The 144,179-nt window shown below is 28.0% G+C and overlaps 2 protein-coding genes across 2 annotated transcripts; one reads left to right on the forward strand and one right to left on the reverse strand.

The window, feature by feature from the left end:
• Window positions 1–1,022: 1,022 nt before the first annotated feature.
• Window positions 1,023–3,747, reverse strand: LOC132940730 (uncharacterized). Its single transcript, XM_061008452.1, has 9 exons — window positions 3,696–3,747; window positions 3,433–3,605; window positions 2,916–3,112; window positions 2,765–2,865; window positions 2,552–2,708; window positions 2,033–2,211; window positions 1,459–1,655; window positions 1,309–1,398; window positions 1,023–1,196 (listed from the first exon to the last, which is right to left on the reverse strand). The coding sequence occupies exons 1-9, from the start codon at window positions 3,745–3,747 to the stop codon at window positions 1,023–1,025; spliced, it is 1,320 nt and encodes a 439-aa protein (XP_060864435.1).
• Window positions 3,748–12,681: 8,934 nt separating this feature from the next.
• On the forward strand, window positions 12,682–105,125 carry LOC132940877 (chaoptin). The gene is made up of 8 exons (XM_061008676.1): window positions 12,682–12,938; window positions 28,463–28,560; window positions 85,717–85,864; window positions 86,501–86,648; window positions 91,812–91,922; window positions 92,031–94,503; window positions 94,639–95,155; window positions 103,157–105,125. The coding sequence occupies exons 3-8, from the start codon at window positions 85,717–85,719 to the stop codon at window positions 103,504–103,506; spliced, it is 3,747 nt and encodes a 1,248-aa protein (XP_060864659.1). The 5' UTR covers window positions 12,682–12,938; window positions 28,463–28,560; the 3' UTR covers window positions 103,507–105,125.
• Window positions 105,126–144,179: the final 39,054 nt, after the last annotated feature.

The following is a 144,179-nucleotide window of genomic DNA, read 5'->3' on the forward strand; positions in this document are numbered from 1 at the left end:
AATTACCTTTTGTCATGTATGTTTATGCTAAAGTAATTAACGTATACGCATACATGAAACAAAATTATAAAATGTTCATTAAATGTTAACTGCAAGGCACATGTCCATGTTATAAACTTACTTCAATTACTATGTATTATTAAATTCACTTAAACAGAGTAGTTTCGCAACTATTTTAAAACTTTGACAGAAATCGACAAAAATGAATTCAATAAAAATTTAAGAATAATATTTATTATATGAAATAGGTATCCATTTAATATATTAGTTACGTGTTATACTGTTAGACAGTGAGCCAATTTGATTGTGGCATTATTTTTTAGTTTTTGCCAATCACGAAGATAAAGTTTGCAATTTTTTTGCATAAAGTATACCTTAAATATTCTTCTGAATTTAACTAATTTTATCTGTCTTCGATATTATTTTACAATTGTTATGCTTTCACTCGACGAAAATAGCAAAACATCGGACCACGACCAGCTTGTCTTTATTCTTATATTCTGTCATTATCGACTATATTCTCATTGGTACGAAATGTCCACATGGTGATTACACAACATTTATGATTAATTAACTATAATAACTTATATTATAACCCACACTCAAAATTTTAGAATTATGCAGACACAACGTTAAACTTTTCAAAATCGCTCAGAATATGGCATGATAGGCACGTGATAACAATGTACGAACAATGTATATGATACATACAATGTAGGTATGTGTATATATTATTATATGAGTATTACGAGTACCTACATAAATTAGTTGATGATTAAAATTTGATTAATCAATTAAATAATAGAATATGTTGTTACTTAACACCGTTATAAATGTATTAACTTCAGTAAAACCCATATTAATAAGAAAATGTTTAATATTCATTTCTGAAACATTAAATCATTCACAATTGTAAAAGTTATTTATGACTCATAAGTCGTTAGCATAAAAAAAAATACCAAGTACAATAATAATCGAATAAACACCAATAATTATACAATTGTGGTTATTGGAATATTGCGTCACAACATATTTATTATGTCATTAGCTATTAATGTTTTGAAAAGATTTAGTCTCTTTTCTAAACGATTTTTGACAATAACTATTTTGACTGCGTTGATGAATTTGTTGTATATTTGAAATCGTATACACCAGTTATCATCGGGAATTGGATCAAAATCGAATTCACTTATATCCTGAAAAAAAAAATTCTTGATACATATTTATATAATATTATGTACAGCACATAATATATTAATGAAATAAAAGCACCCATTAATGAAATCTGTTATCGTTTTCACGACTTACAATAAGATTTGTTCGAATGCTTCTTTCACGAAGTCCTAATGGTTCAAATCTATCATCAAGGGACATGGCTTCATATGAATACAATTTTGCCTATATATATTTTATATTAATTTATTTTATAAGTCAACTCGTGTAATTTGTACATTTTACCTTATAAGTGTTCCATTCAGTTATTCGCTTGTCGTAAACAGATTTTTGCTGTTCTTCGTTGCTGTTTAGTTCATTTCGAGATACCTCAAAGTAATCTTTCTTATGTTCATCTCTGAAACGTTTTACATTTACCATAAAATCGTTGTAATTCTGTATGTACGTATCTCGATACATTTTATCCAACTCACCAAGAGGATCTAGAAATCGTAATAAATATTTCAGAAACTTATGGTAGACATAGTTATTATATAATCTATAATATTAGATTTTTAATCATGGCTATTTACCATTAATTAAACAATTTATTACTATATGTTCATTTTAACTACCTATATATATATTTACAATTAAAAAAATCGTGTTTAAATTAACATGGTTCTAATTACTCATTAGAACCAAGGTGATAAAATAAAATACGCACAAACCATACTATTATTTACAATTGGTTCAATACTCATAATAATCACTAATCAGACGAACATTTTATAGTTATTGTCTATAGGTTGCCTATATTATGTTAATGATACAACTTTAATATTAGAACAATACGTTGTTCATTGTTATTCATACTAACTGAGCCATTTATAAGAGTCGTCGGCCAAAACGAGGGGTTTAGCCTTCAACATTTTATTCAGTGTCAGTCGGTTAAAGACCATGATATCCTTTTCTGTCTTATCTGAATGACGTGTCTTATGAAATAAATGCAAATGGTTTTTTTTTTTAATTGTTATATCCGTTTTTATACTTGGGATGCTATAAAAATGAATTGCATCAATGTAACGGTAATAAACAAAAGTCATTTCAGGATATTATATTCTTATTAAGGAAATGATAAACTTAAGAAGCTGTGTCCCGTCTTACGCACTTTTCTCAACTTGCGTATTTATAATAAATAATTGGTTACCTGTGTGTATAACAACCCTGACTAATGCTCATTTTTTAATTTTAAATATTTTACGTACATTTTGATTAGACTAAATATATCTTGATTTCAACACAAAACTTGTTGCAAGTGTTTAAATTAATATTACATTTGTGTTCTCAAAAAATGCAATCAATCTTTTTACCTAAACTTTTTACTCGAATGAATTACCAGGAAGGCTTGGGTTTTGTAACGGCCGTCAAAGTAATAACTTGTGGTTTTTGATTAAATCCCGTGAGGTACAGTACTAAATCAATACACAAAGTAATATACGATTGAGGCGTGTAAACGACTGTGACGTTTGTTGGATAATCACAAAATACTTCACCTGAAAAAAATCAATTTTTATTCAAACAATCCCTTTTACGACTATTTGAAACGAACCACAAGTTGGATTTACACATAAGCTCTCTAAACCGTTCGGGATAAATATGCGAAACTGATAAGGTTTTGATTTAGGAGCCAAACTCAACTTCCTCGTAACGCTACAAAATAAAATTTTGTAGATTCTTTATGAAAATGTAACTATACTAACCTCATTCCTATATTTACGTTTCCAAAATCAATGGTCTTCGGTAAACAAAAATCCATTTTTGGAATAGCCCTTAGTTCTATAGCCAAGTCTCCTTGTCCAGTAGGATTTTCTAAATGTAAATAACTTTTAAACTCTTGATTCAAATAAGTCATGAAAGTAAACTGTAAATTCCAAGATTTATTGGGAAGAATAGACACCTTAAAAAAAATTGTTTAGAATTAGATTAAATCAAATGTTATAATATAATCCCAAGCATAACCCTTACTATTTTTTTTTTTGGGGGGGGAAGGTTTCATAATTTTCCCTTCTTAGTATAAGTTATAACTGTTATTATTATTATTACTATACCGAGAAAAACATTATTCTTGATGACATTAAAGAAAATGTTATGATTAATATCATTTAGGTATAGGTATCTCGTAAGTTTTGAATCCCACCTTAAAATATCTATTGAGTGTAATACACAATTATCTACGATGAGATGAACACAAATTTCATAATTTTGAACACAACTCACGGTAGTTAGATAGGGGAATTTGAATATTTTACATTCCAAAGGTTTTATTTTAATGACTTGTGGCAAATCAGTCATGTTAAATAATGTTATTGTTTGCATATATGTATGTCCAGGCAGGAAATGTATAATATATTTCTTTGGATTGACACATATTGATCCATTCGTCAGCTGTTCTATACAAACCAAATAAAAAAAAATAGTGAAAACATTATTTAAAAAACATTTATTATGAAATTAAAAATATGTATAATTCCTCGTCTCACCGTGCTCACTATTGGCGAGTACTTTCTGTTCACTAGCTTGACAATTATTCATCGTTCTGGATAATTAAAAATGAAATACTATAATTTACATTATATTATCAACTTTGAATATTAAGTGTCTATGGAAACGTAAAGAAAATTTGTTATTTATAAAAATAAATATATTTATTTTTAACACGATTTATCAAAAGTTGGTTTACAAGTTTAAATACAGATAAAAAAAAAATAATTGCATTACTCTAAATAAAATATCTATAACACATATTTGTATGCATATTAATGGGATAATAAGAAATTACATATTTGAACACAATCAAGTATCAACATATTTTTATTATTAATATTTAAATCAATAAAAAAGAACGGGAAGTAACTAGAACAAAAAAAAAAAATAGTAATGAAACGATTTAAACGTAAAAAATTACGCGCACATCTTATAAATATTATGTCAGAGGGCTAGAAATGCTTAGGTCTGATTTACGATTGCGCTGACTATAAGGTATACAGATTTATAATCTAATTTATTTGAATAGGTAATTGCACTGAAATTTATTAGAAATTGTTCTGTCATTTATACAGAGTTCAAGGGTAAATATTTGTAGATTTTATCGTTTTTTTTTTTAATAAAACGAACAGAATACTTCTATATTGTGAGTAAACTAACCAATTATCCAAGTTTTAATCACATTCTATCGAGATGGTTGCTTATATTTTCATACTTCACTGTAAGCTGAGTTTGTTTTCATTATGAAAAATTCCAATGATTGTGGGTAACTTCATAGTGCATACATAATAATATATAAACGCAATCCAATAATATAGCAATAAGGGTTTACCTGTATTTTTAAAAATAATTTCTGTTACCTACATAATAACTCATACGAGTAGGTGGTATACTATAGTACCTTACAGTTATTAAAATCAACAAACAAACATTCCATTAGTTATAATTTATCAATATTTAAAATATAATTGTACATAATAATATTTACATATGTATAATATTGTACGTTAGAATTATTCCGATATCCCTAGCAACAAAATATTTCATTTGTATACACCCAAAAACACGTTCATCGAATTGTGAATAACTTGTTATGGACTCACCTGGAAATATCATACCAACAATTTAAAAAAAAAAATTAACTTACGCCCTCACCATCTACGACAAATCTTTAAGTCCAAACTTAGTATCAAAAACAAAATGGCCTTCTATAAAACTATTTTAGCTCCTTTTTGATCATACGTCACACAAATGTCAGGTCAAGAAAAATCGTCGAACATTTGCAAACTGGAAACATTTCAGGCGATTAGTTTACGACTAATTACTGGATGCCCATATATGCCCATGTATGCATATAGTTGCCCTCCAACTTAAATGTGAACTGTTACCTACATATTCTCACGCTCAAAAAACCTACCAATATACTTAATAGATTTCACATTAAACTAACTATATTTGATTATAATTACAAAAATCATTTTATCTCCTAAATGCTATCTCCAACTATTTCAGGAGATCCCGCTATCAGATTTAAAACGAAATTGGCCGACAAACGCCCTCACATACGTACTTACTGTGATAAAAAATCAATGCTCAAAAAAAAAAAAAAATTATAGGTTATTATAATAGTTAAAAAAAAATGTTATAGTGCTTAGAGGTGTACAGAATGGATTCCCTCTCGCTCTATAATAATAAAAATAAAAAAGGTGGATAAGTGGATGTCGCTCTGCTGTACGGTAGGTTACAAGTGGGTCACTGTAACGGATGGTGTTAAATTTGAATTCAATGATATAATATCATTGTATAAGAAAAAACGATTCTGAGCGAAAACGGTCAGTCAGCCTATGATTTTACCAAGTATATTTGATGATATTATTGTGAATAAAGTAATTTATATATAACCTATTTACGTGGAGCCTTGTTTTAAATTTTCAATCCTTAGCCATAAAAGTTAAAAATGTATACATTTTTAACTACAAAATAATTAATAAATTATAAATTTGATAAATGTTGTCAAAATTTGAACTTTAAATGCTTATAAAAAAAAATTGTGCCTATGTATTTTTAATATTTTTCAACTGCTATTAGAACGATATATCAGGAGCCTTATATTAAATTTTCACGCTTTTTTACCCAACAAATAAAAATTTATTGATATTTATAGAAAAAAAACTAAAAAAATTGAAAACTGACAATGTCCGTAAACAGGTCAAAAAGAGTCAAAATATTTTCAACATTTTATGGTGTATAGAAAATGCTAATATAAACATTCAGTGAAATTTTCAAGTATCTACAGTCATTCGTTTTTTAATTACAATAAAATAAGAAAATTGTTACATGAGAAATCGAGTAAATATCAAATGTTGTAAAAATATAAATTTCAGACGCTCATAAAAATTTAATTTAAGTTTCTTCTAGACATTTTTTTTTTGATAAAGGTAGACAAACTTATGAGTAATCTTATATTACATTTTCAAATCTTAGATTTAAAAAGAAAAATTTTTATGAATTCTCATCAAAATAATTTGCTATTTTTCGTGATTTTTCCGTATTTTGTCAAAATTTGAACTTTAAATGCTTATAATTAAAAACTGTGACTAAGGATTTTTAATTTTTTTCATCTGCCTTTGAAACAATAACCTGGGAGCCTTCTATTAAATTTTCAAGCTTTTTTACTCAACAGATAAAATTTTATTGATATTTATAGAAAAAAAAACTAAAAAAATTGAAAACTGACAATGGCCGTAAACAGCTCAAAAAGAGTCAAAATATTTTGTAAATTTTATGGTGTATAGAAAATGCTAATATAAACATTCAGTCAAAATTTCATGTCCCTACGGTCATTTGTTTTAGAGTTACACCAAAAACCAAAATCGATTTTCTCGAAAACAGATTTTGCGTAAAAATTCCCGTTTTTCCTTAATTTTTCTTTTGTTTTTCACGTCGCTTGTGAAAACTACTGGGAAATTTTTACTTTTGACCCCCCCAAAGTACCAACTAGATTCACTTTCCTATCAGAAAAGTTACTATTGAAGAAAATCCAAGCACTTTTACTGTCCTAAAAGGTGATGACAGACACAAAAATAAAAAAAAATAAAAAAAAAACACACATCATTGTAGAATCGCTTCGCTCAGAATCTAAAATTCAGATTCAAAAACTAAAAATAATCGCTTAGAACATCGGAAATATTTAGACATCGACATTGAGAATTCTTCAAATATGTAGACTAAAAACTAAATATTGTAGAATTTATGTTATAGAATATATTTTATTTATTACTACCTAGTATACCTACCTTCTGTTCATAATATCGCCATATTATTTTTTTGTCATTTTCATCTTACATATTTTGTAATATTATATAACTTTATAATAAATTTACAACATGCTTGTAAGAACATGTAATATTTAGCATAAATAAATATATTAATGATTAAACAAACAGTTGTTTGTATTAGACGTCGACTAAGTAACTAACGAGTTGACCACACGGCGCCACTACAATTTTCATTGCCTTTTCTGTACGTTCAAATTACCACTAACACGACTTACATTATTTTATATAAATATATAATAACTCGATTTCGTAGACCTTATATTATAAAATCACTCTATTCTTAAATTCCAATTTTTTCTTTTTCAATTAAAATTGTTATAATATTTCATTTAGTGACATTTTTAATATCAAAAGTCACTATAACGTTTTCTATACTAAAAATAAATAACCTATTTTTGGTTTTTTTTTTCATATTAGGTATTTAAAATGTTTTCAGATATTCAAAATTGTATTTTACATATTATATGGGTTTATGCATATATTTACATAACATATCACTTTATTTTATTGTTTCATAAATAACCAATGCCTAAATAATTAAAAACTACCTTTGAAATGTTGTAATATTTATTAACTTATTTTTCTACAACATAATATTGTAAAAATTATATTACACAAAAATATTATATTACTACGTAGGAAATACAAATTAAGAATAACTTTAAATCGTATAAAATAAGTGCAAACATTAATATTTAAGAATATGTAACTATACTAGTAACTTTAAGTAATTATTTTATTGTTGATTATCTTTATTTTTATATTTTTTTTTTGAAAAGTCTTATACACATGTAAAATCAACATAAATAAAATATAATAAAAATAAACCAAATTTATAATTTATGTATATCTCCTGTAACAACCTTCTAAATATGTATTTACATTAATAAGAATTAATAATTTTTAGAAAAGTACAACAATTAAAAATGATTTTACATACGCAAAACTTATTATAACAATGTTGTTTATAAAATAAAACTAAATTTATTATAATTATAATTCTAAGAGTCCCGAATGTGGGTTGTGGGTGGATGGCTTTTCCACTTGTCACAAGTTACGAAAAAAACGACATCATTTTTGATTATTAGTAATACTTTATTACATTACATTTTATAGACTGCACAAGTCAAATAAACAATAATAATAAATAATGTAATATAATATATAGTTGACTACTATCAAATAAAATACAACTTGCATAATTAAATAGAATTTTTTTTATTCAATCAAAAATCGAACAATTTATTATTTGTAACTTGTGCAATGTGCATGATATAATAACACATAATATTAAAAAAAAATCTATGTTTAATTTATACAATAATGCTCAAGACACTCGTATTTATTAAAAAAAGGATTACTGATGATTAGCTATACTCATCGACATAAATACCTTACAGACATTTTGAAATATGAATAATTTATACAGAACATCTTTTTTCAACTTCAAAAATTTGAATTAGTTTAGGAATAGTAGGTTGAACATTTTTTATTGGTCCAAAGAAATGTTAAAAAAAAAAAAAAAAAACAGAAAACATCGTTTTGGTAAACAATATTGATTCCCTCGACTGACTATAATTTAAAATATACCCATAATAAATTAACATTGTTTGTTAAAAGTTTAAACAAATCCAATTGGAGCACACTTCAAGAAAATACTTATAATACCTAACCATTAACTGGCATTAAAATATATGTAAAAACGATGTTAAAAAATCTCTCTGTATTATTATACTGTTCTATTGATATTTGTTTAAATAGTACTTAGCTAATAATAGATTAAAAAGAATATTATTATCGTTATCGTATAATAATATATTTTTTTTAAAAATAATATTCATACAAACATTAAAATAAATGCTGTTTATTCATATAATATATGAAAAGCATATTATACTCATTTTAAGGATATCTAAGTGTTTTTAATTGAATCTCAACAATTTAATACGTACTTATAATATGCAACAATCTATTATATATTTTTTAATAACCTATTTCTTATTAAAGACATAACAACTCTTAGGTTAAAAAGATGTTTTTGAATTGACAATTGTATTCAAAAGTTTTTAACCCATGATGCCTCTAACAATGTACAATAATATTATGTCTTTTCATCAAACCAGTACCTCTTTCAATTCATATTTCATAGCAGTTTTTCACAAGACACCATTATAGTCCTTCAATTATTATGATGAACTGGCTTTGAATATGTAACCGAAAATATTCTGGGCAATTATCCTCATAATCTAAACATACATTATATTATATATTATATAAACTCCTTCACTTTAATATTTGTATGGCCTCCAAATGAACTGTTGTCCCTTTTTAATTTAATTTTTATTATGGGTAGATATTTTTTATGGCGCTTTATTACAGTGAATAATATTTATAGAATTGTTTCACCGCAGAACGAGACCAACAAAAGCCAAATATCCAAATGTTTGAAATTCAATCCCCCATAGGTCATTATATTTATTCACTACATATTACAATTGTTCTTTCATTATATTTATTTCTGCCATTAGGTCTTGAATTTTAGCTGCAATTCACAGAAAACATGTTTGGTTTTATGTTATTTTGCTTTGATATAAGAACTTGTCAATTTAGATAGATTTTTCCTTTTGTTCTTATGTTCTCAAGTTTCTCAAATGATGTAATATTGAATGAAGGCATAATCTACCTATAGTACCTATGACATATATCATTAACAACTGTTTGTTGAAAAATATTTCCTGATATAAAGCGAAAATGATGAGTTTATTATTTTTTTTCTAAAATAACGTTTATTGGTAATAATATATATCTATACTAAATGTACAATAAGTAAAATTGAGGGTAGATAGTAGATTAACAATGGCAGAGCGGCGAGGAGGAAGTTCACAGTAAAGCTAGGTATCTGTATAGAATTTATTTATTATATTAATTCAATCTCAGCCTTTTTAAATGAACAAGAGATTTTTTTGAGCACATCATTATTAATTTATCATTTTATACTATGCATAGGTAAACACTCCATACTAAACTGGTTTTCAAATGTAATGATTATTATTGCTTTCAAGATCATACAAATCGTAATAAAACTACATAATACTTACCAGTGTCCCATACAACGTAACGAATTACACTTATTTTGTATAACCATAACTTTTTTGAATTGGCATTTCTCAACAGCAAAGCTCTCTAATTTATAATTTCTTAATAAAATAATGTTAGGTTCTTTACCTCTGCTCCATTGCACAACGGCGTACTACACTTTCTCTGAAAGACGGAAACGAGTACATGTTTTTAAATTCTACAACTATTGCGTTGTCCAAGAAAGCTTCAGCATTTTACGACTTTCGTAACTTTTAATGACTTGGCCCCAGTCGCGACATTTTTCTCGTCGTTAACAGTCGTCTTACCTGCCAGTTAATCATAATAATATCGTAGTTATCGTGTTTATTAATTAATTAAAAGTTAACAAATTTCATTGGGCCGAACGGCAGCTTGCTCATTAAATTTATACTTGCTTCAAACCATCACGTTAAATTTCAATAAGTTGAAGACCGGAAAAAAGTTCCGTCGTCAACCTTAAATATCATTAAAAATCTCAATAATCAAATTTCACCGAATCTACTGCATAATATAATCGATAATCAACCTAGTCTTGACATCCACAAAAAGAATAATTTTACGTACCAAATACCAATTTGGTCGACATACTAAGGGCAATAATAGTTAATATATATTGGTAAGGACAACAATTCATCGAAATCATCTAGAGTGTTATTATAACACCTCTCATTCACCTCCCCACACGACATTATACACCGTCACAAATCATAACATTATACATTTATACATTGATTAGCACCTCATATACTTCCACTTATATTTTGATGGCCAGTCAGTAATTATCATTGAGTTTGCTGATACTACAATACATTTTAGTAGTGGCCATTAAAGTGGCCCAAATTCCTTAGCAGTTTTTATTTCTAAATAATGTTAAACCAAATGTCAATTTAACATTTTACTCAATTTTCACTCCAATATATTCCTTGAATCACCTCTTTTCGTCGAGAGCAAACTATTTGTTTATTTTCCCTCAACATTTAGTTTTACGAATAGTATATTATAAAATTAGATATTCAAAAAACCGACGTTACTAGCTGTTATCGCTTTTAAACGAATTGTCGTCAAGGTACTATCAAAATACCCAGTAATCTATAACAATATATAATTTTAACTTAATTTTATGTTTATTTCCAAACATTATATGTACCAATTATTAATTATTATTAACCCAATATATAAAACGTACTAAAATGCACGAATATAATACGATTTTACGACTAAAACGACGAATCAAAGACTTCTAGACAATATTAAATTGAGCAAAACCTATGTATTAAATTCTGTTTGTATTTATTATAAATTATAATATTAAACGTCCAATGTATTATATTAAATTTCATTGAAACCATAATAATTGTATTAAATACCGTTAATGGCATTTAATCAAAGATCGACAAGATACACAAGCGGCTAAAAATGCAGACATTGAAGACCTTAAATATCTTGAAATATTTGAAACGAAGTTTTAGGTTTTGTAAAAGAGCGAAAATACTGTATTAACAACAATAGTGGACAAAGTAACATAATTCTTTAAAATGCGTTAAGTCTTAAGTAGAATTCTTGGAACCCCGATTCGGGTAGAACAACTAAATTAACTTACAAGGAATCCTATTCCGTTTTAGAATTCTTTCCGTGTATAACTACTATGCTTTCGCTAAGCTACAGTTTATATGGATATTTTATTATTTGCGCGTTTCAAAACGTACATTTTTATTAAAAACCGTTTTTTTTTATATAAGCTAGTAAGTTTCTACCGGCCAAGGAGCTGCAAAAGAGGGATCCACAATAATAATATAATAATACAAAGATAAAGAATATAGTGAGCGATACACCAAGTATGATCTCCTCCATTTTATTGCTAAATTATACAATTCAATTAAGATTTTTTAAATTATTTCAATTACCGAATATGTAATTACCTACATGACTGGTGGTTTATGTGTATTAAAATATATCAAACATAAAATATTTTTATAATATGTTGTCAAGTAATTTGTATAAATGTACTAATTTTCGTGAAAATCATATTCTGTTTAAATTCATTTTACAGTAAAAAATGGAAGTTGTCATTTGCAAAATTAAAGTTTGTACCATCGCCGTCGTCCATCACCCTCTTTAAATGACGTTGGGAAAAAACAAACGAGTATTTGAAAATATGGTCTTAAGTATACTTTGGAAACTTTCAAAAAAAAAAAATCAGAGTTTGACTGAACGCATATTATACAGTCGATAGTAGTTGCATTACGTGAATAACACAGTATAATTGTGGTGATGGGGGTGGGGAGGGTGAATCGTCCTGCAGAGTACAATACGAGTCTGTACCCTCCCCCCCCCCCTGGACGAACGTATTATTATTATTATTATTAACGGCTGTCACATCATACAACACCACCACCTGACGACGGTCATCGTCTTCGTTATAATCGCGTGTGTGCATTTCCCCGCAAGTCCGCTCGAACTTTTCCGCGACGCTACAGCGGCATGCGCGGTGGCGCGGCGTCGGCGGTAAAACGTCTACCGGCGGCAGTGCGCCGTGTTTATCGCCGTCGCCGTGGTCGTTGGTCGCGCGCGAGTGTCACAGTCCGGCGTGTTCTATATGATATAATATCGTTGGCGTTGTCGTCGTCATTATTCATAACACAAATAATTGTTATACGTGTCCGGACGTGTACCTACGTCCGTGTGTGCGCGTGGGTCCAGTCCCGTGTGTCCGTCCGCTGAGAGCAAAACGTTTTTCGAAAACTTCTGCAGAGTTAACGCCGCCGTCTGCGATGGTCCCAGAAGGTAAGTCGTAGTCCGACGACGGTCTGGACTTATAACGTCATTGTTACCATCGTTTTTTTAGGTTTTTTCGATTATTATTTTATTATAATATTGTAATATTTATAACGATATAATTGTTATAATATTATGTTCACAACGTGTGGATTGGAAAATCTGTTGCACGTATCAGACCGCAGGACGTCTCTTGCAATATTTTAGACGGCCCAGACACCAAAAGTCGTGTGTTCCAAACACTTTCAAATCGTACAATTTATTACGATACGTTTTCGATTTTTAATTTTTTTTTTCTTTAAGTATAACAAATTATTCTAAAAACAATTTGCGTGTAAAATGTAATACTTACCTATATTATATTTTTAATAATTTCATATTAACATTTGTCTATTATTATTTGATTTATTTTTAAATGCTCGATATTTGTTTTTTTTTGTTGATAAAATGGACCTGAAATATTATAAGTTATTGGCTGGTAATATTTAGACAGATATACTAAAGATTGTTAACTATTATGAAATATAAATAATAATTTTAAAATAAATACAGTTTGATCGTACATAGGATAAGACTTACTTTACATTTTACAAAATATAAATGCATGGGAAATTATCAATATAAATATTATATAAACATAATAATAATAAATGTAAATATTATTTATTACTATTAGATCGTAAAAATTGTATTTCTTTAAAACATAAAAAGTCCAAATTGATCGTTTATATTTTTACAAAAAAAAAAAGTCGGGACGGGTTATATTTATTTGCGTTTTATGATTACGCCCGGGTAAATATTTTTATGAAATATATATTGAATATTAATATATTATCCTATTTGCTCTCTAGAAATACGTGTTAGATCCAAATAGACAAAAATAATATTTAAAAAAAAATAATAATAATCTAACACACAATATTTGGCATAGGTTAAAATTCTTGTATCCTGATTTTGAAAAAAAAAATAGTTATAGTAACAACTTAAAGTCCGTGGGTTAGTTTGCAATATATTATGATGTTTTGAACACGTAGGCAATAAGTAATTGTTGTACCCCACCGAAAGCGGATACATTTTTTCTCCAACAACCCGACATTGAATCTCGTGTGTGTCCACTCATTTGTATTGTCTGTTCGATCTTACCAGTGGTTTTCATTCTCATAACCGAGTAAAAAACACATTTATATTACCTATAATCGATCGTAAGTGATACACTCTACGTTTTATGTGGGTTGTTCATCAACGTATTTAAATAATGATAATTTAAATAATAATAATACCAATCATATATTTACCAAGTTGGTACCTATACTATGTTACGACAATAGATGACTTACATTAGTACAATAGCTTATCTATAAGATTTCAGAATTTTTGACTTTCGTCATTATTGTTACCCGTTACATATACTTATTTCAGTGACGTATGAAAATATATAATACAATTTATTCTAAGTATATAGATAAAACTATTGGTGATAATAATAATATGTCATTATACAAAATAATATATGCGAGTGACACCAGCAATAAATCTACGTCCCGACAAGACGAATGACGATTAATGATACAAATCTCCGTAATAATAATAACAATAATAATATTATGTATAGGTAAAATATAACGGTTTCTTGATATTTGAACATGTTTATTTTTTGATGTACCTACGTGTAGACACGTGCTATTCACGATACGTTCTTTTTTTTTGGTGGAAACGAGTTAATTCTCGTACCTACGTAAATAAACTAGCGCGAAAACTCGCATGTAAATGGCTTTTTTTGCTACCTGAAACTTTAACGATATTCACTCTTTTAATTTATAAATGTTCCGTTACTTTTATTAGAACTTTTTTATAGTGTAGATAAATATCTGATAAAATGTCTTTAATTTTCGACGTTTGACATTATTACGGTATTTTTCCTAAATTTATATTACTTTTAACAATACTTATTTTAATGGTTATTATTTTTTGTGTTGCAATGTATTACCATCAATACTAATTCTTATAATAATTCAAATTATGTTTATAGTGTATTAAATTCGAAATAATTAATAAGAAATCGACATAATTAAAATTGTATAAAACAATATTTTCATCATACAAAATTAATAATTAGTTATATTTCCATGAAGTTTATAGTTCGTATAAACAGCTAGTGATCTGCAATAAAAGCGTGTACAATAATTCAATAAATGCAACAAATGCAAGTTAACCTAATTTTAAAACGTACTTCTTTTTTATTATGTTTATTTACGTTAAAAATTATAACATAATTTTAACGATTCTGTTTTTGCAAAAAAAAAAAAATACCCAAAAAAATCTCATCGTTCAGTCAACCGTATATTTTTTCGGGTCTGGTGAGTATTTATAATGCAGTAGAAAAATAAACTTACTTACTTTTCTTTCATTTATCACAGACAAAGTTAATATCGTTTATATATTTTATATTAAGACATTCAAAATTAGCATAATAATAGCGTGAATAGATATTTTAATATTTTCATTTTTATATAATTCAGTAAAAATAATTATAGAAGGTGTTTAGACGAACACTAAAGAATTCTTAGGGCGAATAAATTCCATATAAAATAACTGATAGATAATATTCTATTATATTAAATTTAAATATTGAACTATTTTGTATATTAATTTAAGTTAATAATAATATTATATACGTTTAAATAGTCCTGAAAAGCTATAGTATTTGCGCATACGGCATACCTATGTACATTTAAGTTTTAGCTAATTTTATTGTTATACCTTTATAAATTTAATCGTCATTGGTACCTATACTATGCATATTATTCTAAATATGTTTACGACTCCTATACAATTTACTTATTATTAAAGATTTGTATTAAAATGATTGTCTGGTTAATAATAAAAAGCGGTAATTTTTTAAAAGCTATTCATTTTATATTAAAAACTATTGATTTAATAAATGTGTAGGTACTAATATTATAACGAATAATATATAAGTTAATTATTCATCTTAAATAAATTTATAATTCATGGTAATGTAATATCATTCATCAGAGGTATTTTATGTTCACATAAGGTACTTACAATAATAAATATATAGTACCTATTATAGTATACAATATTTGATATTTATTCTGCAACACAAATTGCAAAACTTAAAGTATAAACATATTCAATTGCTTAAAATCAAATTTTATAAAATTACACATTTTATTATTTACAATTGGTGTATTTGCAGTTTTAAAACACGTATAAACATGTAAACGAACGTATATATTTTATTTTATTTGTTTGTACTTACCATAACTATTCATAGAAAATAAAATGTCCATCCAAAAGTAATAACACTCTAATTGAAGTTATTTTTAGTCTACTGAATCATAACATCCTTAATTCGACGTTCAGTAAAAAATTAATTATATGTATGTTATTAAAATAACATGTTTACCTAATTGATATTTTTAAAGAACAAATCAATACCAATATATGTGTTTTAATGTACCTATGTCTTTTTTTGTCAAATCAATCATTGATTTGAACTTTTATGAAACTTGCACACAACAAACATAACTAGAAATCCATGTTGTCCAGGAATCAGCCAATTCAATTAAATTTTTACAAGCTGAAGTTTATTTGAGTTTTTCAATCTTACCTAACCTTGTATTACATTTTCCAAAAAAATAGGTGCTAAATAATTTTTTACTAAAAAAAATGTCATTTTAACTTTAAATGTTTATAGTAAAATAAATAATAATTCATATTTACTTTCCATATTTATTAATTGTTATAAGTAATGTTGTATTAAATTTAAAACTTTTTGATTGATAATCATTTTATGATACGTACCTAAATAAAAAAAAATCGAAACTTTCAAATGTATGGATTACAAATGGTTGGTTGAATAACCGAAATTTAAAAGTAGATTATGAAGTAAGATTAACTCACTTCTCAGAATTATTTCGATATTTTATCAGTAAAAGAGCTTTTAGTTCATTTATTTTATGCATTAAGCTATTGTAATTCCGAATTAGGATGGATATTGAATGAATGATAATTACACATCTATTTTTCATGTTTGGTTATAATAAGTTTTTTGATGTGGTATATAGTTGAATGAGAGACTAGGCACTAACTAAGGTTTCAATATGTTCATGGAGCGATGAAAATTCAAGAGATAATAGGGTACTGAGTTGGAGTGGTTACTTGAATTTTCAATGGTAGTTTGAACACAGGTTTTAGTGAGAACTGGAGTTGAATTTGAAGTAGCGTTTACAATATTTGGGTTAATATTTGTGAATTGGTGGACAGGGGTTTTTTATTGTAGAGCAGACAGTGTTAGCAGCACCGTCAACAGACATAATGGATGGATGGTTTTAACCATAACGATCGCATTTAAAGGGGGGTTAGGGTAGGATTTAGTGTGACTATATCCCGAGCTATATTCTTAACAACGAAGACATTATTTTGTATATCTATTGGTTCGGGGCGTTTTGATTTTGATGTAGTGTAAACATTTTATTTCAAAGATGTTAAGGCCTGGCTTCAAATAAAAAAAAAGCGTGCGAGGAAGCATGTTGTTGCATTATAGATAATTGTTTATACTTCTGGAGGTAATCATATGATAGTAATTAATTTTTAATTTTCTTTATCAATAGGTAGAGTCATGAATATTAATTCTATAAGTACCACACCGTCCACACGACATACTCGGTCTTCGTTGAATTGGTAAATGTGAAAGTCTACTTGGTTAGATTGAAGGTGTTTAATAACTGAGAAGTAAGACTCTGAAGAAGAAGACTCTATAAGACTGCATAATATGGCACTAAGTAAGCTCTAAGACTAAACTGGTTGATCATTTAACATAATTTGTCGAACTCTTATTGGAAAAAATTTCGCCTATTGGTGTATCACAGAAATAATTGAAATCAGTTACTACCTACCTATTGGGGAAAGTAGTTTAGTTAAATTCAATTTTGTCAGTTTGGTTATCAGTCGTTATCGGGAGAAGCGATTTTTTGAGAGTTTTAGGTATTTTGTTTTTATTTGACGATAAGCTGTATTTAGTAATTGAGACGTCAAAATAAGACATTTAGAAGCCACGAGTATAGTATAGTGATGAACCCATTATTTTGCTTAGATTGAGATGGTGAATGGTATTATACGTTGACACACTATGTTTACGAGATTATTGTATTATTTACGTGGTTTTATTTGGAGCAGTTTTAGATAATGTGTGTCTGCCAGGGTGTATGGCGGTTTAAGTTAATCGCGAGATACCGGCTATAAGCGGGAAACCGTGTTAAGGGCCGCCGTCGTAATACTAATACATAATATAGTTAAGTACCTATATAACCGATTTTAGTAATAAATTATAGTCAGCAATTAACTTGGTAACCAAATATTTTGTGATGGCGACGCTCCTTCTCACTGACGGGAAGTATAGTATAGTATAGTATAGCTGGTACTTACTTTATTGATAACGCTGGTTTTTTGTTGTGAATCGTGAAAGATATGGGTTTTTAACTTAATGAAATAAAAGTACCTACGTACTTACTTAATTTATGTTTTATAAATAATTAATAGTTTTCTAATTATTAACAAATTAACTAGGCATGCCTTATGCTATACAATGTAGACTAGTAAATGTTGTCGGTAAGTTATCTACTTTAAACCGCTACAGCTGTCTGATTACTGATTACCCCCGACTATAATACTAGAGTGTAAGACCTTTCATCATGGAATAAATTTTCCCTAGTGTTATCGACTTAATACTAATATACCTACAATACCTGCCAATTAGGGTTGGCACTCCTGGAAATTCCCGGGAACGATCTTGGGAAAGAATATTCTAATTTCCAGGAATTAATTTTGACAAACGGCCTCATGAGCGTCCTCATCTTAACGTGTTTAAACATATTTAGTAAATTTAGATCTTCTGCCTGAATAGTAGAACAAAATTATTCAATCGGGATTTTTTTTATGAATATTAACAAAATTGATGTTTTAGATACTCAATGGAAGTATGGTGGAGTGAATTGGAAATATAATAATTTTTTTTTATTAACATTGACACAATGTGTACACTGTACAATAAAAAATAATTTTATATTTTTTTTTTAAATTTGTTTGGATTAATTTTATAAAAAAAAAAATTGAAAAATAGGTAAGTAAATATGTCTATACCTAATATACCTATTATACTTAATATAAAATAATATTATCAGAATTAAATAAAAAATCAATTGCATTTTCAAAATATTTAGACTAAGAAATTATTTATTATTGTAAAGCTATAAAAAAGCAAAGGTATTTAAATAAATATTTGAAATTTTTGAATCTTTTTGAATTTTTTTTACGTGTTTATAAAAATGTTTAGGAACAATGTTTTTAATTTTTTAGAGAAGTCTACTAATACATCATAACAAGTTTTAGTTTACAAGGTTCTGAATATAATATTAAAATACTATGAATATTTATAAATCGTCAATTATTTTAGTTTTAAGACCAATGCCCACAGCGTATAGCTACCTAAACTTATGTTGAGAGAGAGAATCGATTCAGTGCAAATGATTCATACCAAACCAACCACACATTAATCAAGGGAATTCACTTTAGTATACATAGTTAATATAATAAAATATAACAATGTTTTGGGGGGGAGCGATTGAAAATTTGTTTTACAAAAGTGGTGAATATCTTATCGTATTATGTACCCATAGGTTTCACTTTAAATTATTACTATTTTTATAATATTGATTTGAAATTAAAGGACATACAATTAAAATATTAGGGATATTTGTATAATTTATTTAAATTAAACGTATAATATTATTTGTGTCAATTTTCAATTTAAATGTAAGGTAGGGTACTCATGAAGAAGCTGCTTTGGAAAACGGTTAAATTGGTTTTGATTTTGATATTTACTCATTACACTATAATAATATAATATAGTATACACACATACATTCTCCTCCTTCTATTTTTTTTTTAGATTAATAACTATATCTTTTAACTGTAGAGAAACAATATATTTTTATGCAATTGCAGGTTATTTAAAACTGACATTTAGAAATTGAAACACATCAGTATCAGTTGATGAGTAAAAAAAAATGTCTACTTTTTTCAACAGAACTTAACCTACTAAACCTATGAAATAGGAATATATTTTATCCACTGACTTTTTAATGTAGATTTCCCGTCCACTAGCTACAGTCTTGCAGTTATATTATAAATAAAATATGAAAAATTAAAATAATAAAATACCTACCGTTTAAATGTTAGTGCGTAAGGTCCCATTATGGCAATTGATAAGTAATCACTGAACATCACGAAATAGGTTTAGGAAAATGAAAGAATATTATTAATTCGCCATTAAAATTGATTGTTATTAATTATTGATCAAATGGCATGATAAATACGGTTACCTATAGAAATGTAATTTTACGTTAAAACATTACGTCTAGGTGAATCTTCTATGGGAATCGTTATGTAATGCCATTACTTACGCGATTATGTGTACAGTGGTACAAAATTGAAAATACACTCACACATATATAATATAATATAAAACGTAGACTGTACGCTGCAATTTCCTGCTATTCGTGCTGTTACATCGACGGTGCTGTAATTATAATTAAAGTAGAATATAGAAGTTTTAAATCATATTTGCAGATTCCACCCCAATATTGAACCAATGTGTAGGTAGACTGTGCGTACGTATACCATAATATGACGATGGTGTATAGTGCTTATGACAGTATTATAGTTTTCCATTGCAGCTTGCTGTCAGAACATATTATTATATGAATGTAAAACTCAACAGAAATTACTATATAGTTTATTAATTATCCATTTCTCTGCGCTTATATTTATCATACAAACAACAATAATCGCAATCATATTAATGCGGATATTATTAATCATTATAATATAGGTACTATAACCGTGTTTTCTGTCATGACATACAGACTCTCAGCCGAAAATAAATAATGTTAGGTATATTTATTTTTAAATTTAAATAAAATACGATTTCGGATTTTTGTTACATCTACACATTACACACTCAAGCTACACATTAATTATTTTAATAGTTTTAGAAAATACAGTAAATTTTACAAAATATTAGACTTGGCTGAATTCATTGAGTAATATACCTATGATCTGAATTTAATGTGCTTAATTCTAATCATTATCAAAACATTAATATTTCTCTACTTGTCTATAACATCATCAATAAAGTGCCCAGGTGTTATTTATTTTAATGTATCTATGAAATGAAACAGGAATTTAAATTATACGATCAGTTGTATATTTGTATTTAAATAAATTAAGGACGGAAATATTTCGACAAGTATATAATATGAAAGTATGCACGGTTTTATATCAATAGTTTTTGCACAATTACATTTATTATTGAAATAGTAATAAATTTAGGTATTAAGATAAAAATCGCAGTCTAAACGAGTGTATACATTAGATAAGATACAATTATTTAATTAAATGTTTTTGATTTTAATTCATTGAGAGAAGATTTTTTTTAGAAATTCAATGTTTTATAGTTATCTACGTCAAAATGTTCCATTGTCATTTCAGCTTCACCACTTATTTAAAACAATATAATTACTGAATAAATTTCATGATTCTTACGTAATAGAATAATAATTGATGATTATAAGTTATATAGTTATATAATTATAACTTTTAGGAACATCAAAGAAATATATATGATGGTGTACAAAATAATGTTAAATAATATTTAACTACTGAAAAACTTTCAGCTGTTGACTAAGAAATTAAGAAAATATCTACTAATTTTCAAAATATTTAAATTTTTGTTTGTAAAATCCATATAACATAGATTTTTTTTTATATTTATGTATACAATCCTGTACTTTGTTGGTGTATTTCAAATAAAAGAAAATTCAATCGTAAAAAACACTTGTGATTATAGACTCTATTTTTAAATAAAACACGTTCTCGTAAATAATAATCAATATTCAATAATTTATTTTTAATTGCGCCGATATCAAACTATTTTTTCTTTAATATTTTGTTACTCCTGCTAGTGTACCACAAAAGTATATTTAAAAAGAAAATGACAAATTAAGTGTAATTAATGGTCCTCCAAATTTCTTAAGTTGTTTTGTACACAATTTTTTATTATTATGGTTACCCTCTGCAGCTGTGACATTTGAAGTAATTTACAAAATTATTATTGTTAAACGTTGAACATTAAAATATCAAGATATTTTCAATGACATAAGTTTTATATTTACATATTTTATTGTATTGTAATATTCTAAGTTTTTATTATATTTTCTCTTTTATTTTCAAAATTAGACAAGCATATTTTTTCTTAAATTTTTAACTAACAATTTTATTGTTGGTTTTAATTGTAATGAAAATTATAATCGTCAAGCGTATAACATTTTATTGTACGATTGGTTTTGAAATGTACAAAGTTTGAGATTTTTGGCTCGATAGGGAAACTTAATTAGTTTCCAGAAACGTTGGGTGAACAAATAAAAGCTTTACACTGTCGTTCAAAGCATGTGTTTCCTTTTATTTATTTTTTTTTCATTTTATTTCAAATCTCAAATTAGCAAGAGAGTAAGTTGTTTTTATTTGAGCCTTTTAAGGTTTTTTTCACTTGCTAGAATAATTATTATTTAATGTGAATGTACTCGTACATGAATTAAGAAGGTAAAACATGATTTAGAGGTGAAAAATATGGCAATAATCCAAATTATTCAGTTTATTGTTGTATATTATATCGATAATACAGCTTACTAAACTCTTTACTTCTATGAAGTATAGCAATCAAAATAATATGTTCGAAGCTGAAAACAGACATTTTAAGTAACAAATTATTATTTTAATATCAAATATTTCGTTACAATTTGTACTGATTTGAATATTTATAGATATCGATGAAAATATTGTGTAAGTACTAGCGTTAATTTTAAATACTAGGTAGTTTATTTTATAATCTATATAGCTAGGTAGGTACAATAGGTACAATGTTCATAATATAATTTAACAACTAGTTGTGAATAATGGTACAACATATTTTAATAAAATCATTTCAATATCATTGCATACAATATAATTAAAGCAGATTTTCTTATATTTTGTAGAATTTTGTTAGTAATATACTCCTTGTGTATTGTATATTTGTATAATTCTGCACTGTATACTTACCTCTCTAAATAATTGTTGTGTCATATTGATTAATATTTTAAAAATAAAAGTACCAAACAACAATTACAATAATAACATCTTAAGGAATAACTATGTGCTCTTTTTATTACTGGCAAATCAGTTATTGAATCAATGAACCAGAATAGCTTTTCTTCTCGAAACTAATTAAATTTAACTATACGATACAGTTTTACAATGAACATTTGCATAATTTTTTTCTTCATACCACGTTGATTAATTGTAATGCTAAGTTAAAAATGAAAGGAGATGCCAAAAATCCAATATCCAGTGCATTGAATAATAATTGTATTCTTTAAAAATATTCATGTTCTAAATTTATTTTTATTACCACACGTTTATGTAAAAAATATTTTGAAACAATATTATTGTTCAATAAATAAATGTTAAAAATATACCTATATGATTATATTTATTTAGGTACCTACATAAGTATTTTTTTATTTTTCAAAACTTAAAACATATATATTATAAGTGATTAGGGTTCTAAGTTTGAAATATTTCACTTGAAATTTTTCAATTGAAATATTTAAAAATTGAAAATTTCACGGTTCTTGAAATATTTCAATGAAGTTATGAAAAATATTTTTTCTTTTTTTAAACGTGTTTGGTTATAGATGATTAGAAACAATAAATTGATTACACACTTAGAATTAAAGAAAAACATATTATGTTTGTTGATTTATTATTTCATATTTGTATATTCTATATTTTATAGTGCTGAAAAATATTCCTGGCATTATTTTGAGAATAAAAACATTTTTTTACATGAGTTTTAAAATATTGTTGTATATTAGCGATTCAAAAGATAATGGTTTGAAATAAAGTTGAAGTCAATTCCAACAATGAATGAAATAATAGTGTATTTTCAGTAATTATTTATTATAAAGTGTACAAAAGTCGTATAATATGTGTGTATATGTGGCTGAGTGATGTGAAGGTGAGCGGGCTCATTATTTAATACATAAATCATATAGTATGTTATAACTATTGTAGATTTGTTAAGCAACTTATAAATTATATGTAAATATGTTATATATTTTTTTTGTTTCATACAATAAACCAACTTTTAAAAATATTCACTTAGAAGTTGACGACTATAAACTTTTAGGTATAATAATCATTTTATTTTTATTTTTCATCAAAATGAAATATTTCAAGAAAATAAATTTCATGAAATTTTAAAACCCTATAAGTGATACATACAGAATCATCAGAATGTAGTGCATATTATTCACAATTCACTGAACATGTTGAAATGTTAAAAACTATACCTTATTGTTTATAAATATGATTTAATTAACTACAATGAATGGCTTATAAAATAAAATAATTTGTTTTTATCATTATATTATATGTAATTTATATTATCAAAATAAATATAACAAAATGTTTGAGCAACAAGTCTATCTTGATTAAACTATGTCATTGTAATAGAACTATGCATGATACAATTTAATAACATTACTAAACACTATTTTTTATTTTTTCATGGGGAGGGGGATTAATCGGATCCTGTTAAACAGACCAACATGGTTGAGAAGGTATTTTTATTAATTAATTCGATTTGTCATTGTGTTTTACTGCTGACTTATAAATTGCGTAATATTTTTAATAGCATCTGTATCACACACTGAATAATTAATCGTTTAGGTCAAGCAATTTAATTTTAGATTACATCATGAAAGTCAATACACGTATAATTATGAGTACAACTCCCAAAACTGGGTACCATTGACCCGGTTGGGTACCAATTATAATCAAATGGTCACGGCATTTTTGGATAAATTAAGGGTAGGTACCTATATAATATTACAAATACATATTTACATATTATTATATGTATGCCTAATAAAAGTGTATTGAAGTTTAACAAAAATAAATGAAAATTTTTATCGAATTGACCACTAACCTTTTTTTTTGCCACTGTTATGACACAGGTAGGTTTATTTTTTGTAGCTGCACACGCAATACAGTGATGTTATAGAAAACAAGTGAGGCAAAATTCTGAAACAAAATATAATAATATGTACTAAGTCACGAATTAAAAAAAAAGTTTCGATATTTCATGATTTTTGAAAAATAAAATTATATGACCGCAACCTTACGACTTTATAACACAGCAGTAACCACATTAAAATGTGCAATGAGATCGAAAATAATAGGTGTAGAATTTTATACTTAAACTGTATAAAATTAAAATATATTAAGAATATCAACTTGTATCCTGTTTTAAATTTATGTTGTTATTTTTATTAAGAAATATTAAATAATTACTGTTTTTTTTTTTAAAAAACAAAACTCTTTTATGCATTTTGTACGGTGTATTTTGTTTTTAATGAAAAGTAAGTCATGATGTTCAAAGTTTTTGATGTATAAATGAATTATTGTTTATTTCTTCAAAAAGATAATAGGCCCCACTGAAAATATATATTTGTATATAAATATTATATAAATGAGATTTAAAAAATATTAAGAACCAATAACATCTAATAAGATTTTGAAAATGTATTTACTTGTTTGAAAATTATTTTTATTCTTCATTCTTATTACGTCATACGCTAATAAAATAATACGTAACAACAATTTGAAATTTGAATAAAACTGTGTGACGGCGTTAAGAATATAGTAAATATTGTGTTAAGTTATTTCATTTTTATGTTCTTCAATTAATTATTTATCGGAGTATAGACTCGTGTTGATACTCATTTTTCAGAAAATAATAAATAAATTGAAATCATAATAATAATATTATTAGCTTCATTTTATCGATATATTAATATTGTTTGCAGGAATAAATTTTAATAAAACTAACATAATTCTACGTACTTATTATAAAAAGTATAATAAAGATTTTTTTTTCCAAAAGTTATAAAATCCAATTTGAAACAATAACGATCGGTAAACATCATATTATACATAATCTATTATCGTGAATCAATAATATGTCAAAGACGAGAAAATAACATATTAATATTTACGTTTTAAGTTATGTTATTCGCAACTAGGAGTGTGTGAAAGACGACACTTTTTACAGTACAAAAAATGATTCAGTATTAATTTTGTTATTTAGTTTTAATTAAAAAATATTAGATGAAAAAACTTAAAACATTTCAATATAACTTAAATTATCTTCATCTGTTGCGCGTACCTACACAGTACACAATTACATTTTCAAAATATTTAGGCTAATTTTAGACTATTTTATACCACGGACATTTTCACGCCGTTACATGGTACGAGATATCGACGCATAAGTTAATAACTGCAGCAATACGCGATATAGTGATATTAAAATAATTATTAATACTATAATATATGCAATATTTTTGGCAAAAATGATTTCGACTTACCAAAAAACTAATAGAAAAATAAATTACTAATAAAAATATAAATGTACGCTAACCAATTAATATCCTTAGAAATATAGGGTGACATTCAACAGACCTCAAAATCATTTTTCGTATACACCACTGATTAATCATTGAATTCAAATTTAACACATCCGTTACATTGGCCTATATTAAATAACAAGAAACACTGGACACGTCCTACTATTTAGGTACAGTAGAGCAAATTCTCCGGTTTCTTTTAGTGTTACACTCTATCGGAATACAGTAAAATACGGTGCCAGTATATTATTGTAATAATGCATTTATTTTTATTAATATGTTAATTTATTATAATAATATGATATTCTCAGCAAATAGTTGAAAAAAACTCCAACGTAGGTACGCATTAATATAATAAACTGTCAACTAACAACTTTAGAGATTACTGCGTGAAAACCATACATCCTTTACCCAAATCAAAGCATTTTGGATGTGTGCCAATTTATCTAGGAACATTATTCTGATCTTTAATAAACACTGGTACCGGTGGTGCTGTGATTAAATTGTACTAATAATTTTTTATCAATGTAACTGATTAATATTAAAATTCTTTTTAATTAAGTATTTAATAATTATTATGATAAAATAAAAATACTTATTTCAATCTAGCAGGGATGCTTAATAATTATTTATTTAAAATATTTAATTAAAAAAATAGTTATAGACAAAACTAAGGCTGGGCATTAACGAGTTAAAAAGTTAAAGTTAAGTTACAAGTTAGTTTTATTTTAACTTTTTAACTTAACTATTTACTTTTGGCTTTTCATTAACTTAACTGTTAACTTACTAAATTTCTTTCATAATAAACGTGAAATTAACGAGTTAATTTTTCATTTTAGGAAGTAAGTTAAGTTAATTTATCTTGTTTTTAATTTTATAATATTTCAATTTTTTAGTCTATTTCGTTTTCATGTCAAAAAATATGTTTCTTAAATTCTTTAAAGTTAAAAATTTATGTCATTCGAATCTAACTTATATGGAAATACTGTATGAAATATTAATACTATATCCTAAAATGTAGTTTTGAGTTGGAAAAAAATTAAGTACGCTAGCATTGTATAAACAAATTAACTTTTTTTTAACTTAATAAAAAGTAAACAAAAAGTGTGTATTAACTTTTAACTTAACTGAGTTAACCTAAAGTTAAATTAACTTTTAACTTTTAACTTTTTGTTATTGGTGCATATTAACTTAACTTAACTGAGTTAAAAAAAAATCATTAACTTGCCCAGCCTTGGTTCAAAAAACAATCTTGTTCAGAATTCTAATAAATTGTATTATTCAAAAGCTGCGTAATAATTTATTAAAATATGCGTTCATATAATATTGCGTATAATATAAAAATAATATTTTATCACAGTATCTTAATTGTGTACATTTGCATATGTGTTGACATAAAATGTAGTTACCGTAGAACAATTTTAATGGTTTGGATTTTCATGTGTTAATTAGACAATTTTGCTTTACCTTCTCCGTTAATTCTAACGCCGAGAAGACCTTAGCTTTGATAACAATAAACCGATTTTAAATTTTCACGATTTGGCCACACCGTAAATTGGTCGCTTGTTTAACGTTTGGACGGGCGTAAGACAACTTTGAATTAATGAGTCGACCTTTTGGTGGCATCGCAAAGGCAAGGATGAGACAACGACAAGGGGGGTGCTCCTTTCAGTAAAGAGACGGGTATTTTGTTAAAATACCCGAAAACTGTTCGGGTGGGAAAACGTTTGGGAATCAACGTTAATCGAGATTAATGATTGTACAAAATTGAAGGACCTTTTACAGGATAGATTATATTGTTCTTTGCATTCGATGTATAACGCGTAATATAAATATACCTACATGTATCGACAACTTTGTAATATATATATATATCCTATAAAATAAATGTAGGTAGTTTCTAGTTTGTTGAGAATTATACAAAAGATTGTTTTTCGACAGGGGGCGATTTTTGAAAAGGACTCAACACTACATGATGTGACAGAGGAAAGAAGATTATTGAAAAGAAACCGTGACAAAGCAAAAATATTTTTTCGAAGGTAAGTAACTTTTTATACTTTTCGGGGATAGTTAAATCCTTTAACCCGAATTATTATTATTATTATCAGTCTTTGATACCATTTATGTTTAAAAAATAAAAAAAATAATTTTGAAAAACGATCCTCTGCAGTAAACCATATTCTGTACTACTATAATATCAGAGAAGGTAACTTTAATAATATTCATAAATTCCTGGAACAAAATAACGTGATTATATTTTGTATTTTACATAAATATAAATATTATAATAATTTTATATAAAACGTAAGTGTCTGCATGTGTGTACATTGTACATACTTACGAGTAAATATAGATACGGTAATAATATACGGTTGAAAGTCGTTTCTTCGTTCTCATGTTGTTAACAATTTAACATTGCCACGTTACAACTTGCAACTGACCTCTCGGTTTATTTGGGAAAGCTTTCGTAAAACAACCCAACAGAAACAATCGCACAGTGGAAATAAAGATCACCTACTTCGCGTAAAAACCAAAAAGCAGTTAAATTTGTAATTTATATGACATTAAAATGACCATACAGTCGTTTTTGATAGAACCGTTTAACCCTTTATACCACTTAATTTAGATTTTAAAAAAAAATATAGAATTCAACACATAATATTATATATACTTAAAATACAGTTGACCTTGGACTTCTTTAACTCGAAATCGTCAATACCTCGAACTTTTTCCCCGGTCCCTAGAATGTTTTATAGTTGTAATATCCTTGGATAACTCAAATTCTTGAATAACTCGAATTATCTGGTCGGTCCCTTCAATTTCTACTTAACCACGCTCGACTGTAATATGAATTATACTGAAGGTTATTTTTATTAGGAATTAGATATTTATTCAAATTCTGATTTATCATCATACATTAGGTTATATTATATTATTATAAATTTGCTGTTGCTGTAACGTTCAACAAAATAAATGAAGAACTTTTATTTTGTCTTAAAAAATCATCAAATATAAATGTACTCAATATTGTAGATTTTTGAAGTAAGATAAAATAAGTATAATTTGAAGTTACAATATAATAACTTTCAAAAAGATATAACATATACAAATCCATACAGCGTATTCGATATAATACAAATTCTCTTCATATTTCAAACCATTATTTAACAACAATAATAAATAAAAAAAACAATTAAGCTAATAATATATTATGTACACTATAAATATATATTCCTAGATACTATACAATCAAAACCCCTACTAAAATTGACACATTATTAAATTTTATATATCTAAATGTGGGAAAGAAATTTAAGAAACTACTTAAAATTCAATATAAACTACCGTGCAAGTAATGAAAACTTAAAAATAATCACGAATTACTGCTAAGTGAAGAATTTCCTAAAGCAGCGAAGCGTCAAAACTCTTGAAAGTTTAATATCGTTTGATTCAGAACCTTCAAAGAAGACATACGCAGTTTTAAAATTTAATTTAAATAGTGTCACCATGCATTTCAGAGGACGCGTCCGGATGAGGCGAAAAAAATGGTTATAGGCAAAGAGTTTTTTTTTGTCAAATATTATTATTAAAAAAAAAACTATTCAATACCACGTGGAGAATGATACAAAAAACCTTAACATAAATATTCTAACAAAAAAAAATCGCATTGTTAAAGAAAACAAAAAACAAAATATTACATTATAATAATATCATCACTGCAAAATGTGCAGTTTTGTTATTTTCTTCAATATTGCGCTTCATTATAATGAAATAATATTATGATTAAAAACAATTTAAATCATACACCATTCTAAAAATAACATTTATTATTGTACCTAAATGATGTAGTTAAATTGCATACACACAACACCGTCTTCTGATTTTATTTTTATAGTGTTATACATAATATTGTTATACTTACTGAGTTTTTGAAGGAAAACATTTTTTTTTTTTTTTTTACCTTGGTATTAAGTTCTAGAATATACCAAAAATTGTATTTAAGGTGTAGCAAACGAAAAACATCTGGAGAATGATAAAGTTAATATATTATTATAACGAACCAACAACAAGATTATGCCTAATGTCTTGTGCACGGCGTTCCAATTTTTAGACAACAGTGCGTTTTTTTCTCCTTTTATACCCATTACTATTCGCTACGTGACGTTATTATACGCACAAAAGCATCTTATGTATAGATAAACAGGAAGCTTAATTTTTTCCTTTATATCCTTTTATTTCCTTATTTTATTTTTTTTAATTGAGTTCTCGACGGCGGTGCAATTTTAGAAATTTGCCTTCGAGGCGTTTGCACGACTTTAATATTATATAACACTATAATTATTTTTCGATGAAACATGCACCGAAGAACATACTATTTGTTGGGTATGCAGATAACATTATACCGATATTATTTTTCTAGTTTATTCATAATGTAAATTAAATTTTCGTGAAAACACGTTTTGCGTATTCAACAATGGAAAATGGTCACTAATTAACTGCTATGCTTGCTAATCTCCTGCAATGGCGAAAATATAACTTGTGAATTAACAAAAAAGATTAAAATTAAGTTTTATATATTAAGCATGAAACGAAGTAGTCAAAAAAGCATTCGGAGTTGTCTTGGCTTTATTTTATAATAGCACAACTTTCATGGATTCTACACGATTTAACTGATGGTTCTGGACTCTGGTTTTTATTATAGGCTATCATATTAAATTTATTTCCTATAACAACTCTTGCTACTTTTTGCATGAAAACCGTAATTACTCGTACATATTTGTAAATGACAAACTTTATTTTTTCTCTGTAACATTGTGGATTTTGAAAAAAAAAAAATAATAAATAATAAATAAACAATAAAAGTTTTAAATATTATTTTCCTGTCAAATATAATATGTTTTTAATTAACACTATATTAAATATAGGATGGTTCACCAAGGAAACGTTGCACCTTTTCGACCACAAATAATACATATTTTATATGAATTCTAATTTAAGACATTTTCATACACTAAATTTTTGAATAATTTTTTTTTGCTATTTATATAGTATCCTGTAGTGGAACACACTTTTTTTCCAAATGAGAAACCACCTTTTTCAACTCTAAATAATTGTTAAGCAGATGATTTTTTTTTAATGTTGATACATTTAAATCGACTTATTAACAAATAATTTCTAAGATAGAAGTCATAAATCATAATGTACCCTAAACAATCGTTAATAAAAATATAAATGTAATTTAGTATAATAGTTATTGTTATTTATACCAATTGAAATTTTTTTCAATAATTATAACATTTTAATTAATTAATTCAAATCACCGTAGCCCCCATTTCTTCTAAAACTATTTTCATAGAGTATAAATAATTATTCTTAGTACTTTAAGTTAAATAACTCTGAAACAACTATTTCAATTAATTACATCAACATTTAAAATAATTCATCTAAACAGTTTACAATTAAAACTTATATTTATCAATAATCGAAGAAAATAATATATCACCTGCACACTCCTTAATAATTATATAATTATCTGAGTTTTTGAAAAAAAATGTCCTTAAGGATACATTGTATTATAAGATCTTAATTTAAACTCTACACATACCAATTTATTCAACAAAATCACTTAATATTCTTTAAACTATGTATAAAACCTACATTAACAAAACAAAATTAAAAAAAAAAAAAAAATGTTTTTACAATTTGGGTTTTCTACTTTTTTATAGTAACACACATTTTCAATTTCATATTCAGAAGCAGATTATTATTCGGGGCATTTTTAATATAGAAAAATACAATGTATGACTAAGTTAATTATAATTCTTTATATATTAAAAGTTCATGTGTGTGGAGTAGTGGGCCGAAATTTTTCCGAACACAGTAGCCACTCCTTCCGTGTATCTACACTTTAAATTCTTTAAATTCATATAATACGGGACATTCAAAATTTAATTTTTATACATCTGAAGTACTTCGAAAAAAATATTTTGCTTTGAACAATAAATTTAGTATGTGCTTACAATAAAAAAAAAAAATGAAAATTATAATAATGATAAAAATATTAGTATATTTTTTTGTAGCAATTTAAATTATGTAAAGCGTAAATAGTAAATCGTTAATAGTTAATTAAATGTCTTTTCTTTCTTCTTTCTTAAAAAAATCAACTTCAGGTACAAATTTCAAAAATCAAAATTCATATAAATACATTATTGGTGGAAAAAAGTTGAGTTAGCATACTTGGTGGTGAATCACCCTGTAAAATATAATTTATATAATATATGTTATAATTATATCGTTGGATACTAATGTATGGAAAAAACGGTATGCGACGAGAAATAATAGTAGGTAATAATAAAAAAAAACAAATGATTTATCACGAAGGGGAGCTAAAACTTTTTGGTTTAACTTTTTCCGTGAGATAGATACTATAAGGTTTTTGTCCGTGTATTAAACAGCGATGGGACATATACCTGGGCCAAAAAAGTTATGTGTGTGTGCGTGTGTGTGGTTTGGCTGGAATATTAATTTATGAGAAACGTCTCTAACACGCATGTTTTGGGGAGATTTTTTCATGTGTTTCTACCAATAATTCCTTCAAGCACGGAATACATTGACCTAAATATAATATCATCAAAACACAATAATATGTAGATAATATAAAGTCGTCGAATTTCTTCGTGTGCAGACGTGTTGCATTTTACATGCATTTTGAAAAGTGATACTCTTATAGACTTTTAAATAATTTTTCCAGTGTAAATTATACTTTTGGAAATAGAACCCTCCGAGAACACATTTTATTTTGTCATCCAAGGTATCAATAACGACATTGAGCATTATATTATATAATTTAGTTAAAACACAAATGATATCCACAATGTTGGTATATATAATTACCATTTAACATTCAACTCGGTATGTAAAATAATAATAATCATGTTGATTTATATTTTATAGGTAAATTTATTAATATTATTATTATTATTATTAACAATGAGTAGTTGGGATTATTTTTAGTATTATTATGTTTGAAATGTATTCAATAATTATTTACACTTAACAATAATTATATCATTCAAGATAAATTAAAAGTATATAATATATTTACCTAACCTATATACTATAGTTATATATAGTACTTACTTTCTACATAAAAAATTAATATAGTACGATACTCATTATATAGAAATACATTATTAGAAATAAATTACTACTAAGATGTATATTTTTTTTATGCTGACTGATATTAATATTTAAAATTACATTATAATTATATGATTTATGAACGCATCAAATTGATAATATTAAATTAAGTTTATAAACTAAAGTAGAATTTTAATTTAAATATAATATATAATAATAATAATTAAATATTAAATTTATATTTATAATAATTGTATGGAGTTTAATTTCAAAATAAAATAAATAAATATTTTGATTGAAAAATCAATAATATATTTATAGTAATAACCCATAGTATTATTCCGGGGATAAAAATAAAGTAGATTTTTTCGTGATAAAATAAAGGTTTATTATGTAGTATTCAACTTAGACAGATCTCGTCAAAGATACATAAATAAAACATTATCTTAAAGTGACACCAGTAGACAATAAAATATTTTGATTTTTCTTATTTATTTAGGAAAAAATATAAAATTAATGAAAATAAATGGTGGGTGATAACGATAAAGAAAGTAAGTGACTAAAAATATATTTTTTTTTTTTAATCTGATTAAAAAAGTTATAAAATAGAACAATATTGAAAATATTATTGACAATTTTTATTAAAGAAAACTACAGTACAGTTAAAAATATATCAATTATTAATTACAAATCATATAAAGATACTACTAGATATAAATATAATTTTAGTATAAAAAATTTTTTTACTTAAAATTAAAATTTTAATAAAATAATAGTATATTATATATTTGGCAACGGTATCCTCAGTAAAGTACATTATTAAAGACCAATAATACAATATAGAATTTATTAAATTCAATAAATGACGATTCTTCTTTATAATATTGTCTCGTATTAATAATAATGTACTAAAAACATCATTTATTTTTTAATTATTGCATCTATTACATTTATATCCAACAATAAGTTTTTATAGCAAAGGTCACTGCTTTGACATTTTCATTAGGTATTTTAATGTTACATAAATTAACGAATTCAATTTGTAAATTAACAAGAATTTATGCTCTGTATGGTTCAAATTGTACATAATCCTTGTAAAAGATTTTACCGTCTGAAATTGTTTTACATATATATGTGAACAAATACATTATATACATTATACACAAATTACACAAGCAACAACTGTAGGTTTATAAATATTTTGTTTTCAAATTATCTGAATCTGAACCGAGTAATATAGCGTACATGGTATTCGGATATCAAATGGTTGTTTCAGCTGTTTTTTTAACCTTTTTATGAAAATATAATACTTATTTAGGATAAAATCGCAAAAACTCTTCACTCCAAGTATTAAAAATAAGTATATTTATCTCGTTTTCAAAGAAATTATTTGCAAATTAAAAAAAAAACTTTTTACAGTAAATACTATATATATCAATACCTCGTTTTATATAAACATTTGAGCTAAGCATTTTAATATTAACAAATTGTTTTGAATTTTGTTTGCATTTATTTAACTCGATTAATTATCCCCTGCAATATTACATAAACACATAATATAAAAAATATTGATTATTACAATGAGAATATTATTAGGTAAACAGTAAAATTGTGAAAAACTATAAAAATGCATTAACAAGCAAGTTGTTCTTTAAAATTATAATAGTTTAACATCATACAACTTAAGAATAATTCAAGAAAATAGTATTTAATGAAATTATAATATTTTTGTACAGTTGATAATTTGATAATTTGTTGGTGAACATACGTTTGAAGGGTCTCAAAATATAAAATTTTTTCCTAAAGTCTACTATGGATAAATTATAACTAAATTAGTTTTAGATTCTAACCAGAACAATAATAAAATATATGATCAGTTATACATAATAGTGTTTATTACATGGAGCATACATAACAATTTACTAGGTTTCATTATTTTTATTATTCTAATAATTTTTATACCAGAAATATTGGCAAAAAATATACATCAACCATATTAAAAGTAAACGTATTCGTGACACTTAATTTATCGAAAAATATGTTAGAACGCAATTATTATATTATCAAACATTGATGATAACCATTTTCATGACTTTTGTTTCCGTTTGATGTAATATTTATATAATATAAACTTCAATAGAATCTATACCTGTATAGTGTATATATATATTTCCGATTTATTTTTCACGTTTTAGTTGATTTTGTATCTAGCATAAGTTTAGTTTTTGCTTATAGTTAGGTACTTACTTTGTTTTTATTTTAAATAGTTGCAGAACAGAAAATAAAATCAATTTTCATAGGACATCTTAAAACTCGTTTTCAAAATTAAAATCGTACGGTAGGAAGTATGTTTTTACCATTTATTAGACTGTTTTTTTGAACAGAAAGCTTCTCTTCCCCTTAAAAAATATATTTTATTATTTGATAATCAATTTAAAGATTATATTTCAAGGCACTATGCACCTGTGAGATTTGACCCGTGGGTTTCTGAAATTGTAAAATCGATTTCAAACGAACCGGAAGCCGAAACAAATATATTAGGTAGGTATGTGACATTAATACGGTAACTGCAGGTACCTCGAGGCATAAGTGTTACAAGTAACTAGCGTAGTTCGTGGCTTGTGGTAAGCGATGAACGGTTATCGAGCACTATATGATGGCCACTTTTGGCAGCGGTGCAGCATCGGTTTAAATTGATACTCGATCAACGAGTATTATAATATGCCGTATACACAACATGACAAGACCGGATGAAAGATTATAAAACTGATTTTAGCACATTTTTCAATTTTATGGTTTTCACTGATTTGAAAATATATATATTTTGTTAAATTTAAAAATGATTTAAGACAGCTCTAAGATATCATTTAAAATATCTTAAGTTATAAAGGCGAACAGTTTTATAATATACACTTTTTAATCGCCTAAAAGCCTTTCAAACGAGAATACATGACAAAATGTTATGAAGTTTTCGAAACTATTACGTATATAACTTATACGACTTACGGTAAAAGCACTAGGTCCTTTTTCATGTCCGGTGGAATTAAAGAAGAAAATATATTAGTATTGCATATTAAGGGGGAATTGGTGGTAGCTATTGGAAACTTCAAAAGGATAAAAACTGACCGTAGGCAAAATTTGAGAAAAATGTATTTGCAGTAGATCTTTGAAACGGTTAGATAAAAGAAGAAGCGTCGCAATTAGGATAAATCCCAATATATGAGATGAAAATAGGAATGATGTATAAAAAAACATACAGAAATTTATTACTCTAATTCCAAGGAATAATGTTTTGTGTATCAAATAAATTATATTTTTTACGAAAAAAAAATAATAAACGGATCTTTTATAAGAAATAACAATTTTTCACTCAAAAGTAAAAACCATTTTTGATCACATTTTTCTGCTTGTAAGTACACCCACTCTAAATTAAATGTAATTTACTATATTTGTTATTATAAATTAAATATTAAATTGAAAACCATAAAGAATCGATAATCAAATAACCATTATCTTTTAACTGAGATATATAACTAATGTTCATATCGGCTTCATATAATTGTTCATCGACTTCGTTTTATTTTTATTTAAAAAGTGATAAAGTGTACCTAACTGTATGTATTATGTTTGAAAAGAACTTATTATTATTTATTTTTAATTTTGTAATAACATTGCCATATGGTTATAAATAATATATTATATAAAATAATGGTTACTAGTTAGGTTACGCTGAGTAAATACCAGTAGATACTTTAGATACTAATACATAGTTTGATTTTATGAATAATATAATCTTTGTTAGAAACGTGATAAATGTGTAATATAGTTTCATTCAAATATATATTATTTTTACTAAATACATTGAAAGAACTTTTTCATTTTCATAATATTAAAAAAATATTTACAAATGTAAATAATAGATTATAATGTTTGATTATATTTATTTTATCAGTTGTGTAAGACTCTTAGATATAATAGTAGATCTACGTTACAAAGAAAAATATTTTATCTAATCCATTTTTAATATTTTTCTTGGTGTGACAAACATATTATTTTCATAAATATTTCAAGTATTAGTAATACATTTGAAAATAATTCTTAACCTACTTTATAGTAATATAGTCTATAGTAAAAAAAAAAAACGTAAAAATACCATTTGGAATAACTGTATTATATTTTTTATTATAGGCTTATGTACCTACCTATACATATTGTACTCAGTATTTTCTATCCCTGACGTGATTTTCATGCATGTTGGAAAACTGTGATTTGTATTATATTACGATTTTAAGTAACGTGAAGGTATAATTCAATACCATTTTCAAGTATTATTTGTTATACGAAAATTGATGACAGAAGGTTTTGATTTGAATTCCTCTGAAATAAAGCACTTTATAAATAATAATCAAATTAAATTTAACTCAACATTTTAAAATGTTAAAAAAAATTAAATAACAAAAATTAGAAACGTTGTTTGTTTAAACAAAATAAAAATGTAAATAATAAATGTACAATACTGCGATATTATTGCGATATTTTTATCGTGGTTATTTACCATTTTAATTTTAGTTTTACAAATAACTCAAAATGTTATTGAAATCCCACTGTAAAAACTAACACAGGACGTAATCTATCAATCTATATATATTTATATAAATAAATTTACGTTTGTATGGAGTGCATAGATTTAGAAACTACTGAACAAAAATAGTAATTTACCTTAATAGTTCTCACTCACCTACTCAATGATGACGACTGACGAGGTGGTACACTTGTCACTACACAGCGCAGTAATTTCATTTATTTTTATTTTTAATATTTTTACCCACAATATGATGCTTAAAGAGGTAACCATCCGGATTCTGTAGGATTTCTAAGAAATAATTTCAAGATTTCAAGATTGTGTTCGTTATTCATTTTTTTATATAAAAATGTATGGAACAGCTAAAAATATTGTAATAGCACACTGACGTTTTTAAGTATTTCCATATTTTGTAAATGTGTCTTTGATAAAATACCTATATAACTAAATATGTATATAGTCATAGTTTAAATGTGACTGTAACTTACTATACACACTGAAAAGAATATCAATAATACGCGAAAATATATAGAATGGAGGTATAATATACGTTTACCGATATTCAAATATCTATTCAATACCTTACTCACATACATGATACAAGATATTATACTTAATATTTTACGTTGATAGTCACGGATGTGTGTGTGTGTGTGTGTGTGTGTGTGTGTGTGTGTGTATGTGTGGCTATCTAGTTGGCAAGTTTTCTGGCAGCAGCTCGTCAAATGATTTAGCAAACCATGTCACTCAGTTGGATCATGTCGAAGGGGAAAAGTAGCTTTTGCTGTTACTTGATGGTATATATGATATACATTGTGGTACAAGCAGCCAACATCCGAGTATATTGCTATATAATATAGGGATCTCCACTTCCTGGTTTACAATTGTTAATGCACGAGTGCAATTCAATATTCCGACTTAAACACGCAACTATAGGTACGCAAGTCATAGTAATAATAATTCTAGATATTTTCCACGTTTATATTTTTTAGTAGGTTTTTGTCTATGAGAGTCAAACATTTATAGTAAAATGGTAAACGGTACGGTTCTTATAATATTATGTGTAATGTGTGCTACTCCTAAAAATTATATGTTAATTTTAATGTTATTGTGAAACAGTAGAAAAATATATTAAAAAAAATCTTGTTAAAGTGTTAGATTCGAACAAAATTAAAATATTCATAGATAGGTAGTTACAAAATATAGTTAAATGTAACTTATACAGTTATAATACAGTTAAAATTTAAGCAGATCTATACCTAATTGTACCTACCTATATCCATCCATATTTTATAGTATTTATTTAAATAATAAAATATATATTTATCAATAAGACTAAATATAAATAATTTAAAATTAGAAAAATATTTTCAAATAGTAAATTCGTTTTCATCGCATTTGATTTGCACATTCTGTTTAACAATTTTTTATACCTATTTTGGATTTTAACTATAGTTTATAATTTATTATTTTGTATATCCGAGAAAATTTAAAGATCAATTTAGGTAAAAGACTGGAATTTGAACTTTTACCATTTTTCCGTGACATATATTATTATATCAACGAGAATTAAATTAAAATGAAGTTAATGGAAAATAATGAGTATTCGTCGTAGGTATTTAATAATTGGATAGTGTTTTATCTAGGAATTCGTTAATTAGTTTAAGCCCTCGTCATAAACATCGAACGAAAATGTTGTTTCATCCCTAAGCGAAATACCTACTTGTAGAGACGGTTTTGAAGTCGGTGGGACGCCCGTAGAAGTGCCGGCACGTCGCGAAAAACAAAATAGTCTTCGTCTTGAGACTAACCACTTGTCATCGACGGGTCCACATGGTTTATTTAATAGTGGTAAAATACACAAACTGTCCCACCAAACCTTCTGAAGTGAACACAAAAACATCAACCACAATTTCTAGTAGGTATTGTCGGAATGAGCTCTTATTCGATGTCAAACATGCCTATGTACACAGGAAATTCGTACCAGTGTAACGATTGGTAACGATTCATTGTAAGTACGAAGTCAAATGCGAGCTATTCTATTTTAGATAACACTAAAGTTTTCTGACTGTATGTCTAAACTTTAAATAACCCAAGTCTATGGCGTTTAGAAAAATAATAAAATTGCTTGGTAAACACTAAACGTATAATGTTTAAAATGTATGCATATTTTATCATCTATCAGCAGTTTTGGACCTTAGTTTAAATTTCTTAATATTATACATATCAGTTTAATTTATTTTGGTTATCACTTACGACGTACATCGAATAAAAATAGATTTTTGTTTGGGGAAAACTTAATCCAGGAAAGGTGAATAATATGGAGGTGTGAAATCAATATTATAGGTATATATAAATAATTTAAATATATTTTTAAATTATTTTAAACTAATATGTTACCTATGTGCTATGATGAAAAGTTAAATTACTAATTTTTTTGTTTATTATAATTGTTTACTTTATAGTGAGTACATGTTTTTTATTATTTTGTTATGAACTATATCTAGTCCCTGCGAAGAGTGATTATGTTTAAAATGTTTATATTGTTATATTGAATACTTTTTGAGCATAGTAGGCTTACTTCTTATGTCTTAAGTAGATCTATATTTTTCGATTTAAAATTAACTGTTGAGTGTAGTTGTTGGTATTTCAAAGAGATATTTTTTTGATTTCCTACATGTACCAATCACATTAGATAAAATGTATAAATAATATACACTTTTCAAATATCTAATAATATAAAATGGTTTATTAAAGCTGTCTGTATAGATAATGTATGTTGTATATAAAATTGGATATATTATTTGAAGCTATGTAATTTATTCATTGAGGATTTAAAAAAAATTGCAACAAATTTTCAAATAATAGTATTATTTATTCCTTTTTCATTATACGTCTAAAAAAAAAAAACTTTCTCTTGAGCCTATATATTCAATGGTATAATTTTGTATTCATACATGTATATACATATACACACAGCCAAGTGCTGGAAATAACATGTTCCCTTAAGTAATATTTACAAACTAATCAATAACATCATGATATAAAAAATAAGATAATAATTCCTTCGAAATAGCAAGTTTTATAATATAATAATATCCTAATGCGTCTATTATTTTATGCAAAAAAATCTGTGAATTAATCTACAATTGTTTGCGTTATTTTACTTAAAACGTGACCCATTATTTCACGCAATACTGCCTAGGTATGTTTAATATTTTAGTATTTTTTTTATTCAGTCTAATTTTATTGAAACTCCCGAAGCGTTTTTGTTTATAAAATAAACATACAATCAAATTACTCTATTTTATAGTCACATTTATCATGATATGAAATTGTATTTTCAGAAATAAACCGTTTTAATTCGACATATAAATGAATTTAACCGATCCTAAATTATTCATTGGTACCTACTCTATAATATTACTAGCATCTATATATAATATACAAATTAATATTTTATATTTGATTTATAAATTAGATTAATTTTTATTATAGTTATACGTACCTACTAGGTACAATTAGAAAAATAAACTATGATTTTTTACACTAAATTATTTGGTATATTACTAATACTACGATCATACTACGAATGCATTGGGTAATGTTATATTATCTGGTTAATGATAGCATTGTCTTTTAATTACACGTATGGGTGGTTCATATATATTATCATATCAACACTTGGATAATGTTAATATTACTCATTTATCGCTCGTCACTATTTATAAAATACAACAATTTGTGATTTAAATTGAATATTGTATATAAAGAATATTATATTTTTCCCTTCCTGTTTTTATTTTATTTTTCAAAATTTGTTAAAACACTTACCGTACATGGCCGGAACGTTTACCGGGGGAATGTTTTACGATGACGGTCATTGATCGGCTTAATTTTAAGCACTGCGCAAAAATCAACAAGGTCTGTGGGCGTGGGAATTTAAGACATGTACTTACCTCTATTTTTAGAAGAATAAAATAAACTTATTTCACGCGTGTTTCAAATTGCACTGTATGTCTGTAAGAGATTTTTATATAAAAATGAAATTCTTTTATACCTACTAGGTACTATAATAAAATACATACTACATACTACATCACATAACATTACGTTACCACAGCCTTATAATTTATTGGAGTATCAATAATATTATAGACATATTAAATTATACATTTGCGTCATAAAAGCATAAAAATTGAAATTATTATGGACTATGGTGTATAAAAATGTTAAGCTAGCTTCGTATACATTTCTGTGAGAAGTTTATATTTACAACGTCGATAATTTATTTTATTTGAATAAAACGAATGCACATTTTTATCACTTAAATAAGATTTAAACAAATATTATTTAAACGACGCAAACAATACTTAAACACATTGAAAAGTTTTTAAAAAATATTGTTGAAAAAATACAAATATTTCATTGGTATAATCTCACAGTAGTCTAATTTATTTTGACAGTGGAATTATAATAAATAGCTATAATAGTATCACAATAATACGTTTTATTAACATCATAAATTCAGATTGTAGTGATGAGTGGTGCATTTTTCCCAGGAGGTTAACCAAACAACATGTAACACAAGAAACGATTATGATTTCTAGTACCTTAATTAGACGTATTTTGCAGCTTGTTTAATTGGGATATGTTATGGACTTATATACAAGAATAAATATAGTTTATACTTATGTGTTGATCACATGGTTTAACGAAAGTGTATTGGCAGAAAATAGTAATCAAACGTGACGATATTTTAAAGGCCAACCTACTTGCTGTGGGAAGGCGTAAAAAGTTTTCTCAGGGTAGCCACAGGTGTCGTATAGATTGTTCACGCACGAAAACTTAAATTAATCTAGCAAGAAAAAAAATAACCATAAATTAAAAAAATGGTATAGAAACTTCGGGTGAGCTCCCGGTTAAAATTGAAAACTTTATAAAGCCATTTCCACCGAAATCAATAAGGTGAAAACATATTGTGCGTGTACAATAGGACTGAATTAAAAAAATATATTATAAAAACCAAGGGAAAAATGACGGAACAGAAAAAAAAATGATTAAGAAAAATTGTCTCTTGTTGGCAGCTGGTGTATTATTATTATGTAAGATGCTGAGTTTTCGCATTTTAAAAATAATTCGCCTGTGTGAAATGATTAACACCAACATTTCCGTGTTTTTATGATTCGCTGTCTAAAAAAAAAAACTAAAAATTTCGCCAACGAAATATGTATTATATACAAAAATGTAAATATTTATATATTTTTCATGTTATTACTATTTGAACTACATTATTGTTGTGTAAATTCTCATCATTTATTTTTATTTTTACCATACCATTGAAATAACAATTTTTTTTCATCATCGACAATTCAGGAATTTCGTGCTGACCGAATAAAAATACTTTTTTATCCACTGCTTCTAGACTTTTGTAGAAATGGTATGAATTCTTGAGATTTGAATATAAATGATGTGTGATTCGTGATTTTCTTTAATAAATTCATATAATAAAGTTTTTCAACGACTATTATTGTTATTTTAGAAACAGTTGCGTTATTATTATTTTTTAAACCGGAAATGAACAAAATTTAATTTTAACAAAACTATACCTACCTACTTTTGAGTTACTATATTCAAGTAATTTATAAAGGTAAGTTGACAACTTCACACTATAATATTATATTATGTCTGCAACAGTTTTTTTTTTTTATTGAAAACAATTACAAAAAATTGAATATACAATAAATAACTACAGTTAAAGCTTAAAATAATTCAACAAACATGAAAAATATATTTTTAATATATTTAACCACTACAGATATAGATATTGAATGTATTTTTACCGAAATATATGAAATATAAGCATCTGCCACAATATGTGTAGTTTGAACGAATAAAGTTTACTTGAAAAATATTTTTCAATAATGAATCCTAGTAATCCGCAAAGTCATAAACTTCAAATGTTATACTGCAGAGTGCAGGGTATAATATTTTTAAAAGTTTTAATAACAATTCTTTCAATTTGTTGATAAAAACTAGACATGAAAATACTAAACATGTCTAAGATATAACTACGATTAGATAAACTATTTATTCTAACCTAACCTAAATATCGGATAGGTAACACATTTTATGTAGTATTATACTTTTAGATAAAATATAATATTATAATGCAGATATACCTTTATATAGTTAACGAAACTTATTAATAATATCGTGATATGGCGTGCGCCAACTAAAAAATGGAACAATATACAATTTATTTATGTCATTGCATTTATCAATATGATCAATATAATATCAATATAATATTGTTTAATATAGATAAATAACAATTATATAAGCTCGAGGTTTCTTTTTAAGAGTACTAGAATTATAGTGTTAAATTAAAAAAAATTGTGTATCTATTAATAATAACCAAACCGTTAATTTGATTTCTCCAATGTAGTTTCAAAATGTATATCGTATATAAGTGCATTTTTTTTATACAACGACGATATTATTTTTGTTTGTCTGAACACCTACTGTGTAATCTTGTATCATATAATATGCATTTAACGGGCCTATATGGGGCCACGTGCATGCAAAATTTAGTAATATTATACTGTTATAGTCGTTTATTACTCTGGTCAGTAGCGGCTTTTCCTTGTTGTCTAGGAAGAGGGCCATAATAATCAATAATTTATGGTGGGTACGTATAATGGACAAGACGACATCGAGTATGTGCCACTGATGTCCAAAATAAGAAAAATACATTTAATTATAATCAGTGGTGGTATAGCATTATAGTAGGTAGGTACTGTAGTATAGTGCGCGGGATTCTCATATTCTTACCGAGTGCAGAAAATCTTTAACCCGGTTGCAATTCATTTATAAGCCTTATATTATCAATTCTTAAGACATATCGCGTAGTATTTCGATTTTAAAATGGCTTTAAGATTATGCTACATCCGCATGTGTTGTCTCCTTCTTACAAACGTCGGTAGGTACGACGTAACAAATTTGGTTCAGTAGAATTTACTATTTTTAGTTTTAATCTTATAGTGAATTTACCTATTATATAATTAAATGGTAATAATATTATCTTGGACATATCGTAGACTTAAATTTATATTTAATTTTATATGTGTGTTCTAAACATTTTAAAATTATAATATTTTACATTGATACAAATCACTTAAAAATTAAAAATAAAGTATCATTAAAAACATACGAAATGCCTTTGAGAAAAAATAATCAACTTACTTTTGACCAAGTCAAATTAATGTTTTTTTTCATATCAAATTTAAACGTTTATAGTTAAATATATATTTTTGTTAACTATAGGTACCAATTACCTGATAACTCAACGTCGAGTTAACTATTTTCATTAAATCGCCAAATTTGGATAACATACTTATTGCGAAATAAGTGTATTGTGATTTAGGTTCATCAATAATTGTATATGTTTACAGCTACCTGATATTAAATAATGTATATAAACGTCATGTATATTTACTGAGTGAGTTATTCCTAAACCTGCAATGTACATCATGAGGCATTGTAATAATTCAAAATTGAGCTATCTAAAGCATAGAATAACTATGAAAATGTAAAAAAATGTTGGTACACAAATATACAATTCACCACCGTATTACCCACAACGATTACCTACACGCCTATCATAGAAATAAGCCACTGTATAGGTGGGATAATTGCAATAACCTTAAAATTTAAAAATCAATTTACATTTTTAAATTATATAACTTATAAATTACAGTTATAAACAACCAATTTAAGATACGATAACGTATCAATTACGTATAATATCACCATTGCACATACCTATATTTATTAGCATGAGAAATTAAACAAAAATCCAGATGAATTTGCTTGACAATATTAAAACTACTATATGGTATTGTTAAATGTATTATTACACTGCTGAAAAACAATATTCTATTTGCAGTGTTAATAGTTTGTACTAAATTAAACGTAATATCGAATAACCTAATGTGTAGCTTATACAAAGATGTGTGTAATGTATAATATATCACAACCATGTTTTGCTATGCTAATAACTCTGTTTCGTAAATATGAAAAGCAAATCATACATAAATAAATCGCAATGTTAATATGTTATCAACTATCAACTAAACTTTGAACGAGGCGCTATTAGAATTTACATAAGTAAATAGGACTATAATATAAACCCCAAAGTGAGGGCTTTAATTTAATTAATTAAACGTAATTTTATCATTTATCTCTATCAATATAGTAGTATTTAGTAACACTTCTCCCTTAAATTGTTTTTATGTGATGGTATCCATTATAAATGGATAATATATATCAAATAGTACTAAACACTTATTTGGCCATTTTTCAATCAATTGGTATGAAATAACTACAACTTGTTTTGACCAAGAATCCGTATTCTTATACAGCTGAAATTGTACGCAACTATAAAGACATGCGTATTATAATATTAGATAACTTGGCATTCATCGCACAAAACACAATCGATTCGTCATTTTAACCTTTAAATATATGGAAAATATTACGATCCATTGATGGCTCATAAAATGCGATTTTAAAATTACTTTTATTTGTTTTTAGACAATATAATGCAGATTGGTATCTAATTATTTACAATGACATCTTATGGTTCATTTTTATTTTCGTTTTAAAATAGAACGTTTACGCCTCAGTTATTATCTATTGCATTATATTTATCTATTCTGTGATTTCTGATTGCACAGCACGTGGTATAATTAATCGTCCTTCACCGACGACGTTTTGATTTCAATACAATCCATCAAAGTCCCGGGTGAAAAATGTCGTTGCCTTTTTCCGGTGAGTCTGAGTTTGAGTGAGATTGTGAGCGTAAAAGCGGTTGTTGAAAAAATAAGCGCGCAAAAATAAATTACGTAGGTACAGGTTACAATAGCGGTAAAAATAAAGATGTACTTAACTTTTAAATTTCATGGAAAATTAAACTTTCCGTGGGGTGACTTTTTTGTTACGTTTTAATAACTTCGTAAATATGCAGCTACTATAAGGATAGCTAGACGAAAGTGAGATTTTATCCGTCTGCAAGATAGCTGATAAGGTAAAGCTAAGTTTTAATTGTATATTATATTGGACTCGTACAGATGTGATCAAACGTAAAAATGAGTAATGACCAATGCCCATCGATCAATGTCACGTACGGAATTTGGAAAAAAAAGATTAATAAGATTTTTTTTTATTTAATAATATAAATTTATTGAAGATTCATATAGACATATTTGTATTATATTTGTATTCAGTGCGCAAAATAAGAACATATTTTGCATATACAAATATTAACAAAACAAGGTAAGTAATAAGTATATAACTTACAAGAAAAACACAAAGTTTTTATTTAAATAATTTGTTCAGTTTTATACGATTATTGAATGACGAATGAGAAGTACATACATATTACATACAATATAAAACCCAATTGTACATATGATTTTAATAGTTAGTAATTATTATAATGTTGATTAAAAATAATATGTTAATTAATTAGTTTAATCCACAGCTGATTATTTATATATTATATTATAATTACGGAATCATTCTAAAATATGTATTATTATAGGTATAAATATTACATTGAATAAGTGTATAGTTGAATTATGTCGTTAATATTGTCTATTTTTATATAATATCATATCGTTAATTAAAATAAGTTTTATGTTTACTCTTTGGCTAGGTATACAATTTTATATTGCCATTAAATAACTAACTGAGAAGCGATTAATGCATTTGAAAACATTTTAAATCTGAATAGATTATCAGACCTAACTGTCGGTATCATTTAATATTAATAATTAATAAATTCATAAAAACGAACCTCTTCAACTAAGACAATAAAATTATAATAAAAAAATATTCATATTTTCTAATATCATAAAGTGAAACTATTAACAATATTCGATGTAATTAAATAAAACCTAAGTTGTATAACAAACAGCATAATAAACATTCTGAAACTTTTTTAATTATGCAGAAAGTCCATAAAAAAAATATTTGTCTGAAAATAATACCAATGTATACGTAAATTTAGTATTTAGCTTTTATAATATATTATTTAGTTCATCCACAATTGTTTACTTGAGTTAAAAGAATATGTAAATGTGTAATGGTTATTAAAAATTGTACAAGATATACATACAACCAAAAAAGTAATAAATCTGCAAGAATACAATTTTAAATCATCAGTTTATTATTCTTAACAACTAAATCAAATAAACAGTATATAGCTAAAGGTAATAAGATCTAAAATTTCCATTCTACATGTATATTATATTATTACCTATCAAAATATAAAAAATAATAATATTGAGTTTACCGATTTCAATTATGTGTCCAACTTTTCTAAAGAATGCCAAACACCATTTACTAAAACTTCACTGACATTGACTTAAGGAAATGTGGAGGTTGTCGTAAAAAAAACCTACCTTTATTATTCCACGAATATATTATTAAATATCTGAGAAAAAAAAACAGAGAAACTAAATTATAAATATAAATAACTTATTAAACATTATTGATATTGAAAACTGCATAATGCAATATACACCATATAGTGTAATTTATATACAACGCTGCTTACTATTATTATATTTGAATATTTTGTTCCATTCAGATTCAGTTCATAGTTATCTGCACAAAGCTAATATAATACGCCAATAATTGTATAATTAATGCAAAATTAAAAGTTGCATGTACCTTTTAGAAAAACTAAACAAAGTATACATTTTATAATATGAGGCATGTGTGTATATATTACCTTATTTATAACTATAGAATAGAAAATCTGTAGATTTAGGTTGGTTTGTTGGTGTTTTGGATACTTCATTATAGCATCCATCATCTAGTAACCGATTTTGAACTTTGAAATTCAAAGTTTTCCGTGAACAAGTTGGATTAAATAATGACCGAAATCGACACCTTGGGACTAATAATTTTAAAGTAGAATAGTGGTTTTGAATAGCCATCCTCAGATGATCCAGAGGAAAATTATATAGACCTATATTACTTGTATAACGCAATACTATTATACATAATAATATAATATTATTATGAATATTGTATGAAATGGTCCACGCCAAAAAATGTATCTTCAATTTCCTATTCAGTAATCGTTACCTACAACGAAAATTTCCTAAACATTGTTTTTTACATTGTTATATTATAATGACGTACCTATATTTAAATGTTGGGACCATCTGACTGAACAGCACTTTATTACTAAAATTGTCGTTGTTAAAATTCTGAAAACATTTCCGGTTGTTTTGTCATAGTGTGGACTAGAAAATCTTGTATTAAAGTGTGTCGTTCATTTACTGTAAAAAATCAGTGAACAAAGTTAAAAAAAAAAAAAGCTAACATTTCCGATCTGAAGCATTACAGCCCGTCATACATAATATAAGTAGGCACTATGCGTAGTTATAGTTATCAATATTATAATGTAGTCATTATTTATTTCGGAGTCGGAAAATTGTTCGTTCTCTGCCCCTCATCCCTGCCAGCCAAATTACGCCGTACATGATCTGCACAGACCTTGACACTTTATTCTATACGTTATTTACACAATACAATTAGGCAATGAACTCTGCTGCAGTCTACCTACAGTATTTGGCGTACAGTCAGCGAGATTTCATTACTGCGGTACATCAACGGATTACAATAATTACATTTTATAATGGACGATTTTCACCAAAACTATAGTCGCGAGCACGTACGAGCGGCGGACGTGGTGTAGGTTCCTTCTGAACTGCAGGCAATATAAACGTGTAATCGTGTGCTTTCTGCTACACCGACATATTTTTCAATATAATTTCGGACACGCACATATAAAATATAATATAATAACATGTACATCTATTATACTTATTAATGTTATCATTTGCTTACAACTATGGCGTCTCTTTGTATACCTATAATCCATTTACACAAAAATAAAAACTCATTTAATTTTGTACAAAAAAAAAAAAACGTGTCGATAATACCTCATCGCCAGGCATCAGATATTATATGATTTACAGTACACGGTTACACGAAGATCTATCGACGAGATGTTAAAGCGCGATCCGTTATTGCGAGTATTTTATTTATCTGAATAATATTATTATACGTTTTTATTATGATTGATTATGATACGCGAGTATGCAATTGGTACGTTGTCTGAAGAAGATCTATCGGAAACAAATCGTAGGAACGTTAATATAATATGTTGGCAAATATAAAACGATTTGTGAACCAAAGTTGTACGATATTTTATATAGAATAATATAATATTTATTATTATGACATCTGCCGTTTCTTGGGTTTTTGACGCGTGCTAGACGTGCCGTTGTTCAGACCACGTACACTGAATTATTATATTGACCTATAGCGAGAATTACTTAATACTTAGGTATATGATAATGTTACGTAATTAGAAAAAAAAAGCTAATAATACATTTCTAAGCCATGTAGATCGCAACGAATCAAATCTCCGAACTCATAAAAATATTTTATTCGAAATAAATAAAATCCAATTCCATTAAAATTTCCACACAAATCACTATTTATTAAAGTAAACTCGTTAAAATTTCAATTCAATAAAAGTCATCGATTGTTAAAGTTTTTTTTTCAGTTACCTAGTAAATTGTACCTAATCTACAATATAACTTTTTGGAAAATTGTTTAAAAACATTTTATTTTACGTCCAGATTCATTATTCCTATGATATATTACATTGTATTTATGTATAACTATGTAAGTATCAATGTAATCAGTGGCGTCATGAACATATTTTTTGGGGCCATTCACCCCAAACAATAGTAGGTGGGTGGATGGATAATTTTGTTGGGGTGTAAATAGATTTTTATATTTAACTATTATTATTGATTTTGCGTAAAACCGCGTTGATTTTAACTCGGTGTGTTTAAATGATTACTAAATAGCCTTAACAATAGGACGTGTATTTACTGATTTACTCAAGGAGTCGACACGTATAGGTAACAAAACCCATGATGTAGAATGATTGTTATCATATTATGTAAAAGGGGATCTGAAAAGAAAATATTATATTATATGCATAGGAGGGTACTTATTATTGAAAGTTATAGGTTACATTAATGTTTATTGATATTGTAGAATAATATCAATATTTATTTTATAGAAAAAAAAAATAATACACGTAGGCAGGTTTTAATTATATGTGCGGGTGGTGGGTAGGTATAGCACTTTAGCTTCAATATTTGCCCTTATGCGGATAAAATGTTCGTGACGCCACTGTATAATAATATATAATGTACCTACTATATTATTATGTATTATATGTTCCGTATTTATTTCCGGCAGTAAAAACTGGCACCGTGATCTTACGTATTATATTACGCATTTTTACGTTTTATATCGGTATATAGGTGCTTACTTACTTACCTACTCCTTTTTTGACTTTTTCGATTTCGTATACTCGACAAAGAGTGCTGTAGGTCCCCCTCACGTCATAATAATGGTACACGCATATAGTATACGGCGCGGAACTACCGGAAGTCCACGAATCGACATAAACCTTAATACTGTTTGACATAAATGTCTTCTTGTAATGTGTGGTAAAATACAAACGATACGGTCTAAACGGTAGTTTCGAGGGTGGAACGATTTTCATATCTAAACTGTATTTTCCAAAACGTAGTGACGGTCGATTTTGGAACTCGGATCTAAATATAAATAATAGACGTGTAAATATTGATGAAAATCGGCCGATGTCTGATAACTTGTATATGCGTAACACTTTAGATATATATACTTGCTAGCCTCCCCTCCGGTTAAATTACATTTCAGTACTTCTACTAGAAAATATATTTTTATTTAGATTTTGTTCGTGCACTTCTAGAATATTCTTGACCCTATGTAAAACCACTGCGTATATTATGTATATTTATATACTATATTTTATACTTTATTGTACAGAATACGTGCTATTCATAACTATGAAAAAATACGTAAGAAATACAATAAATATACATATACCTAACAAGCGACAAAATTACCTTTATCAGTATGTTATCGTAATTGTTATTGTATTATATTATGGAACCATAAATGCGTAGTGTTTCGTGTCATGTAGGCTCGAGTAAAAAATCCACAAACCAACGCAATAATTCCAGAACAAATACGTACCAGGTACGCGACACAATGAGATATTTTGGTGTAATACGCACAACGAGTGATAAATTATGACTAATCGATTTAATTTTTAACACACACATGGACAGCTACTCACTGCTTTTTTTTCTTGCTCGGGACTAGTTCGTATTTAATTTATAAGCCTATGACCCCCGACTACCCGCGAGTATGATTCATCTCGAGCCTATTGTGAGGCAACGGTCGAAAAATTATATAAACGGGAGCACACAAAAAAGAGCCAATAAGAGGGTGCCGCACGTATAGAAACTAACATGAACATTCGAGAACTATAAATAAAAAGTTGTTTGATACAATTTTTGATATATTCAATATTATAGATACTCAATTAATTATGAATTTATTATTTTAGGGTATATTATAAATAATACCTGCATATAGTCATATAGATCATTTATTTATTAATACCCAATAACATTTATGATTTATTTACGTTCTGTGATATTATCCTTGATATACTTAAGCTAAGCATGAACAGATTGATCAACTCGTTTTTATTCAACTATAGATATATCATGGATATCGTTTGATTTTAATAAACGTCCACAGCAATTTCTTTTTTCGTATTCGTTCCAACACCTCTAACCATTATCATCGGGACTTGATTTAATTTATAGTCAGCTGAAAACACACATAATATATATGCATCGTGGATTTTCTACCCTTAGCCAGTTAGACCGTGTATCGAAAACATACAATATAATATATTGTCTTGGACTATGATGATCCTAGTATTTTTACACAATATCTATAACACAATAATAATATCGTGTTCATAATAATATTACTGAACGCCACTGGAAGGAGAAGACGACGAGCGAGAATTTTCCTCGTGTTTCTTGTGAAAAAACGTTAAGTATTCTTGTACAGATGGTTAGTAAAAGAAATAGTATGATAAAATATTACCCGATTAAGACACATGCAATAGTATAAAAACGTAAAACGACTAACTGAAATCGTCGTGTAATTTATTGTTTTTTCATCGGTCTAATTGCGTACTCGTATATTAAAACAAATTAAATGTTATTTCCCCAGCTGCAACAGTATACTATTATAATATAGGTACAGACTATTATAATAGTAGGTACATCAAAAAGATAAATGGCTATTTAGGTACATACTAACGTAAACTATTAAAATAAATACACAGGGACAGGTACCACTATTAAAAATAATAGTTGTATTTTTTTATTTATTACGTTTTTATTTTAATGTGACCTTCATTTAGATTTCAACGATGTTTAGGTGAAAAGTCTAAAGATCATTTACCCACCTACCTACTGCTGCTACTACTCGACTTGTAGAATAAAACAATGAAAAGTTAATATTTTCATCTTTGTAACAATTGCGTTAATAACTTTTTAGAGATTACTCAAAGTAAATTAACGTAGGTAGGTATACTTGGAATAAATTAAAAACAAAATTATTAATGCTCAAAAGTATAAAATATTGTATATTTTATGGTTCTTTTTATTTTGCATTGTTGTACTTGCTGATGAAGACATATTGTGAAATAGATTTATTATTTAATAATAAACTATAAAATCACAAATAATTATATTTTAATAAAATATTGTTGTTAATGATATAATATTGTATGTAAATGTAAAATTAATTTTGAACTCATGGTTTAAAACATTATATTCTTGCTAAACAAATAAATACAATAATTTAACTTCATACATAATATTATATAAAACAATATTCAATTTAATATTTATATGATATTATGTTATTAAAAATGTTAAGTTTCAAGTGTGTACAGTACAAACAATTATTAACTCTATATAGTATTATGAATGTTATGATGTTAAACTAAAAGATTTTAAAAATTCTAAATAATGTTTTTGGGTTCATAGATAAAATTTTTAGTTCAAAAATTGCCATATATTTTATTTAAAACAAATCCTATTCCGATCCTAGTGGTGGGATAACATGATAATAATTATTTACGGTAGATGTTTTCACTTTTTAGGAATTTAAAAGACGTGGGTAAATCGAAAATTATGTTTGTAAAGGTTGTATTTAAGTTATTTAAATAGCGATGTGAGGGAGGGAGTAAAGAGTGGTAGTCGCGATTATGTATGAGCGTAGTTTGCGTGACAAAAGCCATTCTACAAGTGGTAATGATATTTAGACCATTGTTTGTAATGGGTATGAATTTATTAATAGGCATCGACGGAACCTGGTGAACTGGAAACTATAAAAGAAACAAAATAATATAAAGTAAATTAATCTTTGAGAAATAATTCTGTATACAAAGATTAAAGTACTAAACAAATAAAATTTATTTCAACATTTTGGGAATATTGATTTGATATTTTTCGTTTACCTATTTATGATAAATATTATATACAGGATGTAACAAAAAGAACTGACCAAAAAAAAAAAAAAAAAAATTGTATGCTACTTAAACGTGTGACAAAAATTTATAAAATTATATGATTAGTAAATAGCTTAAGAAATATACCCATGTTAGTGAATTTCCAAAAATAATATTTTTGAAAAAGTTATTGCGTTCGAAATTAATTTAATCAAAAAAATATTGATATCTTAAAAAATTCTAAAAAATAAACTTACTTGACTTAGTTTATTTTTTTTTACCAGCCAAATCGTTCTTGTAATCAGATTCACAAATTGGCCATTTTGAATTTATTCAAAAAAATTCAAATCAAATTTAAAATTTAAAATTGTTAGTACCTATTAAAAAAATGTTTTTTTTATTACACGTGTAGCGCAAGTGGTTATAAATTATAGATTTTAATGTTAGGTTGTGCAGGGGATACGCACAGCACTTTTTGGGATTTCCATTTTATCGCCCGGCCTACGGCGATTCCCACTTTACCGCCCGTTGGACGGAAAAAGGTCTCTTTCCAACGCTTCAACCATCATTGAAACTAAACTTTCGGTGCAGGCGTGACAAAAACAATATTATTAGTTTTAATTTAGGCCTTAAATAAAGTATTAATAATTATATATAATATATAAGTATATTATATTATATATGAAAATTAATGCACAAAATTCTAATATTATCTACCATACGCGTCGTGCAAGGAGATTATAAGATGAATATAAGATGTAACCATGTATTTATGTTTTCTAAGGACCGTGGTATATGTAAGGTTGTGCAGGGGATATGGCCGCCCAGCACTTTTGGGGATTTCTATTTTACTGCCTGGCACTTTTGGGGATTTCCACTTTACCACCCGGCACTTTTTGGGATTTCCATTTTACCGTCCGGCACTACAGGGATTCTCATTTTACCGACCGCTGGATGGAAAAGGTCGTTTCCAACGCTTCAACCATAATTGAAACTACATTTTCGGTGCAGTCGTGATAAAAAAATTATTATTAATTTTAAATTTAGTTCTTAAATTTATTAATAATTAGATATAATACATATATATAATATATATGTATCATATTATATATAAAAACGAATGCACGTATGCATGGGGTATTATAAAATTTAAAAAAGAATACTGTATACTATCCGACCAGCAATTCGTTGCTGTGGAATTTTTATTTTGAAATAAAAACTTAATTAAAATTAATGTATTGTAGTTGTTATTCTAATGTACCTACCTAAAAAGGCAATGATTGTATGTTTTGGGTTATATAAAATCAAAATCTGCTCGATTTTTTTCATCTAGAGCTTTAGAGATTGTTCTTTTATATATTTGAACTGTTAAGAAAGTAGTTTGAATAACGTTTAAAGTTACCACAGGCTGCAGATTGCACATATCATACATACGATGATATTGATTCGGGTTTTCCCGTGAACTGAGGTAGGTACACCAAAACCGAGATACACCTTTAATGTACTATATTTTATATTTGCTCATATTTGTCAAGGGTAAAGTTTGGTTATACAGAATTACAGCTAGTATATATTAGATAAAATTATAATACAATGGTTAAACGCTGAGGCTTATTGGTAAAACTAAAATAAAGTGAAGTATTTGAAAAGTCTCTGTTGAAGTGTATTGCTGTATTGGTGAACTTCGTACAAATATTGATAAAGCTAGTCCTCTATCAAAACATAAACATGGTAATTCTGTAAATACAATGACGGTATTGAGTCGCAATGAATCCTAGTTAGGTAGTGGAAGTTTTATTTCTAGGAAATTATCAAAATTAATAATTCAAAACCTTTTGATATATTATTGGCAAAATTATATTGGAACTTAAATTTGTATGCTCCCTCAAGCCATAAGTACTACTGTTGGGTAGTTCCTTAAAATCATGTTAACTCACGTTAAAATCACATAAACACCGCATATATGCCTATTGTAAAAAACCTTACAGATTGTATATTTTCTAAATAAATGTAAAAAAAAAAAAAAAATTTGTATGCAAATCATAGAGTCACCAAGTCATGTATTATAGCACTGATCAAAAGTGTTAAAAGAACTATACGAAACGCATTCTGTTTTAATTATTAAATGTAGATATAATATATTTACAAACTTAGCTACTGAGTGATTTAAACTGACGTTTAATATTTTTAACAAACACATTTATGTTATTTCCATAAAGAAAAAATACTAATATACTATTAATTAAAATTAAGAACATATATAATATATTAAGATGCTATAAACTAATAACTATAGAATATATAAATCATTTCTTTGATCTACTAATTAAGTGCTATCAGCTATAATGTATTAACAAACTATCTTATTAATTCAGAAGAATGAACTAAAGTTGTTTGGATTGTAGTAAAAATCATAAATCTTTGAGGGAAAATCACAGTTGAAAATTATCACTGACTCACTGTGCAGTGTAACCAAAAAAAATAAACAAATTAAATAAACAATTTTTTGGTTGATAATATTTAAGTTTTGTGTGAATGTATTGGTTTATTAATAATAATATTATAATATTTAGTAAAGCAGTTGTATAAAGTAATTGTACCATACATCGAAATATCGTTTGGAGATCAAGTAGAAGCACCTTTGAATAGGTCGTCTTTGAAAATGTCTCAAAATGTTGATAACATTTCAATAAATTGTGATTTTAACTTGACTCCGGTCTTGATTCAGAATGGTGTTACAATTGATGAGATAAATAATTAGGTATTGGTTTTTAATTTCCAATAATTAAACACGGGCATCGATATGAGAGAAGTGGGACCGAATACACAAAACCCGATTTATGTGCCGCTTTTTTAAAATTTTCTTCAAGCATCTACATTGATAGGAAACAACAATATTATTTTATGAATTTGTTCAATAATATGGAAACAAATACAATAATAATTGTATTATACCGTTCCCACCAATAATTATATAGAATAACGCAGCTTATATTTATGTGAGATTTAAAGTGTTGTGTATAGTTCAGACTTTCAGAGTTTTGTACCTCATACCAATAAATATTATAGATATTCAAATCATTTAGAAAAGTATACATAAACAGCGTCCAAATTCCATTTTTTTTATAAATGTAAACTGGGCCAAACAGGAAATATAAACTGTGCCCAGTATCTTATGATCAGTAGAAAATGTAACTGTAAATTGCGACTGAAAAAAATATTAGAAATGATAGTAAATTTCCTAGTTAGTAATTAAAATATTAATTTTGGTCAAAACCATGGTTGTTATGATATCAGACCTGCAAGTACCTACTTATCGTGGACTGACTTAAGCTCCCTTTATTAATTATAGTATTTATTCAACCCATCCAAATAGATTGATTTTTGATGTTCATAAAGAAGTTAAAACCAATTCAAATAGAGACTATTATTTTAAAACAAACGGATTAAAGTAATTATTCAAATATCAAAATTAGAAGACAAAATAAATATGTAACAACAATATCTTATTATTAATGCATTCGTAATTTACTTACCGTATACGTCTTTTAATGCAATTACGAAATTGTTTTTTTTTATTATTATTCATAACATGTGCCTTACGACACAAATATGTTATAGCTTTTCATTAATCGTATTATTGGTTTGTTTATTTTGGGTATACGTGGTAATAATCAGTTAACATATTATTATACCATTTCTAACCTAGATTATAACCCAAGCAGTTTATATTATGTGCGATTTTATTTTACTTATACTTATTTTGCAGTTTACAATCGCCCGTTTAGAACGTTGTTCACCAATATTGTATAGTTATTATTTATAATTTCCTATTATATTATAATATCCTTTGAGAAAATTAAAACATACATTTATAATATTTCTGATGGACCTACCTATTTATAAATTTTTTTTTTCAAATAATTTAATGTATTCAAAACTTAAAACAAAATCAGTTGTTTGCAGATATTCAACAAAACTAAATTAAAGTTTCAAAAATAGGTACATACAATTACCAAAGTAAAATTACGTTCAAAATAGGTACAGTTTATATTTAGATGATTTATTGAGAACATTTGTTTGGAAAAAACTGAAATAACAATTTTAACTTAGGTTTATTTTGCAACTGTGAAAATAAGTAATGGGTCGTTCAGTAGGTACATCTCGATAATATATTCAAACATAAATATGCATTTTAAAGCAATAAAAATGTTATGGAACTCTTGGGAATTTTTTTATAATCAAAGTGGTTGTAAATGAATTTTGACATACTACGCATTGTAATAGTTATTTAAAAAAAATATGTATAGCATTCATTCGTTAAGTAAAATAAAATAAATGTCTTGTATTATTTTTGTTTTTAATTTAAGTTCCTATAACATTTTATTTTAACGAATAACTAAAGAAAATGTGTATAATATGTAATTGATAATAGGCATAGGTAATATTGTTATAGTAGAGTACAAAAAGTCATCGTCAAAATAAAGTAAGACGAATTCTAGACGTCATCAAACTAATTTAAGTCTTAATGGTTTTAAATTTTAATTAAAAATAACACTTGAGTTTCGAGATGACAAATTTTTTTTAATTACTAAAAATTGTTAAATTGTCAAGTAATTTAGACATTTACTAATGATTTGCATTACCTCAAAAATTGCATTTAAACTACTTTGAAAACATTTGCATACCAACATAATAATATATAAGTACTCAGTTTATCAGGTTCGTTAATTAAAATATTTTAGATCAACGTATTTAAATTTTAAATTTTTAAATAAATCTTATTGACTTTAAATAGTTATAAGTTAAATAATAATATTACAAAAAACGAACTGCGTTTAAATATTTAATATATTTCATTTATATATAAATATATAATACATATTTTATGATTCTTGAAATCATTTTTACATAAACCACGTCATTGTCGACTTCTGAATTCCTTCGAATTCGTGACAAAAAGTTTTTTTTTGTGTGACCCTCGTGTTACTAATTGTTCGACTATAATATAGACTATAATTTATTTTTCTAAAAAATCGTGTAAAACAATAGCGACTGGCGTACAATAATGACTCGAGTGCGGTTGGGCGATCGTGCCCTACACGAAAAAAAGAAAATTAAGTTTTTTTTTCAGTTATATTATTATCCTTTTGTCTAAAACCGTAAACCTAGAGTAAGTACAAAAATATATAGAATGACGCAGTATTTTTTTTTTTTATTATTATTATTATTTATTTTAAGGATAAAAGGATTATTTTTTTATATTTATAGGTACAGTTGTCCAGTAAACCGAACTGATGTAGCGATCAAATTAGACGGTAGAATCCGTTTTATTGGTTTACTTTTAATTAAAAAGACATTGAACGATAGAGGATAAATTTATGTGGTCAATTTTACAGGTGTCAGACTTCTAATTAACAAATCTGTTTTCAGCTTTAGGTAGTTCGTATGAAAGTACTTACGATCATGTGTCTCGACTGTAAAGTAGACGACGTGTAACATTTTCCTAGGGAAGTTGAGGTGGCGTCGGTCTGCGGAAACTTTTGTAATGTTGTAGTTATAGGTACACTTATTGTTTATGACTTCTTCGAACGTTTCCGATTATACCGGTTTAGTATTCAATTGCTTTTACGTATACTTACTATGAACACGATTGGTCATTCACAAAATCATAAAAATATATTAAACACTAATTATTGCTACGAGAAAAAAAACACAAGTACGATTTTATAGACAGTAGAGAAAATAAAACGAAATGTAATAAATATATTATTACGATTTTAAATATTTAAGGATTTTACACTGGCATCTCCATCATGTACCATAATTACCTATGTCAATTTTCAACAAAAAAAAGTTTATATCTGTGCGAGCCGGTATTGCAGGTTAGGGTCTTTGATATAATAATGAGATACATAATATTATATTATGTGTTAATGTGTTAAGTATCAGAACATTTTCGATAAAGTGTTTTTACAAAATAGATTTATTAATTTCTTTGTATAGTTTTAAAAATCAATCTCAATATCATAATATATTATCATTATGAGTACCAGCCTAGCATGAAATATGTTGTATTGTATAGTATTGTCTGTGAAAAAGTTACATGTCTCCAATGATAATATTAAATAATAATATTATATAACATGACTCCTATCTAAAACATTTTATTTTATCCACAAAAAACAGTTTGCCTTTTTCATAAATAATTTACCCGTCCATGCGTGACTTTATGATGATTATTATGAATATCTACTGATTATAGTAGGATTATGACATGAAAGCAAAAACACAATATACATATACCTACGTAACTTTTTTGACAGATAATCTTTAAAAAATCGCTCGGAACATAATATACAATTTATATTACAATACTCACGAGTACCCTTTATAGGTATGCATTTTTGTCCGTTTAGTTGTTGTGTACAGTTTTTCTATACATACTAATTGAGCTACGTTACTTATTTTCGAAATAATGTAAATAAATATAAATTTGCATATTATATCTGCTAACTGTCTGTCATACAATTCCAGAGAAAGATGTTACAAATACCGATTTGCATATTTAATACTTCTTTAAAAACTCAAAGTTTTTAATTGAACCTTTACATTTATATAATTGTTCTGAGTTTTAAATTATTTTTAACGCTTTTACTCGCATTTTCATAAAATATATTTGAGTTAATGGAGTACACGTAAAAATTATGACCATTACGAACAACAATATTACATTTTAAATATTTTAAATATTTTTATAAACTGCGCCATTTCATAAAATGTATTTCAAATAAATGGGCCGTATGTGGACCTTACCTACATAACATCACCCAATCATATACGCCCCAAAATGAGAATATGTACATTTAAATATGTACATAGTATAAGGAATATAACTAAATATTATACATTTTTAATAAATATATTGGTATTTAATATTAGGTATAATTTGTACCTATGAGATGTGTTAAATAACACTGTCGTATCAGGTGAAAAGGCACATGCGTTCCCAAAATCTTTTCTTTAAAAAAAAAAAAATTGTTTTTAAATTATGAGCGAAGCTCTAAATAAATAAATTTTACAATGCAATGTGAACCAGTTTTTGACAAAATCATTTTGTTTTTTTTTTTGTAACTTAAAAATGAATAACCAAAAATATTCAAAATTTCACGAAATGTTTATATGACCATTTTCCGCACAACGTAAAATTTTCAAAATATTTTGACTCTTTTTAGCTTTTTATAGGTATGAATAATATATTTATTTTTTTTATTTTTTTAGATTTATCGTCAATAAATAAATTTTTTCTCAAGTCAAAAAACTTGAAAATTTAATACAAGGTTCTTCGTAAGTTATTATTAGTTTAATTAAAGAAAAAACAGCATTAATCTACAGTATTTTTTTTAAGAGCGTCTAGACAAAATTCGTCAAAACTTCAAAAATATGCATAATATATTGAGTTATAAATTCATGAAAATATTTAACTATTAATATGGCTATTAATATTTTTTCGTTTTTGGTATTCCGTATATGAATAATTTTATTACCTAAAGTATTTAGTTTTCGAAACTTTACTTAAATGAGTTTTACATGTATTTTCAAATATAAAAACCTAATGTCAAAAGCGCAAAGCTAAATGTTAAATGATAAATTAGCGTTAGTGAAAGTTGCCAATGATCCAAAACAACAAAAACTTTGTTTATCTATCAAAAACAACCGGCGGTGTTGAAACAGTTGACTGAAAATTTAAATAATTTCTCAAAACACGGTATGTCACCAATTATTTGCATAATTAATTTTTATATTGTTTTATCGATAACTTAGTTTACCTATACATAGGTACAGTGCCGTAAATACGGGAATGCATGGAATGCAGCTGCATTAGAGCCCTTAGTGTCTTGGGGGCCTTTCTGATACTGTTTTGTTTGTCATTAAAACAAAATACTTGTGTTAAAATTAAAAAAAAATAATAATTATAAATTCATAAAAAAACTAAACTATATCGTAATATTGTTATATACTGTGATATATACGACATACGACTATATTATAAAAGCCAGCCGGTAACATCCGTCAATATCGGCTGACCAATCTGGATTCTCGGGTATCGACATTTTTTCTAGGAGACTTTTCTCCGATTACATCCGCCCCATGTAATTTTTCACCGCGGATCAATGTTGATGTCGTCGAAGGAAAGTCTTCAGGAAAAATTACGACACCGGAGGATAGTACATCAGATTCTCTGCAAGTGAGTATTGAAAATGTGCCAGCTCTATTACAACACCCGTCTACAGCTATAATGAAGATCGAGATTTGTACGCCACATCCCCTCCGTGGAAAAATCACTGGCAGGACCGGTTTGATTTTCTGTGCAGAAATCTCAATCTGCACAGCATTGACCAATACGTCTGAGAACTCAAGTTCAGCCAACTTCGAGTGATTGTATTTACGTAGCCACCTGTAGTCTTTTTTTCGGTACAGCCCGTAGACGGTTGTAGTTGTAGATCTAGCACGTTTTCAATACCCGATTGCCGGAAACCTGATGTATTGTTCTCGGTTGTCCTAATTTTTGTAGGAGCCAAGCTCAGTTTTCCGGGCGAAGCTGCATAGGCCACCGTGTCTAAGAACTCCTGATGAGCCGGCGTTAACTGAATAAGACTCTGTAACTCTTCTTTCTCTTTTCCAATGTCAACCCTACTGTGCCAAATCCCCAGCAGGTTATTCGGTGGGAGCACATCCGATGTCATATTCTTTTCTCCATTGTCGGCCTTGTCATACAATCCCGAAGTCACGATAATGTTGTTTTGTTTACTATCAATTCTTCGGTTGAAATTAGTCAAACTTGACACAATAACACTAGTAAGTCAGAAAACAGAATGACCGAGTAAAATGTTTTTATCGGTCGTATACTAAACATGACATCAAATGGAATATTATATTCATGACAACAAAATATAATAATACAAGGCCCCTGGCCTTTTTATAATATTAATAAAACATAGGTACTTCTTTATTATTATTTTTTTTTTATATGAATAAGACTATAATTTATATTTTGAACATAATAAAAAACATACCTAGTAATATTTATAAATCATGATTTTATTTTAAATATAGCTACCCAATGCTATGAAGGTAATAAAACAAACCATAGGGTAATACAGCCAAAGTTAAATACATATGTTTAAGAAAATGTAGTATTGTCATTTTGTATACATTACCTATATAAATAAATATTTTTTTATTTAAAATAAACAATCTTAACAAAAAAATATCCCCAATAACCGTATGTATATATAAGTAATAGTACGTATAGATATAAAAGAGATTGATTAAGGAGTCGCCCATGAGCGATACTTAACTTGATTAATTATATTTTTTAATATTATATATTGTTCTTTTAACTTTAAATTTATTTTGTTATAGGTTTAAATATTATTATTTTGATAACAGGTCACCATATTTCCTTTTTAACCTGTGCCGAGGATTTGCTGGACATTTAAGAATGGAAAGATCCTCTTTAAGGTGATTGGAATGAGTTTTAACTTTCAACTTTCTATTATGAAAAAACAAATAAAAGAAGCGTTATTCTTCATATTTAAATAATTATGCAGTTAGGTTGGATGTATTATATGGTGAAGCATTCACAAGTCGTCTAAGTGCTATATTATGAAAAGATTAAATTTTATTTGTATATTGGTTTTTTGCCGTGCACCACTTCTATAGTCCATAAGTCCAAATAGGTTTAAATAAAGTCCTATAAATTAGTAATTTTGTTCAGTATATTATTTTTAGATAAAAGAGGACTTAGCATACGCATATTGGCATTAAAACTTTATATTTTAGTTCAAACATGTTTAGGTTAGGTTAGATTATATACAAACCAGAAATGCTTATACTATAGTACTTTTCATGGTTTTTGACCGAGTGAAAATGTTTTATCAAAATTAATAAAACAAAATCAAAAATGTCAAATAACTATGCATAGCTCAAAAAGACCAAACATATTTTGAAAATTATACCATCTGTAGAAATATAAACATTTAGTGAAAATGTAAAGTATCTACTTACTACAAATGGTTATATTACTACAACTATGGACTATGGTTATTCGTTTTTGAATAATTACAACAAAATAAGAAAATCGTTATTTTACGCGTGAATATCCGATGTCGTAAAAATTTGAATTTCAAACGCTCATTAAAAGTTAATGTGACTTTCTGGTAAACTTTATTTTTTACTGTAGATAAGTAAACTTATGAAGAATATTTTATTAAATTTTCAAATCTTATTTAAGATAAAAAAAACAATTTTTAAGAATTTGTAACAACAAAATTCTAACTTCAAACAATCATTAAAACTACGTAAGTAACGCAAAAAAAAAACTAAATCGATTTCGTAAAAACTGGTTTTGTGTAATAATTCATGATTTTTCCCAATTTTTTTTTTGTTTCTCTGGATTCTGAAAGAAAACATATGTAATTTTTAATTTTGAACTCTCAAAGAACTATATCAAATTTGCTACAAAAAATCAACTCCAAAGTTAAAAAACGAAGCATTTTTTGTACTTATTTATCGTGTTTTCAGACTAAAAATAAAAGAAACACACTTCATCATTGTAAAATCAATATATTTATCACTCCTATCTGTGTCTAAAAATGTATAGTAATCTACTAATTATTGTGTTTTCGATATTGTATTTATTCATACAAGGTATATAAAACTTAGTAATGAATAGATTATAATATAATAGGTATACCTATGCTAAATGAATTCCACACATTATCTGAGGAATACTCAACGACCAATACCGCGTCCATCGGAGTTTGTAGTTTTCGAAATATTTTTTATTTGTAATAAACCAGTACTGTTTTTAATTGTTTTAGATTAAATTTTCATCTAACGAGTATGTCATATTTTCAAAAACTAAAGACCAATGTTAGGGACATGTTTTCATTTACTCGTGAACAATAGACGCTTATAACACGACAATTTACGCTTTACAGCATCTTAGCATAGATAATTGATACACATTAAAAACGTAACGATATTCGTATTTTTGGGCTGTGAATGATGGTGCGCTAACATAACACATTCTCCCTTTCGTATATATAAAAAAGCAAAATAAAATAATAAAACCGAGCTTGCACGAAAGCTCCCGCAGGAAATTAGTTTTGTTCGGAAGGTGCTCCACTCCGGCCCCAATGACGGTCACGAGGGAGACTAGAGGGGTTTGCCGCCGACCCGCATAAAACTGTCTTGATTTATTGCCACTCTTAACAACCTGTGTAGTAGTTCTCTTTCCTGCCACCACAAACGTTTTTTTTTTTTTTTTACCGTGGACCACCACTATCCTTTCCATTTTCCAAAGCATAAATAATAAGACATTTGTCTCTCCCCAATTTATCAGTTGCACTCTGGGTGAACGTAAAATTGCGAGAAACCCGTGTTTTGTTATTATAACGAAACAACATGGACAACATGCGGAATAAAATATATATATATATTATGAAGGTACCTCCTATTATATTATTATTATTTTATTGTTATTTTATTGTTTGAACGAAATATAGGTATTGTATTCCGCACGTGGTCTTTTTTACGTAATTTATACAGACGAGTATAAAATATAATTTATTACAAATATGTATACGTATTTTTTTTTTTTAATTTAAATGACTTAACATCACGCTAATATTACGACAATAATATTTAGTGGATTTATCATTTTAATAATAAAGAAATTACATGCGGTTTTCTATGGGTCAGTTGATTTTTATCCAATTTATAATTGGTATAATATGATATTTTTACTAACGACATTGTTTCCATTCGAAAATATAAATTAACGATTAATTATTTTAGTAGGCACATTTAAATAATCAAAATTATAGCTATACTTATATACACGCGTTTCATTTACAATTGTTACGAATTATATTTAATTTGAACCGACAAAAAATATTTATGAATAGCTTATATTTTTACGCATTCGTCAATGCATAATTATTTATCCACTTATTATATTGTTTTCCATAAAATATAATGTATAATTTATATTAATCATAGTTGTATTCACGTATTGTACGATGTAATAAGAATGGTTTTATACATTATGAGACGACCAATCAATCTTACACCATTTTATTTTTCTGTTTTGGCGAGCACACATGTGTATTTCAATATCGTTACACAATTTATTGGCAGACGGATAAACTTCTTTATTAGAAACTGCACTTGAGCCAGCGGATACAATGATAAAAACCGGTAAAGGATTCTGATTTCTGGCGCTATTCACTTTGCAAGTATAAGCGGTGAAAAGAAAGGCAACGAGTTTGATATGTTATCATCTCACCGAAACCTATCAAAACATCGAGAACCCGGATTAACTGAAGCCGGCGTTGACAAATCCTAGCAGGAAAATAGAAGAGGACCGAGAGAAAATTTATTTTTCGGAAACTTTTTGTTTGGTTTTGGTGGGACGGCAAAGAGGTTTAGTGGTTATGTGCCGTCGTCAGGACAACAACAGTGTGTGTCATTTTCTCTACCCTACAACCCAATGATGAAATAAAGGAGGACATGTGTCAAGTACGCGACTATCTATAAGACTACAACTAAAGGGACTTTAGGGTAACATGTTATGACTCAGACGAGTCCGGTATAACAATTACGGTTATTCGTGCACAAGGGGCGATCATTAACTCCCAACATTTTCCTTTGTAAATATTACGCCTTTTTTTTTACTGGATACTAGTAATTTTATTTTTTAATTATAATTAACATTTTTGAACATAGTTGTCCCTTTTATTAACATGTAAATAAAATAATTTTACTCAATACCTAAAATCTTCGATTTATATGAAAAATATAAAACTAATCATATCATTAATATCATTTAATTTTCATAAATCGTATTTAGCTTTAATAATATATACTTGTTGGTTTATTTATATATTTATTTAATCTTCCAAATCATAAATTAATTACATTTATTTTATGCATTATACGCCTCTCAAATAGTACAATATTACAGTATCATATTATCAACAACAATGTAACCACTGTCGTAAATGACATTTCAGGTTAATTTTTATGTTAAATATAAATATGTTATATCATAGTCGCATTTAAAAACAATAATAAATTGATTCACAATATACTGGATTTTAAATTCATACTGTATAAAATATCAAATACTATTTGACCATAAAAATGTTGTACCTACCTAAGTCCTAAAAGCCTTCCAATATAATAAAAATAACTTAAGAAAGAGGTAAAGGAGTTTGTAAAGTTGATAAATAAACTCTAAATACACATAAAAATGTTATTCACGCTGGTAGCGAGTTTCTTAGAATTTATCAATACACTTTTTAAAGTTTTAAAGTGGACATCATATTTTATTCACGAAGTAAAAATCAGTTTTACTAGAATATACAACTATAACAATGTCATCTCGTTGGGAAAATAATGAAACCAATGTATAGGTCATTTTTAGTACAGACCAAGTTTAACAATTGACAATGTTTGTTCATTCGTTTTGACAACCTAAGAAAAGTAAATTGTAAATTTAAGCCCAAAAGAATATTTTATAAGATATTAGTTATATGTTTAGTTGATTGATTGCTGCCCCATTCTAACACTCTTCCCAGAGGAGATATAGGCGGAGAATGTGAGCAAATTCGATATATCTATGAAAACAAACTTTTGTAACGACTCCAAGGGGGGATGGGGTTGCCAAGTCGAGTTCAGGCGGCTCGAGGGCGACAGGTCATACACGAAAGACGAGGGTAGGAGACAGGAAGTTGAAAATGTACCAGATTAGAGTAACGCCGACCACCAGTATCGATCGGATGTCTTCCACCCCTTGTGTCATACCCGATGTTGAGGCAAAATCTACCCAGCTATTGCTTTCCCTTATCGTTAACCGATACACTAGCTATGTATACCTCCATGAAGTTTTAGCGCATCACCCATACCCCTTAGGGTACGTATAGGGAAAGGTCCGGTTAAACGGATAATCTCCTTTTGCTTCCTCTAAACCACGTGTGTTGAAATATTACAAGCGATCAGACTGATAATGTCACACTTAAAATTCGAGTGGTAACCTCCTTCCTTTTTTGGATATCCTCCTAACAAAGTTAGTTAGGTAGGTACCCACATTCATGAAAAAAAAAACAGTTTTGAACTTTATTCAAAAACTTCTCAGTTTGTTAAAATAGTTAGTTATGGGTATACACACCGAGAGGATCAGTTAACGTGGCATTTGTATAACAAACAAACAATATTTTCACGTAACAATATAATGTATGCAGAATTCAAAAAAGATTCAAAGTACAGATTTATTAAATTTTACGGTGTTTAATTGGATTGCCGTTAACGATCTGTACGCTTGTGTAAAAACTTATTCATCTCCGGTTTATGTTGTTCACAACTGTTAAATATTATACACCTGACTATTTTATTCACTCGCGAGAAGTTACATTGATTTGTAAGAATTTTTTTTTTTATACAATCACTAATATTTGCATAATTTAACTTATTTAGTTTAGTGTAAAATTATAAACAGACAATACTATCTCGATATTCTGTATTAATTGTAATGCAATAATTAGTAAACTCGTCTTTTCGTCTTAAACAAAGTTTTGGCACACTTTTTTCAAAGTTTTTGAATCAATGTTCAACTACAAATACATAAGATCCACACAAGTATTACAGATATAATAAACGATTGTATAGTCAGTACATTTGGTACTACGTAAAGATACATAGGTACCTAATATTATGGAATACAATATTTATTTAGTAGGTATACAAACAAAACTTAAATTTAATAAGCACTTATATCACTGACTTATAAAATAATATTGTTTTCTTAATCTGCAAGTCCTAATACGAATTTTTTTTTAAATATTCTATATGTATATTATATTGTAATATAATATAGCGTACATTTTTTACGTTTATATTTATCTATTTTGTAGTTAAATATAATAATAATATTATTTAAACTATGTATTCAATATTATAATCAACTTCTTAAATTGATTAGGTACATTTTTAAGCATCCGCGTTAAATAAACGTATCGTATAATAAACGTCTGACATTCACCTGTAATAATATTTGAAATAATTATCCGTACAGTCATTTTTAATAAAATAGTTACTATTAATTTAATTAACCTACCCATTACAATGTTTACAATGTTTAAAAGATAAGTAAAAATGTTTCATTCATTTGATATTGATATTTATTGTTAGTAAATAAAATAAATTATTATTTATACGAGGCTATAACAGAACAAAATAGATCTAAGTCTGATGGTTATTCTCGATGATTGAATAAAATATACTAAATTTAATAATAGATTATAATATTATATTTTGCCTACATGACTTTACCTACTTTAGTCACAATAAGCATACTCAGCATATCCCGTGCGTAAAAAAAAAATAAACATATAAGCTGGATTTTAAGAAAAAAAAAAATACACGAACTAGATTACCGCCCCCAAATAAGAGTAGGTAAATAAAAAAAAAAGTTTTAAAAAGTTGACCCCAATAATTAACTTAGCCGGTCACTAATGATCTCTTTTTCTTTAACCACGACCATTATAGAGTTTCGTAATTTTAAGATCTAGGTTTTAGATTACAACATAACCTAGGGTAGTTTCTGCGAATTTTTAACGACTCTAATGTTCTTTTTTTTTGTACAACTTTAATGTTATTATAGTATAAATAATATGCGTTTCTATAACCATTCTCGCTTATCATACAATAGTGGTGGTCATTGTCGAAGGCCGCTGTTGGGGTTACGGCATATAATATACACAATACAACAATATTAAATGCTATGCAACAAATTACTCTGGTTTGTGTAGATAGTTGAATAACAATATTACATTGATTTTAAAATATTCAAATACCTTTACAAACACAACGCGTATAGTGTAATATCAATATTTTCCATTATTTATTATACATATTGTTAATATTATGATAATTATTAAAATGTATCTATTACTAGACTTCTATAATATTTCTGAAATCTACATACCTATGTATTTTGATTATGATTTATAACACTGCACTACAACATCGTCGTAACAGTAAATAAATAATTTTATTTAACAATGGATTATATAATATGTAAACAGTTTAACGTAGGTATACATTATTTGTACAACCATAGTCCATAATCACGTACTTAAACTGATGTCCGGAACTATTGTAATCACCCGTCTACCTACCTACCTGCAAAGTACCTGCCTATACATCATACTTGTTTCCATTTTGTTTATTGAAATGGATCGATAATACGCATATTATATCAAAATCTTTTGATATTTAATGAAAACATTTGCCAAATATGAAAATTTAAATTTAAGTTTTGATGTACCTGACATAATATAATATTATGGTGTACAATATCCGTCGTAATACCTGCAGAATTTTTATTATCACCGGAATTATAAATTCGCATCATAGTCATAAAAGTACCTATTGGATACTTCTTACCGTTATCGGCTGCCTTTCCTTTTTTTTTAAATTTAATTTATTATAACTTAAATTAATTAGTATTACGTCACATTGAACTAAACGATTACATTACTGGTGATTCACCAGACACCAAACCTTCTCGCCCCCCTTTTTTCAAGTGACGATTTCATTCCAACTATGATTTTTGGAAATTTCAAATATACATACTTATTACGATCACAAACTTCTTATTTTCAGACATGAACCACCCTTTTTCCTGTACATTTTTAATCAGTGAACTTTTTGGAAATGTTGTTGTATCTAATCGAAATCCGAACGAGTAGTTTTTGAGTTATTTAACTTTATGTACTAAGGATAATGGGTTCATGATAATAGGTTTGGAATACGTACATGGGAGATATGATGATTAGAAAACTTTAGTAATTAATATTAATTTATCAACATTTTATAGTTAGTAAGAATCGTCTGTGTACCGCGCTATATAATAAATACTAGACCTAATATTACATCGATTTTATATTTTTTTAAAACCATTTTTAAAAACTATAATCATTTTATTAAACACATTTTAGCCCAGAAAAAAAATATCTCAGAAACCACTCGTTCGAATGTTGATATAAATATATCAACATTTTCAATAAAAACATCTGATTAATAAGTTACAGGACCTATATAAAAACCAAAAGGTTGTTTCTCATTTTTAAATTAATAAGAAGTCTGTATCGCCACAGGACACTCCTTGAATGGTGTAACCAATCTAAATAATTGAAAATATGGCCCTTATATGAATACTTAAATATTCCGAAAATCAGAATTTAAATAAATTCATTATTAAAGAAAAAAAAATGGAGGTGAGAATGCTTGGTGAATTGCTCCGTTTATATGTATACCTACCTAATATTTATCATAAGCGACTTGATTAAAGTCGTTGAACTGTACCAAGTATAATATATACAATATTATAATATAATTAAATATACTTTTTACCCAAATTGATTCCTCGACGATAATCGTATTTATTAAGCACCTAAATAAAAATTCAGTGTTATAATATAACCTTTTATTTAATTACTTTGTTAGTATAAAATTACATGAGTTGTAACGGGTTATCCTTAAAATTAAAAATAGTAAAAGTTATGTTGGTAGATATTCATTAATGCAATACAATATTGTATATTATAATAAATAAATAATTTTACTTTGAAAAAAAACAGGTACCAATATATTATAATATGAATGTGTTTTGCGAGCGTTTAACCGACTAAGAAATACTCCTGTAATCGATTTGTGCAATTTCACATCAAATAATTTTCAAGTCAGGTAAATGATGTCACGTCAAAATATGGCGTCAATAATGGCCTGGTAAATTTATCGCACTAAAAACGTCGCGGCCACTTGATCGCACGTCATTAATGTCTCGCGCCATGTTATCGCATTATGTAGTTATACATCGATAATCTGAACATATTTATATTTTTTTAGTATTCGTTTTGAAATATAACTAGTAATAACAACCGTAATCGTCATGCGCCATAATATTATTAACCAAAAATCGAAAAGTTACTGAAGTTTAACTCTTTCATAATATTCCAAAAAGGACCTAAAACAGAGAACAAAATCATCATTTGGAGATGTGTAGAAATGTGTAATATGCAAACGCACAAAATGTCGTGGAAGATTACATTCAACTAATAAAGTGGTTTTTAAGACCACTGATATATATTTTTTAAGTGCCAACTAGATTCAATTTTCTACAAGACGTAACTACACTTGAAGTTGAAGATTGAAGCATTTTTACTGCTCCAAAAGGCGACGACCGAGACAAAATAAAAACAAAACCGAAGCTGAAGTTGCTCTGCCGTGGCCGTATAGTTGTATTAGTCGAGTGAACTTCGTCATTGGGTAGATCACATTATCAGCTGTGTTAAATTTCAATTCATTTGTAATCTAATATATTATGAATATAAAAAGTTAAAATCAATCTAAATATTTTAAAAATTGCAATGTATGGAAAATAATAGTTTTAGTTGGTAAAAGTGATTTTTTTCAAGTTACTAATATTAATATTTTTTTTTGAGCATTAACAAAATAAAGAAAATGTTTGTTTATACATTGATATTTAACGTTTGAATATTTAATATTTCTAAAATTTGAACTTCAAACGCTCATTAAAATTGTGTGCGGATTTAAGATAAACTTTTTTTTTTAATTTCCAGTAAAATAAAGTTATGAAAATTAATTTTGTATTAAATTTTCAAAACTGTAGGTGTTAAAACTATTAATTTCATACATTTTTAACTACGAAATAATTTGCAAGTTTTCATACAGTATACTCGTTGAATTTAACAGTAATTTGTTAAATGCGTATTTATACATAATACAATGTATGTATATGTAATAGTTATGTGTATTATGCAATTTATATTTATTTGATAAATTTAATTAATTGTAATTTTACACGTTGTGCCTTTTATGCACAGTTACAAAAAAAAATAATAAATCATGTACAATACATATTATATCTACAAACGCGTTCCTTTGGTCTACAGTGGTGAATAATTTCTCAATGTAACGACTTTTGTACACGACCAATGCGACGATGCGTTTGAATATTGTATGAGGTCTCTGTTACCGGACAAGACTCCTTCATTCATTTAGGAACGGAATGGTTGGGGTGCACCATAGCAACTCCCTGTGGCTAAAATATTCCTTAAGAGGTCGGTTTTCTTTACTGCTAGACATATAGCTTTACAATTTGGATGTCTCGAACAAACCAACTGCCTCGGGCAACATTAATATGTAATGGTCCACATTCCTGCCTCACATATGAAGAGATAATGTACAGATATAATATTATATACAACTGCTTTATTTTAAGTTTGAAATGTATTCTACACACATTTTATAATATTTATAATCATTATGTTATTACGAAATAATTACTATAGGTCATTGCGATTAGTGGAAATAATATTATTATTGACTGCAAAGGACCCAGATAGGCTGTAAAAGCAAAAAAAAAAACTATTTTATAAATAACTATATTTAAAAAAAATGGATGTAGACAATATTATACCATACGTAGGGTACATTATAAATACCTAAGTACCTACTCGAATAAATTACTAAAATGTATTAATATATTATGTATAAAATTACGTATAAATAGCTGTATATATTATCGAGAAAAATATCGGGATTTAAATAAAAACGAATCAAAAAGAGAATATAATATTATGTATGATATCATAATGTTAAGTTTAACTATACATGCATATAATATCATCAACATTACATGCAAAAATATTTAAATGAGTGGAATTAACAACTAATATTTACATATTTGCCGGTGAATTAATTAAAATAATTAAAGAGACTTTATTATCACTAAAATTGATTTTACAATTAAGTTTTTTTAAAAGAAGAGTTACAATCTATTTTATTCCTATGTAATTAAAATTAAAATTTTAAAATCTTGAGATATTTTCTATATTTTTAAGGGTCATAAAAAACCCAAACAAACAAACAAAACAAAACCGAATTCTGAAATAATCAGGAGAGGGTAATTTAATAGATAGGAATCATAAAATAGAACTTTGGGTAGATTCTATATCTTAAGTACCTATATATTATGAAACTGGATGACTAAGGTAAATATTCATTATTGTTTCATCAAGTAAATCCAAGCAAATATGATTTTATTATAATAATTTATACTAACGATTAATTATTAACGAGTATTATAGGTACATAATACATACATCGGATGTGTATAATGTGCCTTCATATAATATGATAATTCTTACATAGGTAAATACTTTCCAACTTATGTGGCTGTATAGGGGCATTACTAAGTACTGCTTTATTTGTTGGTATTGAAAATAAAACCGCAGTAATGAATAATGTAATATTTTATAACATTCATTGAAGTTTGTAGTGTCCCTCAACCTTTAAAATGTCTTTTCATGTGTATAAATAGGTACACAATTTGATGCGCGTAAATAGGTATAAGATCAACTGACATTATGACTGTTTGACATGTCAAAAGATTTCAGTGGTATTAAAATTGATCTGAAAATAAAATTTAACTAGATAAATTGACTGACAACATTAAAACACAAACACGATGATCTAGGTATATAATATAATATGTATCAATAGTCAGCACGAAGTTAGTTAATTAATAAACATGATATGGACGAGTAATATTATCATACATTCATGAATTACCTAGTAAAAAACATGTTTATTATTTTTTACGTATTTAGTTACTTTATTGTTTTTTAATAATAAGTTAGTTAATTATCTATTGGTATCAGATATCATGACTTTCAGTGAAAATTAATCACAAGAAAAAAACAATTATCTCATAATTTTCTTGGTCACATTAATTTTAATCGACAAACATTTAACTTTTAGATTTCAAACAATAAGGCTGACTATTTAATTAATAAAATATACGAAATAGGTACAACAGTAACGTTATTGTTGATTGGACGCGTCATCAAAGCACTTCAATGAGGTATAATAATGCGTAATTCCAATATGGCGAAAAATCGAAAAATAAAAATAAAAAGACGTTTGTCAATGGCTGTGCTATATTCTCTGTCGATCACAGAACTATTGTTATAAAACTGGTCGACTATAACTACTTGTTGTTGAACAAATAAAATGCTGAAAGAATCTATTTTCAGAATTTCAAGTCGAGCTTTTAACGTAAAAAAATCATCGGGATATGTGTAATGTAGCGTGGATAAAAATGAATTTATCGTAGCATGATTTGTTTCATAGAACATTAAGACTCTGACACACTCACTATAATAGTCATATTGTTATCCAGTTTGTGACATAAGTTCTGTGTTTTTTGCATAGAACGGTTTTACATTCTTGATTTTATTTTCTCACTCCTAAACGAAACTAGTAGACCAAATAATAAATAATATTAATTGGACATATTGTTCACTAACCACGTTATGTTTTGTATTTTTGTCTAAGGTATAAGCGCTTGCTAAATAATTTACCTGCTTTTATTAATTATTTAAACTGTTATTTACGAGATGTGATATATTATTATACTATCTTTAGAGTTTGTCTATACACATCGTGATTGCGTAGGTCATAGGCTACAAGATACATATCAGTTGGTACTTCATCAAACTTATAGAGTACCTTAAACGCATGATTAAATAAAAGTGTAGGTGTGACTTTGGTCACATATAATATCTAACTTTTACACGAACAAACTGTTGAGTCCAGGTTTGTCGAATTAGAATATAAAATGTTTTCGTTAAGGCACTTTTTGTTTTTTCATTTTTTATTGTTCGAAATAATTTAACAATCTGTGTACAAAATAAGCTAGAATATGAAAAATTATGAATCGTGATTATTGATAAATAATAACATTGAATTTTATTCAAGCGAAGAAGTTATATCCGTTTATAGCACCTACATCAATGGTTGGTTGTGGTTTGTTTTGACTAAAGTTTAAACGATAGATGTACTCACAGGCCAGTTTCTTTTGAGGGTCTGCTATTTGCATTACCTGGGATGGTTTTTGAGGATATTTCTGAAACTCTCTGGATTTCTGTAGTTAGGTTAATTGGTTAATTGAGTCGCCTGTAGCTATATACTACATAGTTTGGAAGTATGTTGACTGTTTGAATTTTCAGACTTTCATGCCTATGCCAAAGCTAACTTGCACTGATTTCGTTTAATTTATTTTTACTAACTACTATTACTAGAACCAAATATTTATATACAAGTCCATCGATCTCAGTCCTAATAACAGCGGTTTACTAACATAATAAGTAAATACACAATCTACATTCAGATATAATTGTATCATAGATCTATAATCATAATATTATCTATAATTATAACTTATAATTTATTATTTTATTCTAAAAATGATTTTATCAAATATTTTTAAAGTAATATTAAAAAATATATTATTATTTTAATTATATTTATAATAATAATAAATATATTAATAAAATAAATAATAATTTAATATTTTAAAGTTACTTTTTTAAAATTCTTTAACACAGTTAAAATAAATTTGAAACTCTATAATATACTTACGTAACATTTAAAAGATCCGTACGTCATTAAAAACAAGAAAACAGTAAATATATTAATCAAATTATTTATTTGACGAATTATATAGAACATATTATTGTCTTTTATAAAATAACATCAAACTAGTGAAGTAGGTACAAATTATGGACATAATACCACTTTTCCAAAGTACATTACACATAATCATGTATGGCATATTTTATAATATAATAACCTACATAGTACCTTTATGTTATACCTATAAACAAAATGTGGTACCCACCTATAAAGGAGAATTAATATATAATCCTTTTATACATACAAAAATAATTGGATCAACAGCATAACGGATTTTATCAATAAACGAGTAAAGCTCGATTCGGTACTCCGAAAATTAAAGTCTTTATGTCAAAAGTGTTCTTGGAGGATATATTATTAATGGTTTGAAAACCCTTTGTGTTTTCATACGTGTAGGCGAAAAGTTACTTAACCTGGGAATATTCCTGGACTCTGAGTGGATAATGTATGTTTGTCCAAACATTGACTTTACTAAAAGTTAATTATTCACACACATTCTAATCCTGAAAGTAAAATGCAATCAGTAAAAAGGAAACACAATTATCTTAGTGGTGTTCCATCCAAGTCTTAGGGCATGCAAATGAAAATACAAATTTATATTTAAAAAATGACGTGAAATGTAATCGTTAAATACAATCTGAGAAAATAAAATAAATGGAATGGATTATATTTGAAAACGATCGATTATACCTACCTATACTTGAATTGGTCGTAATTAATAATAATACATAATAATACAGCAGAAATTAATTTTTTCTACGTTTTTTATTTGTATAAAATGTAATTAATATTTAATTTCAGTGCACAAAACTATGAATAATGAAAACTCCCACGAATGTTAGAACTTAGAACTTATAATACTGTAAACACCTAACCTTTACGATTATGTTTATAGTTAGTCTACCCTTTTATTAAATTGAATTTCTTACGGTTTTTAATATACTTTTTTTTAACTAGATGTATTTTTTGTGCACTAAATAACCCAACAAAGTCACATACTCACTCGTTATGCTTACTTAAACTGTTTAGATCAAAATAATGTCCTTACTTACCTGGGTATTTAAACAACACTAAACAACACGTGGTATACGAGAAATACGTCTAAATAAAAATTATTTATTTGAAACATTTGTGCTTACGAACGTTGTCAAGTTATAATGACATTTACAAATGTATTTTTTTTTCGATATAGCCTTTTTCAGTGTATATATTAAATATGAGAAAACGTTTGTATGATACGTAGAATGGAACATTTATTTATTTATACATGACTTAGTCGTTTAACTGTTTGAAAAGTACCTACTACGTAAATAATTTAATTCAAAGTTTTTATAATAATAATTATTGTTATAACTTCTAAGTTATAACGTTCAGTATGACTAAAGACCCCGACTATTAAAATAAATTGTACGTCATTAACTGAAGTTACTTAAAAATAACTATGATGCATTTTTCATTCCTCTATATTTCGCATGTCTTGAGATCTTAAAAATACTCTACGAATTTTGTTTTAATTTACAAAATAATGATGGTACCTAGTCATAACAAGCTAGTTTTCATATAATCGTTTTTAGCTTTTTATGTCAAGCATATTAACTCAACTTTTATCATGTATAATCGACCATTTCCTGTAGGTACTGCACAAAATGTTTTCATTTAAGTTTATTATTGAAAATCCTAATGAAAAATAAAACAATTATATATAAAAATAATTAACAGGTATAGTACCTATAGTATAAAATCTAATATTGTAAATAGCAAACATAATTTTGCTAACTTTTTCGTAAATTTTGTCAATATGTTAACTATTTATAGCTATACAAATTTAAATTATTATAAATATTTAATCTGAATGTGAAACTTAACGTTTAATAATAATTTTATTCAATAACTACTTAGCATTAGTAATCGATAGGGTCCACCGCGTTTTTTTTTTTCGTTCAGCTATTTAGTTAATACAACGGAAAATGCAGTGACGTATTATATTATTATTACATAGGTTAAATTGCAATAATTAAAAACAAAATTCTAAAATATTTATTATAAATTTAACTTTTAGTGATTACTATTTGTAAATGTTGTCAGACATGATGTCGTGTACAATATTACGATTTATATTTTTAACTTATGCACTTATATATTATAATATCATGAAATAGATTTTCATATTATTTACAATTTGAAATTAGTTATTGCTGAATGTAAATTTTTAAGTCGTAAAGTACTTCAATAAGGCATACATAATAACATAATAAATGAGTTTAACAGTACAATTTAGTTTTAGTCTAGTAGAAATGGACAATTTATATGTTCCATGCATTGGGCAATGTCAGCACGCCTGACTTGGTGTGAAGTGTAACAAACTAAAAATGTTGACAACAATATTACAAAAACGCTGACATAGATAAAACGGGTTTCAAAATGAATTATGGATAGGTAAATAATTTAGTGGACATAATACACATGAAGCCTTTGAATATACTTAACAACTACGTCTATAATAATATGTTAAAATCAATCTTTTTGTAAGCTTATCGGAAAGGATTATTCAGTCAAAATTAAACAATTACAATATTATGATGGATACAACCGCAGTGTTCCTCAAACTTCTGTACAGTAAGGGAATTTAATGACTAACAAGAGAAAGTAGTTCTATAAAATCCCAATGAAATCCCTTACTAATATGTGCAGTGAATGAAACTTTCATTTGCGTAGCTCAACTAAGATGATATTATTTACCATTTTTGGAGAATGCTACATTTCAACTGCAATATTGGAAGAATTAATAATAAATGTGGAATGTAATATAAAAAACTGTAATAAGAGCGAAAAGTGAAAATATTATTGCGACTCCTTTATTTGAAATTTTTCAGTATTAATGTTGTCCCTCTTCTATGGGGAGAACGATACAATTTTCAACTTCATTAACTGGATAAAACCCTCAATTTTTTTTTACCGTAATTTTATTTATGTGTTCAATTTAGAAAACGAAACATCCTAGCACAACATTTCGTTCTACTTAATCCAATAATTATTATTAATATTCTTATTATTTTTTGAGGTCTATAACACTTAATAATACTTTTAAAAACAAACCTTTCAGTACTGAAAACATATATTATCTTAGACGTTTGTCGTCTTGTCGATATCCTTCTTATGTTTATTTAGATGACTATTCTAATTTAATCCAATTTATTTGAATGCAACTCATTCTAATTTAAATTTCTCTCAAATACAGTAGCTAGGTACCTATATATTACCATAATGTGTGATAGTCGATTGTAAATGGCACATCGACCTTGTTTCCGAAGTTGGATTGTTAGTTTTAGAAATACACAATACAAATTTCAAGATGTAAAGATGGACAGCATGATTTAAGTCCACATTAATTTATATTTCCTTTTTCCACAAAATAATTCTCAACTTGTTCAAAAGGCTGTAGGTATTCCAGTAAACATACGTTGTATTCTGTCAATATGCTTGTACAAACATAATAGTTCGATTATTAAGTTAAGAAAAATAGAAAAAAAATCAGTTATTCACAGATAAAACAATTTATTATTCAAAATATATTAGAAAATAATTGAAAATTGTAATTTTCGCTATTTAAAAATGCTTCTTACAGTTATCCTCATCATATTTAAAAATATTAATATTAAAAAACAACCAAAAAAAAATTCTCAAACACTTAGAATTAATTAAATTGTACAATCTAATATGACATATATTTAATGAATCATAATCGTACTATAAACCATTGTAACCTATTACTGTATATTAATGTCATAACTCATAAGTCAATATAACCATTGTGACTTAATCAAATATTAAAAAAAAAAATTTAAGTTGAAAGTCAGACACGTTGTAAAAATTAAAATGTAATTATTAAAATAAATTAATAAATTGACATCATTTATTAATTATTGGTTATTTTATAATTTTCGTTGTTGCTAATTTTTTTATATACTAAATTAATAAAAATATTATGAATTCACTGATTAAACGTTTTAATTACTTCACCGTAGTGTTTCATAAAGGTAAGTAAATCAAAGGACTTTTAAAAACAAATTTAGATTAAACTTAATAAAGTTTAATCTAATTACATATAATAATTTTCAAACGATTTGTTTTAAATAGTTGTAGTGTTTATTAAATCATTTTTAATTAATGAGACTAAAGATAAAATTAAAATTCATAACATTTAAAGTTTATGAAAATTAAAATGACGACTAGAAAATATTACTATTCAAGCCAATCTATTTTGAAATCTTAAATACTAATTCTATTTTTTAATTTGTGCTAGTACTAATTGTACTTTAACAACGATTTCGTTTTTCAATTTCTAACGAAAAATCTCTGTATAATATTATTTAACATTTTAATGTTATTTATTGATGTGTCAGTTAATAATAACGTATTACTTACCCCGTAAAAAATTTGTTTTCTGAACAATTTCATATTTTGTCGATACAGAAAACAATAATATACACTGAATATTCGACATTAATGATCCTTTGATTGGTCTTATAATTTAACGTTGTTATAGTGGTGCACATTTTTTCACAGCAAACATTTGTCACATAGCTATATCATTATTACTGGAAAGAAAAATGGGGCGACGCTTCCTCGATATTTTAACAGGAAATAAATAGTGATTTACTCGCATCTGTCTACGTTATTGCGTAACGGTGTTTGTTGCACGTCCGACTAAAAAAAATATAATAAAAATTCGAAATGTGTGTGTATAAACATTTCGAATAGAAATAAATAGTCGACGATTGGACGGAAATAATAACTCTGGACTTGAACGAGGTATAACAATATATCATACCTATAGTATAGTTATACGTACAATGCCAGCTGGGCCTGTACACACAATCGTCTATAATTATATGATTTAAGTGTCTGATATATTATAGGTAATGGGTGGGGGAGGGGGGGTAGTATAAGATATTGTCGCTGTTAAATATTTTTAACAATATTTGAGCTCCATAATATAGTGTTATGATAATACGATATAGTACAAATTGCGTAGGTACGCGAACGGTAATAATATTATAATCGTCTAGTGGAAAAAAAGTCGCGATGTTTTATTACCTAGTATACCAATTACCTACCCTATATTATTATTATAACAGCACTTGCCGTTCTCCCGCGTAATACACTCTCCAAGAGCCTTTGACGGAAATGGTTAAACTTTTACGCGATTTCTCGGTTTAAGACTTCATCCTTCTCGTTCCTTTGCGACGGCCAATTATTATATCCATCTCCGTGCCGCCACGTGTACCGCGAATACATACGTTAGTACGATGTACACACGACTCCGATGGATGTTGAATATTGTTTTTGATGAATATTGTTGTCGTGTACCTCTGTCCACAACTACCTGTCTTTTGAAATACGTAAAAGTAATCCAGTGTGCCGTTGACGACGAATTTATGACATTGTTTGGTCGTGTTTGTGGCGAAAACAGTAAGTGGTCCGATAGAATAGTTGTTAAAATGTAATCGGTATAGTTTAGTTTTATTGTTTTTCGCTGGTTGTTCACTCCGTAAACTCTCGATTAAATACAAAATAGAAAAAAAATGTATGATGAAATAATATTAATTGTGCCGCATTTAGATGTATAGTAAAATAATCAATATTCTATTGTTAGGTACTTATACATTCAAGTTCAATTCCATTCAAACATAATATTATATGTTGCGGCCCGCAATCGACCTGTACAAATGTTGACGCGTATTGAGATTTATTGAAAACTAAAAGTATAGAATAGTAACACTTTTATTGTAGAGTTAAAAATGGATATATTTAAATAAAACTCTGGTTCAAAAATAACGTAAAATTATACTTAATTTTTCCAAGTCATAAAGATAAAACTGTCAACTCGACAGACGCGCAGATGCCCAGTGGCAAAATACACTTGAAAATATAGTTTTCTCGCAGGTTTTATATGATAATATTATACTAAATATTATAATATGGTCAATATCACTTGTTAGGTGACTAGACAATCAGAATTATTAATCTGCGCGATAATTATCCATTAAGCTATAATATAGTTTCCAAGATCGTATTTATTTCCCGTAGATTATCGCTCCTAATTATTACAATAAAAAAAAAAAAAACAATATCAACACTGTGAGGGTTATCTAGGTATGATTATTTTAATATAATATTTACCTTTTTATTGATAACTACAAAATACCTTTATTTTACACTAACAGTTTCTATGCGATCTCGATAAGTATTATTGCTGTTATTAATGCGTGTACACATACGGCATAGCCCATAAATAATAAACTGTTAATAAAGAAAATCTACTAGAATTATTATTCTAGAATCTAGATGATACGATAACGGTGCACATTGTCTTATATTAATTTCACAAGTCAATTAATCACCTAATATAGATTTTACACTCTATACTCTTATTTGCGAGTATCGCCTACATGTTCATAAATATTTTTTATGACAAAAGTCATGTCACGCGGGTACATAATATGTCCTGATTATGAACAATCGTCAACGCACAAGCGAACGATGGATTTTTAATCATACGACTTTTGGATGGGGTGAAAAAGCGACCTTTGGAATGTTTCCGTCTTCCGGCAACAAACGGCGATATCGTGTACACCCAATCTCCGGTCGTGTCTACTGTGCGTATCTATACCGTCAGCTATAAATGAATATTATACTGTTGAGTCTCGTACTCTCGTCCACTAAGTGCAGTAGACGAGGTGATTCAACAAGCATGTTCACCACTCTGTTATTATCCTTATGTAATGAATTTATACAAATATTTTGATTTTAAAAATTTTCAAATAGAGTAAAAGACCATATTTTTAAGTTCTTGGATTGTTTACCATTTGAGGAGTGTTCTGCGGTGTTACAAACTTATTGTACGTTTTAAATTAAACAAATAAAAAACTTTTATAAAAGTTGTTGTTTAGAAATATTTAAATTTAAAATAATCATAGCTCGAAAGTCTCAATCTATTACCGTGGACAAAGCACTAATTTTTACGTTTTAAATGTTTAAAGTTTGATTAATACATAAACATTTAAAAAAAAAATCACCCACTTACAGTTTACGATGAGAAAGGGTGGATCCCGTTTGAAAAATTAATTTGTATCACACGTTAGATGATATAAGAATTATAATTATTAAAAATATAGTTAAAAATTCAAAAAACCAAAATTACAATAAAATATTATATCATTATTCAAGTTAAGGTATACTATACGGGGTATGAATTATTAGTAAATCACTCTGTATAGTAAATACTCGTAGCCAAACATCATTAGCATTCATAGCTATATGTCGTTGGCGCGACGTGAGTACATTTTCTTCTCTCCAATTTGTGTGTGATTGCACATAATGACAACGCCAATGTGGTTGTATAATATTATATGTATTTTAATAAGGCTGTAGCTGTAATCTCAACAGGCGCCTGTTATTTAGACTTTTTCCACCCTTGGGGATAACAGAACTGAGCCACTCCACGTCCACTGTCATAACCAATTGTCGCGTTATTTTTTTTTATGCACGACAAAATTATAAATTAAAAAAAAAACTTTTCTTTGTTCAATGTTGTCAACAAACGAAAAAAAAAACTAGCTTCATAAATTTAAAATTTGAATACGCTGGGTGACTTAAGTATAGTCACTCAAATCACTTAATTACGATTAGCTGTGCCTTTAAAATGTCTACTAGGAGCATTCCTCGCCCCCTTAAATTTTATTCTGGAAACAAGTTTACGAGTTCTACGACTGTAGCTTATTTTAAAAACGCTGTCATACTGCAGCTGAACAGGTCTGTCTATAATATGTTAAGACACTGAGTGATAGAACTCAAACGCTATGGCTTAAGTCGATAGGTATTGGGTACTCCACCAGCTGTATTGGATAATATAGTAGTGCAAACCTTATAATAGGTGGAACTGTATATTATTATATAATATTTAATACGGCGAGATGAATAATACAATATAGTAACGTAGCGTAGGCGGTGATAATAAGGACCACTATAATATAAAAATTGATGATATTGTATAAAATCAGCGGCCTATTGTGTTCAGCCCATTGTGTTTAATAATATAATAACGACATTTTTAACCTGCATAAATAAAAATCAATTAATTCGACTATTGGTGGTGACTTTGGAATGCATACCGTGTATAATGCACCTATAATATGTCATAAATTGGGGCATTGCCATAAGCGGTAGATCATTTATAAATGTTTATTACCCGTGTTGATAGTTTAAACGGACATAATAATAACACTAATCGATCAATTTATTTTTCAGATGTTATCATGTCTTCCACTTCTAGTTATCATGCTCACTACAGTGGCAGCGACGCCTTGTTTATTCAACAGCATGTGTACATGCAAGACAGACGAAGCATTAAGAATGCACATCGCATGTGTTGCAGTTCCTTTGTACACAATCCCAGGTAACTGGAAATATACATATCTAATGCAAAACTTTAGTAAAAATGATTATAAGTTACTACTTACTCGATACAATTTTTACCAAGAAATAGGTAAAATATGTATATTTTATAGTATTTATTTTCGAATAAATATAATGGAACAAATTAAAATAAATGAAATATGGCTTTACAAAGCTACCATCTAAATAGTGGTGTTGGAACTGTAAAAAAATATATAATTAAATAAAGATTTTCTTTATAATTTGTGCTCTATTGATTACTATTCTAATTTTATTTTATTTCAATAAAGCTGACTAGGGCATGAATAGGTACTATAAAACTTTTGTAATCAACATTTTATATAAATAATTTAAAAGTTGAACATTATATTTTTAAAAATACGTAATAATACATTATGTTATTTATTATATTTAATATAATCCACATTCAGTTTTCTAGGGATTTAACTAAATGTCTAAAGATTCTCTAACAAATTAAACAAAATATGTGTAAATTGTATATTCATTGATCTAATATTATGGATGAATATCAATTATAGTACATATATCAGTAATTAAAATGATACAAAAATTTATAAATTATAATATAATAATATCATTTTTATATTTAAATTTTTGAAACATTTTTTTTTTACAGAAGTAGCAACTGGTACTCGGATAAGTCATATGGATGTCATGTCATCTGAGATCGAGGCTGTGGACAATGATATATTACAAGGAACACACATCGAATCGCTGCGGTTGATGAGCAATAGAATCGGAATAATTTCTGAAAGGGCCTTCGCGTAAGTTTAAACAATTTATTATAATAACTAGAATAACCATTGAATGTAAAATATGAACGTTTACTATCCACAAGAATTTAAATACTATTTATGTACTTCTCATAAGTAGTCCATACATTTAAATTTTAAACAATAGAAAATCACAGTTTTTTTATAGACATTTATAGGTGAATTTGGATGAAAATAACAATTTTAGTTCTTTTGATGTACATATAATTCAAAAATATTATTCGTGGGGACGGAAACTTATACGTATATTATTTTGTACTCACAATGACATATTTAAATGCAATGTTTTCGGTAAAAATAAATTCAACCTACCATATTATTTAAGCAGCCAAATAAATTACTTTAATAGCAATATAAAAATACCATTGGTTAACGGTCCGTCTTCGCTCAAAACCTTTTTCGTACCTATGCAATGGTTTATCGTAGATCTCAAATTGAACACATGCATTACACCATTACGGAGACTTACTAAACGACGAGGTACACTCGACAACTACTGTACAGTAGAGAGGTTACATATTTCTCCCCTTTGATTTGTATTATTATTATTTTAATTATTTAAAAATGTACAGAGTGATTTCAACGTTTTACTCATCAAAATACAAACTATAGTTCCAATTTTCTACCAGAGACTTCCCCCAAAATTGACAATCGAAGAATTTTTTCGAATATAAAAAGTTTTTTAGACACAAAAAATAAAAAAAAACCAGTGGCCAATGCAGGGTTTCAACCCTATGAACATTATACATTTTTTTCGCCCCCCCCCCCCTTGAATTTTTTTCTTGTATTTGCCCCTGATAAAAATACATATGTATAACATTTTAATATCAATACATTTCATACATCCACTCAGAATCTAATATAATATGAATATAAAATTGCAACGTTAGTTTATACCCAAAATATAGAGATTATACATTATACATTTTGTAAAGTCAAGTCACTTATGAACTTATTAGCATTTCTGCACAAATGATAATATTATGGCATATTAAACCATTTATGTTTGCCAAACTTAACTGTAGTCCTACAATCTGTTGTCATTCGTCTTATGCATTACATTAGTGTTAATAACATTAAACGTTATATAGTTTTATTTGCAAACATCTTGCTTAAGCCTGGCCTTATTAATCATAAATACAAAGCTATTACCTTACGCTGTCAATACTAATTTTATGGAGAAAAGCTTTAACCATTTATAGTAGCAAATAACTATCACTCTATTATAGGTAACCAACATTTTTTTTTTTCAAACACGATAGTTTCAAGTGTATCATGTTAATAAATAATGATATTGATAACCATTATAATAATTTCATCAATTAATTGTCAAATTCATATCAATGTATATTTTTCATTTAAAATGTATTACATATTAAATTCAAATTATTAACTAAATTTGTAAATTAATAATGTTCGTGAGTTACTATTTAGGTTATATAATTTTACTTAACACGCATATCTCATTTCTTCACGTAATACAACACAGTTACTATAACCGCTGTAATATTAGAAGTGGTATTATCATTAACATATTACTATATTAGATCCTTTGCATAATATTATTAAAAGGTATTATAATTTCATTAACGTTTTGAGTTGATGTAGTGCCATTGTTTCTACAATAATCAGAGACAAGACAAATGCATTGTTTTATTCTGATATACCTTAGAAGTATTATGGTATCATCAGGTACCCTCTTATAATAGTTAGAACAGGATACTTAACCAACGTTCAAAATGTCTGCATTGTATTTTTAAAATATTTAGGGGTGCAGGAATTATTTTAAATAGGTACAAGGCTACAAAAAATGTTTTCAACTTTGTTCGATACTAAAAACTATAAAAATGTCTGCAATCGCATTGTTTTATATTTTACAATTGTAAAACAATAAATAAAATAATTGGAAAAATCAAAATTTATTATTATATTTATAACATTAATATATTTTGTTGATTCAATCTTTTTTTATTATTATTATTATTCTCAGTATTGATATGAATATATTATAATTATTTTCATTCTAAGGTAAATTCATAAACTAAAATTAAATTTTTTTTATGTCATTGAGTAGGATACAGTATAAGGTGTATTCAATTGTTTTTCAATGATAAAATATTGCTCAAGAAAAACGATACTCATTGAGGATGTATGCCAGCCTCTACTTCTATTTTCTAAGGATATTTCAGAATTTATTTGTAATACTATTATTATAAAAAAAATTCGGTTTTCTATTCGTTATACGGTGGGTTGAAAAGTGGTTGTCACCAAAAAAATCCTGTCGTTTGGGGAAGGTGCATGACGAAATTCCTATTCCAAATATCATGTTCGACTTAAAAAAAATTTTAATGTAAGTAAAGGTTTGATGTAGTAAATTTTTTTAATTATTTAAACAATTTCAATGTAGGTAATTTTACTAAAATATCTGGATATTCTAGAATAATAATTATAAACATATTTTATACAATCATGTGTAATATGTATGTAATACCTACCTATATATGAATGCGGAATGCTTTAAGTTTCCTAACTCTCTGTTTGATATTAACTGTTGTTTTCATATCTCTTAGTCGAGTTAAATATCATACAATAATCCACCTTAGTAGTTAGCAAATTATATTTAACAAACTTAAGTATACTAAATAGTGAATATTACATTTTCATATTAATTAATTTTTATTACGACACGTGGTATACTCAAATCAATACAAGATAGTATACCTAAATACTAAATACATTAAAAAAATATAATTATGAAGAGTCCTAGATGAGCCTCCGCTATTTAACAAGTTATCACTCCCGCTCATATTAGTTTTAGAATGATTCTTTTTCAATTTATTTTTTATTTTCGTTTATGTGTATGTCTCTCTTTTTTGAGCAGTAAAATTTCAAATTCTGGTAGCAAATAGGATTTAGTTGGTAAATTTTGGGAGGTCAAAAGTGAAAATTCCCAATAGGTTCTATTCAAAATAATCAAGAAACACAATAAAACAATATTTTCGTAAAACCAATTTTTGAATTGTTGTTGTACCTACTTCACTTAATATTTATACTTTCTACATTTTACGTAATTTTAAACATTTTTTAGCTCTTTCTCATAGTTTATACTCCAATAAAAAAATATCGTAAACACGGTTTACCTATTCACACCATTCTACGGCACGCCGGTATTGACTTATAAGTTGAATAAATTTAAGTTAATAACAATAACTAGTAATATTATAAAAAATAATAATACAATAATATTACTATATAATAAAAAGTAGGTTTTTATAAAAAAATTAGTTGAATCTACCGTATTACTAATAGAAAAATAAACTACTGATAAAATATAAATTATAAATATATAATAAAATATCTTTATACATATAGACATTCGTTTTTCGCATGCAATGGTTTATTATTGAATTCAAATTTAATGCATCCATTACAGTGACCTATACAACTTTATGACATACTTTGACTTTACACTCGACGCTTACTATACAGTAGAGCGAATTTGCCAGTTTTATATTTTTAATTATTCATCAAAAAAGTTTACAATTTTAAAGTGTTATACTACCTACTTATTATATCTACATTATAAAATTTTATCTTATAGTGTGCTAATTAACTACTTACGAATTTGAATTTGAATTTGTACCAATTTTCTATTTGGACAGTAGACCATCAGTTTTTAAACAAAATCATAAATTGATAAAAAAAACCTTTAGTTTTCTTTTGGGATAATTAACAGTTATTTTAAAAACAGCAAAACGGAATGAGTGTTGCCTCCTTACGGGAAAAGCACCCACGGTCCTACGTGACATTTTTTTAAGGGAATAGAATATGGTGCGTATTATTCTTTTATTTTGTTTGATTGAGTATTGTTATACAACTTCGGCGTCACTGGGCGCATACATATTTTATTATGGGTATGTTTATTAATATCATTCAACGTATATTTAACATGTGAGTCAGTTAGAGACTGAGAGATTACTATGTATAATGCAAATATTATACTAGGTTACAAAATATCAAGAAAAATAATTTTAGTGAACCGAGTTTCTGCTATAAAAGATCAATTCGATTTAAATGTTATTATATTGATCAGTTTAATAAAATTGGAATTGGGCTCTTGTGAATGACACAAATGAACAATATAAAGTTATCACTTTTATTTTTTAGTCGTCTAGACGAGTTGAAATCTACTTTATTTTTTAGAAAACACGAGTGTTTTTTTTTTAAATAATTTCAATATTAGATTCTTTTACATATATATTTTTTTTAATTTTAATTTTGATGCAAGGTATTTAGATTCATTTCAAAATCTATTAAAACTCTTACCTTTTGTTATTATGACAGTATAACGATTTCTTGTAAACATAAACTCTCTCTATAATCAATTTCGTGTACGTAAAAACAATGTACAATTCAAGCTTCAAGCATTTAAGTACCACAAAAATATTTCATGTAATATTATTAAATTAGTAGCAGGTTTAGTCTTATTTATATTATATTAATTGTTACCACTAAAATATCGAACTCAGTTGAGCAATCAGTTTGACTTTAAAATAAACGGGGAAAAAGTCTTACTGGTAAATCATTTCTTTAGCCTGCGATATTAAATTAAATTAATGTACACCTAAGCGTAAAGATAATGATTAACAGTACACAAGCCACAAATATTTAACGTGTTTTTGCCACCATTAAATTTAAAACATATTTGATACAAATATTTTTAACACAAACACAATATTCTAAGACTTTTACATCAGCTACACAGAGGTTATTTTGGATTTTCCATTAGTTTATTAGATATATTATATATCTTTATCTCGTGTTCAGTAAGGTTTCTATTTTGTTTTAGCTTCTGAGGAAAATGAAAAATTAATTATAATAGGGTTTTTATCCTTATTGAATTAAAAAAATCTTTGTAGGTAGGTACTTATTCAAACATTTTTTTTACTAAATTACAAAATTACAAATATCGGCGAGATTGACATGTGTAATATTATTTTTACCAAAATGATTATTTGTATAAATCTGTGATGATGTTATAATATTATCTTCTAATGAAGATTATTTTTATTTTGTTAGTTATAAAAAATACACGCATAAATAGGTAGTCTGGTAGTATGTATACTAAATATTTGTATTTTTTTATAATTACAGGTCATCCGGCACAGTTCTTAGAGCCCTGGATCTCAGCTATAACCAATTGGATAAAGTGCCACTTAAATCATTTTCCAATATAAAAAATTTGGATTGGCTTAATTTACACGGGTGATTATTATTATGTTTATAATTATAACTATATACATAAAATACGTGCATATGTTCACAAGTTAACTTATATTTGAATTAATTACTTTATCGTGTTTCTAATTACAGAAATAACATAGAGGTTGTGGAAACACACTGGAATCATTTGCAAGATACGCTACAACATTTGTTTATTGGAGAAAATGACTTAATGTCATTTCCAGAACAATTTTCAAAACTACGAACTTTATCTACACTAAATCTAGATAATAATTTGATCACGTCTATTCCATCTAATATTAGAACTCCTCCAACGCTTGAAACATTAAGTATATCAAACAACTTTCTACAAGATTTTCCATTGTCACTATTAGAAACTGGAACTGCATTAAACAGATTATACATCCGGGACAATTATATAGAAAATATGACAAAAATAATTCCAAATAGATTTGTTAAATTAGATGTCTTAGATTTTGGCATGAACCGATTAGAGAGTTGGTCAGGTCGAATGTTTGGTGGTCGCTCAGAAGTACGAAATCTACACTTAGATATGAATCGATTAGAGTCACTGGATGCTAATGCATTTGATGGATTGCGGTCAGTTCGGATGTATCTGTCATACAACAAGTTAAAAAATTTGAATCACAAAACATTTGAAGGCCTTGAAAGAATACTAGAGTATTTGGACTTGGAACATAATAATTTAGGAACAATACCTACAGCAATAAGAACATTGAAAAATTTAAAATTTTTGTATTTATCATCAAATGATCTCAATAAATTAGATTCAGCAGATTTCACAGGTGTGTCATCAAGCTTGAGGTCACTTTCACTATCTGGAAATCTTCTTGCGGAAATTCCAAGCAATGCATTAATGAACTGCACTAAACTATCACATTTAAATTTAGGATATAACTTCATTAGAGAAATAAAAGAAAACGACTTTGGAGAATGGGCTAGGCACCTTGATACTTTACTACTTATGAACAACAAGTTAAAAGAACTCATCGGAAGACCTTTCAAGAACACTAATTCTCTTCGGGAATTAAGTTTATCTTTTAATAATATTCATTACGTAGATGCCGACGTATTTTTGGATTTAGCAACATCATTAGAAAGTTTAGAAATTAGTTTCGGTGTTTACTACGACAACTTTCCAGTAAAAATACTTAGACATCTCAAGTCTTTGTTGTGGTTAGTACTTGATAATAACGATATTTCATCTGTGCCATTTGATTCATTGCATTCGCTAGATAGTCTTCAATATTTGAACTTGGAGTCTAATAGGATATCTGTGTTGGCTCCCAGGACATTTAGCTCACCTAACCAAACTGATCTTCGTGAAGTAAGACTGAATCAAAATTATTTAATGTCCTTAGAACCAAATACGTTTTCCAATCTACAGCAACTACAGACAATTACTATATCTAGAAACAAAATTATTGAAGTAATGTCACATTCCTTCAAAGAACTTCCAAGACTACTCAATATTGACTTATCATACAATCAAATTGAATATATTCAGCCATCGGCATTTGACAGTTTACCAAATTTTAAACGTCTTGATTTGCAAGGAAATCAACTGAAAGAATTGCGAATGACGTCATTTGTAAATTGCACTAATTCAAAAACGCCATTGTCTTTAAACGTATCCAACAATTGTATTGAAAGAACGCCAATTGATGATTCATTGACGCCCGTTCACATAAAGATTTTAGATCTAAGTCATAATAGTTTACAAGATTTACCATTTAAATTGCTGTATTTTATATCTAGCTCACTTAGAAACTTATACTTAGATCATAATCAGATAACCAAAATATATAACTCCGAGTTCATAAATTTAACGAACTTGGAAGTACTCTCAATCACCGAAAACGGTATGACATCAATAGCGTCAAAAGCATTTAGTAACTTAACTTCTTTGCAAATACTATATTTATCTGGTAACAAGATACAACAATTATCGTCCGAACAGTTTGCAACATTACCAAAACTTAGAGTCTTATCTTTAGCCCGGAATCGGTTAAGCACATTAAGTTGGGATGTATTATCAGGAACGCCATTAGAGTATATTGATCTATCCAATAATGAATTACTCGCAGTACCGGCTGGTGTATTGTTGAAAACTGGTACAACTCTAAGACATCTTTTATTGGCCGGTAATCGGATAGATCATGTCGATGGGACAACGTTTTTTGATGTGCCCAGATTAGCCAATTTAAGTTTGGCAAATAACAAATTGACAATAATTCCAGACAACACATTTGTTGGACTCACAAATCTTATTTCATTAGATTTGTCTTCAAATACCCTAAGAGCAAACTTCAAAGAACTTTTCCACTATGTACAGAACGTTAGGCATTTAAACCTGGAAGATACGGGGCTAATCGAAACGCCACCATTACCACTTCCCAGTTTGATTTCACTTCGACTGTCAAAAAATAAATTAGAAAAAATATCCAGATCTTCAATGGAAATGTTGACCCGGCTCAAGACATTGTTCCTAAATGACAATAAATTAAGTTCTTCTCCGTCACACGTTTGGTCATTATTACCATCATTAAAAACATTGGATCTATCTTCAAATCCAATAAAAGTAATTTCTTTAATTTGAACTATTTTAAACTTTTTATGAACATACTGTAAATACATTTTTAAGTAACTATTATTATTATTTGGGAAAAAAAAGTTTTCGCTCTAAATAATTCGTTATTTTTATACTTTTTTTCAGACGATAACCAAAGCAAGTTTTTCAGGCTTGTCCCGTTTGCAGCATTTACGAGTCCAACAACTCAATTATTTAGATCGTTTTGATGTGGGATCACTATCCAAGTTGTCCACGCTCCGGTCATTAGCCACTGATTGGCGACCCAACCTTGGACAAATCGTATGCGCTGCTGTTAAGTCAATCCGCAGACTATCGGTTCACGTGAAAGGTTCTAAATTAATGGGACCAATAGTTGACACCTGCGGTCCCAAATTAGAATCCGTGGCCATTACGGGATCCAAGTTGCAATTCATTGACCGGCAGGTATTCTCAGGTCTAGAGCGTGGGGTCGGCGAACGACTAACGATCAGCATACGGCACACTGCAATTGAAGATTTGCCTGCCGATCTATTGCTACCACTGGTTGGCGTACCAAAACTCGCACTGGATTTAACTGGTAACAAGCTTACATCGTTCAATCCACTGACCATATATTCCAATTACACCACATGGGAAAACTCTGGGACAAATATATTGAAAGGCAAGTGTTTCCTCAATTAAATATTTTACACTGACCTCATATTATAATGCATGTGTGTACGAAATCATACTTCAAAAAACTATTTAACCTAAATAAAACATTAATTTTATAACTTTATACCTAAGTAATATAATATCTTAACTGTATAAAATAAAATATATTAAATATTTTCCCTCTCACGTATTTTACATTCAGTCATTTTTTTTTTTTTTTACTTTGTATAGCTTTTGAAAGGTTAGGTCCAACATACGTTTTCCATTACCAATTCACCTATTTTAGAGACCGGGTGACAATAATACTGATATTTACAATATAATATGTATTTTATGTAATATTATATTATGAGGTATGAATATCATAATATTATATAATAATATAATTGTTAATTTTAACGTGTGAAATACTAAAAACTGATTTCGTCTTACATTTCGTTGTTTAACTAATATATATAAATTCTAATACCTAATAAATAAATTCTAAATTTCATATACATTTTCTTATGACAAAGCAATAATTTATTCGTTACTTGTCACATTTCACAATTTTCACAATTCTAATAACATTAGAATTCTAAAGTCTAACATGTGTCAAAATATAATTTTATCAAGTTAATTACATATTCATTATTAAACTGATCTATTATACCATGAAATACTATCAACAAATTTAAAAAAACTGAAAAGTAAATTGTATTATTAAAAAATGATATATTATATTATGGTCTTTTTCATAGGGTATGCCAACATCAAAATTTATCAGAATAGTTCATACCTTTTTTTTATCAGGTGACAGTGTTCTTTTTTCATTCATTGGATGTTTATACTGACTCATGATTTACATTCTACATTTTAGATAATGATTTAGTTACTCATTCGTGTAAATTTATACTCTAATTTACATTTATGGTTTTGTTTCCTGGCTGCATAATGAGTTCATTAAAAAAAAAAAAAGAAACAAAAAACAACGGCTTATATACGTTTGTGCTGGGTCTGACGAGTGTAAAAAGGAATATAAAAGAAGACAGGAATACAAAGAAAACATGAGATTCGAGCAAATTGGGTGACCATAGAATTATAATATAATATGTATATAAATTTAAACAATGTCACACGCGGTTTATTTGCCGACCGGTCATTGTTCATGCCATGCAAACATAATGGTATTTTTTGTGTGTATATGTGTGTGTCTACAGGAATAAAAAAAATTAAGAGAGGAAAAAAAGTACCAAGCACTTCGAGTATTTAGGCTGACAAGAGTGCTAGTGTGCGGAAGTTTGTGTTGTATTTTTTTCACATTTATTTATTTATTTTTATTATTTTATTTTTATTTTTTTTTGTTTCTCCTCCAGAATGGCTGTGTTCGCTACTGTGAACTGAAGTGCTGACGAAGTGCCGCTTGAAAAGAATGAGTATGTGGTGGCATTGGGGCGAGTGAGGAATAGGGGTTATATTAAAGCACATCTGTGTCGGGTAGGATATATTTTCCACCCCCCCCCCCCCCCACGGCATCCAACTCACGACTTTTTGTCGCACCGCGATTTTCTTTTCGGTCGCTCCTTCTTCTCTCACTCCTCTATACACGTGTACGTATTTTTGCTTTTCCGTTTGGTCGATATAAGTAAACACGAACACACACACACACACACACACACACACACACACACCCACACACACATACACATACGACCACAAAGAATTGTCGAAATGACAAGTTAAAAATATGTCTTCGCCGTATTATTATTATTGTTAAACATTTAACACTGAAAATATTATGTTGTGCGAGTGTCTCTAATATCGATGTGTAAGTAAAAAATATTATAAAAATAGTAGGTATTATGTAATATACATTCCTTACTGTTAATAATTTATTCACGTCGATGATGACTAGAGGCGGGTCAATTGACACATGCCCGATAACAATCACAATTTTCATTATAATCGTGCCAGTGTAACGTATGATTAAGGGGACAGACGCGTTCGTCATTATTGAGGGAAATGTTAAATGTATATTTTACTAGACATTTCAATTGTGACAGTTTTATTGCACGAGCTTTTAACGGCTCAAAATAAACCAATACTTAAATCTTAAAAATATAAGCAACTTGTCTTCTTGGCTCTATTTCTATTACGAGTAAACCCTACAGGATTAGAGCATTCGATTTATTTTATTCTATTTATATGGCTTACTTTTTTTTTTAAAACATAATCGTAACCTCACAATTAAAACTATCAATATTTTATTAACAATGTTTAGTATCACACTAAAAATTATTATTTTCTATGAATGTTAAAATACGTCATTGGAATCAGAAATTAAATCATAAGAATAATAAATGCATAAGTGATTTTAATAATTTATGTAAGCTACTATTCAATTCCTAATAGCATAATATTAGTAATAGGTATATACTACTTAGTATATTAAATACAATATTATAGTAAATAGTATTTGAACCATAGTACAAATTTGCTCGTTGTAGGTACATATTATATTATAATATTCGAATAGATTTAAATTTATAAAATTAATTATTCATTTTTAAAACACCAGTAACTATTGTTCTTCATAATATTATAATATGATAGTATACACAGTACCTATATATGGAACATTTAACTATTTCTCCTTATAAACAGATTTTCAATAGATTTTTATTTTTTGCAATCCTAACTGTATTATGATTTAAGCATAGAGATAATAATTAATGATTATTCATGATTTTTTTTTTACAATTTTCCATACACGTATTTTGTATAAGTACTACGTAGCTATAACATACCTATACGTTTTTGAAGGATCACAAACAAAATAAATACATTTTGTTCATACTCAACCTTATAAAAAAAAAAATGTATAATTTATAAGAGTCAGAAAAAAAATCGGAAATTATTACTTTGATTTATTAGCTTATTAAATTTGTCGGTGCTTTATAGAACGATTTCAACTGACACCGTAAAGTCAACGTATTCAAGTTATTTTAAACGAGATCGTTTTTATTTATTGACGAAGCAAGAAATCCTTATCAATAGAGTTACCGAAACTTTTCGAACTTGCTCCATTGAAATCGTATTTACACGCTAGGCGACGTTTGAGTAGAAGGGAGACACATTCGTTAAAATTTCGTGCCGTGCCACTACACAATAAATTAACATAGGCCAACGAATTTAAATAATGGTTATTATTTTAAAAGCTGAGGAAATTGATTTCGAATACACGAAGACTGTAATATTATTTTATAAACTTAAGATGAAATTGTGCCGGTTTTACATTACACAACTATCTACATAAATTTTAATTACACGTAGACGGCTTAATTATTTTTGAAAACGGAACATGTATAATGTATACAAAAAAAAATTCGATATAAGCCAGAATTCGTATAATACCAGCGTACTACTTAAAAGATAACCAATTAAATCTTAGACTGTACAAAAAAATAGAAGTTACATTGTAACTGGAAGAGAAATAAATTAAAAACGCTTTTTTTTCATTCTTTGGATTTCATCTTATTTATGCGTAGGTACTTTTATTTTTAATTCAAATCATAACAAAATATTATAATTAGTTTTGGGGTATACATACAACTCGAGTTATACACAACAACATGATTCTAAAGAATCGTCGTTAAAAATTATAGAAAATAAATGATAATGCAAAGGCTTAATATGATACACGTAGACCAGCTATAATGTTTCATGTACCTACTTTTTGTTTCAATTCTCTTTTAAGAACGTTTAAACATAATTGGATCGTATTAATTTTACAATTTTATTTATTTTTTTTTTTTTTTGATATTAACTAATAGTGTAGATTATTTTAGAAAAACTTATGAAAAAAAAATACAACAAAAGCGAATTGAAATAATGGGCTATAGTTTGATTCAGTAGAATAACATGCCAAAGACGTGTGTAAATTCCTTAGAAACATTTCCCACCAATGCACAGCCATTATTTGGGAGCTTTCAAAATAAGTTAGTAACATCAATGTTTCTCGAGTTTAAAACGTCTACCATTATTTTTATTGCTCTTATTAATGAAGACTATAAAAAAAAGTCTACAGACAAAATCGTATTTTATATCAATGCATCGTCCCTGTCACGTATTGAGCTTATCCGACGATGCTGTGATAAACATTTCACGGCAAAGAATATGTTAATATATTATTTTCAACGAAAAATTTATAAAAATAAATCATTAGTTAAATGAGTTATTTTTGAAAAGGTCAAAGTTGAATATTTAAATAATATCAATTGAAGTTTCAAGAACTCTTATTTTTGTTGTTAACAAAATATATAGGTAGGAATTTTTATGTTTTTAATAACTTTTAGTTATTCCTTATAAAGTAAACAATTATCATATTATTAAAGAAACATTTAATGTTAAACTGATTAAAGTTTATAACAAATAATAACATATTATAATGATAATTTAATTTTTTAATTAAAAATCTGTAATTTGCCTGCGTTGAGTTTACTATTAATATAATTATTAAATAAGAAAAATCCATTGATAGATAACACAAAAATATCAGAAAATAATAAATATGGTTATAAATTAGAGAAATAATCCAAGTAAGTCCTACCTATATAATATGAATGAAAACAATTAAAAGTTTACACAATGCGTCTTAATATGCTTACTGCACATTATAGAGCATCAAAAAATAAACTCTGTCAGAAAATTCAGTTAGGTACCTATCTTCTAATCTTTAAAAATCATAAACAAGTTAATTTTATTATGTGCAAAAGGCTGAAAAAAAAAACGATTCTATTTTCATAAAAGGTTTTTTAAGCATCCATCTACAAAAAATAAATTTTAAATGATTTACCAATATCTGTGTAAAAAAAATGTGCATAATATGTAGGTCGTAGGTGGTTTACGCATTCAAATAGTATAATAAATGCGTTTTATTTTTTAAACCCTATAATTTTGACCATCACTCAAAACAATTTTAATTTATTAATATTAAACTAAACATTTTGATATAGTGAAAAATCATATACTTGTCAGAAAAATATCTCTTACGCTTTGATTGACAGATAAATGCAATAGTATTCCCAAACCTTGAACCTTTATAAACTTTAGACAGAGAAAAAACTCGCTAAACTGTCCGTCAGAGTGTCAATACAAATCCGTTTCATGCATACAAGTTCACTAATTAATGGATTCCATGCTGATGGTAAAGGGTTACATTTTCAGAGAAATTATGTATATTGTATATAATATGTAAATGTATATATATTATTATACAATATAATACGCATTGTCAGCAGAATATAATATTATTATAATGTATCGATTCAATTATAGGTGTATTGCGTTAAATAATCAATATTCAAATAAAAGTTAACTAATAATCAAAACCAACAAACTTAAACGCATATAGCTATAATAATAATATTATTCTATATTGACGAATGTACAACGAAAATTAAACTTCATAAATATCAATAAAATTTTATTTATTAGGTCAAAAAGCGTGAAAATGTAATTCAAGGCTTCTGATATATTGTTACAATAGCAGTTGATAAATATTAAAAATACTATTTTTTTATAATCATTTAAAGTTGGACTTTTGAGAACATTTATCAAATTAAAAATATAAAAACAATTTTGTGTTAAAAATGTATACAATTTTCAAGTTTTATAGTTACCAATTGAAAATTTAAAACACGGTTCCACATAAATAGGTAAATAAATTATTCACAATAATATCATCAAATATATTTAGTAATATCATGGCAATCTTCGATCAGAATCGTGTTTCGTATACAATGATATTACATCATTGAATTCCAATTTAACACCAACCATTACAGAGTGACCCACTTGTAACTTACTGTACATCAGAGCGACACCCACTTGCTCGCTTTTTTTATTTTATTTAGTCTTATTAATTTTTGAGCTCTTGCAAAAAAAAATACAAATAAATAAGGGTATGTACAAAAGCGTACACAGTTTAATGAACTGGTAATCAATATAATATTATGACGTTTCAATAATATGCCTATTGGTTGATTTTTGTACAAAAAATACATTCGGGTTTTGAATAACTTCCGTTTATTTGAATTCATAAGTAGGTAATTGAATTTTTTATCGTATTATAAAATACCTTATACTTGTTATGACCAACAAATAAAAAAAAATCTTATTAAAAACCGACGAATAACAGCGATTGTACTGTATATTCATCTGCTCCTACATATGAAAAATATTTATCAAGGAATTCAGTCTAATATATGTTAGTTATAAATACATAACGATAGATATTCAACTAAAAATGTAGACAATTTATTTCTGACTTCTGTTATAAAAATATTTCAGTGGAAATTCTAGCGAAATTAAAAACGTATATACTTAGTACTTACGTAATGTTTTCAAGTTTTCTAGTTAATTTTTCCATTCAACTGTTGATAGCATTCACATTAAATATTAATCAAATTAATAAAAATCTTGTAATAATAATTACGATATTATAATTGTGTGCATTTTTCAAAACGATACTTAAACTAAAAATAGGTTCCTTCTATATTCATTACTTTTAATAATATACTGGTTTTAATAAATCATAGACAATTTTATTGTTGTATGTTTTTAATCTGGGTGATTCACAACACCCGTGATAATTATATTATGCACAGTGAAATTAAATATTATTTTTTTATAATGAGATTGTTGAAAAATCTTAAAATTAAACCATCCAAAACTAATAAAAATGTATTAAAATCCGTTTACTAAGCGGTATCAAACGAGCTGTTTAATAGTTATTATCGTGTCTTCAACAAAATCAATTACCTATATAATTTTGCACCATAAAATCGCACTTATTTAATAGTGTAATACGCAAACTTATCAGGCAAACAAATAATTATTATGGCATATAGATCGTTATTTGCAAGAAAATAATTATGAGTTTTATAGAAAAATTCAAACTCGTTATAAACTAACGGGGCACGAGGTGAAGAACAAACTTTTGTCGGGTTGACGGTAATAAATGTAGTAACACGAACAACTATTAGATGTAAGATATTTAATAATGGACGATTATTGCGACTTGTTTATGGATCACAGATAGAAATAATTTTATTTTTAAGATAAAAAATGATTACCTACTTAGTATACTTATACGAATGAGCAATGGCGATTTGATAACGTTCCAAACACATTTCGATCGATTTCGACACGTCGTCATCAGGTCACTGATACGATTCATATTCCATACTTAACTCCCCAACACCACCATTCACGAGGGCAGCGTTTCCATGGTAAATGTTGTAGATAATCTGATGAAAGAACTATGTTGTTATTAAAGAACGAGTGATGAAAAAAAAAAAACTAAAAATTCGAAAACTGTACAATTTTTTCTTTTTTAATACAACAATTACTATTTAGTCAAAAACAAATAATGTCTGTGTGCGTTTTATTTAAAAAGTTGATCGGAAATATGAGTCTTGAAATTATAAGTACCTATATAAAATTAATATAGTTTTACAATGTTGGATAACTTATTGTTCTGGCATCTGTAAGACGGTATAAACGGTATTATTGTTTTGGGTTTTGTTATAAAAAAGACTACTAATTAATATGCTTCTAATATTATTTTTATAGAAAATACCGACTTTTTTTTATTATTGAATGGTAATCTTGAACTTTAAAAATATAAGTCATTACCGGTCTGGCTTATTTCAGCCACACAAATTACGAAATCCACCAAAAATCTCAAAAAAATAATCTATAAAATAAAACAAATTTTCTTAGGTTAACTTAAATACCTAATATTGTCTCATTTAAAAGGTTTTTTTAAAAATGATAAAAAAAAGTGTAATTTCTTAAATTGCGATTATTATTTTGTACACGACTTAAAATTATACCCATGTATGAAAAACCTGTTAAAGGTTGATACTTTTTGAAAATATAATCATGACGGTGTAAAAACGATCAGCCCGTATATCATGTTATTAAAAACTGACATCACAGCGTGCGTTTATACTCTTGTTCACAGGTGGTCTGTACCTGGACGACAACCCCCTGCAGTGCGACTGCGGGCTGCTCTGGCTGGGCCAGTGGCTGCGCCGGTGGCTCCGGGAGGCGGTGCAGGTGCACACCCTGGGCATGGCCGAGACGCAGCTGGCCCAGTGGACGGCCCGGCGGGCCACGTGCGCCGACCCCAGGAACGGAGGGGCCCGGGTGCCCGTGGCCGACATCTACCCGGAGGACCTGCGGTGCAAGGCGAGCGCGCTGAGCGGCAGCGGCACCGGCAACACGGCGGCCAAGACGTCGCATCTGATCGTCTGCTTGGCCCGTTCGCTGGCAGTGTTCTACCTGGTCACCGTCTGGTGCAACGTGTACTGAACCAACGAGAGCCGTCGTCGACCGTTCACCAACGCGTACTTATATAAACTTTATAATATTATTATGTCACTGTGCTGTCGTATAAAATCGTGTTTTCGTTGTCATATATACTGTCGTCGCCGTATACTGTCGTTGTTCAGAGTCAGTGACGTCCCCAGTGAGACGGCGGGGGCAAAAGGAGAACTCTCGTGGTCATTTTCGTTTTTTTTCTCATCGTTCTACTCTTAGGTACTCTTTTCGACCAGCAATATGTATAGTGTATATTATTAAATCGAGTTCAATCCTCCCCAACTCCTAGAAATCGGACTGGGGACGCCACTGGCCCCGACTATATTCACCCCCTCGGGACCAACTGCGAGTGATGCGCGACTCGGATTGATGACAGTGCGTGTGTGGTGGTAGGGCTGCGTGCGTATGGTAGGTTCGGGTAAATCATTTTCTAATCCATTTTTAAACGATACCTTACATTTGCCTCACTTCTTGCCCCACCGCTGAAAGATTACGCATGTATGTAGTTGTATAGCGAGCGCTGTCATTGAAAAAAAAATAAAATATTATCACTCTGTTTTATTCTCATCGTCGTTGGTCCGTGTGCAAACCTTGATCGTTCCCGGCGGAGGAAGGGTTGACCACCCTCCCCATCCACTTCACTCGTCACAGCGCTCCCTGCACGTGCGGGGTAATGGCGTTGTATTTGCATACGAGCGTGACCCACCACGACCCGCTAAAATGTGATCTATTTTCCTAATCGAAACATATTTTCCCACCTTCACCTCCGACCATTAAAATACACACACATATACATCAGAAGTCACGTCGTCATGTTCCCGATCGTATAATACTCGCACGGTCCACCCTCGACGAGTTTTGGTCCGGACCAAGACCCTTACTGTCCTATCCCAACAACGGCACCGGCGGAACCCCATCCCACTATATCGCCACACCATGGCTAAATTGTTAAGGATTTCGTTTTGTTTACCGTCTGATCGCAGGATACACGTAAAGGGCCCTTCATAATGCATGCGACGTCATCGTCGTGACCATGATAGTCGCCTAGTGAATTCGCGAAATTTCCATTCTGGTTTGTATATTATGTTTTTATTCGTTAAGTTTGACTTCACGGGGAAAACGCACCGGACGTTTTGAATATAACATGGTACCCACGGATTTCCAGGTATCAAAGCGTATCTATTCCAAACGGTTAGTTATTATTCCATTATTATACCATTATCTATACTTATAAGAATGTTTAAGGTATTATGAAACCGACTATCATTATTTATTACGGTCGAAATAATATTACAAGGTTTGCGATAATACAATAATATTATGTTTCAATGAAATATCAATTAATTTTGATGATCGCAGATTTTTAATTTTATGTACCAAATAAAAAAATTTGAATTCCCTGATCTAGGTAATGAAATTAATAAAATATTATAATTATTAATAATAAAAAAACTATTTTGTTTCTTGAATAATATAAAATCATTAATAAAATAATTTTATTTTGATGGTACATCCTACCCCTTGAAGAAAGGGAATATTTTACGGTCCGTAGTCCTTTTTTTCAAATAAACGCATTCATTCATTTGAATATTGAAAAACAACTCGTTATACCAGAGTAATGATTGCATCCCGTACTACATGGTCGGATGACATTTTACATGCGATTTTTATGGTTTAAAATAATGTATATACCTATATAAAGGATTCCGTTGTATAATATATTGCAGTTTATTTGTAACATGCAAATGTTTGCTTTAGTTGAATTGATTAAATCGGTACATATTATTATGTGGACTGCAAAATATATGTGCTACCGTATACAAACACGGGGATGTCAGATAGATTCCGATTGAACTACGCTGGGTACAATTATTTATCCATATTTTATTTCCTCCGTGGAAGCGTAAAACATGTAGGGGGGAAGGCCCTTCCGTCTGATATTAATGACATTTAATAGAAAAAAAGTCCTTGAAAAAATCACAACGAGATCTAGTAGTTTTATCTACTATTTTATTGCAAACTCAGATTAGTTACGGTTGACCAATTTGTATCTGAATAGTTTTCAGTCCTTTGACCGTATTCAAAACGAGTCATATTTTATGTAAAACAAAAAAAAAAGACGAAATGAAAAAAGGTACATCTTTTTTATATCTTGGAAGTGGACTTTTTTTATTTTATTTTTTTTTTAAACTGAATTGAAAAAAAATCTAAACCATTAGATCGACTTGCGATCATAGAAAAAACATCAAAAACGATAAAAATAAATAAAAATCAATAAAAATAAATTTGTTTTGTATGTACTATGTTTATAATAATATATATATAATAATATAATATAAGTGCAGTATATTATATATTGTTGTTCAATGAATATTTCACGTGTACTATTCACACGATGTACCAGAAGGAATAAACATAATATTATTTTGTTAATAATTCGTGTCCTTCAGTGCGCCACTTTATCCTTCCAATTATTTATATTGTACGGTAGATTTATGTATTATTTGTTTTTACTTTTTAATCCAATATAAATATATATAGTTTTTGTTGATAATATAATATAAACCTGTATACATGTAATGCTTACAATTTAAGACAGCTTTGTTTTGTAAATAATAATAAACATGATTATTTAAATATGATAACAATACTATGTGTATTTAATTTCGACCACATCATTTCAGTTCTTATTCAAAAGTATAATAATATACATTAGCGCTGGGTACTGAATATTTTTTAATTTTCAGAAATATAAAATAAATAAGTAAACTATTTTTCATTTTATTTTTAGTAGCATGTTTATGGTGATAATTGGATGTTTTTTTTAACAGATATAAATACAACAACTGTTAGACAATTTGTAAAAAACCAATGCAAAATCATTTCACTTTTCATTATTATAAATATAATTTCATAATGATTCAATTCAATGTTGTATACGTAATATAGTTTATATTTTAATACAATCGTCCCGGATTAAAAATTGAATAAAATCAAATCATAGCAATCAATTAATATTAAATAACATAAAAAGAGTACAAAATAAATATGACGTTATATTTTATTTCATTAAAATTACTCAATGTACCATAAACATGTACGACTTTGCAGGAATCTGGTTTCAAAATATTTCAAATTTAATTTTAGCAACCTTGACCTCAATAAAAAACTTTTTTGACCATTTAAAACGTATTGTCTATTTAGTTGACTTTTAAAACAGTATACCTATAAAGATACGTGTGTAAATATTAGAATATAATATCCTTATGAAAACCCAGAAAACCATATAGAATGTTTTATAAAGTATGCCTACTTCGTACTCTGTGACCCGCCGACAAAGTGTTAAAAAATCATTACAGAATCAATAAAATTCTCTATGAAAAAAAAATAGTTCCTCAATCGTTATGCGATTTTCGATCGTATACGTATAAAACAGCAAGAACAATATGTTGCCCGAACATCCAATATCCCTAATGATATGTTTTGGTGCATTTGAAATTGACAAAACTCAAAACGTTTTACAATGATATCGTAAGTTCATGATTTAAACGAATATGTTGTTTTTACTTTGCTATAATTGTTATTGTTTCGTTAGGTAAATTTGTATTTTATTAAATTATTTTATGAATTTAATACTTCCCCAAATATGTTTGTTTTTAATACAAATTGTCAAATGTACATTAAATACGATATCAATTTAAATCTGGTTATAACACAGCGTAATTTTGTGTCAGGTTATGGTTAGAAAAGTTTTAGATTATAATTACTAAAAAATTATATTTCAGAAGAAATAGAAAGTAGAAAGTTTGTTGTTCTTAGACGCTATATTCGTGGTTTCTCATACCGTCAGCTAACCAGTTAAATTGTATTATGACAGTAACCTTGGTGCGTTTTCTGCAGTATAATGTACGAAATTACTTAATTAGATATTTAAATGTACACTTTAGGTACTTAGTGAATTATCACTAGTGAATGCAAGTGAACGGTAATATGATTATTATATTGTACACTTTTTACTTGAGTACCCACTTGATATTAATTTGTGTGTGTTTAGATTTAAAATATTTAATATTTTTTTAACACGGCAAACAACTTTTAATTTATATTATTTTATTATAAATGTACAAAAAGTTTGACGGACTATAAAATTGAGACTAACGACTTTTTCTCCTATTGAATCTTTACAGGAAAAAAATTCTATTTTATCCTAGCACGGAGTGCACAATGTTATCCTGATCAAACACATAGTTTCAATTTATCTCTCTTTCTGTAGAAAAAAATAAACAAAAACTTTCTTTTTGTCAAAAGCCAAAGCTCGCAGAAAACTACCGGAGTTTACTGTGATTTCTATTTACCTTTTTATTATTATTATTTACCACGGTCTCCTTTAAACGTATTCCGATAAAGCAATACACTGTATAAGTAGTCACTGTACTCATAATACTACACGCTGTAAATAAAATACACATTTTAATAAAATAAAAACAAATAATGGAAGAATCCGGAACTTATTATTGAAATAACAGTTTATTTTGATTTTGGTACTTCAACAATTGTTGGACATTAGTTGTAATATATTATATGCATATTATTAATAAATATAATATTACACTTAAAATTGAAATATTAATGTTTTAATACCTAATTATAAGAGTTTTAAACTTAGATCTCGATTTTGGCAGACATCGATTTCTATCATAATACAAGTAGGTAAACCTAATAAACATGATAAACTATAAAGTATTTTTTTCATTATTATTTACAACGTACGGCAACCGTACCTTTTGACCACACCTATGTTTACTTATCTCATCTAACATGTTAATTAACTATCTCACCAAATTTTATGTTTTCAAAAGAAAAAAAAATTAATAATTAAATGCAATAAATCAGCGGAACTGCTTTTTTCTTCTTCCTAGTTAAGAATTTTATATACCTACATTCGAATAATGGTAAATTCAAAAATATAATATTTATGGAATATTATTAAATTTAAACATTTATGTGGCTGGTTTAATATTTAATTGATATAAAACCAACGGAATGTTAACTTATACAAATCAGAGAATGATTTTAACAAGACATTGGATAAATGAATAATAGCATTTTTATTCATTTTCTAATGACTTTTGAATAAATCTAATTTCATAGTTTCTGAAAGAACAATGTGATTTTTTCGAACAAACATTTTTAGTGCAGTACAAATCACGGTACAAATTATTCATTCAGACATTTAAAAATTAACAGATTTTATTGTATTGTTGGAAATGTACGGCAGTTTAAAATAGTTTGAACAACTCATTACAAGTATGAACGATTTACAAATTACAACACACTATATACGTAGTTTATAAAAAAATATATAACGCTTGATTGTTTTCCTGTATATCGGATTCCTCTCAGAATTATCATTTTATGGACGCGATCGTTTTATCGTCGTTCTAAAATAAAACATGACCGCGGTATAATACATTAATAGTTAATACCAGCCTGCAATGGCGTGAACAAAGCGAGACAAGTGCCCCCAGTTTCAGTATCCCATCTGTAGGACATAGGTATAGGTACATATTTTTTATTATTATAATAATTGTACGTACATAAAATAACAGCGATAACGGTTTTTAATGGTTTTATGAGGTGTTAAAATTAATTAAGTATAGATACATATACTACACGCTTTAATATGGTAACAATTAATTATAGTGAAACGATCCTATATTAGACAGTTGTTAATTTAATCACCTGGCATAATACCCTTATACAGCCTTTCCTAAACAAAAGTCGTTTGCGACTTACGTTAAATATTGAATTTAAATCTATCACGATAAAAGTGACCAAATGGACGTTTCTAAACCTATAATTGGTGGTATGCAACTTTATCCTGAAAATTAAATAACCGTGTAATAATAATTATTATTTTTATAATATTTCATTACAAATACATGTCATAGATATACGTCCATAGTAAATCCATCGAATGCTTGGGAATTCCATATTATTAAATGACATTATTCAACGAATAAAATTATTGGAAATAAATATTTACAACATTCGTAACATAATGTAAGTTTATTTAGGACAGCTTCCTAATTAATTCGAATCCGTAATTTTGCATAATTTGTTCGTTACACAGTTTGTACACAGCTATATGGAATTAAATAAATATTGTAAAAAACGAATTAATACTAAAAAATAACGTACCCTGCAATGAACCATTCCGATATGTATTATTATTATGTAAATCTAAGTGAACTGTATGATTTACGATCGAAATTTACTGTTATTAGAATAGTTGATTTCGACGGGCATTGCATTTAGTATGATAATATTATAATTTCTATTACGTACCTATAATGGTGGAAATTAAATAATAATATATCTGTGATATATATTTTCAATCCATTATACAGTTAAAACGCAACTACACATGACCGAGTTGGGTGCTTCAAAGCTCAAAGTATAATATTGAACAATAACTGTTGTTAATCAGCTTACTCGATTTTATATGTTTAGAGTTTTCGACATACCTACATCAACAACGACTATACAATATTTTATAATAGAAGGTTTAATAATATGTAAAACAAATGGTCGATTAACAATAGTTCGTTTTCAATTATTATTATTATTTGTTTGGAACAACTCATCGTAAGAATAAATATGATAATATTATCGTGGCATTTGTTGGCCTATATAACTTTTATCTAATAAAATACATATTATTATAAAATCAGTGGTGCCCGTATGATCAACATTTTCTGATTCATCAAATAGATTGGTATCGTTGCAAACTTCGAAAAACACTACAAAGCGCATTCGGCAGAGAGAGAATTTTTTGAATTTAATAATATACGAACCACGGGCATAAACGGTCCACTGGAATAACTCCTTTATTATAATACTGTCCCGTTGAACACGATAGCTGTACAATTTAAGAACGTTGTGTAATATTTTTTCGTCGAGAATGAAAATATATTTTAAACGTAAATTCGTCCAATGAAACCCTTCTGACGATGAATGGCAAATGTCTCTACACTTGCTCATTGTCGCAGAATAAGCCCGTCACGTCAACTGTAGTCGTTTCATCTGTTGTTCCGAAACATTTCTATTCAACATCGACGACATGAAATACATTTCATTAGTGTTAAGTGTTATTGTGCCGTTTTGGCTGACACAAAATCGCAAGTTTCCAAAAACTATTCAAAAAACTAAAATTGATTTAAATAAGGTTTGAGTGTTTGACGGGTACAAACGGTATAGATATATTTTTCAAAACTTTTTTTTAACGGAAGCAATAAAAACGCTTTCCGGGCCTGCAATATGAAATACTAAATGTTTCTTTATATATATATGTATATATTTTTTTTTATAAATAAACACGATTGAAAGTTTTTTAATAAGTAATCGTTGCACTTACACTCACAACAACATGTTCGTAATACACACTCTACCGGTGTACCCGATATCATAATAATATAGGTACGTAAATGTATGCGTTATATATAATAATATAATACCTATATTTTCAATAAAAAACAATCGATTTAAATTAACAGTATCGATATTATGAAATCAAACGACGTTTTCCTTCGGAGTGGCTAAACAATAATTGATGTGATCGATATAACATCGTCGCTGTTTATTTAAATTCAATATCCGTTAGAACTATCTTCTACTACACGTAGTTATAATATTGTCAAGATTCAAAACTAAAACGTTATAATGTAGTATACGTATCTATACATGAACCTATATTGAGAATATTAATTTCTGTAAGATCAGGTTACCTATGTGTTCGATATTCAGATTAAACGCGTATTCTACGTATGTGATTGATGAATGTCAAACGCATACGATAATATGATATTAAGTTTAACGACTCGATAAGAAATTGCAATCGTACTTACGCAGCTGTTGCAAGTCATACGAACTGTTTAGGAGCAATACCCTGGACGTTGCGGTTTTCTTTGATCAAACCTAAAACTTTTAGGGCTCTCTAAACGCACAAGAAAACACCTCTTTTGATTTGTAAGTACTTCTTTACGCGCACCATTTGCGTTGAGATGTTTGTCGAGTAAACTGATTTCGGTTAGTTGAAACGTACAAAGACAAACTTGTGTAGCTGCACGCGTGGAGGTAAGCGTATCTAAGCGCCTACTTCTAACCGTTTAAACCAACTGTCAATACGGCCATACAGGTGATTAATTTCACAGTAAACACTGGTAAGTACAAAAGGTATTATCTTTTTTATACATTTTCTTGTTGTAAAATTCTAGACAATATATCATATATTATAGATACCTAAAATCGTTTATTAGAGTTATTATTTTTAACCTCTATCCCTCTGTGCAATATTCAATCTCTGAGATGTAACATAATAATATAGTGTTCTCATTGAGTATTGATTTATTACGAGGTTCTATTTAAATACTCAATGACCATCCAGAGATATCTCTAGGACGCTTAATCAGTTAAAAAAACTAGGGGACTAGGGGGGCTTAGCTAAGTTGAGCCTACGCGCTTAACACCCAGTTACTGCATGCCATGGCGAAGAACAATGGTTGATGTCTCGTCAGGTTAACTTCCACTGTAACTTCCATCATAAGCAATCAAATTGAGATAATATAAATGCGACTACCCGTTTTTTCATTACACTGACTTCGCATACAGGCACATGCAATATATGGTGTATTTAGACTCATGTAATAGTTTACGTTTAATACATTTCGTAGAATGAAGGGAAGAGAAACTTTTTAATCGACCTTTATAAACAATAAATACCGGAACCTTGATATTCTCAACGTGGTATTTGTTATTATTGATATAATGTAGGAAAAAAAACATTTTATTTCATTCTGACATTTTTTTTCTCATTCAAAACAATTTTAATTAATTTTTACAATACTGCACATGAACATGAATTAATTTACTTTAGATATTTATGTATTCATAATTAATTTTTTTCTTTATGATGTACTTGTGGCTTATCTGAGGACTGAGAGATTCACAGATATAATAATAGTTGTAACTAGAACATAATAACCTAACCTAACCTAACCTATGTACCTAACTACTTTATAAAGTCACATAAGTATACTCTCGGGAATTTCTTACCACGAATTCTTCAGGATTTCAACAATTATTCATAATCATTTGCAGTCTGTTTAACGGTATACGGTATACCTATACGGTATTTGAACTTACATATTTTTATATCACTTGGAGACCTCACATAGATATGAACCACGGACAGAGAGGAGTCTTCTGGTAAAACCACTACCAACTTTTTATTATTAAATGAAACCTATATTTTTAATTACATAATAGGAAGCAGAATAGCATTCACTAACAAACATAATATAAAGATGAAAAAAATTAAGGGTGCATAAAGTTATGTCACGTAATATGAAAAATATTAAAACTAAATTGACGATTCTATAAAATATATATTATTAATTTATACTAATATCTAATTTTATTTTGTTAAAAAAATCTTTGATTTTTAAATTGAACAAATATAAGTGACACAGTAATGTTGTATAATGCAACGCTATATCTAATACAATACAAGTTATTGTTATACAAATGGAATTAATAGTTTAACACTGAGGATAGCCTATAGCTATGAAATTGACTAGGTACTTATTGTTTAGAATAAAACATAAAATTCAGAAATTACAATATATTTTATATAATACCAAAAACCAAAAGAGGTATATTTGCTATCACACAAATACTGTGAATCTATAGTATATTTTTATTTTGTATTATTTATTGCTTGTATGGATTTTTATTCATAGCACGTATTATAATATTTAATGAAGTTAAAATATAAATAAATTCATTGCAATAATAAATTGATATTTTCATATCATTCAGTAGACTTAAATTTTAAAAGTAATAAAATACAAATATTTGTTTAATTTTAATAGTGCGTATAAATAGGATATTAGAATTAATAGAATTTAGTTAATTTGCATAATAAACAATACAGTGATCGTTAAGTATACATCACAATAGTATGTATTTTTAAAAAATGTGATTTCCAAATATCAAACATAAACTAAACGATATTTCTATTCGTATCGATGTATCGTACGTGATAAGTGATAACTGCTGGAATGAAAAAAAAAAACATAGTTCATGTTTAATAGTTTTTTTATGAATCTTGGTTAAATAGGTACATTATAAGATTAGTTAAGATTACAATTTCCTTATTATAACAATCAGAAAAATAAAAAATACCATGTTTTTTTTATTGACTGATATTTTATAATATCTACTGTACTTGATATGCTGTCAAAAATGATTAATTAATGAAAGTGTTTTATTTTATCAATAGAATCTACCTAGTTACTATAACAAAATCGTTGAATATAATGAGAAACCTCATCAACTGTAATGCATTTGCATGCATTTAAAATAACTAATATTTTACCCCAACATTTCTACTAAAAGGGTGTTCATTTATTTTTATTTTTCATAAAAATCATAATAATAATGTTAACATTGTATTATGTACCTACCTATATATATATATATACTATATATTACACCTATGTTACCTATATTACAAAATGTTGACAAATTTCATACATTATTTTAATTATCTAATACATTTAATCGTGTTTGCATTATTTTCAGATGTTTTCACTGATTTGTGTACATATATAGTTATTTACGTTTTACGCATTAATATTACTTTCTATCCCGAACCTTTTAAACACATAACATTTTATACTCTTATCATAACACTAACTCATGATACTTTTTTTTTGTTTACGACCCAAAAGTAATGGTTATTCCGTGAAAATAATGGTTATTTTTTGATCCACAAGCGTTGTAAAAATGTAATTTTTCTCAAACAAGTCGAGCTAGATGGTCGAGGATAGTAAAACAAATTAAAAAGGAAAATGTGGCTACGTGAAGAGCCACTACGATGGTTACAAATAAAACAATCGTCACACTTAAGATTATACGTCAGGAGCGTATGCAAATCGACCCATACGGCTATATAGATAACAACATAATATTATTATAATGTGTGCGTGCACGATGTAAATGTTCAATTTTTCGTTGTTTTCTGGCGCCATCATTATTATTTTCTCCATATTGTGCGTTCCAACTGTCGACGTGCGCGCAAAAATGACGGACGAATTGATGAGCCTTGTTATCACGTAATGTTCGCCGAGCGAAACGAACGCAACACAAAGTTTTCTCTCACTTCTCTTACTTTGTGTGTTGTGTGTGTGTGTGTGTGTGTGCGCGTGTGTGCTATAAAAGGACTTCGCATGTCCGCAAGTATCAGTTTTCCGCAGCAGACGTAAACCAAAAGCGATTCGTAATTAATTATCGATCGTCGGAGACGTGTCTATAACCGGAGCGGTGGAGGACACTGCAGGACACGATACGGATGACAAAATACCGGCTTAGCCTATTATAAGTGTCCACCACCACCGCCCACGCAATCGACCATGACCGGAAAGAAATCGCGTCCTATGCATACTATGGTGCCTGTGGTGTTTTCGGTCTGCAAAGACGAGTCCCAATGCCAAAACCGACCGAATTCCAATTAGGGGGGTGGTGCGTGCGCACGCGCTACAGTGCGTTGTTCTCGACAACGTTATTCGGACAATGGGAGACGGGTCATCCGTCCCGCGGCCGTTGTGAGTATAGCTGATAATGGATCCGGTGAAGGAAAATATATAATATCCACTATAGCCGCTCACTTGCGGAAATTCCCTGCGTGATCGGAAACCGTTTGTGAGCGTGGAAAATAAAAAGATGAAAATAATAACAATAATAACTATATCGCGTATAATACAACCGTAACGACGATACCCGAATTATTGAGCGGACGACAATCCCCTTGTGCCACGTCCGACTTCCGTAAAAATCATATCCGGTTGTGTGTGTGTGTGTTTTTTTTTTTTTACGGCGCTCTAGCACGCGTTGATCAAAATAATACGCGAAAAACGTGTATCGACGACGATGACATCTGCTATACAGTGTTTACCGCCGTTTCGCAGCAGCTACTTACGTAATATTTTGATACACATTATTTTGAATTCGCTTTCGAATAATTAATAGGCTCGGAAGTGAGTGCCACCACCACCGCCGCCGCCGCCGCCGCCACGCCGGGCTCGCCAATAAAACGGTCCATCGATCGAGTCGAGGAGTGCGAGACGGCTGGCGCTTTCGTTCGAAGGGTATATTTATTATTTAGTTCCGGTTAAAAACTGTGGCGCGCGAACACGACCCACACACGACCTACACGGGATGGGCTTCTGTATATAGCAGTCGATTTACATAATTAATTATTACATCGATGGCGCCGGCGGCGGCGGATATCCCGCGGGACGACACGGCCAAAGACTGTTGTAGTCGTGCAGTGTACAATAGTATAGAATAGCGGCACATGCGGGGAGGGGGAGGGCAAAAGCCCTGTACCTACCTATACGCCCGTCGGAGGAGTATATAATAAAGTCAATTCGTGATATTGTTATAGATTATTTTTTTTTCAAAAGAATTCGTTCGCATTCATCATTTGACGTCGCCGTGTACTCTATATAGGTATATATATACCGCCCGTGCACACGTACCTCAGACCTATATATAGGTACTTCTTCTGTTCGACCCGAGTAGTATATGATGTCGAGACGAAACGAAATCGATCGGTTGCATTTTTTTTTTTATATATATACCTAGCCAAACAAATTTAACCTATGAGGTCGTTATGTGTGTTTTTCCACCGAATAGGTGTACAGTGCGTGCAAAATTGGATACGACACTGCCAACGTTATCATTCTCGTACAGTGATTTCTATTCTGTTTGGTTTTACTATTTACACCGATTTGTTTTATTTAAACCATAAATATTGTTCAAGACTTATAGCGTAAGTTTTTTTTTTTTTATAGGTAACTATATAACTCGACCGACGCTAATATATATATATATATATATATATATGTTATATATGTATTCACATAAAAAATATATGATTGCAAGTTCCTGCGATGCCTGAAAAGAGTGCGCAAATAAGTTTAATTCGCGTGTAAACCGATACTGAGTGATCGTACTCGATTAATGTATTTGAATTTGTACAGTTAGGTATTAGGTAATAAGGTACTAATATTAATATACCAATATATAATATCCAATGTTGGTTCATTTAATCAAATATATTTACATCGAAAGACGAAATACAGAGATTTATTTTAACAAAACTAGTTAATAAAATACTGCAAAAATGTGTAGTTGACCCGATTAGTTGATTTTACTAAAATGTATTTATTGTTTTTATTTTAGAGGAAAGCTATTTAACGCAAGCTCTGGTATTATTCAAAATAATTTAATCATTAATAATAAAAAAATATTAAATTTAAAATAAAATATTTATTAGTTTCACTTAATTCGAAATTGTTATAAATTATAACTTAAATTTGCATGAATAATTATTATATACTATACTTATTATTATACTTTAATACGTTACCGGAAAACGCTGATGTACAATTATGTAGGTACATATGAGATCGTGAGACACTGTACTACACTATACTATGACTTTCAGTGGCTGATCCAGGGGGGGGGGGGGGGGGCAAAGAGGGCATATGCCCCCTCAATCACCGTAGTTTCATGTTGTTTTATACTATGTTTAGCCAATTTTGTAGCCAATTTATATACTTTTTGTACTTTTTCCCCCTCCCCACACAAAAAAAAATAATTTAATTAATTAATTAAGCCCTGGATCCGCCACTGAATTGACTGTAACCCTGTATAATACGTAATAGGTACGTTAAGGAAATATCACAGAACGACGGGTGAAAGAAAAACGTAAAATTCAATGATACCTAGCATAGTCACTGTCTACCTATATTATTAGTATTATATTTAATGTACGACATGAATATTTACTCAATATATATTTCGGTTCACAAATAAATCGTATCAGCAATCAGCAGCGACTTTGATAGTACTTATTATTTTATTGTGCACGCACGTCGACGTTCGTGTATATTCCGATAAAATATTTATTCCCATCCCTGCTAATTGGTATAAAACAAGTATATTATTTTGTATTATTATTATTTCCAATTATTACTTATCTGGTATTCATTAATTCGCAATACACTCGACCATCGATCAAAATTGTATACAGCATTATGCATCGAATTTAATAATACTTTCATATTATTTTGTTATTAATAGATAAATTTAACCTACCTATATTCAATATTTCAATGTGTTTTTCTGAAGGAAAAATTGTTCAGAAAAATTAGCAAGACCGCGAGATTCTCGCAGTACTAACCTTGTTTGGATCTTGGTCTTGTAGACTCAATCATGGTATTGGTCTTTCAGCAATTTTTATCACCACTAAATAAGTACAATATTCAGTCAGTAAATATATAGTAAGTATTTCTTACACAAAATTTGCATTTGAAAGTGATAATTTGATACGCTTTGCGTACGCTAGTGCAAAAAGACATTTTCTACTTATAAATAAAGTTTATTAATAAACTTAAATTGTGTGCATGGTGGAGAAGGTATTAACACAGAACTACAAGAAGTGCTTAGAGCCAGCGATAAGTTTCATAAGATGTCAAAGGATTTAAGGTTTGCACATCTCATGAGGAGTAAAGGAACAGAAGCAGTATGAGGCATGGGCTGTGCTTGAGGGGAAAGTCAGAGGGGGGCAAACGATGGCCGAGTGACGGAGAAAAGGTAGGTGGACATAGCACACAACTAAAAGCAGACTAGCAAGCGTTGGGATTACCAGTGAGGGAACAGATTACAAACGATAGAGAAAGGTGGAAATTGGAAGGACATTTTAATGGCATCAAAAAAGGTAGGTAGGTAGTAAAGCAAATGCAAAATAGGTTCAAACGTTAATACGCCATTGATTTTATCAAACTTAGTATGAAATCTTAATAGATTAATATATAAAAACACATTATAATTCTAAATAGGTGTACTCACATTTATAAATTTAAATATTTAGTTTTTTTTTTCATTTAATGTAGGTAGAATATTTTTTTCAATATTTATTTAATTAGTTTAACATAATTCTCCGATAATTTCTTATATTTATTCTGAAACAAAACACAATTATCACAGTCCTTGAGTATTTGACAAATAATAAACTTACCGTTGTTTCAGTAATTACCTATATAAAAAGAAAATTATAATATTAATAATCAGTCTCGTATTTTTTTAAAAAAAAAAGAGTACATTAAATTTAAACCTTTACTATATTTTAATATTTAATTAATAATTCCAATACTATGTGAGAGATACCGTGCAATTAATATTTTTCAAATTAAAAAAATACTAAATTATTTATTATGTTCTTGATATATTATAAAATATTAATGTAAATATATATTTTAAGTAGGTATTAATATTAATAATATTGTATATCATAATACATTATGTCTATTTTTAAAAATGGACGTTTAAAAAGTAATATTTATACTTTTATTTAGTTTATCTCTCATAAAATTATCACTGGAGTGTAATATTATTTTAAACCTTAAACTACGCTAAAAAACAAAAATATATTTATATACATTTTTTAATTTTCAAAAGTTAAATGTTGTAAACATTCAAATTTAAAAGTTCATATTATTTTTTACCACGACAAACGTAAACAAAAAAAGTTGGGCAAGTAATGGATGGTGTTAAATTTGAATTCAATGATATACCTATAATATTATCATTGTATAGCTTTATATGTACTTAGAACCTATACTCTGTATTTTGTAAATTTCATAATTATAATAATTATAAATTGTATCATATATATAATAACTTTCTTTCTCCAACACAAGTTTTGCTTAAAGGAGAAAGATAATCGAAAATGTTACTTTCAATAATAATGTATGTATATATGTGTCTTTTCGATTTAAAAAAAAAATTTAAAAAAATACGAGCGAAGACGGTTAGTCAGCCTATGATATACATATATTACTAAGCATATTAATTGATGATATTATTGTGAATTAAGTCACTTATTTACTCATTTACGAGGAGCCTTGTTTTAAATTTTCAATCTTTAGCTATAAAAGTTGAACATTTTATAAATTTTTAACTACAAATTCATTTTTTAATTTTTAACTTGATCGATTTTGTCAAAATTCGAATTTTAAATGCTTATAAAAAAGTCTATGTCTTTGTATTTTTAATATTTGTGAACACTATTGTAACAATATATCAGGAGTTTCGTATAAATTTTCACGTTTTTTGAACCAACAGATAACATTTTATTGATATTTATAAAAAAAAAAACTAAAAAAATTGAAAATTGAAAATTTCCGTAAACATCTGAAAATGAGTCAAGTATTTTTAAGGCATTTCGGAGTTCTCACTTGGGCGTCCGGCTCAGTCATATAATATACGAAAGGTGGTGAACAGAAATGACAAACTGTTTTTGTTGACCATGGCACAGTGAGGACGTGAGGCAAACGTAGGTAACTGAGATTGGCTCTTCACGTCCCTTCAGCAACGACCACGTTGAAAACAAACTATGACCGTGGTATACGTGGACCATATGACTATAGGCACAGGGCATACACCGACTATCTCAGGTGACAAAGGGTAAATCCAGATTCACAGCTACGTCGTGTGGCGGGTCGTGCGATGGCTTGATTATTATATTGTTACAACTGGTAACCAATATGGTTTAAAAGTTGATCTGTAGTCAATTATTGATATACTCGTTTGCAACTTGGTTATTCTATGATTCTATGATACCAAAAAAATAATATCCAATCACAATGCGATTTGATAGACATGACACGACACCAGCGGCGTAGACATGATTTCTGAAAGGGGGAGGAATCAAAAAAAAACGACATAGCTAAATGGGAGGGGAAAATTGAAAAATCTCTCACCCACTCAAAACTTTTTACTAAGGTAATATAAAGCCAATTGGTCTAACTCCCACGTCCCCCTCTTGTCTACGCCACTGCACGACACACGACGTAGCTGTGAATCCGGCTTAAACGTGTGCAAAGATAGCGACGCGTCGTCTGACACTCGTCAGAACGAAGACTTAACGAAACACTAAACGGAAACGAAGACTTAACGCGAGTACGTGGACATAACAGGAAGCGAGTGACCGACTTCCAAACTGTGCCAGACAAAACACGCAGCGGAAAACACGCCACTGTGTTGTACTACTTGTTCTAACTTTTTTTACTGGTTGTAAATAAATCCATGAGCTCAACTAGTAAACTTTATAGTCAATAACAAGTTTCAATAATAGTTTATTTATTTATATTTATTTAATTCAACATATTATACGTATTGTACTTGTACCACTTTGTGAAAATAAATGAAGCACAAACTAAAGTCCTTGTTTGTACGGGATGAGGTAATGAAGAAACCCAAACTCAAAAAACCCTAGATGGCGATACACTACAGCAAGTGAATAAATATAAATATCTAAGAAGTAAGATAACTGAGGATGGCCTACCGGAAAGATAGTAAGCAGAATAATTCAGGTTGAATGTGTATTTCAAAGCAAGAAAAATATGTTTATATCCAGAAATATTAGCATCAAAGTGAGGAAAACCTTATTAAAGACTTATGTTTGGAGCATAGCACTGTATGGAAGTGAGACCATGGACCATAGGGAAAACAGAAGAAAAAGACTCTTAGCGTTTGAGCCTGACTGTAACAGGCTGCTTGGAATAAGCTGGACGGAACATATAACAAATGAGGAGGTTTATCGATGAGTCGGAGAAACAAGAAGTTTTCTGAAGACATTACAAACAAGACGAGCCAATTTAATTTAATTTGGACACATACTGCACCACAACAGTCTGTTCGGCAGAATAATATAAGGTGGGGGGGGGGGGGGGAATAGCAGAGGGCGACCACCACTGGATTACATTAGTCAAATGATAAGAGATATGGCCTGCAGATCGTATTGTGAATTAAAAAGGAGGGCGGAGGAGCGTCAAGAGTGGAGAATTGCTGCCAACCAGCCTTTGGGCTAGAAACAAAAGAGAGACTTATACCACACACATTTCACATTAATACATTATACTCTACATTCCGCTGTAACCACGAGTGTTGAAAATAGCACCATCAAAGTAACATTTAATCCCTCAGCTGATGGCCATAAAACACCGTGGAGGAAACACAAACGATACGAGTGAAATAATCGTGTACAAATAAACAAAGACATGCGATGGTGACACTTTAAATTTAGGTTATTTTTATTGCCCACACTTGAAACTTGTTTCGTTCTCTTAAAACTGATTAAAAATAAGCGTTAAAATATTATATTCTTGTGGTACAAAATTACTACAAATACTTTATTTCAGAAAAAAAATCTATATTATGACAAAACGAAATATTTCAGAAGTAGGTACTATATAGAGGTAAGAAATAATAAATATTCTCGGATAAAAGTTATGATAAAAATAGGTACTCATAAAATGCCAATGTTCTCGGAAAACATAGAAAATTCTGCGATTTACATAAACCTAAACTCTAATAAGTACAATAATACCAATACACATTATTATATGGCATTTATATAACTTTTGATCAGGTATACCTACATTATGTATGAATAATGATTTTTTTAAACAGGTATGGATATAATACTGATACGTTTTCACGGTGAAAAATATCCAAACTTTTATTATTTAAAATTGTTATTTAATTATATAGAATATAATATAGTCATAACTCATAAGATTATAAGTTATAACGTAACAGGGTCGATTTTTAATCGAACAGGTTCGACTAACATTGTTTTGATTTAAACATTTAAACTAAAGTATAACTTTTTCACAAATATTGATCGTTCAAAGTACCTATACAATATATAACTAGATAGATAGGTACTTACTCAATAATTATTTTTGTCTATAATTATTAGTTAGAATAGAAGATGGGTAGACATTTAAAAAAAAAACTGATTATTAAAAATCAGTACCAACATTAATAACTACTATTGAAAAATAAAATTTTAATAATAATATTATAGTAGTTTACTAATTTTTATGAATATATAATAAAGTTGCTTTGTTGATTCTGTTAAATCGTAGGGTTATAATGTAGTTCATCGTTGAACAGTATTACAATATAATAACAAACAAAATATTTCTTGTTTGTGTTCACATATAAATATTATTTAAACTCTTAATATTAACTAAAAATGTTTTTTTTTTCAAGTTGTGATTAGAGTAAGATAATGTTAAGATTGAACAAAATAAACAATGTGGTATGAGATATTATTCATAATTAAGTACGTTGAACATTAACAAAGTTGAATTTCGTGGAGATTAGCATAATATTATTTTACTTGTTATAACTTAAAATCACTTAATAGTTATATCATGTGTATTAATTACCTATTTTTGAAGTTTTTTTTTTCCAACGTATTTAATTATATCATATGTTGATAATATTTACCACTAAAATTGTATATGTACTAATTAAACTCGAAGTTAAATAAATCTAGAACAAACCGTTTAATGTCAAACGACATAATATGTAAGTATATAACCTATACATATAGTATATTATTATGATATTACTTTATATTACCTATATCAGCTGGTTATTTTGTCAAGTATAAAATTATAATGTAATGTTTCTACCACAACACTATACAATTTGTATCTACGAGGTTGACAAAAGTCATAATACTGTACCTGCATAGTTTTATGTGCCAACTATAATATAATAACTTAGAAAATTAAAAAAAAAACCGATAAAATAATACACGACGGTCACATGTCGTACGTCTTGTAAATGCACCTGTTCACCTCGTTAAATATTTATTTCTGGGTGAACAATATAAATTGTTGGAATGCTTTTTTCGATGCTAATTAAATTATACTCTGGTTCGGCTGGAAACTTTGCTGTTTGCCGAGAGTAGATGCTGAGTTGTTTTGTAATTTGTGTTCCCTTGAATATTCATTCCGGTTTTAAAACCATTTCTGAAGAAAATGACAAAACGTTGAATATTTTATTCAAATTGGCCGTGCCACGACGTTAGTTGTGGCTTTGGAGAGCGGTAGCGAAACAGATCTAAGGCTTTTCAAATTTTCTCCTAATTCAGTTAAAACGATGTATAAACATTTGCCAGCTATCGAGTGTTGTAGTACGCCATTGCCCCGCGTACACAGATTGATAATTTAATATTTTAATTGAAATAGGTACAAAGAGAAAACTGTATCATATAGCAAATAACCGTTCGAAATGTTTACAACATAATAATGCACAAGTAAATAAATTTAAATTAGTTTTGTAAACAATACATATTTATTTATTTGTTATAGTGTCTAAATGTATTTAGCTTTTTTAGACCAAATAATTGAAATATCATTTCACGAATATTATAATATAGTCTGTAAAATTTATAGTTACATATACGTATGGACACTTAGATAGGTTATCCTTCCACTGCGCAATGCAAACTTTACACACCGCTAAACGGAAAGATTTTTATTGTAAAACCGAGAAAAAAAATGTAATTAAATTTAATGTAAGTATGGTATGTCTTATTTTGAATAAACAATTACAGTACATATTACGTAGTTATTTGATTTAGCTAAGTACATTTAATGGAATACTAAAAGTATTCACGCAATGACATAATAAACGATTACAATTAATTATAGCTACTATGTTGATTTTAACGTTAAATATTTATGATTATTAAATGTTTTGCTACAATATTGATGTAATTTAATTCTTAGACAAATTATTAATTTTAAATAACTATATAATATAATAATATACTATGATATTTGATTTAAAAGTGAAGTATAACTGTTCATTTACTCCATTATAGACAACTTGGTGATGTTAATTATATTATTATATTATAATATTATGTACGAGACCTACACCATCGTTTTCAGTAAATTATTTCTGTAATAATACTACGTGTTATTCATAAATAACAAAATTAATATTTTAAAATTTTAGAAAGTTTCAAAATGAATCTCCGATTTGTGTGCATAAGAGGCAATAAAAACATTCATAATAATTACAGACCAGCGTTAGGGTAAATGTTCTAAAACAAAAACTTATGGCTATAAATATACCAGAGAAAACGCTTACGTCCGTATGTATTTCAATTATATTATTGTGTATGAATTAATTGTGAAATATGAATGTAGTCATGTAGATACATTGAATCGATAGGTTTCACTAAATCACGGTCCATCACGTGAATCTTCTGATTTCCACACAGATGGTGCCAACATTGTTACTAAAATACGTGTACTCTATATTTTTATATATTATATTACAGTATCTACCTATATATGAATATCCCATATTTGTTGGCAAACAATATTATATTTTATTGGCTAATAACCACGTTATTGAACCCAAAAATATTTAATATATTTGGAACAATAAAAAAGTAGGTACATATACATTTATATATTTTATTTCATATAAAACTATAGTTCTTCACAAGGTCCCAACTAAATTTATTCAATTCATCGATTGTAGTTTCCTTTTATTTGATAAAATTCGAATAAAAAAATACACGTTTTGCGTTATTTGTTTGTTCTTTTGTTTCCTGACATTCTATAATACTAATAAATAATTATGGTTACATCTGTGTTACCTTCTAAAATTCCGAAGTTACATAATTGTTTGAGATGTTGTCATATTCTTTATTCTTATTAGCTTTAAACAAGCAATATAATTTTAACCAAATAATATAATGTAAACAAGGAACTTACATTTGTTTTTAATGTACTATTAATAAGCAATGTTCAAAGTTGATAAAAAAAAAAAAGAATTTACCCGAGTAGCTGAAAGTTGCCTTATAAATCAAAATCTTTTATCAAATTGTTTAATCCTACAATGTAAAATATTATTATATTTTATATTATTTTACTATAATTGATTTATTATTTACATCATATAAACTAATTATAGCGTAGTACACTAGTAACATTGTTTTGAGGACGTAATGTGAAATAATTTGTATTCAAATATTGTTTTGATTATTGTATGCTCATAATTATAAATCTCTCACTTTAATCAACGAAAAAAACAGCCCACTTGATTTATCCTGAATGTAATACCTCTTATGCACTAAAGTCTATAGGCTATATAGGTATGTCTAATTTATAAATAGACTTAAAATATTTACTTAGTCTAGTGAAGATGACATTAATCAGGAGACATGGACGTTAATAAGATTAAGGTTAATGAAAGGCTTTCATTCCTAAGCATTTAAGTGTAACGAAATTTTAACTAAAGTGTCACAATTTATATTACATAAAACTTATACAATACAATGAAAACACATTTAGTTATATATAAAATATTTTTGAAACCAATTTACATTTTTTATTGATCGTTTACAAACTCTAAACATACTAATGGCATTCATATTTTCATTTTACTTTTTAAAAAATATTAAAAGCATTTTTAATTTAGATATTTTTATTGGTATAAATGTTTGGAGCTTATGAATTAAACATTATTAAAGACGGGATTTTAATTTAAGAAGCAAATGATAACCATTGAATATTCAAAGTTTAATCAATATATTGGTTTTAATAAATTAAATATCAATTACGAATAAATAAGTACTAGTTATAATAAATTATCATAACAGAGTATATAATATAGTATACTTGGAAGTATTATATTATTAATTATTAATTTGATATAGGTATTACGTATTGTTATGGTAAGTTATAGTTTGTATTTTTTTTTTATAAATTTCGTAGAGTAGTATGATTTTCCTATAAAATGATATAACAATACATTTTTTAATACGCACTAAACAAATTATATCACTATATCAGTCATTTCGCCCGTCCGTCGAAAATAAATATATCTAATATTTCATTGTTAGTTTGCGTGATTTTCGCGATATGTGATCCAGCTGATTCTGCATTCCAAACGCCTTTTCCTTCGAATTTCACGACGAATCGTTTCTAACGCTCTAAATTGAACATACCTACAAATAGTCCACATCAATGCGTCGACGATGTCCAACGATTTTACGTCGAGGACGTCAAATAGATTTCGTAACATCGATAAAAATAATTTTTATTATTGTACAATAATATTCAACTCGTAAAGTACGATAGTGATAAAAAATAAATTAAATTAAATGTTTTATCTTTGTGCGTACGTATCGTGTTATTTTGGCTATCGGTAAACTGTTATGGCGGTCGAATGGTTTTCGGTTAATTATTGTCCATCTCCTCTTGTAAATATGGTACAATTTGTTCTAAGTCTTGCAGACTTGTAAGAATTTGTACATTCCTGAACATAGAAAAGTCTTCATTAATTATCTGCAGTCGAAAATATTTCATCGATCATTTTAAATTAAAAATGACGTAGGTAAAGTATTTTGTGAGATGTATTTTTCATATCATAAAAATTTTTAAGTTTTATTTTACGTTATAGTTAAAATTACATTTACTAACAAAACGGGTTATTATGTATTTTTATAACAAATATAACATCGATAAGAGTTAACTGAAAAGGTAATTATTAATGATATGTGTCATGTATTTTAGCATTAAATGTGCGACGAAGGTTCCTGCAATGCTGGATATAATATCGGAGGAGTATTTATGGTTTATGTCCGACGGTCAAATTAGTAGTAGACATAATATCTGGACATTTAAAAAAAAAACTTAAGTACGTACCATCTACTCACTTTTAATTTATTTTTGGGGCATAGCTTATAGCTTCATCGCAGGTTATTGCCCGTTATCATTTTCATTTATTGAATTTAGTTTAAGTTACACAGTGAAACCTCGGTATCTCAAAACCTCAAGGGACCAAAAAAAAAAAAGTCGACCTATCAAAACTTCAAGTTACCGAGGTAATTTAAAATATTATTTGAATAAATCGGAACTGAAAAAAAATTTGATACACAGAAACTTTTCGATACCAGACAGCGGAGTTCAAGATACCGAAGTTCCCTCGCTGTATCTCATTTGCTAATTTAGTCATTTTATGACAGTTATTTTTCAAAGTATGCTGGTAAAACATAACTATTTGTTTTTACTTTAAATGTCTTTAGTCTATTATACTGTTGACATATTGCTTGTATTGACTATTAAACAAAACACTCCGAAAAATAATCTCTGATAAAAATAACAATGGTGAAAAATTGATTTTAAAAATAAATACACACATCCCCAGGTACCAGCTATATCCAGTTTCCACAATATAATATTGTCCAATTGCGGTTTTAAATAGACACGCCGTCTTGTGGGTCCTCGTAATTTCCTTTAATTGTATCCCCTCCCTTTACACAAACTTACCCTAAAAATAATTCGGGGATAACCTTAAAAATCTAGCATTCCGTGAATTTCATATTTACACATAGGTACTAGCCCGACTAGGTATATAGTACTACGTACATTCATTTTGAAGAATTTAAGAGCAGCTGCCATCGATAATAATCGACCGACAAACACGCGTATACGAGATGGAATACGACTGACGACTGTATTATCATGTCGAGTCTGAATGAACGAGTTGTGCGGGTCGTCGGCGCGGTGGGCGGGCATGGCAGGTAAATGGGAAATGCAAGTTCAAAATGTTAATAAAAGAGCACCGGAGGGAACGTTACTATATATACATATAAACCTACCCTCTTTGTGATGGAGATTAAACTACGCACCTACTCACTACCACCACCTGCACCAACCGTCTCTTAGCATTGCACATTATAATATATACATACATATTTGCGAACATATAGGCATCGCGGGCGCGCGTGTGTGTGTGTGTGTGTGTGGGTGGGTGTGTGGGTGAGAGTGCGAGTATAAATATATACACATAGAGTGGGTGGGGGGGAGAGACATGTATACGTGGAAATGAGTAGAATTGCTACTATATAACCGTATAAAGCCTGGGCTAATTATCGACGGTTAATTGCAACGATTGTGTTCTCCTGAGTATATGATGTGATTAATTAAAATTTATATTGAACACGCGCGTCTCCACTCACCGTCGGCCGTGCCCGGTTAACCGGCGGTAACGTTTAACCGTGTTTTTGCATAATAATCAAGTGGCAGACTCCGCCACCCTGACCATATTATTTATATCTATGTAGTATACGTATATGTATATGTATCTGTATAATATAATATACCCTTTATCATAATGATACCTACGTCACCGACACAATGACGATACGCGCACTCTTTCAGAGTTCTATACAGCCACACAGAGTATTAAAGATGTCTAGACACTGCGAACGCGACAAACGACAAATACAAATATGAAAACACTCACGCGGGTGTTTGTGTGCGTCGTATTTTGTGGAGTGAAAAAGAATTAGTTTTAAAATAATGAGTGTTTTTTTTTTCTTTTTAGATTCGTGTTTTGAACCAGAAAATATGATTCAATCTTCGACATTGTGGTTGGATTTTAGTAAAAAAATCTAATCTAATAATAGTTGGTACCACAGGGGACACAAAATTAGGAAATTCTCAAATTACTTTCTTAATACTTGGGAAAAACTTACGAAAAATAGCGAGAAAATTGGAGCATTATCGAAATACCAGTTTTTAAATACCTATATTAAATAAATTTTGATTTTTTTCCATGGTAATTCAGAATTTTGTTTCATACAAACAGCCCGATGTCTTTTTATTATAACGATCAATGATTGAATGATCATTAACAATACATTTCCAAGGTGTACACTGTACATAAATGAATAAATATTTTGGTAAATATATACAAAAACATATTTGGGTTACCACTCCCAGAGGCCCCGGTCTTAGTCTAATATTGTATACTAAGTCATATGGTCTTCGGCGTAACTATTGATTGAGATCAAATTGTATCTATAATCTATTATCAACTAAAATTATAATTGTATTTTTACTGAAAAAATTTAGACCCCACACTTCAGATTACTAGATCCACGACTGTCGTATTGACTTGTAAAGGCATGTCAAGATACCTACTCATATTGTATATTTGTATGTAAGATTTTTGGTAAAAATGAGTTCAACCTACCGAATCAAGAAACTCGTAAAATAAAATATTATATAACATAATTAGTTTATAAAAATATTATTGCCCCTTATCTCTTTTGATCACAGTTGATTATCGTATAAAGTGATATTAATATAATACATTATTTCGTGGAGTTAAAATGTAACGCATTCACATCAGCGACCTACTGAATGAAGAGTTACACTCGAAACATGCAACTATACAGCACACTGAAGCCGATTTATTTTTTTTCTTTGACGTAATAAATTTCAAGTCAAAATGAAGATCTTTTAATATCGGTGGGATTGCATTTCCATGAAACGGCGAGGGTCCATAGCTATACCATTCCACGTTCCTACTGATTATAGATATTACGAACGGTACATTAATTATACGAGTATGTCGTATACACAAACTCTATCGTCACGTATATCATATACATTATACAATGACGTAAAGAGTGCTTAATATATGCTTCCCTACAAGCTGCACCTCGCCAGATTTAAATTCTCGTTATGATGTGATTGTAGAATGTGTATTAAAAAGTGAAAAAGATTCATGACATGTGCATCCATTTTTTTTAAACATACCTTTTATATTATAATTATAAGTTTGTGTGTACAAAAAAATATTCATAAATATATGCTATGAGCATATTATAGTTTTAAATTATATCCCGACGTAATATAATGAGATGAGACATTTAAGGTACGTCATTGTATTTCAAAAATAAAACGGCAAGTGGAACGAATGTATGAAAATCCATAGAATTTGAACTCCAATACAACAATGTATTTTTTTATGTTACGAATGAAACAATAAGGTAACTATTGGTTTCAGAATAATGCATTTATTTATTCCGTAAAACAATATCTGGTGTTGTAAAAATGTACAAATGAATTCCGAAGGGTGGATTTTCAGACTAAATTTGTATGTAATATGTGGTTCTTAGAAGGATCAGTCAGAAATTGTACAACTCTTAATAGTTTTCGAAGAAATCATGAAATCTCTTGAATACCACTCCGTGAAAATATCTCTCAAAATGTAAAACCAATGGACTTCCACGTCCACGTAAGAATTAAAAAATGTACAATAACAGAATTTACTTACTAAATACGTAACATATACAAATACTATAGATTAATAAAAATAAAATATAATTATCTATATGAAGAATTATTAGGAGTTCTCAGTTATGACCATATGTGTTTTTTTTAAGTATAAATATTTTTAAAAGTTACAACGTAAATTAAATATACTAAACAGTCAATAACATTTTACCGTAAAGAATTGTTTTTAATTTTTTACATTTTCTGTGTATGATTTTTCGGTCAGTTCTTTTAGTTTTCTATTTAATAAAGTATGTTTGATAACATTTTTGTATTTGGAATAAAACAAATTAATCCACAAAGGGTTTTCTTACAACCACTTGTATAAAAATATTAAAAATGCGTAAGCACAACTTTTTGTATAATCACTTGAAGTTATAATTTTGACGAAATTCATCAAAATCACGAATAGTTTGAAACTATTTTGCCGTTAAGAATTTATATAACGTTACATTTTTGATAGCTAAAGCATAACAAATTAATACAAGGTTTCTCATCATAAGTATAGTTCTTACCAAAACCACAAATTCTAAAAGGTAAATACCTACCTAGGTAATTATAAATTATAAATTATAATTTAATAATTATAAAAAAATGTGATAGTTATTTAATTACCACATATTTGTGTAGACATTTGAAGTTCGAGTTTAGACGAAATTAGATGTTTAAACGAAGAATAACGATTTGGGTTATTATTTTGTTATAACTCATAAAATTGAAATTTCCTATTATTCGTAGGGACTTGAAACTTTTACATAATATATTATTATATTTTATGTACACAATTGTATTTTTACTTTTTAGGACATTTAAACTATTTCCTACATATTTATACCACGAAACTATTCTCACCGTTATTCAGTAAGTTGATATTGACTCAAAATTTAATAATGATAATATTATATCGATATATGATACCTATAAATATATAATATGATAATAATTATATATTGATAATACAATAAACTCCATTTTTTTGACAAAAATTAATTCGACCTACCAATAGTCAAATAAACTATAATAGCAATGTAAATGTATCGTAAAATATACTTAGTAGGTAATAATATATATATGGTCGTCTTCGTCTCTTCGATCATAATCGTTTTTTATGCAACGATTTATCATTAAATTTAAATTTAACACTTACATTACAGTGACTTACTCAATGACGAGATCTATAACCCGACACCTACAACTGCTCAGCAGAGCGGTTATCTACTTTTCCCCTTTTTTTTTTGTTTATGGTTATCGTTATTAATGGTAATATAAGTGTTGAAATATAACCTACTAACTTTTTTAGATCAGATATTTCATTTCGTGAGTAGGTATACTTTAAACATTTAATTTTTGGATTTGCTCAGTAGTTCCTACATATATACGTAAAGAAAAAACTAGCGAAAAATTGAAAATGTTGGTAATAATTCTGTACCACAGAAGTCAACTAACGCAAGTCCATTTTTTTGAAATTTTGAGTTGGTTATATAATCAGAATATGCTTGTTGTGATCTTTTTAAAGGTATTAAAACGTAAGTCTTATAAACAATAAATGCATAGATATAGCAAGAAGTACCTATACTAACTTAAGTCATAAACTATTGTAGGAGTATGGAAACGTATGTCCAGCGTTTACATAAGAAAAGTAATACAAAATAATATTTTTGAAGTTTATAATATTGTAAGTCCATTGCAACAAATATTTTTGTTTTGTCTCTCCTGTGAAATTTGCTTTTTGTGACTTGCGTTACTCGACTTCTGTGGTACAGAATTGTTCATGGAAAATACGAAGCCGATAACTATTTCGATTACATATAATATAAATATATTTTCATTAAGTTAGGTTAGAGGTCTTTGCGTCTTGCATCCTGTATCCTTGACCTTGCAAACCCCCTAAATTTTTCCTTATAAATAGTTGATTCGTAACGGCCTTATTATTATTATTTTAATGACTCGTTTGATTTAATACTAGCTATTTTACAGGTTCAATTATATTAATAAACGTTGGGGAAACGATTATGGCGTTACGTAATCACTCGAGACAACTCAGGTTAATTTAGTTTTCGAGTTAATGATTTTTAAGGATATTGTGAGTATTTGGATTTATTCTGTTGCAAAGTCTTAAGCCTTAAGTATTAAAATAACTCCTTCTAAGATTTTTCTTTACTTATATAATAGTATTGTATCTATCCAAATTACCTACATTGCTACCATTAGCTGCTTTATAAAATATATTTAACAAAATATTTATTTCTTCATATTATACAATTAATAGATTAAATAAACGACACGATTAACATATTATCAAGTGTCAATATGATTAATATAATATTTTATTAGAAAATTATGGAAACTACACATAAGTATAACGTGTTAATAAAATAATTTAAATAAAATAAAATTATCAATATTTAAAAAAAAAAAACGGGAATATTTAAGGAAAACCAGTTTTTGGCCAAATTTGTGTCTTTGTTGTAATTCGAAAACGAAATCAATATAATATAAACTAGTTAATAGTTCTAGACATTGTAAGATTTTAAAAATAAGTTGGTTTTTTTAGAGTTATTTAAAAGTGAAAATTACAAAATAAACATTGAAATAAGTACAGTAACTAAAGGACATCTGCTAAGTTTCAGCACACGTGCATAATTTAATATCGTAAGCATAGAAAAATAGTATTGCGCCATCAATCATGATATTGGAGTAATGTGTGTGTGTGTGTGTGTGTGTGTGTGTGAGCCACGTACTGATTTATCAGAATAAGAAGAATAAACGTATAATAATATGCTTTTTGTCGCTCTGTGTGGGTGTGTATACAATGGCGTTATTAAACCTGCATCCTTGGAAAAACGTACAAGTCTCTCGAATGGCGGAAAGAGTGAATGAAAAAGAGTTGTCAGCTGCCTCGGGAGGTTTTATTATATATTTATTTGATTTTTCACTCGACCATGCACGGTAAACGAAATGAAGAGTTAGTATAGTATTAGTATAAAGTATAAATATCCTATGCTAGCTGCAGTAGTAGTATTTGTATTATTTTAGGAGTAATATAAAAAACAATAGTAATAGTATGTAAGTTAACATTATCAGTAGCAATATAGTATATTAAGTATAACTGTTGAAGAAGTCATAGTAGAAGTTTAGTAGTAGAAGAAGTAGAATCAGGATAGTGATAAAAAAAGATGCGGAACGCACAGAAAAAAACTCCTTATTCTTTTCTCTCGTTTTGTTTTCTAACAAGAAGAATACATAGGCACAGCCATATTTATTTATATTTTTTTATTGCTCTGACACTACGCCCGTATACGTTTTCCAAACGGGTTTTATGAATTATGATGTATCCGAATCCGATACAATAGTTTGTATTGGAATCCTATGCGTATCCTATATTATCTGCAGCACGTGTCCTGAAATCTTAATTTCATCCTCACTATACTCGCGGATTGAATCGATATCGCTAGTCAAGTACACGATAAAACGGTAGAAATTATTTTTATTATTGTTAGCTACACTTATATCATTTATTACTATGCTGCCGCTTGATAAATAATCACAATATAATATCTTATGTATACCGTATGAAACAAAACCGTATGCTATTGTCTACAAAATTACTTACATAACAAGTACGTACGTACTTACCCAATTTTATCAAAGTCGTTTAAATAAAATGTATATTTAAAAAAACACGAGTAGTATGAACAGCAAAAACATAAGATGATTCGTACGTTTATTAACAACTAAGTAAATAACAACACGTTTTCTTGACGCTTAATGATATTATTAATTGCCACATGTATTTTCCTATGTTGTAATAATTAGTCCTAATTATTAGGACTTGCAAATGGGAAATCCCTTATGCACAATTTTAAAATATATGAACGAAATATAACTTCAACGCACAGACATTGTATCAAGTTAAATAATGTTATCATGTTACGTATATCCATTGAAAAATATTTATTAGTTTTGCATAAAAAAAAATGCAACGATGATGACGATGTATATAAATGAAATTTTGCGACAGCCTGTGAATTTATGCCGGAACTGTTATAACATATTATGTCCATTGTCTGGGTTAGAAATAAATAATGACAGAACTAGCGATAAAACAAAAAAAAACAAAACAAAAAAATAAATAAATAAATCAGTCAAACGCGAGTTTCGTTTAAAATGTTTGAATAAAATACAATTTTTAATTCTTTGGGTGGTAAATATAATACAATATGAATACCATAATAATATTATGATCAGCGGCCGCAGAAATCGGCTATTACATGGTGCATTTACCCGTGGCCCGACCAGGACACACAATTAAGTAGGTACTACAAACTACGATATAATATTATAATATTATGGTCTCCGCAGAGTACGATGGTATTATAGTACTTCAGCATCCGATGCAGATGTGCCAAGTCGTGTTCAGACCTCAAAGTGTATTATCGCAGCCAATTCGCAGGTGCGGCGAAATATTCGACCGGTCTACTATCTAATAATTAGTGTCTAAACTAATAGAATTTCGCGGCTTAAATATAAAACGTCTTAAATGTATAAAAATAAAGTTTCGCGCGCAAGATAAATTATTGTAGCTATCACATCTATTCTATTTTATAAAATATCGTAGTAATAATATTGTAATCACGAAAATAAATAAATGTAACTTTTCGTTTAACGACGCTCAAATTAAATATTAATCATATTTTTTTTTTTCATTCTAATTATATTACGCCATTATGTGTAGACAACTATTAAATTAACTCATTAGGTTACTGGTATTTTTTTCAAATTTTAATACAATTTATTTTTAAGCACCGTGTTAATTTCCCTTATTAAATTATAATATAAAGGCAGTATGGCCAAGCATATTTTGCAAGTTAAGAGATTCCAATTTGACGTGAAATAAAATCAGAAATAAATTGTTTTGCTATTTTATGTATTTTTTTTTATTACTAACCTAACAAAACAATTTTATTTTTTAGCGATGATTTATTAGAAACAACATAATGAATAAATGTATGATCCGTCCATGCGTAAATTGAAAATATAACACTATATTCTTCAAATAATATGCTTATGGCACAAGTGATTTCGCTGAGACGATCGTGATATCTGGATGTAACTTTAATAATAAAATAACAATAAAAAAAAAGAACATCATAAGACAAGTTGGTGTTTAAAATTCGTCACACGATGGCTTTGATGATGTTTTCTTTAGTTCAGACGTCTAGAGGTGACACATGGTCGAGTGTTCTGAGACCATTGTGTGCTCCGAAGAGGTTTTGCTACTGTTGTAGAAGCGTATAAGAGTCTATAGATACATTAAAACTAACTACAATTTACTAATATGACTAACTCGTAACCGACGACTGTTTGCCATTTTAACAGACAGAAAACCCCTTGGAGAATCAGGGAGTCCTCAATCCACAAGGAACACACACATCAAAACGAAAACGGGAACAATCAAATTGTTATCTTTATATTAAAGGTATATAGGTAATATTATTAACAATTATGATCAATAATTCTCTACATAAATAAACATAATTGAATACATTATTTACATGACATTGTTTATTGGAAAAGACGATTTTTTTATTTAAATAAGTTTTTAATATTGTAATTTCATTTCATTTAGTATGGTTCACAAAGTTAAAAAAAACTTTCACGTTTCTAAAATTTATTATGACACCAAAATAAGTAAGTTATAAGCAATAAAAGTATTTTTTAAATTCAAATTATATCTTAAAATATTTTAAAAAGACGCGAAATTAAAAATCCAATTTATGTTGTTTTCTTTTATTGAGCTCTTACCTAAGGCAATAAACAAAGCTTATGTGCTTTTATATAAAATAGTTAAACAACATTTCAATTTAAAACTATACAATAAAATATATTACTGTGTTCAAATTTTGTAAAAAAAACATCTGGTCCACTAAAAATTGTAACTATAACTCATATAAATTATTAATTTAACCAATAAAAGTATTAAAGAGTTTAAATAGTATAAATAAAATTTTAAAAGAACTACGAATTCATTAAACTCTTGACTAGCGTATGGTAGCGTATGGGAGGTAGTATATAACTGTAAAGTAACCAAAATGCATTATTAATAATTCAGAAACTTCGTTGAAAATCTGGATTCCAAAGAACTCACTTATTTCAAGTCTTCAAAAGGTAAACAACGTACCTAGTACTACCTACCTATGTAATATCCTTTTAATATTAATGTATGTTTGGTTGTCGAAATGTAACTGGATAGGTAGTTTCCTTTTTAACGGCTAACGAGATGAGTTTCAATAATTTTATACGTTCGTTTTCGTCAAAAGTATAAATTAACGATGTAATTAATTCACTACCTATTTAATTGTGTTTTATTCAGTTCAATTTTTTTATTTTTTAATATTTAACAAAATAAACTATGTGATTATAAACAAAAACGAAAAGGAGAAAGTAGGTATTTAAATGTAATACTGTACAGTAGGTATCAAATGTATCTCATCATTGAGTAAGTCACAGTGACTGTAATGTTGTGTTAATTTTGAATTCAATGATAAATCATAGTGTACGAAAAACGATTCAGAACGACGACTATCTGTTACCCTAAATTACTAAGTAATTAGATATCAAAATTATGATTTATATTATATTGCATTAGTATTGCATTTTATATATTGCATTTGTATTTTTATTGCTGTTGTAGGGATTTATATTTGGACGATAGGTTGAATTATTTTTTGCCAACAATATTGCATTTATATTATATAATATTATGTTATTAATATTTATTTATTATAATAGTATCAATATATATTTTATATAATTTATTATTGTTATTAACTTTTGATTCAATACCGGTTACTGACTTATTTATTTACTTGTATGTCTTGTCAATTGCATAAAGTCATTCTCATTGACCTTGTACTATTAGACAAAAACCTATTACTACTCCGCACTAAAATCATATTGAGTAATCGAGTAATCAAAAAGTGCCCTCTATGGTGTTATGCTGTCCCTACATTCATTGCTTGTCTGGTAGTTTAAGGTCTATGGTTAATCTAGATGATTTTAAAGCGTAATCGCGAAGAAATAGCTCTAAAAGATTAAAATTATACCATGACGTATAGTCGTATAGATAATGCTATTATAAACATTAGGTGAAAATGTCAAGTATTTACAGTTATTCGTTTTTGAATTACAACAAAAAAGACACTTTATCGAAAACTGTTTGCGTAAAAATTCACGTTTTCCCCGATTATTTTGAAAGTAATTTGAATTTTTAATTTTGACTTACCTAAGTCCTAAAGTAAGGTACTAACTATGGATTCACTTTATTACCATAAGAGATATCAAAGCAATTTTTCTATTATAAATATTATGCATATGCACAAAAAAAAACACACATTTTTGTAAAACCAATACATTCATCGCTCCACTCAGAATCTAAAACAACAATAGAATAGAAAAAACGACAAACCATTCACTACATTCAATGAGAATTTATTAAATTATAATCTATATTATATTATATCTCTGATCGGCTATACAGTCGTTATACAGTCGTTATATATACCAATAAATTACTAAATAGAAGCATATTATGCGTATAGTTATTAATAGGGCTGGCCGGGTGGGATTATAATGCCTTAAAAATGCACTTTAAAAAATACATTATTAAATGAAATTAAAATACTAGATAAACTAGAATACCTATTATAACTTATAATATTCTAGTATTATAATTTCATTTTATAAGTCAATTTGTTATTTTTTAAGCGCATTTTTTTGAGATATTTTAAGGCATTTTAATCCTAGCCAAAAGAAATTGCTAGGTTAGTTGGGCTATGTAATTCCTATTGTTTTTTTTAATTTTTCTAGAATATTATATATTTTCAATTCAGATCGAAATTAGTATTTCATAAGTCGACTTATATAAGTACGTTAAATAATACAGAGTAGGTATTATATTCTTTACTTAGGTATATTTAATTTCTACAAAACGTTATTCTATGTCTAAACAAACTTTCAAACATTAGGTTTAAGCGTCGTTAAATTGAGGAAAATATACACAAAGATTTTTTCAACTTACATGTCTCACGTAAGACGTAAGTGATAACTCATTACATATTATGATATTGTCATATTCTGTGATGTTACTATACTCGTGTTTTCTTTTTGAACGTTTTTTTTAGATTTAGATGGGTACATAAGATTCTATAATTAGAAAATATTTATTTACTTTTATAATTTATCACATATACCTACTGTAAAAAAAAAAAAATAGGCCTTATATCATAGTGTACATGGTCCGGTACATGCGTGCGCACCGCGGGTACCTACCTACACGATGACATTGGTTTGTTAATTTCGGATGTTGACCTGCGTCCCGTATAAGTGGGAAAGGGACGAAAGGATTTGCCTCCGCGCGATTTTATCGTGCGAAACGAAATGCTTTCCGTCGAGCATTTTTCTCGTTTAAGTGGCTGCGGTGCGGCGGTCGAAGAAGCGAAAACGGTCGGCGGCGGCGGTGATACACAGGCCGTGTACTGATTCTCGGAACCCACAAATTGAGATGGCATGTACATCGTCGTCACGATGGGTGGAGTTTGGGTTGCGGTGCGGGGAGAGGTTAATTGTCCGTTCATTAGAGACCCAATTATAACGCCGCCGACCGTCGTCTGCCTAAGTAAACGGACCGTCAGCATTGGAATGGAAATCTCGGCAAAGTTACTATTCTATACCCTTCGTCCAGCACCGCGAGACCGTTGGGTAAATCCCGGAAAAACACGCGCCTGTGTTATAATATGAGGTGAATTTTTTTATTTTGCAAACGTAAGAAAATAATATTGACCGTGTGTAAATAATTTGATTAGTATGATAGGCCCTGTATTAGGCACCATTATAACATAATATTATATTGTACGAATTATAATATAATATACGGTACACGTGTACCCATTGTTCAATAATTTAGTGAAAGGTCCACATAAAGTAAACAATACATTGAGTGTGTCTTATACTAAGCCTGCAGGGGCGTAGGTATTAAGCTCATCTTCCATGGGAGGGGGGCAAAATTTGAACTCGAATCATACTTATAAAAGTATATGTCTATAAACGACAGTGTTACAGATTATAAATAAAAAGGTAGTTCAATATTTTTCGATCGTTTCGCTTGCTTAAAGCTTAAATAATTGATTTCTACCCAATTTCTTAGTTACATATACATTTCTACAATAACAATGGTTATCGTAAACAACATCAACAATGCAACTAACAAAATAAAATAATATCGACTTATATATAACACCACCTCGAGTAGGTCACAGTGTAACCGCCGTATAACCACTCTAATAATTTTCAGACAAGTGCTTATCACTGCAGTAATCGTGTAGACAATCACAATATAAATATTTTAGCCACGATATCTCTAAACTCTTATTTACAGCCATAATATTGTAGTACATACCATGATTTAAGATATATATCTTAAACCATGGTACATACACAGATATAGATAACATACAGCAACCATGGTTGTCTATCCAGAACAGTGCGTGATTCTTAGTCAAATTTTTTTATTAATATCGATCTCACCGACTATCTTGGTTCATGTTCGATGTTTTGATTGATAACAGGTTTTTGATAACTATTTCCGCCCAAGAAAAATTAACTGTATTTTTTAGTTTTTGATTAGTTGTTTATTATTATTATTATTATTAATAATAAAATAAGTAAGTACCCATACATGAAAAAAATTCAACAATTTCCAGGGGGTGATCGTCTTTGTCGGCCCCTTGTATACGCCCTGCATTAAACGTATTCAGAAATATACACCAAAACAAATATTTAGTAATTTAGTAATATTGTAGTGTGTGTCGTTTGTGTATTAGAAAGGGTTAATATATGTATAGATTAAAAACAAATTTATAATAATATTATAAACGGCCTCACTGGAAATTATTTTAACTAGGTAATGAATACGAAGCTCATTTTATACTCGTATTGATGTAAAAAGATGTAACCGTCATGGTTAGCCATAGTAATTACTTATTAGTTAGTACCAAAATAATAATTATAAATACTAAAATATGTATATGGATACAAAATTCAATTAAAAATAAAACATAATTTTATTTAGGTATTTATTATTTCATATTTGTAAAAATTGTTCTAACTGCTGTATATTATATAGGTACTACAAAATATGTAGACTTACTACTAGGTACAGGTGTACTAGTGATACCTGCGTAAGTTTTTTATATACAGACATTGGGCATTTCAAATTTTAAAATAAATAAGCATCTGGGCTTTTTGTCTTTCCCCTCTGACGTCTGACTTTAATGCTTATAAAATCATTAAAAAATAACCTAACAAACCACTTGAAGAAAATATAATTATATATATATATATAATATTCTAACGCATAACCATTGGAATAGTACACATCTATTATTTTCATCATTATTACTATTGTTTGCTATTAGGTATAAATTAATAGTTATTCAGATCGTGGTATAATTATAATGACATTTCTTAGAGCTAAATATAATATACAACAAGTAAAATTAAACTTTCGATCAGTAGACACTAGACTTGTATACAATGTCAGATTAACAAATATACGGGAATTGCGTTGTCCTTGGGGAGGAGGGAGATCCGTGAAAGTAACATAATGCAATACTTTACCTAAAATAAATTATGTGCTTGAATGAGAATTTCCTGATTTCACGATTCCGTTATGGTGAATTTATTCAAAATATCTGAGTGTCGCGTATTTCATATGCCTGTTAAAGCTTAGATCGTGTCGTAATCTAATGGTAGGTACATTTATAGACAATTATTAAGACTGACAATTATTGTTTTCATGACACTCTTGCCGATATCGCAACGCAGTCAGTGGTCAAAGTGGCAAATAATATTATTTTGATCCTTCCCATTAAAAATATATACTTCAAGTACATAACTATAGCCTATAGGTGCGTGAATCGTGGGTTTATATTCTACTATTCCAGGTTTTAGTTATGTTTTCATGAAAACTATATTATAATAATATGATATTTAGTGCATATTTTATTATATCATAATTCAAAATCACAGTTTTTCAAAGAAGGATGTATAACTTCGGAAAAAATAAGTGGACGGATAAAAGTAAAGACGAAAAAAATAAGCAGGTAGTGGGATGTTGCGTGCCATCTCACTTTGACCGCTGGGTTTCGATAACAATATAGTAAGTATAACATTGCGTCTCAAAGAATGTGTATGTATACTGCACAATAAGCGTGACGTGTGACGACAGAGAATTTACAATACGAAGACCCGGCGACGATTGTATATAATAATATTAGCTATAGGTACCATCTAAACGACATAAAGGCGTATATTATAATGTATATATACTATATATATATATATAAACAGAGAGAGAGAGAGAGAGAGAGAGAGAGAGAGAGACAAAACGACGTGTGGCGTGAGTATGTGTGACATAGAAAGTCCACGTTCGTAATATTGCGTATCCTCTCCGCAAACAGCATATACAAAGGGCACACTCCGCGCAAAGCCACCAAAAACAATATTACGCATTCTGCGCAGATAACTCACTATAACACTCCATATATATATATATATAATGATATACATACGCGACAATATTAATATATAATACGATATAATATACTTGGTGGCGCGTGTTTGCTAACCTACCTATAGGCTGCGGTGGCGGTCCTTTGGCAAAGAGTAGTATTTTCAGCACGGTCGGGCACACCCTGCGATGATTATTTACACGAGACATACCCGGATACCACCCTTGCCCGTGCCCGGTTTTTGGCTTAAGCGACACGGATAACCGTTCTGTGCAGCGCGCGCGCACTCCGACAAGAGATGGAGGTCCGGGTGCTCTGGTGGAGGTGACTAGCAGCGGGTCACACACTTCGCCGAACGTCGACTATAATACGAGTATCGTATAACGAATGTAAAGCGAACTTCTACATAACGTTATAAAAGTTAGGTAAGATAGAAAAAAATATATAATATCATGGTGGTACATCGTTTGAAATTTAATATCGAAAAAGTGTATACAAATGGAGGAATGACGTGACGAACAGAAGATGCTAGCTCGTGAAGATTTAGAGTCTGTCGTCGTCGTCGTCGTCGTCGTCAGAGACGTATTAAACGAGATGCCTTGAGTCTTGCCTTTTTTTCAATCTATCGTATTATTATTATTATTTACGAATTATTTTACAACGATTATTCTTTAATTTAAATATAAATAACTGATGAACCGCAGATATTATTTAACTACAATTTGTGACGGAGTACTGTTCTACATATCCTCTCATGTATTTATTATATATTTTGTTAACTGTTAAATACAACTATTAGATATTAATTAAATAAAAGTATATATAGATTTTAGGTATTTTTTATTCTGAACATTTTGAGAAAGGAGAAACAATTTCATAATTTAAACTTCACTGCACTCAAATGAGAAAGTACATGCACGATCAGACTCTGGGTAATAATTAAGGACATATAATAAGAAGTAAATATAGTATTAGAAAAGTATATACCCTTACGGATCGTATAATAGTATATCATTCTAACTTAGGTTATAGCAAATATATACTATTGTCTATTTTTATATGCCTTGATGGATAAGTATTATCTCCAGGATTTTTACTCTCAGTAATAAATTATAAGTACCATGCAATTAAGCCCGGAAAAACTATAAATAGTTAAATAAAATGTAGATATTACTCATAAAACAACAATCTCCATAAACCTTTTGTTCCTTTATATATTTTGTTATTAAAAATAAATCATAATTTTAAAATGATTTTTTTGTTTTCCAATCATAATTATATTTTGTTCCCTCACACTTTTGTTGTTTCATCTCATACTTTCATCAGTTTTTTCATTGAAACAATTATTTTTAAAGTCCGTTAATAAAGGACCAAATGAATTTTTACAACAAGTTGTACAAACACTACAAACTAAAAAGTGTTTTAAATTGTTTTAAATTCATATTGTTACTAATAAGATCTTGAAACTATTGTTTTGATAAAATGCCCTGAATTACATACATTTTCAAGTTGATACATACATTTTCAAGTTGATCGATAGAAAAATAATAATAAGACACTTAAATCTCATATAAATGGTAGATATATAAATTGTATATCCTCTAATTTACAACAATATAACCATAAGGAATAGTTTTCCCTCGCCAAATTTAAGGTAAACATATAATTCCATATAAATTTAAGCGTACCATATTTATAAATTAAAAATAGTAATAATAATACTGTAATGTGTTAAATACTTTTGACATTTAACTATATCAACCTAACTGTAAATAAAAAAAAAATTATAAGATTTAACATAATATTACAATATGATATAGGTATGAATTACCTACATCAAAAACAAGATCTAACCTTTTGGGACTGTCGTGAAATAAACCTGTAGAGCAAAAAACGTTTAAATGACATTCGGGCCACCGCCGTGATTGCAGTAATAATATTGTATAAAATGCACTGACAAAGCGGAAGGAAATAGCACAGCGAGACCTCCACCGTGATAGTCGTAAACATA

This window comes from Metopolophium dirhodum, chromosome 3, assembly GCF_019925205.1.
Source record: "Metopolophium dirhodum isolate CAU chromosome 3, ASM1992520v1, whole genome shotgun sequence".
In the NCBI taxonomy this organism is placed as follows: domain Eukaryota; kingdom Metazoa; phylum Arthropoda; class Insecta; order Hemiptera; family Aphididae; genus Metopolophium; species Metopolophium dirhodum.

Excerpts from the sequence above, each read along its gene's own strand:
- LOC132940730 (XM_061008452.1), bottom strand. The coding sequence starts at position 3,747 with ATGAATAATTGTCAAGCTAGTGAACAGAAAGTACTCGCCAATAGTGAG. Across the intron at positions 2,866-2,915 it reads AACGTAAATATAGGAATGAG|CGTTACGAGGAAGTTGAGTT; the intron begins GTTAGTATAGTT and ends TTTATTTTGTAG. Across the intron at positions 1,656-2,032 it reads CGACTCTTATAAATGGCTCA|ATCCTCTTGGTGAGTTGGAT; the intron begins GTTAGTATGAAT and ends TACGATTTCTAG.
- LOC132940877 (XM_061008676.1), top strand. The coding sequence starts at position 85,717 with ATGTTATCATGTCTTCCACTTCTAGTTATCATGCTCACTACAGTGGCA. Across the intron at positions 85,865-86,500 it reads TCCTTTGTACACAATCCCAG|AAGTAGCAACTGGTACTCGG; the intron begins GTAACTGGAAAT and ends TTTTTTTTACAG. Across the intron at positions 91,923-92,030 it reads GATTGGCTTAATTTACACGG|AAATAACATAGAGGTTGTGG; the intron begins GTGATTATTATT and ends TTCTAATTACAG.